Raw genomic sequence first — 144,179 nt, forward strand, 5'->3', positions numbered from 1 at the left:
TTAGTTATGCAGAGGCCAAGTATGTGTTCATAGTGCATGTATCCCCTTGATGCTACATTATGAATCAATAAAAATCGCCCATTATCAAAAAATTTAAACATTTCCCACCACAGCTCCTGTCGGAAGAATTTTTGGCTGTGCTGGCCGGTGACAGCGTCTTTCTAGGCCGAAAAGGAGGTAGTAGCTCTGGACCCCAGCGGCTGTTCCGATTCCGGTGAACCAGCCGGAGCTAACCTCCCCAGCCTACATGCGGAGTTCCTTTCGCTGGAACGAACACTGAGAATGGAAAGGAGGAGCAGGGCACCACATGCAGCACACCAGCGAGGAGAGCACCGAGAGGAAGGTGGGAATTTTAGTGGCCTTTCTTTGACGTGGTTGTGACTTGTGAGTGTGGAGGGGCAAGTGAGCTTGCAAGTGGGAGTCCAGTATATGGAAATCCAACGAGGGGCGATGTGTAGAGTAAATAAAAAGTGCAGACGACTCATTGGTTGCACCATGGAAAACGTTTAGAGCCGGTGCGCCCGCGGAACGCTTTGCTGGCCGTGTACACGCTGGCAACGGGGCCACACACCACCGCTTAAGTATTTGCCTTATCCTCTCAAATCGCTCATATCCATTCATCCGTCGCTGTCCTTTCCTTTATCTTCTTGCACGTCTTGTTCCTCTGCGGCAGTCTCGAAAGTAGTTCTTGCCAATGATGACCGCCGTTGATCCCATGCCAGCCTGCCCGTCGTCCATCCCGCAGCAGCCTCCCCGCAAATGGCGCTATGTTGAGGTGCGGTTCTGGGGACCGGCCGGGGGATTCACTTCAACCAGCGACGATGGTGGTGGGCGGCAACGGCGGTGGCCGTCATGGATTTTTTGCTGCATCAATTTTCTTTGCTGGAACCACTTCTTTTTTTGTTGGAACCTTCTTTCATTTTTGTTACAAACTGAAAGGGTTGGTGCTGTGTTGTTGCCATAAGTTTTTGGCTACATCAATTTTTTTGCTGGACCTACTTTTGTTTTGTGCTGGAACCATCATTCGACACTGCTGCAGTGGGCGAAGATGATTGTTTGGCGGCGAAGGCGGCGCCCGCCATGATTTTTTTGCTGGAACCTCCTTCAGATTTTTGCTGGAACTGTTTTTCAGTTTTGCCGCAATTCAAGAGGATGGTGGTGTCGTTGCCACCAGGACTTTTGCTACATTTCTTTTTGCTGGAACCTCTTTTCATTTTTTCTACAACCGGCAATTGCAAAAGCTACAACCGGCGATAAATTTTGCTACAATGACGGTGGGGTCACGACACCGGCGAGTTTCTATTGCTGGAACCAGTATAATTTTTTGCTACTACCGACAAACATTTTTGCCCGGGGTGTTGCGACCGGCGACCGGTGCTACTGCCATCCCACCGTGCTGCTATTGTCAGTGAGGGAGCTGCAACGGGGTCGGGGGGGGGGGGGGGGGGGGGGTTGTTGCATGCGTGGATCCGACAAAAAAGACATGAGACGACCACGGCGAGGCCGGCGACCGGCGGATGGCCATGGCGAACTACAGGCGATGCAGGTTGTGGCAGACGCGCGGCAAGCGACAGACAACGTGGGCAGTGGCAGAGGGCGGCGGCAGCCAGAGTCAAGGATGCGCTTTTTCCTCTGTTTTTTTCTAACGAAGCGGGGTGAAGAAGTTATAGATCGTACGGTTTAAAGTGGGCTAATCGTACGGCATTGGTGGGACCGGCCCAAATCCTAACCAGCACGCCGGCGCCTATTAGCGCCCTTGCATCATTAGTTTCTTCCGTATTATCCACTTCACATTTAGTTTTCTGCGTCTGTGGTGGTATGGCGGAGGAGACGAATAGTTATTTTTTTATACAACGAAGAAGATGGATGGATATTTTTTAGAACTCAGAAGATGAATTGATACGTGGAAAATTTGGTTACATGCACCAGCAGCGTAGGAAGGTTCTGGGCTGGCACTTGCGCTCCATTTCTCTAGCCCAGATAATACACCGAAGGAAATTGAACAGGGATGTGGAACAGAAAACTGAACGCAGTGTACTAAATAGCGATGTCATCGTGGAAAAAAAGTTCACATAGGACTTATTTGATTATTTTTATAGGGTACATGTGAAGATAAATAGGATAGTGGGAATGAGTCTTTTAGGTGTATAGGATGATGTATTCTAATTTCGTTCTGTTATTGTTTTTGTCGTGAGTGAAGAATGATTTGGTGAAATATCTTTCGAGTGGAAATTATCCGTGTGATGGAAATATTTAATATAGACAATTAGTAAAGTGCTACCTCTAATCCTAAATGGACATAATATATTATTTTCGCCAATAAAATATTTTGAAGCTTGAACTCCACAAATGAACATCAAGTTGATAGTAATATATTTATCATGATTTGTGCATTTACTAATTTGTGTGTGATGTGAATTAATGGCAATATATAATTTATTTATTTTTTGAAAACGGCAAAATATAATTCAAAAGCATGTATCAACTTCCTGATGGACTTAAAATTTGATTGTTGTGATAGAACAGCGTACAGTTATATCTGTTCTTTGTAGCCATTGCACAGTATTTTATTCATCCTCTTAGGTTGTTAAACATTTTCCCAACTAACCTGAATGTGGTTGCCAAGATAATGATTTTGGTGATCAATGTGGTGGCCTACACAGGCGAAGCCTTGCACTATTCCCCCCGCAAAAAAAAAACCTTACACTATTCCCCTTTACTTTTATTGTCAAAACCTAAGTTTTGATTGCGATTTTCCATGAACCCTCACATGTTTTCTTCTAAAGTTATGTATGTATTTTTCTTCTTCTTGTTTTGCTACTAGGTTGATCCCGCTTCTACTGCAATCCTCAATATTGTGCTACCTTACCACCTAAAAAAATAGCAAAATAGAGACGTTCGTAAATCTAGTTCACAATGGGAGGGGAACTTTTGGTCTATGAGTATTTATACACCCTATATGAAAAAATATTAGTAATTATACATAAAGCCAAAAAAATCTAAAAATATTTTTAAAATAAAGTCGACCTTCCATTGTACTTGTAAGAATAATTTCACAAAAAGAAAACCCCTGGTTGACTTCTTCTAAAAAGACGAAAATTTCCGCCAAAATAGTGTGAATAGTGACCTACAATAACAAATATTTTTTCCCTGAAGTCAGTTCTAGGTTTTTGTCCGTGAAAAGTTACATACTAGTGCAAAATAAAGTCAAGTTTATTACAGAAAAACTTCTAAACTGTTTTGACCTTTTTGTAATTATAATATTTTTTATTGTCATATAGGGTGTATATACACCCAGGAACCGAAGGGTATTTCCGGTCACAATGCTACTATAGTGTAGGAAAATACGAGCCATGACACCCTGTTCATTGCATCACATCAGTGAAATAAAATGTTTACAACCAGTTCGAGTGCTACCCTCATCATGTCGGAAGCCGGCAGAGCTTCCATCCATGCTCCTGCTCTTCGTGCTACGTCGCAAGACTAACATTACAACCCATCAATGGCCAAAACGGACAGAAAAGCATAGAAAAGATCAGGCGGTTATCAAGTAACCAGTCATCAAGGAGTATTGGGCAGTAGGATCTGCGTCCGTTCCTCATCGGAGCCCTCCACAGTTTCTAGGTACGTCTTGTGTCCGCGAGATGATTTGTTTCCACATGCATCCCATTCACACCTTTCACCCCATCACAATTTGCATTGCTCCCTTTCTCTATCCGTGGGTTGGCTATTAGTATTAACATATTTGTGAGCTACGTGAAAAATAGAACAGGCGCAATGCGTCTTTTATAATGGGCAGGGCACGTCACGCTTAGAACAGGGTAGGTTGGTGAAAGCATTTACTATCCATCTATTGAATCCATACACTTGCAGTCTAGTAGAAAAGAAAATCTCAACGTTAAGGTATTTCGACTCATCTCAACATTTAAGAACTAAACATGCCGAAAAAGAAAAGCACGCGAGGATGGCATGAACGCGTGGCGCCTTGTCCAACACACACGCCACCCTGGCGCAACCTCGTCGTTGTCGCTCCTCACGGTGGACCGGTCTTTGGCCCCTTCTCGAAATCTACCAACGTTGGAAAAAAATGTGCTTAATAGTTAGCAAACACGCACGTTTATTTATGGAGCATGCTATGAGTCGGTAGGTTAATCTCTCGAAAAGACCGTCCGGGTTATGAGCAGTCCGATCTATGATGATCACCCTGTGATCGTACTATATGTTCTTATTCTCTGTGTTCCCTCATTGCAAGAAGAGCCGCAATTGCAACATGACCCTTGATGCAAAAAACATCTTCGCCTCATTATTTCCGTAGCCACTGCAAGACGACTCTTCTGCTGGGCCGAGCTCGATTAGGTAGGGAGGTCGAGCGCTAGACCTCACCGTCGACTCCAGCATCTTTGCATCAATGCCCCGGTGCCGCAGGGCATTTTCCTGACGAGCCCCGCAACCTGCTGCCACCTCTCATTGCCACCCTACTCTGGCAGCCACTGCTACGCGCCATCATCCTGGAGCTCCCCTTCCACCCGTGCATCAATTAAAAGCTCTATCGTCCCCTTCTCCCGCTCTTCTGACAAGCACCCGTGGCGGGGGTCGATGCCGGCGAGGACTCGAGTGCCTTTGTGGCACGTTCCCAGTGCACACAAACAACGTGTTTGATACATTGTGTATGAGAGCGAGAGAAAGGAGAAGGAAGAAGAAATAGTCAACACGTGCACATGTCATTATTTCTTTCCCAAGTCAGCTCCTGACAGCAGGACCCACCTGTTGAATAAGTGATCAAACGGGGCAAATCTGCCGATCAGTGTTTTCCACAAATCAATTACGCAATACGCGGCGAATTTTGCCAAAAATTAGAGACTAGATATTTTTCTGCAAACATAACCACAAATGTGGGTGCGACTTGCAATTAACTCAGGGAGGCAATACGAAAAAGGCCGAATGAGAAAGGATAGAAGAGTGGGATGAAGAATTAGATGGAGGGAAAGAGGGAGAATAATGACACTGTGGAGGGGCTTATTGAGGCGGAGGGTGGGAGCTTCTCAGATAAGGAGATAGTGGACTTACCCTCGCCTTCAAGTTCATCATGGAGTTGTCACTGGCACAACTCAAGTATGCAAGTTCATGATAATTTGGCAAACAATAAATTCTTGCATATGTGGTAGTGCGCACAATCAGATAAGGCCGGTTGGTGGATTTGTCAATCGATTGCATAGTCTTGTTACTTTTGGGGATTAGGTTATGTAAACATTTTCCACCACAGCTCCTGTCCAGAAGAATTTTTGGCTGTGCTGGCCGGTGAGAGCTTCATCCTAGGCCGGAAAGGAAGGTAGCCCAGGCCCCCAGGGGCTGTTCTGATTCCGGTGTACAGACCGGAGCTAACCACTCCAGCGAAGCGTGGAGCTCATTTCGCTGGAATGAAGACTGAGAAGGGAAAGGAGGAGCAGGGCACCACAGCCGTCGCCTTGACCACACATGCACCACACCAGCGATGAGAACAGCAAGAGGAAGGTGGGATTTTTAGTGGCCTTTCTTTGTGGTTGTAAATGTGGAAGGGAGAAAGCGCGAGTTTGGAAGCGCGAGTCCAGAATATGGAGATCCCATGAGGGGCGATGCAATAATACTACACACACGGATTAATACGGGCGTTTTACTTAATTTTCCAACCCCCCCCCCCCCCCCATTTTCAGGGGGTGGGCCCCTTCTCACTCGTTTAATCCAATCACAAATGCCCACGTTAGCAGCTCCGTAAAGCCTGTAAAAAAGACCCCCTTGAGTCCAGTATTGCTCGGGGCGATGTGTAATACAGTATAAAAAGTGCAGACGACTCTTCGGTTACACATTTAGTTTCTTCCTTATTGTTAACTTCACATTTAGTTTTCTGTCTGTGGTGGTAGTGGGGGAGGCGAACAAGGCGAGCAGCGGAGGTGACGAATAGTTTTTTTCAAAACGAAGAAGATGAATAGATTTTTTTTTGAGAACTTAGAAGATGAATAGATACGTGGAAATTTTGGTTACATGCAACAGCAGCGTAGGAAGGTTCTGGGCTGGCGCTTGCGCTCCATTGTTTAGCCCAGATAATACACCGAAGGAAATTGAACAGGGAGGTGGAACAGAAAGTTGAACGCCGTGTACTAAATAGCGATGTCATCGTGAAAATATTTTTTCAAGTAGGAATTATTTCATGATTTCTATAGGGTGCATGTCGAGATAAATAGGATAGTGGGAATGAGTCATTTAGGTGCATAGGATGAGGTATTCTAATTTTGTTCTGTTATTATTTTTCTCGTGAGTGAAAAAATGATTTGGTGAAATATCTTTCGAATGGAAATTATCCGTTTGTTGGAAATACTCTAATGGACAATTAGTAAAGTGCTACCTCGAATCCTATATGATTTGGTGAAATATCTTTCGAGTGGAAATTATCTGTGTGTTGGAAATACTCTAATGGACAATTAGTAAAGTGCTACCTCTAATCCTATATGGACATAGTATAATGTTTTTGCCAATAAATTATTTTGAAGCTTGAACTTCACAAATGAACATCAAGTTGATAGTAATATATTTATCATGATTTATGATTTTACTAATTTGTGTATGTTGTGAGTTAATGGGCGATATATGATTTTATTTTTTGAGAATTGCGAAATGTAATTCAAAAGTTTGTATCAACTTCCTAACGGACTTCAAATTTGATTGTTGTGATAGAACAATGTACAGTTACATTTGTTCTTTGTAGCCATTGCACGGTATTTTATTTATCCTCTTAGGTTGTTAAAAAAATTCCCAATTAACTCCGAATGTGGTTGCCAAGATAATGATTTTGGTGATCAATGCGGTGGCATACACAGGCGAAACGTTACACTATTCCCATTTACTTTTATTGTGAAAATCAAAGTTTTGATTGTGAATTCGAATGAACCCTTACATGTTTTCTTCTAAAGTTATTTATGTATTTTGTCTTGTTTTGCTACTAGGTTGATCCCGCTTCTACTGCTATCCTCAATATTGTGCTACCTTACCGCTTAAAAAAAAGCAAAATAGAGATGTTCGTAAATCTAGTTCACAATGGGAGGGGACCTTTTGGTCTGTGAGTGTATATGCACCCTATATGGAAAAATATTAGTAATTAGACAAAAAGCCAAAAAAGCTGAAAATATTTTAAAATAAAGTTGACCTTCCATTGTACTTGTAAGAAAAATTTCACAAAAAGAAAACCCCCAGTTGATTTCTTTTAAAAAGACGAAAATTTCGTTCAAAATAGTGTGAACAGTGACCTATAATAGCAATTGATTTTTTTTTGCCATGAAGTCAGTGCTGGGTTTATGTTCGCGAAAATTTATATACTAGTGCAAAATAAAGTCAAGTTTATTCCAAACAAACTTCTTAACTGTTTTGACTTTTTTTGTAATTATAATATTATTTGTCATATAGGGTGTATATACACCTAGGAACAGAGGGTATTTCCCGTCACAATGCTACTATAGTGTAAGAAAATATAGGAGCCATGACGCCCTGTTCATTGCATTTCATCAGGGAAAGAAAATGTTTACAACCAGTTCGAGTGCTACCCCTCACCATGTCGGAAGCCGGCTGACCCTTGATCCATGCTCGCGCTCTTCGTGCTACGTCGCAAGACTAACATTACAAGCCATCAATGGCCAAAACGAACAGAAAAGCACAGAAAAGGTCAGGCAGTCGTCAAGCAGCCAGTGATCAAGGAGTATTGGGCAGCAGGATCTGCGTCTGTTCCTCATCGGAGCCCTCCACAGTTTCTACGCGGATGTCTTTTCCCTGAGATGATTTGTTTTCACATGCATCCCATTCACACCGTTCGCCCCATCGCAATTTGCAGTTCTCTCTTCCTGTATCCATCGGTTGGCTTAGTACCAACATACTGATGAGCTACGTGAACAATAGAACAGGCGCCATGCGTCTTTTATAACGGGAAGGTCACGCTTAGAACAGGGCAGGGTGGTGAGAGCATTTGCTATCCATCTATTAAATCCATACAATGAACGTCTAGTAGAAAAGAAAATCTCAACATTAAGGTGTTTTGATTCATCTCAACATGTAATAACCAAACATGCCAAAAAGAAAAGCACGCAAGCTTGGCATGAAGGCGTTGCCCTCATGGTGGCCCCGTCTTCGTCCTCTTTTCAAAATCTACTAACGCTAGAAAAAATATCATGTGCCTAACGATTAGCAAACGCAAACATTTATTTATAGGGCATGCTTCGAGTCGGAAGGCTAATCTTTTGAATAGACCGTCTGGGTTATGAGCAGTCCGATCAATGATGATCACCATGGGATCCTATTGTGTGCTCTTAATATCGTTGTTCCCTCATTGCAACAAGAGCCGCAATTGCAACAGGACCCTTGTGGGGGAAACATCTCCGGCTTGCGGTCACCATCGCCATTGCAACCGCTATAAAACCCTTGTCGCAAAAACATCTTCATCTCGTGATTTTTGTCACCACTGCAAGAAGACCATTGTTGTAATTGCAACAAATCATAGTCCCTTTTCTTCTTCTTTTCATTAAGCAGCGGCTACGACAGTAAAAGTAGCCACACCAAGGTATGGTATGTTCAACGGACTAAACATGCCGAATAAGAGCGTCGTAAGCGTCATATGAACACGACGTGGCGCAATCTCTGCGTCAAACACACGCGCCACCGCCCTGCAAAACCCAACCCCAGTCCGCCCGCCACCCACAACAAGCCCGCCATGGAGCTCGCGGAGGCCGTCCAGTTCGAGACTCCCTTCGGGATGCGTGTGCTCCACCACCTCGCGGCCGAGAACGACGCTGGCGGCAAGAACCTCGCCGTGTCCTCGCTCTCCATCCACGCCACGCTAGAGCTCCTCGGCGCGGGCGCCCGCGGCACCACACTCGACGAGATCGTTGCCATCCTCGGCCCCGCCGGTGACCGCGCCCACGCGCTGCTCCCCTCGCACGTCGCCATGCACGTGTTCGCGATAGCAGCGACGGTGACGGCGGGCCGATGGTGCAGTTCGCCAACGCTGTCTGGGTTGTCGGGGGTTGGGTGCGACATATGCCAATGAATGGCTTATCATGATGGGGGCGACGTCGCCCGTGCCTGGAAACGGGATGAGGTGTAGACACGAACGCCGGCGTACTTTATCCAGGTTCAGAGCTCTCCTAGGAGATAACAACCCTAGTCCTGCTCTGCGGGGTCTCCGCATGATCACTAAGGCAAAGTGAATACAAGGACGCTCCTCGAGCTGTATGCTGAAAGTAGGAGAAGGCAAGGCTAGCTCTCTCCTCCTTCTATGATCTGGTCTAGTTCTAATGGATCGGAACCCTTTGCATCGGTGCCCTGGGGGTTTTATATAGTCCTACCCCCCCGGGGTACAATGGTAAACTGACTGGGCGCAGGGCCCAGCCGTCAGTCTCTTTGCCTGCCGGCTCTTCCGCCGACTGCTGGGGCCCGCCGACTGGTCTGGTACGGAGCCGACAGGCCATATCCACCTCTTGCGGGTCTTGCCGGCTGCTGATTACTGTAGCCGTGCTCCAAATGACGCAGGCTTGGTCATGGGGTCGTGGCTACAACCCCACCGTCTGGCGGGTGATCACTGTAGCCACTCCCTATCTCGTCTGGTTATTGACGCGGGGAACCCGTGGGAGGGGCAGGCCGACTCCCGGGGGCTGGCTCCCTACAGATCTGACTGGAGGCGCTCTTGCCATCTTCTGGACTCTCGCTGACCGGTAGGGCCCGTCGTCTGTGGGCCATACTGATAGGCCGTCGTGGGCACAGGACTCCGCCTACTGTTGCTGATGTCAGGAATGGCATGGCAACAGTGCCGCGCCAGACGGAGATCTCCATTGGTACAGCGCACTGTGGCCTAGCCATCTCCTGGAAAAGGGGAGGGAGTGGGCTGCACTGTCGCCACTCCCTGTCCCATCCCCCCTGATGAAGGCATGGGCTTTGTTGGTGTCGTGGGCTGACTCCCTGTGGCCGGCTTCCCTGGAAGCCGCCAGGCGGGAGTCGGCCGGTCTTGACCTCGCCTCTAAGACTCGGCTGCATGCGGGCAGCCGACTGTTCCTTCAACGGTCCTCCAGAAGGTGGCTCTTCATCTGTCGTCTTGAGGGGCGCAGTCAGCCCCGATGTCTTGAAAGGTTTTGGGCCTCGGGTTAGCCTACCCGTGGCCCATTACTCCGACAATAGTCCCCGAAGCTGATGAGGTGCCGCGGACGATCAGCCAAGGTGCCTCAGCAGTTTCTTTCTCTGAGTGTTTTGAGGTGAAAACCTCGTTCGATTTCTGCCGGGACGACTCGCAGGAGTCGGACTCGCCCAATTTGACTCGTCCAAAATTTTCGAACGTCCCGGCGAGATCCCAGTGGCGTACTAGCCAAGCTTCCAGGTCGCCGCCTGTTTCGGGCCCGTCACGTGGCAACGAGTGGCCGGGCCAGTCTGCTCTTCCACATGCGCGACGGGACATGCCTACAGGTGGGGCCCGCCACTATCGTGCCTCGGCGTGCGAGCGGATCCGCTGTGGCTGAAGTGGACGGTTGAGGTTCCCACGGAATTACTGCGCGCAGTAACTTTGCGCGATAAACCTGGGGGGCGTGGGGTAGTGGGCACAGTAGATCCCACAACCGCCTCCTCGGCTTCGCAGCCCATGAGGCTATAAGTAGGGGGAGGAGGGGGAGCGGCAGAGCACGCGCGTCCCACCTCCTCATTGCTTCTTCTTCTTCTTCTCTCTCACCGCTGCACCTCAAGCTACGTCGAGCGCTGCGGTGGTGCGCTCACAATGAGCTCTTCCTCCGCCGTCACGCCCCCTACGGCGCACTCCGGCACCTGGGATGGTTCGGAGGTCCACGACGATCACGTCGATTTCCTCCGCGAGACACGTCGGCTGCCCGACGAGGACCTCGTGCGGGTCCATCTCGCGCGGAGGGGGGAAATCTCGCTGGCGCTGCAGGAGCACGAGCGGGTCGTCTTCCGCTCGCACTGCCTACGCGGTCTTGGCTTACCGGCGAGCAGCTTCTTCCGCTCTTTCCTTGAATTCTACGGACTCCAGCCGCACCACCTCACCCCCAACACGGTGGTGCTCCTGTCCGCCTTCGTCACCTTGTGCGAAGGCTTCCTCGACGTTCTCCCCATCATCGAGCTCTGGGGGGAGTTCATCTACTCCAAGCTCGGCACCCAAGCCGTGGGCGTGCCGGCTCAGTGCAGCGCGTTCATCGCCGTGCGAAGGTCGGGGGCCGATAACCCGTTTCCCTCCATCAAGCTGATAAAGTCGGTGAAGATGTGGAAGCGGTTGTACTTCTACGTGAAGAACGTCTCCACGGAGGGCGACTGGGTCAATCTGCCGGCCTACGTAGCCGTCCCGCCGGCGGGGAGGTAGCCCAAGTGGTCATATCGGGCTGACGCCCGCAGGAGCCAGCGCCGTCGCGCGACTCCGAGTGCTGACGCAGTCGGAGGGCCTGACCGGGCCGGATTTGCTGGACGCCTTCATGGTGCGCCGAGTGCTCCCACTCCAAGGTCGCCCCCACATGATTTGTCATATGAGCGGGCACCAGGACCCAAGTCGGATGTGCACCAAGGAAATGCCTCACGAGGAGGTAGCCTATATGGTGAATTATCTTGCGAGCTGCGACCTCAAAGAAGAGTGGCAGTTCGGCAAGGAGCCGTATTCATGTGTCGCCCCTCCGCCTCTGGTGAATCGTTTCTTTTTCTCTTTTCCTTTGACTCTCCTGACTTCTTCGTTGTCGAGTCCGTCTTGTCCGATCTGATCAGTCAACTTTGGTCAGAACCCCCTCCTCCAGCCAGCAGCCGGCACCATGGGGCCGGGCCGCGAATTCCTCCCTGACCGAGCGGAGAGCGACGTTGACGACCCCGACTTGGGGGCGGCCCCCCTGGAGGACGACTCCGAGGGAGGAAGCGGCGCAGCGGGTGGCCCGAGACTTGGGGCCAGTCTCGAGGACTGGCCTGACGATGACGAGGAGGTCACCCCGTGCCACCAGCCAGGAGCCGGCCAGCCGGGCGTGAGCTCGTCCGCCGCGCCGGACGCCTAAGGCGGCGCTAAGAAGCGCAGGGCCGGGACGAGCCTGTTCGGCAGCCGGCCGAAGAAGCCCGAGGGCTCAGCCACGGCGACCAAGCGGGACGAAGCGGCCGCAAAGGCCAACCGCTTCCGTAAGGTGGTGAAGACGCCGCAGCTGGTTTCTGCGTAAGTGCTACCTTCTTTTGCACCTTCACTTTTTCTTCGTTGACTCCGTCTGAGATCCTTTGCTTTACACTCTTGATTTTAGGGCCCCGCTCTCTCTTGAGAATTCGGCCACTGGCTCCATCATGAAGTCGGCGGAGACCTCCTCCACCACCCGGCGGATTGATCCGGCCGCCGACCTCCGGGAGGCGACAGAGCGGAACGCGTCGGAGGCGCGCGAGGAGCGAGAAGCCGCCTGCCTAAAGAAGGCGGAAGCTGACAAGGCGGAGGCCGCCGTCCTGAAGAAGCTGGCGGAAGCCGAGGCCGCCGACGCGGAGAAGAAGCATGCTGAAGAAGCCGCACACCGCCAGTCGGCGGTGTTCGTCGTTCCTCTGAACTCCGCGCTGCCACCACCAGAGTTCTCGGCGCAGACTGGGGAAGTCGGCAATGATAACCCGATCATGGAGAGGGACGACGATGATGTCTCCACGCCGGACGTAATCGTGCCGCCAGCGCCGCCGTCCGGGAGCGCGCCAGGCGGGCAGCCGGCGGACCCGCCGGTGCTGCCAACTGAGAACGTGGTGGCGACGGGCCTGACTCTCGAGGTCGGCGTGCCGACACGCCACCGTCTCGTGAAGGCGGCCTTAGCGCCGCGCCCCTTGAGACCGGTACCACGAGCTCCACGATCCCGGACACCGAGGCGACGAGCGCCGCGCCCACTGGGTGGGTGCGCGGAGGCGGGACGGGCCCGTTGAACCAGGCGCTTCTGGACGTCCAAGCCAAGCTCCGAGCCGAGGGTGATGCCATCAAGGAATGCACCAAGGCGTATCTGGCATCGCGAGCAGCCATCCGGGTAAGCATCCTTCCTTCTTTGTTTTTATATTTTTGTTCTTCTTTGTGGGGCACGCCGGCGCACCCACTGGGTGTAGTCCCCGAGTTTCGGGCCGGCTGCTGAGCAGGCGGCTCGGAAATCTAATCGGCGAGTTCCAAGTACCAACAGTTTGTCTAAAATTTTGTTGCAGGATTACCACAATCTTCGCGTGACCGCCTTCAACGCCAACTTTGAGGAGCTGGCCAAGCAGACCGCCGACTTATTGGACAGCCGGGGTGAGTCTTCTTCTTTGTAGGCACCGAGATTTGGGCCGACTGCTAAGCAGTCGGGCCGGATCTCTCCGGTGACTATTCTTCTTTGTTGATAATTCCTTTCTTCGCGGGGGCGCGCTGGCGCACCCGCGGGCTGTAGTCCCCGAGATTCGGGCCGACTGCTGAGCAGTCGGGCCGGATCTCCCCGGCGACCTTTCTTCCTAGTTGACGACTGACACCTTCTCTTCTCTTTCTTCAGAGGTCAACGTCGCCCTGCAGCAGCAGTTGGGCAAGGCCAACACCGCGTTGCGTGTCAAGGAGGAGGAGTGCGGCCGGCTGGCGGAGGAGCGCGACCGGCTGGCTACGCAGCTGGCGGAGTAGAAAGAGCTGCTCAAGAAGGCCCAGAAGGAGGCGGAGGACAAGGAGACCGCCAGTGGCGGAGCTAGATGCAGACTACGCCTGGGGTTGTGCTATGTTGAGTGATAAACTTCTACGATTTTCTATGCTTTGCATGAAGAAATTACAAAGGAAGTTGTTTCTAGGCCTGGGGCTATATCCGTAGCTGCCCCAGGCCTGTCTCCACCACTGGAGACCGCACTCCTTGCCAAATTCACGTCCGAGCGCTCCTCCTGGACCGACACGGAGGCGACGCTGGTCTCCGGCTTCCATGCGATCGAAGATCTCGTCGACGGTGAGCTTCCCCTTATTTTCCTTTTCTAAGCTGTCGACTACTAGTTGAATCAACCTCTAGTCTTTAATCTTGTTCTTCGTTCTTCTGCCTTGGCAGACTTCTTCCCTGGCCACTCGGTCGCTGCCAACCAAGCCATTGAAGCGGATCGCGAAGGGCGGACGGCAGACGGCGCACAGATCGCCGCCGACGCCCCTCGAACTTTTGGCGAGCAGATCCTGAGCATCGAGGCCCGCCTTCGGCTGGCTCACCGGATGCTGCGCTGGCTTCAACTTGTCGGCGCCCAGGCGATCGCCGCCCTGTGTCCGGATATGCAGGCACCGCGCACCCCCAGTCGGACTACCGACTGGCTGGAGGTAGTGGCTGGCCGCCTTGAGGCCAGGAAGGGCTCTTCGGCTAGGGCTGGAGTGCGTCGGGCCTTGGAGTTCGCCAAGGCGTGGTATTCAGGGCTGAGTCTAGCCCAGCTAGCCACTTTGCGGCTTGAATGTCAGGCGGAGTTGGCGGTCATGGAAGACGATCTCGTCAAGCGCGCAGCGTCGATCGCCGAATACACCGACACCAGCGTCTTCGTCCCAGAGCGGGCTGAGAACAGCGAGGAGGCGCCGCCGAATGGTTCAGGCTGAACCCGGACGACGGCGAGGACTCGGCGGAGGTGATAGACTCCAGTGGCGAAGAAGAAGGCGAGGAGGAGGAAGGAGACAAGGAGGAGGCGCCAGAGGACGGAGCAGACGGCCAGCCCCAGCTCGACCACGCCTCTAGCAACGAGCCGCGCCCAACCGAGCCAGCTGCAGCCAGAGGTGACCAAGCGGAGACCAACCAGCCGACCGCTCCGGCAAATGGCACCGACGACCCCTCCGGTCCTCCGAATCCGTCTGAAGTGTGACGCCCCGAGACCGTTGCGCCAGGTGTCTTCCAGTTATTCGTCGTCGTTGCCATGTCATTCTCTTGCGTGTTGCATCTTTCCATGTCATCATGTGCATTGCATCATCATATTTTCAAACTTGCATCCGTCAGGGTTCCCCCAGTTCCGTCCGTTGTCCGTTCTGAGCCCAGACACACTTGCACGCGCCTGCGGCACGTCCGAATTATTATTTTATAAGTGGCCGGAAAATGTTCTCGGATTGGGTTGAAAGTGGGCGTGTGGTCTTATTATAGTGTAGATAGACCGCCTGTCAAGTTTCATCGCATTCGGAGTTCGTTTGATAGCCCAACCGTTAAACTATAGCGGCATTATAGCCGGGCACACGTCGGACGTTTTCGGTCTCCGGAAACAGTCGCCGGGCCTCTCTCTCTTCTCTTCTCTCAGCTCGAGCCCCTCTTCACAGCCCACAAGTTCCAACCGACCCCTCGCGTGCGCGTCCAAAACTTCTCCGGACCCGACCTGGACAGTCGTCACCGATGGGTCCGGAAAATCCCCAAACATCTATAAAATATCACCGTTTTATTATTTGGACTCCCTAGCCTATTCTTTCTGAACCGTATGATTTCAATCGGAGGGACTAGATCACCTCTAACATGATCCACCTGCTGCTATATAAACTGCATAACCCTAATTTCTAGGGAGATGTCCCACCCATCCTCCTGCCTCCGCCACCTACCTACTCTCTCTCGGGATCCATCCCCTCCTCGTTTTCACTAACCAGCCAATTCCATCGATCCATCCATCCAATCGCACCACCGCCCGCTCCTCCCGTCGCTCAAACCCTCCAACGAAGCGCTTCGTCCTCACCGCGCCTCCCCCCATTTTCTCTTTCTGTTCCTATCTCTCATGGTCTCTCTCTCTCTCTCTCTCTCTCTCTCTCTCTCTCTCTTGTGCTACACCGGGATGTAAAAGCCGCCGCCGCCATGGACTGCCGCCGCCGTCTTCTGCAGCTACTACTCTGTCGCCTTGCCCGCTGGTCGCCGGCACTCCTCTCTACTCGTCCCCAAGTCCTGCTTCTCCGCCTGCCAAGCTGCGCCCTCGCCGTCCGGAGTTCCTGCTGCCGCCGTCGTTGTTCGAGGCCAGCGCCTCGCCTCTTTGAACCAGGGACGAACGCCTCACCCAATCCGCGCCTCGACGAGATCCTCGCCTGCCCTGCGCCATGGACCCGCGCCCAGCCTTCCTTCCCCTGCTCCTTTCCCTCTCCATCTCCCTTCTCTTCCCATGTATCTCCTTCATTCCTCTCGTGTTCCTCCGCAGGTCCCCGCCATGGATGCAGGAGCACGAGCTCCCTCCTCCTCGTTACATGCATCGCCCATCGGAGTCGCCCCAGTCGCCGCCTCGCCAAGCTCCGTCGCCGCTGGTGACCTTCACGTCGATGTGCCAGAGTTCACGCCCCCCCTGCACCTGCATCACGCCTCTGCCGTCCTCTGCATCGAAGCAGTTGCAGAGCAGCCATCCGGGTAAGCGTCCTTCCTTCTTTGTTTTTATATTTTTGTTCTTCTTTGCGGGGGCGCGCCGGCGCACCCACTGGGTGTAGTCCGCGAGTTTCGGGCCGGCTGCTGAGCAGGCGGCTCAGAACTCTAATCGGCGAGTTCCAAGTACCATCACTTTGTCTGAAATTTTGTTGCAGGATTACCACAATGTTCGCGTGACCGCCTTCAACACCAACGTTGAGGAGCTGGCCAAGCGGACCGCCGACTTATCGGACAGCCGGGGTGATCGAGTCTTCTTCTTTGTAGTCACCGAGATTTGGGCCGATTGCTAAGCAGTCGGGCCGGATCTCTCCGGTGACTATTCTTCTTTGTTGATAATTCCTTTCATCGCGGGGGCGCGCTGGCGCACCCGCGGGCTGTAGTCCCCGAGATTCAGGGCGACTGCTGAGCAGTCGAGCCGGATCTCCCCGGCGACCTTTCTTCCTAGTTGACGACTGACACCTTATCTTCTCTTTCTTCAAAGGCCAACGTCGCCCTGCAGCACCAGCTGGGCGAGGCCAACACTGGGTTGTGTGTCAAGGAGGAGGAGTGCGGCCGGCTAGCGGCGGAGCGCGACCGGCTGGCTACGCAGCTGGCGGAGCAGAAGGAGCTGCTCAAGAAGGCCCAGAAGGAGGCGGATGACAAGGAGACCGCTAGTGGCGGAGCTAGATGCAGACTACGCCTGGGGTTGTGCTATGTTGAGTGATAAACTTCTACGATTTTCTATGCTTTGCATGAAGAAATTACAAAGGAAGTTGTTTCTAGGCCTGGGGTTATAGCCCTAGCTGCCCCAGGCCTATCTCCGCCACTGGAGACCGCCCTCCTTGCCGAATTCGCGTCCGAGCGCTCCTCCTGGACCAACACGGAGGCGACTCTGGTCTCCAGCTTCCATGGATCGAAGATCTCGTCGACGGTGAGCTTCCCCTTATTTTCCTTTTCTAAGATGTCGACTGCTAGTTGAATCGACCTCTAGTCTTTAATCTTGTTCTTCGTTCTTCTGCCTTGGTAGACTTCTTCCCTGGCCACTCGGTCGCTGCCAACCAAGCCATTGAAGCGGATCGTGTAGGGCGGACGGCAGATGGCGCACAGATCGCCGCCGACGCCCCTTGAACTTTTGGCGAGCAGATCCTGAGCATCGAGGCCCCCTTCGGCTGGCTCACCGGATGTTGCGCTGGCTTCAACTTGTCGGTGCCCAGGCGATCGCCGCCCTGTGCCCGGATATGCAGGCACCGCGCACCCCCAGTCAGACTACCGACTAGCTGGAGGTAGCGGCTGGCCGCCTTGAGGCCTGGAAGGGCTCTTCGGCCCGGGCTGGAGCGCGCCGGGCCTTGGAGTTTGCCAAGGCGTGGTATCCTGGGCTGAGTCTAGCCAAGCTAGCCACTTTTCGGCTTGAAGCTCAAGCGGAGTTTGCGGTCCTGGAAGACGATCTCGTCAAGCGCACAGTGTCGATTGCCGAATACACCGACACCAGCTTCTTCGTCCCAGAGCGGGCTGAGAATGGCGAGGAGGCGCCGCCGGAATGGTTCGGGCTGAACCCGGACGACGGCGAGGACTCGGCGGAGGTGATAGACTTCAGTGGCGAAGAAGAAGGCGAGGAGGAGGAAGGAGACAAGGAGGAGGCGCCAGAGGACGGAGCAGACGGCCAGCCCCAGCTCGACCGCGGCTCTAGCAACGAGCCGCGCCCAACCAAGCCAGCTGCTGCCAGAGGTGACCAAGCGGAGACCAACCAGCCGACCGCTCCAGCAACTGGCACCGACGACCCCTCCGGTCCTCCGAATCCGTCTGAAGTGTGACGCCCCGAGACCGTTGCGCCAGGTGTCTTCCAGTTATTCGCCGCCGTTGCCATGTCATTCACTTGCGTGTTGCATCTTGCCATGTCATCATGTGCATTGCATCATCATATTTTCAAACTTGCATCCGTCCGGGTTCCCCCAGTTCTGTCTGTTGTCCGTTCTGAGCCCAGACACACTTGCACGCGCCCGCGGCACATCCGAATTATTATTTTATAAGTGGCCGGAAAATGTTCTCGGATTGGGTTGAAAGTTGGCGTGTGGTCTTATTATAGTGTAGATAGACCGCCTGTCAAGTTTCATCGCATTCGGAGTTCGTTTGATAGCCCAACCGTTAAACTATAGCGGCATTATAGCCGGGCACACATCGGACGTTTTCGGTCTCCAGAAACAGTCGCCGGGCCTCTCTCTCTTCTCTTCTCTCAGCTCGAGCCCCTCTGCACAGCCCACAAGTTCCAACCGACCCCTCGCGTGCGCGTCCGAAACTTCCCCGGACCCGACCTGGACAGTCGTCACCGATGGGTCCGGAACATCCCCAAACATCGACAAAATATCACCGTTTTATTATTTGGACTCCCTAGCCTATTCTTTCTGAACCGTCTGATTTCAATCGGAGGGACTAGATCACCCCTAACCTGATCCACCTGCTCCTATATAAACTGCATAACCCTAATTTCTAGGGAGATGTCCCATCCATCCTCCTGCCGCCGCCACCTACCTACTCTCTCCCGGAATCCATCCCCTCCTCGTTTTCACTAACCAGCCAATTCCATCGATCCAGCCATCCAATCGCACCACCGCCCGCTCCTCCCATCGCTCAAACCCTCCAACAAAGTGCTTCATCCTCACCGCGCCTCCCCCATCTTCTCTTTCTGTTCCTCTCTCTCATGGTCTTCTCTCTCTCTCTCTCTCTCTCTCTCTCTCTCTCTCTCTCTCTCTTGTGCTGCACCGGGATGTAACAGTCGTCGCCGCCATCTTCTGCAGCTACTACTTCGTCGCCTTGCCCGTTGGTCGCCGGCACTCCTCTCTACTCGTCCCCAAGTCCTGCTTCTCCGCCTCCCCGAGCTGCGCCCTCGCCGTCCGGAGTTCCTGCTGCCGCCGTCGTCGTTCGAGGCCAGCGCCTCGCCTCTTCCAACCAGGGACGAACGCCTTGCCCGATCCGCGCCTGCCCCGCGCCCAGCCTTCCTTCCCCTGCTCCTTTTCCCTCTCCATCTCCCTTCTCTTCCCCTGTATCTCCTTCATTCCTCTCGTGTTCCTCCGCAGGTCCCCGCCATGGATGCAGGAGCACGAGCTCCCTCCTCCTCATTACACGCATCACCCGTCGGAGTCGCCCCGGTGGCCGCCTCGCCAACCTCCGTCGCCGCCGGTGACCTTCACGTCGAGGTGCCAGAATTCACGCCCCCCTGCACCAGCATCACGCCTGTGTCGTCCTATGCATCGAAGCAGTTGCAGAGGAGGACGAGCGCCTGGAGTCCCCTTGTATCACTCGCGTTGACCGCGCCAGCGCGTGGGTCGCGCTAGGCCCAGCGCCCCTTCCGGCCTGCGACCTCCACCTCCTCCCACCGAGTCGTCCTGAAGGCCCATTGTGAGCAGCCCGCAGCTCCTCCTCTGTTGGGCCAGTTCAACTTTCGGCCCGTTGATGTTTTTTTTCCTGCCTGCGTATTTATCTATATTCCAGAGAAGACCTATTTTGCAGAAAAGTCCCTCAACATCATGCATATCATAACTCACCAATCGTGCATTGGATGTAAATAAGTTATATATGAAACTTGTCTAAAATTTTGTCTAGTTTAGTAATATCCAACTTTCATCTATGTTTAAAATGTTTAAAATGCCGTTTGGTTAAATTTGCTCCTATGCCATGCTAAAATGCTTTAATTCATAACTTTTTAACCGTAGCTCCAAATTTAATAAACTTTATATGTAAATGGGGTAGAATTTTGCCTAGTTTAACATGGTGTACTTGCCTTGCATGTTTAACAACTCTAAAATAATGTTTAGGGCAGAACAGTACCAAACCTTAAAATATGCACATGATGAGTTTCCGGACTTGTTGTTTGTTGTTCCGGCCTCATTTAAACTTGCCTAGATAGGTAGTTTTCATTTGTTTCACCCTCTTGCCATGTTTAACAACATTTAATATTGTTGGGTACATAAACAAGATCGAACTAAATAAGTCACGTGGTGTTTCATCAATATGCAACGGAGTTGCATATTGTGCTCCACTTAATTTTAGGATTGTTTGTGCACTTTGCCATGCCATGCTTCATTAAACCGGACATGCATCATACTTGTTTGTGCATCGTGCCATGCTTTTGTGATGGTTGTTTACTATGTTGTTTGCTTTCTTTCCGGTGTGCTTCTTCTCGGTAATCCGGTAACGTTGCGTTTGTGAGGGTTCGTTGGCTATGTCCATTTGTCTTCTTCATGGACTCATTCTTCTTCCTTGCGGGATCTCAGGCAAGATGACCATACCCTCGAAATCACTTCTATCTTTGGTCGCTAGTTGCTCGCTCTTTTGCTATGCCTATGCTGGGATACCTACCACTTGCTTATCATGCCTCCCATATTGTTAAGCCAAGCCTCTAACCCACCTTGTCCTAGCAAACTGTTGTTTGGCTATGTTACCGCTTTGCTCAGCCCCTCTTATAGCATTGTTAGTTGCAGGTGAAGATTGGAGTTTATTCCTTGTTGGAACATGGATATTTTGTTGGGATATCACAATATCTCTTATTTAATTAATGCATCTATATACTTGGTAAAGGGTGGAAGGCTCGGCCTTATGCCTAGTGTTTTGTTCCACTCTTGCCGCCCTAGTTTCCGTCATATCGGTGTTATGTTCCCGGATTTTGGGTCCTTACACGATTGGGTTATAATGGGAACCCCTTGACAGTTCGCCTTGAATAAAACTCCTCCAACAATGCCCAACATTGGTTTTACCATTCGCCACCTAGCCCTTTTTGCCCTTGAGTTCTGTAGACTCAAGGGTCATCTTTATTTTAACCCCCCAGGCCAGTGCTCCTCTGAGTGTTGCTCCAAACTAGAGCCCTTTGCAGCACCCCCTCGGGGAAACTCGAGGTTTGGTTTTAGTTATACGGAGCGCTCATCTGAGTGTGCCCTGAGAACGAGATATGTGCAGCTCCTATCGGGATTTGTCGGCACATTCGGGCGGTGTTGCTGGACTTGTTTTACCATTGTCGAGGATGTCTTGTAACTGGGATGCCGAGTCTGATCGGATTGTCTTGGGAAAAGGAATATCCTTCGTTGACCATGAGATCTTGTGATGGGCTAAGTTGGGACACCCCTTCAGGGATTTGAACTTTCGAAAGCCGTGCCCGCGGTTATGGGCAGATGGGAATTTGTTAATGTCCGGTTGTAGAAAACCTGAAGTTGATCTTAATTAAAATACATCAACCGCGTGTGTTACCGTGACGGTCTCTTCTCAGCGGGGTCCGGGAAGTGAACACGGTGTTGGAGTTATGCTTGACATAGGTTGTTCTAGGATCACTTCTTGATCATAGTTTCTCGACCGTGCTTTTGCCTTCTCTTCTTGCTCTCATTTGCGCATGATAGCCACTATATATGCTTGTCGCTTGCTGCAGCTCCACCTCATACCTTTTCCCTACCTATAAGCTTAAATAGTCTTGATCGCGAGGGTGTGAGATTGCTGAGGCCCCCTTGACTCACAGATACTTCCAAAAACTAGTTTGCAGGTGCCGATGATACCGTGCAGGTGATGCAACCGAGCTCAAGGAGGAGCTCGATGAAGATCGTGTTCGTTATGTTGTTTCCGTTTCCAGTTGATCAGTAGTGGAGCCCAGTTGGGACGATCGGGAATCTGTGTAGCATTTGGGGTAGTCTTCTTTTATTTTGGTTCCATAGTCGGACCTTGACTGTATCTGGTTGATGTAATGCTTTATTCATGTATTGTGTGAAGTGGCGATTGTAAGCCAACTATGTATCTCTTTCCCTTATGTATTACATGGGTTGTGTAAAGATTACCTCACTTGCGACATTGCTTTCAATGCGGTTATGCCTCTAAGCCGTGCTTCGGCACGTGGGAGATATAGCCGCATCGAGGGCTTTACAAGTTGGTAATCAGAGCCTTCCCCGACCTTAGGAGCCCCCTGCTTGATCGAATCGCTGGCGTTGTTGAGTCTAGAAAAATGTTTTGAGTCTTTTAGGATTATATATATTGGAGAGTAGGATTTTTTTACTCCTCAGTCCCTTCGTCGCTCTGGTGAGGCATCCTGACGTAGAGTTTTGACTCTTCTCTTCTCAAATTTCACTAAAAAAATTTAGTATCACGCGGGTATCTTGGAATCGTTCCGATGGTTTTTTGACGAGAACATTGTTCTTGGTGCCTCCTGACATTTAAGGGTTGTGGCAGTGTCCCGAGGAGTTGAGCTCCGAGGTGTTGTCGTCACAATTTTATCGTTGCAATTCTGGAATACCTGAGTTTTCGCTGACATTGAAAATCTCTTTTATGCAGTTGTTGGTGAGATAACCTCGACGCCACCCAGCACTGGGGTGGGAGTTCGGGAGTATTGCCATAACTCGTATAACGGATGCTTTTCGAAGATTGAGGTAAACGATTTCCGAAGGTTTCTTGGTTATGTGTTGAAGGATGGATACAGCTAGATGTAGGATTTGCTAGTTTTGTGTGAGATATTATGCTTCCCCTGTATCCCTAACACCTGATTGCATAACCGGAAAATTTCGGGAGTTTATAAGTGGGAATTCAAGTAGCTCTTAGGATATCTTTCCGACAGATGTATGATATGAAATTGGGGTTCGACGTCGAGTGGTCCGCCTATCCACGGTTGGTTTTACAGTGGTCTCATTGTGTCTTAGAGAGTCCTTGGCTATGCTGACTCGGGGACGCTTCGTATGTCATGTGCACTGCCTTGTACATGATGGTGCTGTACGATCGAGCCCGTGTAGGCCCCACCACGAAAACTTCTGACGAAATCTCTTTCATATGTTTGTGTCGTCTTATTCTGCAAGCCAATCCTTTGTTTTCTTTTCAGTTGTGGTATTCGAGTTGCTTCGAAGTCAAATGTTGATTCCATACCTTTTCTAAGCGGTGTTCTCATATTTCTATGTGAATACCAATCCTTCATGATAATTGAGATTGTCATGTTAATCCTTTTCAACCGGTGTGTTTCCCCTTCAAGTGGATCCGTTCATTTTCAACATCCGCAAGATTCAATCTTAGTTTTCTCAACGGTGTTCGTTTCATCTATCCCAAGTTGTCTTTGTTGTCCCTCCCTCCCAACACTTGTTTCTTCAAGGACTCGGATTTCTTTATCAAGTATCCATCTTATTGATGTGAGGTCTCTCCATTTTTTTTCCGTCAATGTTCGTATACGGTGTTTCTCAAGAAGATTCTAACGAAGCCTCAAGTTCATCATTCTTCATTCTTTTTCTTCTCCGGTGGATCCAAATCAAGCTTTTGGTGTTGATCATATCCCTTTTCCTCATTTCAAATACCATCTCATACCGGTGCACCTCATAATAATTCACTTCTCGCTATTCAATTGTTCCGGAGTGCTCAAGATATCTCGAAGATTCATGTTTCCACTCTGCATTCGTTCAAGATCTTTCGAGGATGTTCTCTCGTTCAAGCCATTTAACTCAACCGGAGCATTCTCTCTTTTAAATCGTTCTACGGTGTTTCTTTTGAGTGGTCCCTAACCCACAGGTCTTTTTCCGGGATCTTACCTGACTCTTCTTATTCTCCTGGAGATATTCTCAAATCTTCTAAAGCTTGACGTAAGAATGAATTGTCATTAGTCATATGTATTTCTCCAAGATCTTTCAAATACTTTCATCGTTGGTTCAACCTTTCTAATTTTCATACCAGAGTATCTCAACAATTCATGGTAGTGTTTCTTGTCGACATTCTCGGATTTGAAGACCGAAGAAGAGTTTCTCTTAAATCTTGCTCCATTCTCTTCAAGATTCATAGTTCTAGCTTTGTGTCATCCCCTCATAATTGTTTTGATTGTGCGAATTCTTTTCACCCATCTGGAGTAGTTCAGGAGTCTTTTTAGTTTGATTCTTCGGAGCCCATCATTTCGGGATTATTCATTCTCAGCTTTCAGTTATCATTCTCTAAATCTTACCGGTGCTTCATTCAAGTATTATCTAATCAGCTCGTGATCTCTTCATTTTCTTGTATCTAAATTTCCCCAAGTATCTTTGTTCGTTTTCATTATTCTTACCAATGATTCATCTCTTTCTTCGTTCATTTTCAATTCTTACGGTGGTTCTTTCAAGATTCTTCTTCCTTCGTTTATCATATCAATGTATTCGTTGTTTTTAATCCTACCGACGATTCGTTGAAGACATTCTCAAGTTTGCGCTATATCTATCATAATCCTTTCTACGAGAATAAGTAGTATGCCAAATTCGTTGCTTGTCATCAATTTAAATTGGTGAAGGATACGCGTAACATAATTGTTATTCTTGTTTCATCCAAATGATTGATTCATTCTTCCGGAGTAAATTCACGATGAGTAAATTCTCGGTTCAAGTGCTTCATACTTTTCCCGGAGTTCCAAGCTCTCTCATTTATATCATCATGAAGATCCATCTAAAGCATTGCAAGGCCTCAATCTTATTTTGTCATCCTTCACTTCTTTTGATCATTCTTTTATTACCGGAGTTCTTCACGGAGGCTCTACATGATGGTTCACCAATGATTTAATTCCTTCTCGAAGTGCTAATCAAGATTCTTTTTAGAGGAGCTCAAGTATTCTTCATCTTGCATTCCAAAATGCAATTCTTTGTACCTTATCATCTGAGGTGGTGTTATGTCATTGTTGATAATTTCCCTTCGTGTTTAATGATTCACGGGTTTTCAAGTGTGACATATCTAAATCCATCGCTCAAGACATCTTTTCAACCAATCAACCTCTTCATTGGATTTATCTTGGGTTATATTTCACCTAAATCTTTCCCTAAGGATTGTTGCTATTTATGGTGCTCATAAATGACCCAAGTTCTTCATCTATTCTCCCGGTGAAATAGTTTTTCTCGTCTCCTTGTCATATCAATCCAATCTATCATTTCCGTCAGTGGCTGAATTTCAACTCAGTTTTGAGATGTTTTCCATAAGCCCACAACAAGCTTACTCTTTTCGTCGTTGGTTTTCCAACAACTCCATTCGACCCTTCTCCTAAAGATGCCTTTTCAAGCTCTTTTGTGGCAAAAGTTGGCATTTTCTTCTCCATTCTCCTATTTCAATTATCTATCTTCTATTCTTTTGTTCCGGAGGCATTGTGATGTTGCTCTCTTCAACCCATCTTCTTGCTTTGTCAGGATCGTGTTCTTTTTTTGGTTTATCCATTTAACCGGAGTGTTGTGTCCTTTGCTCAAGTTCTTTCATCTTATCAAGTCTTTCATCTCTTTTCAACCGGAGTGCTACCTGGATCGGTTCTTTCCTATTCCTCTTTGTTAACGGAGTGCTTTCAACTTCGTTCATCGCCGTTGCTTTCTTTCTTTCAATTTGCTCAACCTCGCAATGTTCTTTGGTTTCACTCTTTTGTCAAAGAAGCAACTTAATATTACCTCTTCTCTTCCTCTTTCGTTTTCCCTTCGGTGCCATCCTAGATCTCAGGACGAGATCCTCTCATAGTGGTGGAGTGTTGTGACGCCCCGAGACCATTGCGCCAGGTGTGTTCCAGTTATTCGCCGTCGTTGCCATGTCATTCGCTTGCGTGTTGCATCTTGCCATGTCATCATGTGCATTGCATCATCATTTTTTCAAACTTGCATCCGTCCGGGTTCCCCCAGTTCTGTCTGTTGTCCGTTCTGAGCCCAGACACACTTGCACACGCCCGCGGCACGTCCGAATTATTATTTTATAAGTGGCCGGAAAATGTTCTCGGATTGGGTTGAAAGGTGGCGTGTGGTCTTATTATAGTGTAGATAGACCGCCTGTCAAGTTTCATCGCATTCGGAGTTCGTTTGATAGCCCAACCGTTAAACTATAGCGGAATTATTGTCGGGCACACGTCGGACGTTTTCGGTCTCCGGAAACAGTCGCCGGGCCTCTCTCTCTTCTCTTCTCTCAGCTCAAGCCCCTCTCCACAGCCCACAAGTTCCAACCGACCCCTCGCGTGCGCGTCCGAAACTTCCCCAGACCCGACCTGGACAGTCGTCACCGATGGGTCTGGAACATCCCCAAACATCTACAAAATATCACCGTTTTATTATTTGGACTCCCTAGCCTATTCTTTCTGAACTGTCTGATTTCAATCGGAGGGACTAGATCACCTCTAACCTGATCCACCTGCTGCTATATAAACTGCATTACCCTAATTTCTAGGGAGATGTCCCACCCATCCTCCTACCACCGCCACCTACCTACTCTCTCTCTCGGGATCCATCCCCTCCTCGTTTTCACTAACCAGCCAATTCCATCGATCCATCCATCCAATCGCACCACCGCCCGCTCCTCCCATCGCTCAAACCCTCCAACGAAGTGCTTCGTCCTCACCGCGCCTCACCGGGATGTAACAGCCGCCGCCATGGACTGCCGCCGCTATCTTCTGCAGCTACTACTCCGTCGCCTTGCCCGCTAGTCGCCAGCACTCCTCTCTGCTCGTCCCCAAGTCCTGCTTCTCCGCCTCCCCAAGCTGCGCCCTCGCCGTCCGGAGTTCCTGCTGCCGTCGTCGTAGTTCAAGGCCAGCGCCTCGCCTCTTCGAACCAGGGATGAACGCCTCGCCTGATCCGCGCCTCGACAAGATCCTCGCCTTCCCCGCGACACGGACCCGCGCCCAGCCTACATTCCCCTGCTCCTTTTCCCTCTCCATCTCCCTTCTCTTCCCCTGTATCTCATTCATTCCTCTCGTGTTCCTCCGCAGGTCACCGCCATGCTATGCCTATGCTGCGATACCTACCACTTTCTTATCATGCCTCCCATATTGTTAAGCCAAGCCTCTAACCCACCTTGTCCTAGCAAACCATTGTTTGGCTATGTTACCGCTTTGCTCAGCCCCTCTTATAGCATTGTTAGTTGCAGGTGAAGATTGGAGTTTGTTCCTTGTTGGAACATGGATATTTTTTTGGGATATCACAATATCTCTTATTTAATTAATGCATCTATATACTTGGTAAAGGGTGGAAGGCTCGGCCTTATGCCTCGTGTTTTGTTCAACTCTTGCCGCCCTAGTTTCCGTCATATCGGTGTTATGTTCCCAGATTTTGCGTTCCTCACACGGTTGGGTTATATTGGGAACCCCTTGACAGTTCGCCTTGAATAAAACTCCTCCAGCAATGCCCAACATTGGTTTTACCATTCGCCACCTAGCCCTTTTTTCCCTTGAGTTCTGCAGACTCAAGGGTCATATTTATTTTAACCCCCCCGGGCCAGTGCTCCTCTGAGTGTTGGTCCAAACTAGAGCCCTTTGCAGCGCCCCCTCGGGGAAACTCGAGGTTTGGTTTTAGTTGTACGGAGCGCTCATCTGAGTGTGCCCTGAGAACGAGATATGTGCAGCTCCTATTGGGATTTGTCGGCACATTCGGGCGGTGTTACTGGACTTGTTTTACCATTGTCGAGGATGTCTTGTAACGGGATGCCGAGTCTGATCGAAAAGGAATATCCTTCATTGACCGTGAGAGCTTGTGATGGGCTAAATTGGGACACCCCTGCAGGGATTTGAACTTTCGAAAGCCGTGCCCGCGGTTATGGGCAGATGGAATATGTTAATGTTCGGTTGTAGAAAACCTGATGTTGATCTTAATTAAAATACATCAACCGCGTGTGTTACCGTGACGGTCTCTTCTCGGCAGGGTCCAGGAAGTGCACACGGTGTTGGAGTTATGCCTGACGTAGGTTGTTCTAGGATCACTTCTTGATCACAGTTTCTCGACCGTGCTTTTTCTTCTCTTCTCGCTCTCATTTGCGCATGATAGCCACCATATATGCTAGTCGCTTGCTGCAGCTCCACCTCATACCTTTTCCCTACCTATAAGCTTAAATAGTCTTGATCGCGAGGGTGTGAGATTGCTGAGTCCCCGTGACTCATAGATACTTCCAAAAACCAGTTTGCAGGTGCCGATGATACCGTGCAGGTGATGCAACTGAGCTCAAGGAGGAGCTCAATGAAGATCATGTTTGTTATGTTGTTTCCGTTTCTAGTTGATCAGTAGTGGAGCCCAGTTGGGACGATCGGGAATCTGTGTAGCATTTGGGGTAGTCTTCTTTTATTTTGGTTCCGTAGTCGGACCTTGACTGTATCTGGTTGATTTAATGCTTTATTCATGTATTGTGTGAAGTGGCGATTGTATGCCAACTATGTATCTCTTTCCCTTATGTATTACATGGGTTGTGTGAAGATTACCTCACTTGCGACATTGCTTTCAATGCGGTTATACCTCTAAGACGTGCTTCAACACGTGGGAGATATAGCCGCATCGAGGGCGTTACATGAAGTTTCCTAGGCTGCCACTTCATCTTTGTTTTTATCTGCTTAGTAGTCTCAATGAACTTGTTAATTTGCACAATTCCACCTGTGGGGTGTATCTTGAACCTTTCTTTTGAAGATTCTCCCAAGGGCCTTTTCTACGTAAATATTTCTCCGTGTTCTATCTCTTTGCCCATTGCTCTTTGGCTTTTTCCTTTGCCGCCTTCCCTTGGTTGTCGTCTTGCCAGTCGGACAGCCGCTCTACGGACTGTTGTTGGATCAAGTACTTAGCTTCTTTGGGAAGGCAAGTACTTAGTCGTTTAGAGTTTTTTTAGCAAATTGATTAGAAACGGCGATCCGGCTGCTCAAGAGTCGGTTGTAAAAGGCTAGAAGCCGGCTTAAACTATGTACATGCTTTGAGTCCTTAGCCATTTTTCATGTGGACACCCACACTAACTTACTCCTGCCCCACCAGACAGTCGCTCTGCGAGCTGCGGCTTCTGACAGGAGACGGCTTAAGTCACTACTAGGAAAAGGCCTACTAGTGGCGCACATGTTTTGCCTACTAATGGCGCACTACAGGTGCGCCACTAGCACCACGCCATTAGAATTTTTTACTAATGGAGCACCACTGGTGCGCCATTAGTATTTGGTATACTAATGGCGCACCACAGGTGCGCCATTAGTATCCCACAGGTGCGCCATTAGTATCCCACAGGTGCGCCATTAGTATGTGGTATACTAATGGCGCACCTCATGGAAGTGCGCCATTAGTAACAAATTTTTTTTAAAAAAATCGTTTTTTCTTAATCTCAGGTCACTATTTCACATATGAGATATCCAACACATATATATACAACAAGCATCCATATAACAATCATATCCAACACACAAGTTTCATCATATATACATACATAGCCAACAAATAGTTCCATCGTTACATATTACAAAAGTTTCACATTGTTCATCCAACACCGTTATTCATCAATTCACAAAAGTTTCACATTGATACAAAATAAAAACACAAATGGAAAAGAAGCACTCCATCCATGCAAGCTTCCGTGAATTAAATCAAATCTGCAAAATGATAAACAAGAAGTTAGAAGAAGAAGAAGAAGAAGAAGAGAAGAAGAAGAAGACTAGAAGAATACTAGAAGAAGAAGAACACTAGAAGAATACTAGAAGAAGAATAAGAAGAAGAATAAGAAGAATAAGAAGAAGACTATAAGCTTATTATGTAAAATTGATCATTTTGTGCTAACATAAGTAATTTTGGAGCTAACCTATAGGAAACTAAGCATATAAGCTCTCTAAGTTAGCATATTAGAGCCAACTTAGGTAAAATGAAGCTAACCTATGTCATTTTGGAAAAGAAGAAGAATAAGAAGAAGACTATAAGCTTATTATGTAAACTTGATCATTTTGTGCTAACATAAGTAATTTTGGAGCTAACCTATAGGAAACTAAGCATATAAGCTCTAAGTTAGCATATTAGAGCCAACTTAGGTAAAATGAAGCTAACCAATGTCATTTTGGAAAAGAAGAAGAATAAGAAGAATAAGAAGAAGACTATAAGCTTATTATGTAAACTTGATCATTTTGTGCTAACATAAGTAATTTTGGAGCTAACCTATAGGAAACTAAGCATATAAGCTCTAAGTTAGCATTTGCAGCCAACTTAGGTAAAATGAAGCTAACCTATGTCATTTTGGAAAACAAGAAGAATAAGAAGAAGACTATAAGCTTGCTATGTAAACTTGATCATTTTGTGCTAACATAAGTATTTTTGGAGCTAACCTATAGGAAACTAAGCATATAAGCTCTAAGTTAGCATATTAGAGCCAACTTAGGTAAAATGAAGCTAACCTATGTCATTTTGGAAAAGAAGAAGAATAAGAAGAAGACTATAAGCTTATTATGTAAACTTGATCATTTTGTGCTAACATAAGTTATTTTGGAGCTAACCTATAGGAAACTAAGCATATAAGCTCTAAGTTAGCATATTAGAGCCAACTTAGGTAAAATGAAGCTAACATATGTCATTTTGGAAAAGAAGAAGAATAAAAAGAAGACTATAAGCTTATTATGTAAACTTGATCATTTTGTGCTAACATAAGTAATTTTGGAGCCAACCTATAGGAAACTAAGCATATTAGAGATAACATAGGTAACTAAGTATATATATATATATATATATATATCATTTTGGAGATCTGACATACCTGACATAGTTCAGTTCTCATTGTTCTTCTCCTTCTCCTTCCTCAGCCTGATGCGCCAAGAGCGGCGAGGCGGTGGAGGCAGCTATGGGATGTAGTCTTCTACCACAATTGGCGTGGTCATGTCGCCCAGCTGTGGGATCGCCGGCGCCACCACCGATGCGTGGTCATTGTCAGGCACCACCACCATCGCGAGGCCACCTTCAGGCAGGACGGGCACGACCATCGCTAGGTCATCCTCAACCACCACCATCTCTTGCCCATGGTCAGCCACCACCATCTCTTGCCCTTGGTCAGCCACCACCAGCGCTAGGTCATCCTCAGCCTGATGCCCATCGTCATCCTGCAGCTCCTCATCCCCACTCTGCTCCTCTTCTCCCCCACTCCAGTCCGGATCATCCTTCTTGTTGCCTTTGCTGCTGCCAGAATCGCTGCTGCTTTCGCTAAAGCTAGAATCGCTGTTGCTTTTGCTACAACCATAATCGCTGCTGTTTTGGCTGTAGCCAGTGTCGCTGCTGCTTCTCCCATTGCCTGTCCAAATGCAACAATGACCGTTAACAATCGATGTGAGACAAAGCCAAATGTAGAGGAATAAGAAGAGGCAGAATGCACTGGCATCTTCGTCGTCAGCGTAGCGCATGCGACACATAGTCGCGTTGAAAACCTTCACGATGAGCATTGTGGCGTCATCATCGTACCTGAAGAGAAGAAAGTACCCGATCCGCAGGTCGTAGGCACTCTAGAACTTCTCCCAGCCACGGCACAGGTACATGTGGCCCTCCTCGATCACCAACTCCACGTCCCACAACCTGCGAACCCTGCTGCCGGCCTGTCGGAGCTTCACATTATCTGGCGGATCTTCACCCATCATGTTCATAAAAGTGTCAGGCAGCCTCTGCAATTTGGGACAAGGAGTGATGTAGCAAACAACAGAGTTATCATAATGAGATGGGTGAAGGCGAGATCTCTCGTTTGATATATCTGCCTCGTGGCTGATACTGAAGAACTCGAAAGCATCCAACTCGTACTCTGGTGAGGCAGAGCAGCGGTGGTTGCTTCCCCCATCTCTGATAAGCAGCAGAAGAGACCAATTAGTAACCTTACAACATTATAGCAGCATAAATTTTGAGCAGAAGATAATCAACTACACCAATGCACTTCCGAAGTTCCCGCTTCCCACCCATGATGTTGTTAAGCGAGGACTAGTGCCAAATGCATTTTCGGTACAAAAATACATCACAGGCCACTATGTTATTTAATATCATTCTTCTCGAAGACTAATGATTGTTACATCCTACTAAAATGATGTTTTGTCCTCAGAGATGTCTCATTATGAAGAAGCAGCAAATAAACACTTGAAAAAAGCTCTCGTCCTCGAAGATGCATTCTTGGTTATATTACCGTTCTGAGTTATGTGTTCTGTTATTTTATTTGAAGACATGAAGGGTTACTTATTTGAAGATGCTACTCCTAAGAAAGGTCAACTTTTCGATCATCAGCCTCTACAATTAAACAATGATGCATTCTTCCTTTTCCTTTCCATCTTCTTCTTCTCCACCTCTCTTCTTTTCTTGTTCACCTTTTTCTTTCTTCTCCTTCCTCCTCCTCCTCTTCTCCTTCTTCCTTTCTTGTTCTGTTTTTCAACTTTCTTTTTATTCTTCTTCCTTTTTTTCCTTTTTCCTCTTCTTCTTTTTTTCAACTTTCTTCTTCTTCTAATTATCTAAACCTAAATCTAGCACTAACCTAAACCAATCACTAACCTAAACCTATCAATAACCTAATCAAACCTAAACAGCAAAGAAAAACAGTAGAAAAAAACAAAAAAAATGCTCACCTTGGCTCCGGGGGCAGGGGGTGGTGGTGGACGGCCGCGGTTAGGGCAGCGGCGGCGGGCCTGGCTCTGGGGGGCGCGAGGCGGACGCAGGGAGCCCGCGGCGAGCCTGGCTCCGGGGCGGCGCCGGCGCAGGGGCGGCGACGAGCTTGGCTCCGGGGCGGCGCGGGCGCAGGGGCTGACGGGCAGGTGGGGGGGCGGCGGGGCACCAGGGGGGCGCCGTTCGGGCGACGGGGCGCCGGGGCGGTGGCGGGTGGTGGGGGCGACGGGGCGAGGGGTGGTGGGGCCAGGGGGCGGTCGCGGGTGGCGGTGGTTGGGACGGTGGGGCGATGGGGCGAGGGGAGGTGGGGCAAGGGGCGGCGAGGGGAGGGGGCGACAGGGCGAGGGGTGGTGGGGCTCGGCATTACTAACGAATTTTTTTTATTTTTTTCAAAACTACTAATAGCGCACGGTGGGTGTGGTGCGCCATTACTATGTCACTAGTAATGGCGCACTATATCACGGTGCGCCATTAGTAACAATTTTTTTCCAAAACTACTAATGGCGCACCACACACCAGGTGCGCCATTAGTAATATATTACTAATGGCGCACCAACACATGGTGTGCCATTAGTATATAGTAATGGCGCACCACATGTCTGGTGCGTCATTAGTGGTCATATCATCTATAGCCCTTTTCCTAGTAGTGAGTGCCACACACTACTTGTCCGACTACAGGAAGTCATTTCATAGTATAAGGCGGCAAGTCCCCGGGCCGACTAGTCGAACCCGGTGCCCAACGGCATAACAATGAATAACATACTCATAGGCATAATTCTTATCATACAGATAAAAGAGGTCAGTCCCTGAGCTCTTCTCGGGGGGCCCGAGGTTTTCGTACTTCAATACAAAAGGTAGCGTGGTACATATTGCATTAACTATAAAATCTTCGGAGGAGGTTTGCATTCTATGGCCGCTCCATCTCTTTGCCGGAGTCGTCACTCTTGCGTGCTCGGGGCTTCTGAGCATCCATCAGGTAGTAGGAGTCGTTGCCCAACACTATGCTGATGATGAAGGGGTCTTCCCAAGGTGCCGGGAGCTTGTGCTGGCCGGCTGTTCGCTGGATCAGCCGGAGCACAAGATCTCCTTCTGGAAAGATCTCGGCTTGACCTTTCAGTTGTAGTATCGGCGCAGGCTCTGCTGGTAGATGCTGGATCGGCTGAGTGCCAACAGCCGGCCCTCTTCCAGCAGATCGACGCCGTCTTGACGTGCTTCTTATGCTTCCTCCTCGGTGTACATGGTGATTCGAGGGGAGTCGAATTCTATGTCCATTGGGATGACGGCTTCGGCACCGTAGACAAGGAAGAAGGGCGTGAAGCCGGTTGACTTGTTTGGAGTTGTGTGCAGGCTCCAGAGGATGGCTAACAACTCGTCAAGCCAGCAGCCGGCCAAGCGCTCCAGAGGCTCGACCAGTCGAGGCTTGATGCCGGACAGGATGAGGCCATTCGCCCATTCTACCTGGCCGTTGGATTGCGGATGGGCAACGGACGCTAAGTCCAGTCGAATGCCCTGTGTCGCGCAGAAACGGGTCAAGGCACCTTTGGCAAAGTTCGTGCCGTTGTCGATGATGATGCTGTGTGGTATGCCGTACCGAATTGTGATGTCAGAGATGAAGGTCACAGTAGTCGGACCATTCAACTTCTTGATTGGTTTTACTTCATTAGTGCAGAACCGGGCAATAGCACCGGTTCGTAAGGCCCTTTAGTGCCGGTTTGGTAACCGGCGCTAATGTGTAGGCACTAAAGCCCCCCCCCCCTTTAGTACCGGTTCAGCACGAACCGGTGCTAAAGGGCAACCACGTGGCACGAGCCAGCTTCGGGGGTAGGGAGCCCTTTAGTACCGGTTGGTGTCACCAACCAGTATTAAAAGGTTGGGGGGTTTTGGGTTTATGATTTCTTTTCCATTTAATTTTGTGTTTTCCATTTAATTATTTTTCGTTTGCTGGTATTTTACGATACTACATATTGTACATGTTATGCATAGATATAAATAGAATTTCTAGTAGAACCGATCATAATATATATATATATATATAATTTCTCCTAATTGGTGCCTTAGGAGCCAGTGGCATTAGCCTAATTGGTGCCTTCGGAGCACGATAACAATTGGAAGTGGTTCATGGGGGCGGTAGCGGGTAATTGTATTCTCCTTTGGGATCTATGACATAGTCGAGCAAAAATCCCGCTATTTCCTCTTGAATTGCTTCTATGTGGTCCTCTATTAGGAGCTTCTCTCGCACCTCTTTGAACTGTTAAGAAGAAGATCAATATGCATGTGTATTAGTTGTGTGACTAGATATCGATTATGGTGTAAAAATTGTGAATAGTGTTCTGACAAACGTACCCACTCCTGTCTTTGAGATTTGCTCCTTTCGGACGTCATCATGCGAATGTTCTCACAAACGTAGTATGCACACAGATTATTCCCTGGCACCTGCTTCAGGGCCTTTACGAGAATGGAATTTGATCAGATAATAATTAATCAAGGATGATAATTAAAGAGATGGCAGCCAGGTAGTACTACTTAACTACTTACCTGGGATCGATACCATTTCAGATTTTGTTTCCATGGGCCTGGAGTGACCCTGATGAACTTTGCCCAAGCCCTGCCCGCCGACAAAGAAAATGAATAAATGGGTTATTAAATAGTTTTTATCAGGAAATGACGAACTAATTAAATAGGCTGAGATATAGTTAATAATGACTGAAATTACCTGTTGACTATCCCCTTCACGATGGTGTAGTCACTTGCTTTCTTAAGTAGTGAGTCTAGTACTTCAACTGTTTCTTCATCAACTTGAATGATTAACAAGATCCAGTGAAATCTGCATGCACACACGTTTTCATGTCTTAATTAAGCGGGCATATGTAAGCAAAAACATGCATGTAGCTAGCTAGTAGGCAAAAACAGAATTTGTAGTACAAGACAGTGTGACTCACTCGAAGTTGTAAGGAAGTAGTATATCTTCATTGTATTTGAGGCGCTTGAAGTACTCTAGCATGCTTTCCTCTACACTTTTTTCGTAATATGAATCTATTTTCCATGTGTATTCATTAATGGTATTTGGGTCAACGAACCCAATGCCATAGCGTCCACCTTTTTTCATTTCATAAATCTTCATCCTGCATAATACCACAGAAAAGAATATAGTGAGGATAATTATAGGTAATGATTGATCAAAATGATCACTACAGCTAGCTTGAGACTTAAATTACAGAAAGAAACCACTTACAGACAATAGCAACTGACGATAGATTTGTCGAGTGCGTCTTGATTGTATAGCTAAAATAGTTCTTAATACTCAACGGTCACAGCTTTCTCATGGTAGTAATGATCCTTCTTGACATTCACCATGAGGGACTCTCGATTGGAAATCTTGGTAATGTCCATGTACCATTGATGCAATTCATACATTCTCGTTGGGAGCTTATTGACCTCATCTGGCTCGACCAAAGGTTGGCCCCGGACATATTTCTGTTTTATTTCCTCCTCTCTAGTCGGAGACATGGGCTCGATATCGAGGAGTTGTCCAACAGTGATCCCGATCGTTTCAGCCTACGCAATATGCTCCTCGGTTATTACCACATCGCCCACCCCGGGAACGTTAACGGTTTCCCCACAATAATATTGGACGCGCCTACTCTCATGTGTTGTTGGCACAACAAGCAGGGGGATTGATTGCGCCGCCTGTTCTCCTAGTTGGGGAACGGTTTGACCGCTCCTTTTGCCAGCTGATTTGCTCGAGCTCGAGCTCGCCTCTTTCTGTAGACGTGCTCGATTTAACTTCTTGATGTGGCGCTCATAGTCTATGTCAACAGGCTTGGGAGCTGGTGCTCTAGCCATACGAATGAAGTGGTCAATCTTTTCCACACGCATTTTCTCCCTTGGCGACGGTGGCGGTTTCGGTGCAAAATGGGCTTCCAACTCCGCCTTCGATATGGCTACGTTTTCCTCCTCGGACTTGTCGTAAGGCCTCTGCGGAAGAGGCGCGAGGCTTGGACCATATTGAAATCGCTTGCCTCCGCCTGTACCTCCAGTACTCCCTCGACTTGTACCGCTACGCACCATAGCTGAGGCGGCTCCCTTCCGTGATTGCCGAGGCGGCAAAGACGGCTAACGTGGCTGAGTTGGAGGAGGAGGAGTGGCCTGAAGCTGTGCCGGACTTGGAGGAGGAGTGTCCTGAAGCTGTGCCAGACTTGGAGGAGGAGTGGCCTGATGCTTTGCCGGACTTGGAGGAGGAGGAGTGGCCTGAAGCTGTGCCGGACTTGGAGGAGGAGTGGCCTGACGCGTTGGTGGACTTGGAGGAGCGGGAGTCTGCTGACTCGGTAGCGGACTTCGACGAGGAGTCGGATGACGCGGTGTCGGTGGCCTTCAAAAGATGATGCAATCCTTTCTCCATAGGATGATACGATGGTTGGCCTCTCCCAGTGTGTGCTCATCGTCACCTCCAGGAATGTCAAGCTCTAGCCCCGAATATTGGTCCACCACCTCATCAACCAAGACACGAGCATAGCCCGCTGGAATCGGGTTGCAATGGAAGGTTGCCTCGGGGGATTTGTAAAAGCAAGGGCATCTGTCACCTTCATGGATATGTTCTTCATTTTGAAGTGTAGCTCGCAGTTAGTGTTCTCCATGATGTAATCCACTGGGTAGCTATCCAGCAATGCGTCGCCCGGGGCGGAACCCACGCTGCTTCTCGGCATGGATGGGATTGTGCTATCCAATGGTGGATCATCCACTAGCTGCTGAGACCCCCTTTGCTGCTAAGTGAGTCGATCTGCTCCTGCTGCCGCTGGAATTTGACTGCCAAGTCCGCGTGCGCTGATTCTAGGCCTTGAAGGCATTCATAGTCTAGCTTCCTCTGCTCCTCCTCCATCTTCCTCTTCTTCTCCTCCGCAATCTTCTTTCTCGCACGGGTTCTGTAGTCGGTGTTCCAGTCCGAAAACCCCTCATACCACGGAATAGCGCCCATGCCTCGTGTTCTTCCCAGGTGTTCAGGATTTCCCAGGGCACGCGTAAGCTTGTCGTTCTCTCTGTTGGGCTCAAACACCCCCGATCAAGCCTCTTCTATTGCAACAAGTAGCTTATCTTCGGCTCCGTCCAGACATGCCTTCTTCGAAACTTTGCCTATCTTCGGGTCCAACTCGCCCCCATGCGCATAGAACCAAGTCCTACACCTGGGGGGGCAGCTCAATGTTTCTGGAGTGACACCTGCATCCAGCATCTCTTTCTCAGACTTATCCTTTTTGCGGCATTGGCCTTGTTTATTCTCGACCGTACCTTAGATAATTCCGAATCCTTGAATTTCATGAAATCGTTCCAATGAGCACTTTGCTTCTCTAGTGTTCCCTCAAATACTGGAGTCTTCCTTCCTCCCTTGACGTACTTGGCCCATTCACGAATCTTGTGGTTCTTGAATGCAACCGCCATCTTCCTAAGAGCAGCGTCCTTGACTTTCTCCACATCTGCATCTGTGAAATGATCTGGTAGGGTGAAATGTTCCATGAGCGTTTCCCAAAGCAGAAGTTTTTGTCTGTCGTCGACAAAAGTAACTCCTGGACGTGGCTTCGCTGGCTCTCTCCATTCTTGAAGGGAGATCGGGAGTTGGTCCTTCACAAGAACTCCGCACTGACGAATGAACTTGTCCGCAATCTTCATAGGCGCTAATGGTTCGCCATTAGGTTTGATGGCCTCGATATTGTACTTTACGCCCTCCTTCAACTTTTTGTTCGGGCCTCGTTTCCTATTGCCTGAAGATTTGCTCGATCCGGATGGCTGAAAGAAGAAATATCAATTCATTAATATATCTTCAAGTCATTTAAAACATGTGATGATCACCAGATGCCTGCTTATATAAATATATATACCTTGCCGGTCTTTGTTGTTTCAAGATCAACATTTTCTTTGTCATGTTCATAGTTCATGACTTCATCAATTCGGTCGTCGCGATCGTATATCACATCACCCTCCCCGGTGTTGTTCAGCTATTCGGAGCCGTCATAATCTTCTTCATTCTGATCATCTGGCCTGCGAGGATTGTGTATGATATTGAACAGGGCCTCTTCTCCCTCTCTGCCGGTATTGTCCGCCATAGGTTTTGTTTAACTAATCCAAAAGAAATATATTCAAATTACAATGCATGGATGCAATCAATTAATAAGGAAAAACTGAATCAATCATAGTACATAATAAGCATCATCGAATATAATCTCGAATACGTCGTCTCGAATAATAGACATCATCTCGAATACATCATCTGGAATAATATATATAATCTCGAATAAATCATATCGAATATTACATATCGAATACATCACTAGCTAGCTAGCTAGCTAATAAAGATCGAATACTAGAGAGTAATCTAGGCGGTGGACAACCAAAGTGAAGGAACCATCACTGGATCATAGCTCGGGTGATCTCCCCAAAGAACCTGCCAGGTATTGGAGAACCTGACGTCCATAGCAGCCATGTAGCGAGGGACGTGCTCGTCCTCCTCCCTGACACGGCGATGTACCACCTCCGGCGGGGCCGGCTCCCTCCGCACCGAAAGTGGCCCACGCGAACGCCACCAAAGGATATGAGCGTCGACGACGGGACCCGGGGCCGGGTTCCCCACCAAGCGTCGCGCCCCTAAAGGTAGCACCTCCCAGTGCCAGCCCAGCGGAGCCCAGTCCCGGACATGGGTCCTCTGAAGCAGGACGTCATCGCGAACGGGTCGATGGCGAGGATGCAGGCCAGCCATCGTCGACAACAAATACTATATATATGCCGCAAAAGTAAAGTAACATTTTTAAATGATGGATTGTGATTTCATATATGCAAATTCTAAATTTTATAACTAAAGCTAACATTTCTAATATTTCTATAACTAAAACTAACATTTCTAATATTTCTATAACTAAAAAACATTTCTATATAACTAACATTTCTATATAACTAAAATTTCTAATATTTCTATATAACTAACATTGCTATATAAGTAACATTTCTATAACTAAAACTAACATTTCTAATATTCTATAACTAAAAAACAGAAATATTGCTAACAATTCTATAACAATGTGTGTGTGTGTGTGGTTGGCGGCCAGGGCAGGAGCTCACCGGCGAGGCGCGACGACGGTGGGCGGCGCCGGGGACGGGGACGGAGACGGAGACGGCAACAGGGACAGGACGGCGACGACGGCGACGGGGATGGGCCAGGCGGGGACGACGGGAGGACGGGGCGGGGCGCGGCGACGGGGCGCGGCGCGACGACGGGGACGGGGACGGCGACGGCGACGGACGGCGACCGGGGCAGCGACGACGGGCGGCGGTGACGGGGCAGAGGAGAAAGAAGCAGGGAGAGATGAGAAACTGACAATTTTTTTGAAGTGTTTTCTTATATAGAACCCACCTTTAGTACCGGTTGGAGCCACCAACTGGTACTAAAGGTCTGTTTTGGCCAGGCGAAGCGGCGGGAACCGCACCCCCTTTAGTATCGGGTCGTGGCGCCAACCGGTACTAAAGTCCCCCCTTTAGTACCGGTTGGAGCCACGACCCGGTACTAAAGGGTGTTCGCTGCCAGGCGAGGGGCGCAAAAGTTTAGTCCCACCTTGCTAGCCGAGGGGCACTCGCACCTGCTTATAAGCCCCGCCGTCGGTGCTGTCTCGAGCGCCTCTCTTAAGCAGGCCTTCTGGGCCTACCTCTGCTGCGGTGCCCTATTGGGCCTACTGGGCTAGCAGGCCTACATCTTGGCCCAACTAGAATTTGGGTTTCTAGTCGTATGCAGGCCACTGTCGCACAGTAGGTGGGCTTTTTTCTTATTTTTTTTGCTTTATTTATTTTTGAGTTGTTTTTTTGCTGTATTTAGAGTTTCTTTGTGAATATTTTTGCTTTAGGTACAAAAAATTACAAACTTTCTGTTAGTACCGGTAGTTTACAAATTTGAATAGTTTAAATTTTGAATTATTTGAAATTTGTGTGAATCACTAGTTTGTGAATAACTTAACTTTGAAAATAGATTTTTCAGTGATTCTTTTTTCTTATGTTTAATATTAGTGTGTTTTATCATTATATTCAATTTGGTAATGCTTAGGTTATTTAAAAAATGAAATGCCTTTGTAACGGATGAGTTTTCGTCCGAAACCCTGATACTTCGAAAGAGATTGTCCATTTTGTACACGAAGTGCATCCAGTTTTTGCGGTAACCCTCTCTACTTTTTTGCACATGCTATGTGGGTGAAATTATGATACCATGCCAACTTTCAACCTTTTCTGAGTTCATTTGAAATGCTTTTCAATTTCAGGGTCATTTAGCTGAAAAAATCAGTAAATGCATGAAAGAATTTGCTTGCACATAAAATTTCTTCGCGTTTCAAATGCCAAAACACATAACTAGCTACCCTAACTATTACAGAGATTCCCTCCTGGGTGTGAAACACAGAAGAAAGTGATGATAGTGAAGCCGATCACATCCCAGATCTTTGGGTGTGAAACTTTTTCTTCGCGTGTGTCCCTTTGCGCCGTAGCCATGGAAAATCTTCATCATTTAACTGGATGCTCGGGTCAATATTCACTGTGAATGGAGCAATTTCATCAAACTTTTCATAATCTCCTGACATGTCTGTCTTGTCATCCACTCCCACGATGTTTCTCTTCCCAGAAAGAACTATGTGCCGCTTTGGCTCATCGTACGATGCATTCGCTTCCTTATCTTTTCTTTTTCTCGGCTTGGTAGACATGTCCTTCACATAGAAAACCTGTGCCACATCATTGGCTAGGACGAATGGTTCGTCTGCATACGCAAGATTGTTGAGATCCACTGTTGTCATTCCGTACTGCGGGTCTTCCGTTACCCCGCCTCGTGTCATATTGACCCATTTGCACCGAAACAAAGGGACCTTCAAACCACGTCGATAGTCAAGTTCCCATATGTCCTGTATATAACCATAATATGTTTCCTTTCCCGTCTTGGTTTCTGCATCAAAGCGGACACCACTGTTTTGGTTGGTGCTCTTCTTATCTTGGGCGATCGTGTAAAATGTATTACCATTTATCTCGTACCCTTTGAAAGTCATTATATTCGAAGATGGTAACTGGGACAGCAAGTACATGTCATCTTCAATAGAGGCGTCATGCATGGTACGTGTCTGCAACCAGCTGGCGAAACTCCTGGTTTGTTCACGTGTAATCCAGTCATCAGACCGCTCCGGGTGTTTGGAGCGTAGCAAATTCTTGTGTTCATCCATATACGGAGCCACCAAGGCGGAATTCTGTAGAACTGTGTAGTGTGCTTCAGTGAGAGAATGTCCGTCCATACATATTATTTGTTCCCCTCCTAGCGTGCCTTTTCCATCCAGTCTGCCCTTATGCCGCGATTCAGGAACACCAATCGGCTTAAGGTCAGGAATAAAGTCAATACAAAACTCAATGACCTCCTCATTTTCATGGCCCTTGGAGATGCTTCCTTCTGGCCTAGCACGGTTATGAACATATTTCTTTAAGACTCCCATGAACCTCTCAAAGGGGAACATATTGTGTAGAAATACAGGACCCAAAACGTTAATCTCTTCACATAGGTGAACTAGGACGTGCGTCATGATGTTGAAGAAGGATGGTGGGAACACCAACTCGAAACTGACAAGACATTGCACCAAATCATTCTCTAACCTTGGTATGATTTCTGGATCGATTACCTTCTGAGAGATTGCATTGAGGAATGCACATAGCTTCACAATGGCTAATCGAACGTTTTCCGGTAGAAGCCCCCTCAATGCAACCGGAAGCAGTTGCGTCATAATCACGTGGCAGTCATGAGACTTTAGGTTCTGGAACTTTTTCTCTGCCATGTTTATTATTCCCTTTATATTCGACGAGAAGCCAGACGGTACCTTAATACTGAGCAGGCATTCAAAGAAGATTTCCTTCTCTTCTTTGGTAAGAGCGTAGCTTGCATGACCCTGATGTATGCCGTCTTTTCCGTGCATACGTTGCTGGTCCTCCCGTGCCTCAGGTGTATCTTTTGTCTTCCCATACACGCCCAAGAAGCCAAGCAGGGTCACACAAAGATTCTTCGTCACGTGCATCACGTCGATTGCGGAGCGGACCTCTAGGTCTTTCCAATAGGGCAGGTCCCAAAATATAGATTTCTTCTTCCACATGGGTGCGCGTCCGTCAGCGTCATTCGGAACAGGTTGTCCACCAGGACCCTTTCCAAAGACCACCTTCAAATCCTTGACCATATCATGTACATCAGCACCAGTACGGTGGCGAGGCTTCGTCCGGTGATCCGCCTCACCTTTGAAATGCTTGCCTTTCTTTCTTACGGGATGCCTGCTCGGAAGAAATCGACGATGTCCCAGGTACACATTCTTCTTACAATTAGCCAAATATATACTGTCGGTATCGTCCAAACAGTGCGTGCATGCGCGGTATCCCTTGTTTGTCTGTCCTGAAAGGTTACTGAGAGCAGGCCAATCATTGATGGTCACGAACAGCAACGCCTTTAGGTCAAATTCTTCCCCCATGTGCTCATCCCACGCACGTACACCTGTTCCATTCCACAGTTGTAAGAGTTCTTCAACTAATGGCCTTAGGTACACATCAATGTCGTTGCCGGGTTGCTTAGGGCCTTGGATGAGCACTGGCATCATAATGAACTTCCGCTTCATGCACAACCAAGGAGGAAGGTTATACAAACATAGAGTCACAGGCCAGGTGCTATGGTTGCTGCTCTGCTCCCCAAAAGGATTAATGCCATCTGCGCTTAGACCAAACCATACGTTCCTTGCGTCATCTGCAAACTCCTTCCCGTACTTTCTTTCGATTTTTCTCCACTGCGACCCGTCAGCGGGTACTCTCAACTTTCCGTCTTTCTTACGGTCTTCTCTGTGCCATCGCATCGCCTTGGCATGCTCTTTGTTTTGGAACAAACGTTTCAACCGTGGTATTATAGGAGCATACCACATCACCTTGGCAGGAATCTTCTTCCTGGGGCGCTCGCCCTCGACATCACCAGGGTCATCGCGGCTGATCTTATAGCGCAATGCACCGCATACTGGGCAAGCGTTCAAATCCTCGTACTCACCGCGGTAGAGGATGCAATCATTAGGGCATGCATGTATCTTCTGCACCTCTAACCCTAGAGGGCAGACAACCTTCTTTGCTTCGTACGTACTCTCGGGCAATTCGTTGTCCTTTGGAAGCATATTCTTTATCATTACCAGCAACTTTCCAAATCCCTTGTCAGATACACCATTCTCTGCCTTCCATTGTAGCAATTCCAGTGTGGTGCCCAGCTTTTTCTTGTCACCTACGCAATTCGGGTACAACAATTTTTTGTGATCCTCTAACATGCGCTGCAACTTCTTCTTCTCCAAATCACTTGCGCAGTTTCTCTTTGCATCGGCAATGGCCCGACCTAGATCATCAACGGGCTCATCCGATGCCTCTTCTTCAGCTTCTTCCCGCATTGCCGGCTCAGCTTCTTCCCGCATTACCGGCTCAGCTTCTTCCCTCATTGTTGTATCATCGTATTCAGGGAACCCATGGCCAGGATAGCTGTCGTCGTCCTCTTCTTCTTCATTGTCTTCCATCATAACCCCTCTTTCTCCATGCTTGGTCCAAACATTATAGTGGGGCATGAAACCGGACTCAAACAGGTGGACGTGAATGGTTCTTGACGTAGAGTAATTGTGACCATTCTTACAGCCAGCACATGGACAAGGCATAAAACCATCCGCCCGCTTGTTTGCCTCAGCCGCAAGCAGAAAAGTACGCACGCCATTAATGAACTCGGGAGAGCATCGGTCATCGTACATCCATTGCCGGCTCATCTTCAATACACAGCACCGAAAACACCAAATTAATACAATACATAAAGTTCATACATAAAGATCATACAACACTTAAATGCAACAAACAAATAACTCTCTAGCTAAAGAATTTAAATGCAACAACAAATGCGATCAAGATCGCAACTAAGGTAACAATTGATCCAACAGCATAATGATACCAAGCCTCACTATGAATGGCATATTTTCTAATCTTTCTAATCTTCAAGCGCATTTTCTCCATCTTAATCTTGTGATCATCGACGACATCGGCAACATGCAACTCCAATTCCATCTTCTCCCCCTCAATTCTTTTCAATTTTTCCTTCAAATCCTCGTTTTCTCTTTCAACTAAATTTAACCTCTCGACAATAGGGTCGGTTGGAATTTCCGGTTCAACTACCTCCTACATACAAATATCTATGTCAACTTGATGGGCATAATTTGTCATAAACACGAAATGCAATGAATAGTTTTAAAAGAGAATATACCACATCCGAATCATAACCCGGACGAGGGCCGACGGGGACGGATATCAAAACCATGGCACTATGTATAACAAACAACGTATGGGTAAGATAATTATACGAGTAACTATATATCCAAATCACACAAACATCAATTTTTTATATAAAACTTCATGAACAAGAGGCTCACCACAAGGTGGTGCCAGCGACGGGACGTTGCGAGCGATCCACGGTGGTTACGACGGAGATTTAGAAGGTACTAAGTAAACCACACCTACATATGGAAACTAAGTGTTATTTTTGACCTCAAATTGCACATAAATCAAATACTAGCACATATATATAATTCCTCCCAAATTACTAAACTCAAAAATCAATCACTATATAAAGCATTGCACGAGCTAATCTAGCAATGAGAGATGAAAGGACAAAGTTGCTAACCTTTGTGATCATTTGAATGGATGGGGGCCTTCAAATCTTGACAAATTTTGGGCAAAATGTGTGATGAGCTTGAGAGGAAGAGGGAAGAGAACAGAGAGGAGAGGGGAATGGGGAATAACAGAGCGAGCTCGGGTGGACGAAGGGTCTATGTAGGACGACCTTTAGTACCAGTTCGTGATACGGCCCGGTACTAAAGGTGCTGGAGGGGCCCCGGACTGACAACATCCTACCACCACTCACTTTAGTACCGGTTTGTGGCACGAACCGATGCTAAAGGTTCGCCACGAACCGGTACTAATGAGAGCGGCCGGCTAGCCGTTGGAACCGGCACTAATGCACACATTAGTGCCGGCTCAAATTCAAACCGGCACTAATGTGCTTCACGTTTGACCCTTTTTCTACTAGTGCTTCTATCCACTTGGTGAACTTGTCCACTGCGACAAGTAAGTGAGTCAAGCCGCCTCGTGCAGTCTTGAATGGTCCCACCATGTTCAGGCCCCAAACAGCAAAGGGCCAGGCAATGGGAATAGTCTTGAGTGCAGAAGCCGGCTAATGTGGCTTGGAGCAGAACTTCTGGCACCCCTTGCATTTTTGGACCAAGGCCTTGGCGTCTTCAAGAGCAGTTGGCCAGAACAAACCATGGCAGAAGGCTTTGGCGACGACTGCTCTTGAAGCCGCGTGGTGACCACACTCGCCTTGATGGATGTCCTTGAGAATTGCTTGGCCCTGCTCCGGCTCCACGCAGCGCTGGTAGACACCAGTGATGTTGCGCCTTACAAGCTCTCTGTTGGCTATGGTGTAGGCTGCCCCCGGCGTTGCACTTGTCGAGCTAAGATCTCATCAGTTGGCAGCTCTTTGTTCACCAGGAATTTGAGGATGGGCTGGGCCCACGAAGGGGCTGCAATTTCTGCAACTGTCAGGACTGCGACTTGGACGAGGGCGGCTGGGCCGGGAGGCGGTGGGTTGGAGTCGACAGCCGCTTGTTGTGTCGATGAAGTCCCCGGGCTGATTGGGGCAGTCCCCGGGCCGGGTGCGACTGCCATGATCCCCGTGCAGCCTGCCGGAATACTCGTGCCGTCTGCGGGGGCTCTCGAGCCGGATCCGACTGCTTCAGGAGGAGCCGGCACGAAGATAGAGTCTGACTCTGGCGATGGCTTGACAGACGGCTTGAGGAGGCGCTGAAGGGCGACGCCGAACGGTATTGCTTGACGGGTGGAGCCGATTCGTGCCAGGGCGTCTGCTTGGTCGTTGTCGTTTCCTGGCACATGGAGAAACTCGCACCCCTCAAAATATCCACTTTGTTGTTGTACGAGGAAGCGGCAGCTCACCATGTTTGCGTCTTTGGTGTCCCAATCGCCTGACGACTGCTGGACCACCAAGTCGGAGTCACCATAGCACAGGATCCGTCGAATGCCGAGCTCTTTGGCCAGCCGGAGCCCATGAATGAGTGCCTCGTATTCGGCGACGTTGTTGGAGGCGGCAAAATGGATTTGTAGCACATATTTGAGCTTGTCGCCTTTGGGGGAGGTGAGGACGATGCCGGCTCCCAAGTTGGTGCGCATCTTGGAGCCGTCAAAATGCATTCGCCAATGGGTCGAGTCAGGCGCTGGCGGCAGATACTGGGTCTCGGCCCAGTCGACAAGGAAGTTGGCCAGCGCTTGCGACTTGATGGCGGTGCGAGGCTGGTAGTAGATGGTGTAGGGGGTCAAATCTATGGCCCATTTGTCCACTAGGACCGACGCATCCTGGCTCCCGATGATCTCGGCTAGCGGAGCCGTGCAAACCACAGTGATTGGATGCTCTTGAAAGTACGGCTTCAATTTCTTGGCGGCAAAGTGCACGCCGTAGCACATCTTCTGGTAGTGGGGTAGTTTTGCTTGGAGGTCGAAAGCACTTCACTCAAATAATATACCGTCTCTGGATTGGTAGTGCCTTGCCTTCCTCCTTGCGCTCTACCCCGATGACTGTGCTGACTACTCGGCTGGTGGCGGCGATGTAGAGGAGCATGGTTTCCTTAGGAGTCGGAGCCGCCAGGACAGGTGGAGTAGTAAACATCTTCTTTAGTTGGAGAAAATCTTCATCCGCCTTGTGATTCCACTCGAAAAAGTGGTCTTCTTCATGAGTTGGTATAGGGGGAGAGCCTTCTCGCCTAGCCGACTGATGAATCGGCTGATGGATGCCAAACAGCCGGTGAACTTTTGTACGTCCACAGTCGGCTGGGTACCTCCATCCTTTCAATGGCCTTGATCTTCACAGGGTTGCACTCTATGCCGCGTTCAGAGACCAGGAAGCCAAGAAGCTGGCCGGCTGGTACTTTGAAGACGCATTTCTCTGGGTTGAGCTTGATTTGAAATCGGCGCAAGTTCTCAAATGTCTCCTTGAGGTCTTCCAGCAGTGTTCCATGCTTCTCCGTCTTCACCACCACATCGTCCACGTAAACATGGGCATTTCTGCCGAGTTTCTTAAGGAGGCACTTCTGCATGCAATGTTGGAAGGTGGCATCGACATTCCTCAAGCCGAACGTCATGGTCAAGTAGCAGAAGGCTCCAAACGGCGTGATGAAGGCGTTCTTCAGCCTATTAGCCGGGTTCAACTTGATCTGGTGATATCCCGAATATGCATCCAAGAAACTCAACAACTCGCATCCGGCTGTGGAGTCTATTACTTGGTCGATCCTTGGCAAAGCGAACGGGTCCTTGGGGCATGCTTTGTTGAGGCTAGTGTAGTCAATACACATACGCCTTCCTATTTGGCTAGCCATTCTGGAAAGAACACTTCCATGATAAAGTCGGCTGCCAGCAGCCGGGCTATCTCTTCTCCAACAACTCTTCTCTTCTCTTCTGACAAGCGGCGCAAGGGCTGCCTGACTGGCTTGGCATCAGATCGGACATGTAATTTGTGCTCGGCGAAATCCGTCAGGACACCTGGCATGTCTTTGGGGGACCATGCGAAGATATCCTGATTCTCACGGAGGAAATCGACGAGCTCGCCTTCCTATTTGCTGTCGAGGTTGGCATCTACGACAGCGTACCTCTCTGGGTGTTCCGGGTCCAAGGGTATCTTCTTCGTTTCTTTGGCCGGCTTGAACGAGCCCTCAGCTTCCGACTCCCTGGGATCGGGTGACATCTTTGGCTGCTTGCTTGCCATCTCCACAACCCGGTCAAGGAGCCACTTCTCAGTTGCGATCACGAGGGACTCGGCCAGTCGACTGCTCTCAGCTGCACAAGCAGACGACTTCTTGTAGTCGCCAGTTATGGTCAGAATCCCCTTGGAACTCGGCATCTTCATCTTGAGGTAGGCATAGTGGGGGACAGCCATGAACTTGGCCAGGGCAGGTCGGCTAAGTAGCGCATGGTATGGGCTCTCAAGGTCCACCACCTCGAACCAAATTGACTCTCGGCGGAAGTGATCTTTGTCTCCAAAGAGGACGTCAATCAAGATCTTGCCGATTGGTGAGCAGGAAAGGCCAGGAACTATGCCATGGAACACCGTCCGACCGGACTAAAGCTGTCTCTGTCTGATTCCTAATTTCTCCATGGTATCCTTGTATAGGATGTTGATGGTGCTGCTGCCGCCGTCCATCAGGACCCTGAAGAAGTGAGCAGCTCGCTTGTCCGTGGCAAAGGTGGCGTCCAAAATCAAGGCATAGGAGCCGGGTTTGGGCATTACTTTCGGGTGGTCAGCTCTGCTCCAGCTGATGGGCTTCTTAGACCAATGCATGAACTCTGGTGTATTAGTGTTGGAAATATGCCCTAGAGGCAATAATAAATTAGTTATTATTATATTTCCTTGTTCATGATAATTGTTTATTATCCATGCTAGAATTGTATTGATAGGAAACTCAGATACATGTGTGGATACATAGACAACACCATGTCCCTAGTAAGCCTCTAGTTGACTAGCTCGTTGATCAATAGATGGTTACGGTTTCCTGACCATGGACATTGGATGTCGTTGATAATGGGATCACATCATTAGGAGAATGATGTGATGGACAAAGACCCAATCCTAAGCCTAGCACAAGATCATGTAGTTCGTATGCTAAAGCTTTTCTAATGTCAAGTATCATTTCCTTAGACCATGAGATTGTGCAACTCCCGGATACCGTAGGAGTGCTTTGGGTGTACCAAACGTCATAACGTAACTGGGTGACTATAAAGGTGCACTACGGGTATCTCCGAAAGTGTCTGTTGGGTTGGCACGAATCGAGACTGGGATTTGTCACTCCGTGTAAACGGAGAGGTATCTCTGGGCCCACTCGGTAGGACATCATCATAATGTGCACAATGTGATCAAGGAGTTGATCACGGGATGATGTGTTACGGAACGAGTAAAAGAGACTTGCCGGTAACGAGATTGAACAAGGTATCGGGATACCGACGATCGAATCTCGGGCAAGTATCGTACCGCTAGACAAAGGGAATTGTATACGGGATTGATTAAGTCCTTGACATCGTGGTTCATCCGATGAGATCATCGTGGAACATGTGGGAGCCAACATGGGTATCCAGATCCCGCTGTTGGTTATTGGCCGGAGAGTCGTCTCGGTCATGTCTACGTGTCTCCCGAACCCGTAGGGTCTACACACTTAAGGTTCGGTGACGCTAGGGTTATAGAGATATTAGTATGCGGTAACCCGAAAGTTGTTCGGAGTCCCGGATGAGATCCCGGATGTCGCGAGGAGTTCCAGAATGGTCCGGAGGTAAAGAATTATATATAGGAAGTGCTATTTTGGCCATCGGGACAAGTTTCGGGGTCACCGGTATTGTACCGGGACCACCGGAAGGGTCCCGGGGGTCCACCGGGTTGGGCCACCTGCCCCGGGGGGGCACATGGGCTGTAGGGTGTGCGCCTTGGCCTACATGGTCCAAGGGCACCAGCCCCTAGAGGCCCATGCGCCAAAGGGACAAGAGGAGGGGAGAGTCCTAAAGGGGGAAGGCACCTCCGAGGTGCCTTGGGGAGGATGGACTCCTCCCCCCTTGGCCGCACCCTTCCTTGGAGGAAGGGGCAAGGCTGCGCCCTCCCCCTCTCCCTTGGCCCTATATATAGTGGGGGGAAGGGAGGGCAACCATACCTAAGCCCTGGCGCCTCCCTCTCCCTCCCATGACACATCTCCCTCCTCCCGCAGCGCTTGGCGAAGCCCTGTTGGAATCCCGCTACTTCCACCACCACGCCGTCGTGCTGCTGGATCTCCATCAACCTCTCCTTCCCCCTTGCTGGATCAAGAAGGATGAGACGTCACCGGGCTGTACGTGTGTTGAACGCGGAGGTGCCGTCCGTTCGGCACTTGGTCATCGGTGATTTGGATCACGACGAGTACGACTCCATCAACCCCGTTCACTTGAACGCTTCCGCTTAGCGATCTACAAGGGTATGTAGATGCACTCTCCTTCCTCTCGTTGCTAGTCTCTCCATAGATAGATCTTGGTGACACGTAGGAAAATTTTGAATTATTGCTACGTTCCCCAACAGTGGCATCATGAGCTAGGTCTATTGCGTAGATTCTATGCACGAGTAGAACACAAAGTAGTTGTGGGCGTTGATTTTGTTCAATATGCTCACAGTTACTAGTCCAATCTTGATTCGGCGGCATTGTGGGATGAAGCAACCCGGACCAACCTTACACGTACGCTTACGTGAGACCGGTTCCACCGACTGACATGCACTAGTTGCATAAGGTGGCTGGCGGGTGTCTGTCTCTCCCACTTTAGTCGGATCGAATTCGATGAAAAGGGTCCTTATGAAGGGTAAATAGCAATTGGCATATCACGTTGTGGTTTTTGCGTAGGTAAGAAACGTTCTTGCTAGAAACCCATAGCAGCCACGTAAAACATGCAAACAACAATTAGAGGACGTCTAACTTGTTTTTGCAGGGTATGCTATGTGATGTGATATGGCCAAGAAGAATGTGATGAATGATATGTGATGTATGAGATTGATCATGTTCTTGTAATAGGAATCACGACTTGCATGTCGATGAGTATGACAACCGGCAGGAGCCATAGGAGTTGTCTTAATTTATTTATGACCTGCGTGTCAACATAAACGTCATGTAATTACTTTACTTTATTGCTAACCGTTAGCTATAGTAGTAGAAGTAATAGTTGACGAGACAACTTCATGAAGACACGATGATAGAGATCATGATGATGGAGATCATGGTGTCATGCCGGTGACAAGATGATCATGGAGCCCCAAGATGGAGATCAAAGGAGCTATATGATATTGGCCATATCATGTCACTATTATTTGATTGCATGTGATGTTTATCATGTTTATACATCTTGTTTACTTAGAACGACGGTAGTAAATAAGATGATCCCTCACTAAAATTTCAAGAAGGTGTTCCCCCTAACTGTGCACCGTTGCGAAAGTTCGTCGTTTCGAAGCACCATGTGATGATCGGGTGTGATAGATTCTTACATTCACATACAACGGGTGTAAGCCAGATTTACACACGCGAAACACTTAGGTTGACTTGACGAGCCTAGCATGTACAGACATGGCCTCGGAACACAAGAGACCGAAAGGTCGAGCATGAGTCGTATGGTAGATACGATCAACATGAAGATGTTCACCGATGTTGACTAGTCCGTCTCACGTGATGATCGGACACGGCCTAGTTGATTCGGATCATGTAATCACTTAGATGACTAGAGGGATGTCTATCTGAGTGGGAGTTCATAAGATGAACTTAATTATCCTGAACATAGTCAAAAGGTCTTCGCAAATTATGTCGTAGCTCGTGTTTCAGTTCTACTGTTTAGTTATGTTCCTAGAGAAAATTTAGTTGAAAGTTGATAGTAGCAATTATGCGGACTAGGTCCGTAAACTGAGGATTGTCCTCATTGCTTCATAGAAGGCTTATGTCCTTAATGCACCGCTCAGTGTGCTGAACCTCGAACGTCGTCTGTGGATGTTGCGAACATCTGACATACACATTTTGATAACTACGTGATAGTTCAGTTAAACGGTTTAGAGTTGAGGCACCGAAGATGTTTTAAAACATCGCGAAACATATGAGATGTTTCGAGGGCTGAAATTGGGATTTCAGGCTCGTGCCCACGTCAAGAGGTATAGGACCTCCAACGATTTTCTTAGCCTGCAACTAAGGGAGAAAAGCTCAACTGTTGAGCTTGTGCTCAAATTGTCTTAGTACAACAATCATTTGAATCGAGTGGGAGTTGATCTGCCAGATGAGATAGTGATGTTTCTCCGAAGTCATTACCACCAAGCTGCTAGAGCTTCGTGATGAACTATAATATATCAGGGACATATATGATGATCCTTGAGATATTCGCGATGTTTGACACCACAAAAGTAGAAATCAAGAAGGAGCATCAATTGTTGATGGTTGGTGAAACCACTAGTTTCAAGAAGGGCAAGGGCAAGAAGGGATACTTCATTAAACGGCAAATCAGCTGCTGCTCTAATGAAGAAACCCAAAGTTGAACCCAAACCCGAGACTAAGTGCTTCTGTAATAAGGGGAACAGCCACTGGAGCAGAATTACCCTAGATACTTGGTAGATGAGAAGGCTGGCAAGGTCGATAGAAGTATATTGGATATACATTGTGTTGATGTGTACTTTACTAGTACTCCTAGTAGCACCAGGGTATTAGATACCGGTTCGGTTGCTAAGTGTTAGTAACTCGAAATAAAAGCTACGGAATAAACGGAGACTAGCTAAAGGTGAGCTGACGATATGTATTGGAAGTATTTCCAATTTTGATATGATCAAGCATCGCACGCTCCCTCTACCATCGAGATAGGTGTTTGCGTTGAGCATAGACATGATTGGATTATGCCTATCGCAATACGGTCATTCATTTAAGGAGAATAATGGTTACTCTGTTTATTTGAATAATACCTTCAATGGTCTTACACCTAAAATGAATGGTTTATTGAATCTCGATCGTAGTGATACACATGTTCATGCCAAAAGATAGTAATGATAGTACCACCTACTTGTGGCACGGCCACGTAAGTCATATCGGTATAAAACGCATGAAGAAGCTCCATGTTGATGGATCTTTGGGCTCACTCGTTTTTGAAAAGATTGAGACATGCGAACCATGTCTATTGGTAGATATGCATGAAGAAACTCTATACAGATGGATCGTTTGGACTCACTTGATTTTGAATCACTTGAGACATGCAAATCATACCACACAGGCAAGATGACTGAAAGCCTCGTTTTCAGTAAAATGGAACAAGATAGCAACTCGTTGGAAGTAACACATTTTGATGTGTGCAGTCCAATGAGTACTGAGGCGTATAGTGGATATCGTTATGTTCTTCACAGATGATTTGAGTAGATGTTGAGTATATTTACTTGATGAATCACGAGTCTGAATTATTGAAAGGTTCAAGTAATTTCAGGGTGAAGTTGAAAGATCATCGTGACAAGAGGATAAAATATCTATGATATGATCATAGAGATAAATATCTGAATTACGAGTTTGGCATAGAATTAAGACATTGTGGAAATTGTTTCACAACTAATATAGCCTGGAACACCATAGTGTGATGGTGTGCCCGAACATCATAACTGCACCCTATTGGATATGATGCATACCATGATGTCTCTTATCGAATTACCACGATAGTTTATGGGTTAGGCATTAGAGACAACCACATTCACTTTAAATAGGGCACCACGTAATTCCGATGAGGTGACACCGTATGAACTATGGTTTAGAGAAACCTAAGCCGTCATTTCTTAAAAGTTTGGGGCTGCGACGCTTATGTGAAAAAGTTTCAGGCTGATAAGCTCGAACCCAAAGCGGATAAATGCATCTTCATAGAATACCCAAAACAGTTGGGTATACCTCCTATTTCAGATCTGGAAGCAAAAGTGATTGTTTCTGGAAACGGGTCCTTTCTCGAGGAAAAGTTTCTCTCGAAAGAATTGAGTGGGAGAATGGTGGAGACTTGATGAGGTTATTGAACCGTCACTTCAACTAGTGTATAGCAGGGCACATAGAGTTGTTCCTGTGGCACCTACACCAATTGAAGTGGAAGCTTATGATATTGATCATGAGACTTCGGATCAAGTCACTACCAAACCTCGTAGGATGACAAGGATGCGTACTACTTCAGAGTGGTACGTAATCCTGTCTTGGAAGTCATGTTGCTAGACAACAATGAACCTACGAGCCATGGAGAAGCGATGGTGGGCCCGGATTCCGTTAAATGGCTCGAGGCCATAAAATCCGAGAGAGGATCCATGTATGAAAACAAAGTGTAGACTTTGGCGGAACAGCTCGATGGTCGTAAGGCTGTTGAGTACAGATGGATTTTAAAAGGAAGACGAACAATGATGGTAAGTATCACCATTAAGAAAGCTCGACTTGTCGTTAAGATGTTTTCCGACAAGTTCAAGGAGTTGACTACGGTGAGACTTTCTCACTCGTAGCGATGCTAAGAGTCTGTTGGAATTATATTAGCGATTACTGCGTTATTTATGAAATCTTGCAGATAGGATGTCAAAACATTGTTTCCTTGACGATTTTTCTTGAGGAAAGGTTGTATGTGATACAACCGGAAGGTTTTGTCAATCCTGAAAGATGCTAATAAGTATGCAAAGCTCCAGCTATCCTTCTGAGGACTGGAGTAAGCATCTCGGAGTTGGAATGTATGCTTTGATGAGATGATCAAAGATTTTGGGTGTATACAAAGTTTATGAGAAACTTGTATTTTCGAAGAAGTGAGTGGGAGCACTATAGAATTTCTGATGAGTATATGTTGTTAACATATTGTTGATCAGAAATGACGTAGAATTTCTGGAAAGCATATAGGGTTATTTGGAAAGTGTTTTGCAATTAAAAGCCTGGATTAAGCTACTTGAGTATTGAGCATTAAGATCTATGAGGATAGATCAAAACGCTTAATGGTACTTTCAAATGAGCACATTCCTTGACATGATCTTGAAGGTGTTCAAGATGGATCAGTCAAAGAAGGAGTTCTTGCCTGAGTTGTAAGGTATGAAGTTAAGACTTAAAGCTCGACCACGGCAGAATAGAGAGAAAGGACGAAGGTCGTCCCCTATGCTTTAGACGTAGGATCTACAATATGCTATGCTGTGTACCGCACCTGAAGTGTGCCTTGCCATGAGTCCGTCAAGGGGTACAAGAGTGATCCAAGAATGGATCACAGGACAGCGGTCAAAGTTATCCTTAGTAACTAGTGGACTAAGGAATTTTCTCGATTATGGAGGTGGTAAAAGATTTCGTCGTAAAGGGTTACGCCGATGCAAACTTTGACACTAATCTAGATTATTCTGAGTAGTAAACTGGATTCGTATAGTAGAACAATTATTTGGAATAGCTCCAAATAGAGCGTGGTAGCTGCATCTAGGAGATGACATAGAGATTTGTAAAGCACACACGGATCTGAAAGGTTCAGACCCGTTGACTATAACCTCTCTCACAAGCATAACATGATCAAACCCAGAACTCTTTGGGTATTAGTCACATGGGGATGTGACCTTGAGTGTTAATCACATATCGATGTGAACTGGATTATTGACTCTAGTGCAAGTGGGAGACTGTTGGAAATATGCCCTAGAGGCAATAATAAATTAGTTATTATTATATTTCCTTGTTCATGATAATCGTTTATTATCCATGCTAGAATTGTATTGATAGGAAACTCAGATACATGTGTGGATACATAGACAACACCATGTCCCTAGTAAGCCTCTAGTTGACTAGCTCGTTGATCAATAGATGGTTACGGTTTCCTGACCATGGACATTGGATGTCGTTGATAACGGGATCACATCATTAGGAGAATGATGTGATGGACAAAGACCCAATCCTAAGCCTAGCACAAGATCATGTAGTTCGTATGCTAAAGCTTTTCTAATGTCAAGTATCATTTCCTTAGACCATGAGATTGTGCAACTCCCGGATACCGTAGGAGTGCTTTGGGTGTACCAAACGTCACAACGTAACTGGGTGACTATAAAGGTGCACTACGGGTATCTCCGAAAGTGTCTGTTGGGTTGGCACGAATCGAGACTGGGATTTGTCACTCCGTGTAAACGGAGAGGTATCTCTGGGCCCACTCGGTAGGACATCATCATAATGTGCACAATGTGATCAAGGAGTTGATCACGGGATGGTGTGTTACGGAACGAGTAAAAGAGACTTGCCGGTAACGAGATTGAACAAGGTATCGGGATACCAACGATCAAATCTCGGGCAAGTATCGTACCGCTAGACAAAGGGAATTGTATACGGGATTGATTAAGTCCTTGACATCGTGGTTCATCCGATGAGATCATCGTGGAACATGTGGGAGCCAACATGGGTATCCAGATCCCGCTGTTGGTTATTGGCCGGAGAGTCGTCTCGGTCATGTCTATGTGTCTCCCGAACCCGTAGGGTCTACACACTTAAGGTTCGGTGACGCTAGGGTTATAGAGATATTAGTATGCGGTAACCCGAAAGTTGTTCGGAGTCCCGGATGAGATCCCGGACGTTACTAGGAGTTCCGGAATGGTCCGGAGGTAAAGAATTATATATAGGAAGTGCTATTTCGGCCATCGGGACAAGTTTCGGGGTCACCGGTATTGTACCGGGACCACCGGAAGGGTCCCGGGGGTCCACCGGGTGGGGCCACCTGCCCCGGGGGGGCCACATGGGCTGTAGGGGGTGCGCCTTGGCCTACATGGGCCAAGGGCACCAGCCCCTAGAGGCCCATGCGCCAAAGGGACAAGAGGAGGGGAGAGTCCTAAAGGGGGAAGGCACCTCCGAGGTGCCTTGGGGAGGATGGACTCCTCCCCCCTTGGCCGCACCCTTCCTTGGAGGAAGGGGCAAGGCTGCGCCCTCCCCCTCTCCCTTGGCCCTATATATAGTGGGGGGAAGGGAGGGCAACCATACCTAAGCCCTGGCGCCTCCCTCTCCCTCCCATGACACATCTCCCTCCTCCCGCAGCGCTTGGCGAAGCCCTGTTGGAATCCCGCTACTTCCACCACCACGCCGTCGTGCTGCTGGATCTCCATCAACCTCTCCTTCCCCCTTGCTGGATCAAGAAGGAGGAGACATCACCGGGATGTACGTGTGTTGAACGCGGAGGTGCCGTCCGTTCGGCACTTGGTCATCGGTGATTTGGATCACGACGAGTACGACTCCATCAACCCCGTTCACTTGAACGCTTCCGCTTAGTGATCTACAAGAGTATGTAGATGCACTCTCCTTCCCCTCGTTGCTAGTCTCTCCATAGATAGATCTTGGTGACACGTAGGAAAATTTTGAATTATTGCTACGTTCCCCAACAATCAGATGCTACTGCATTCACCTCCTGCTGCTGCAACCGCCTGCTGCATCGATCAGCGGCCACGCTGGTGAACATGACATAGGATCCATGTTCTTCTGGGTACTCGTCTTGTATTGCGCCGACTGGTCTGACCGCCGGTTGCTAGGGCGGAGGAGGAGGCGGCTGCCCAGCTGGTGGGGGAGGCAAAAGGCCGTCTCCCTTGGCGATCCTCGTGAGCCAGTGGCACTTCCGAGTGGTGTGGTTGGACGGCTTCGCGCCACTATGGAATTTGCAGGGTCCATCCAAAGTCTGCTCATATGAGAAAGCCGGCTACCAGTTGGGCTTGCCGCCCTTCTAGCATTTGGGCGGAAGCTGCCCTTCCGGCTGCTGGTCTTCGACTGTCGCCACCTGCCGACTGGTGGAAGTTGGCTGTGGGGCTTTGCGCTTGTGGTCGTTCTGCTGCTGACACCGACTAGTGTCTCCAGCCGGGGTTCGAGGAGCCTGAGGAGCCACCATACCTGTCGCACTAACTTGGATCTCCGTCTTCATGGAGGAGTCGGCCATGGCATATTTGTCTGCTATGATCAGCAGCTCGTCAAGGGTCTCCGGCTCATCGCAGAGAAGCCTGTGCTTGAGGAGGGTGCCCTCTCGGCATCCTGCAGTGAAGTACTCAATGGCCTGCACCTCGTGCACGCCCTCGCAGGAGTTGCGGAGCTTGGCCCAGTGCGTGAGGTAGTCGCGAGTTGACTCGTTGGGGCCTTGCACGCACAAGGAGAGCTGGCGAGGTTTGGGTGGCCGCTTGTATGTGTTGGTGAAGTTGCGGACGAAGGCGTCGGCGAAGTCCACCCAACTATTGATGCTGCGGGGCCTTAAGCTGTTTAGCCATGTCCAGGCCATGCCCTGGAGCATGAGCGGAATGTACTTCACGGCAACACACTTGTTGCCGTTTCTGTATTTGGGCGGAATGTCGACTAGCCGGTCTTCCGGCTTCATGGAGCCGGTGTATTTGGGCGTGTCTCTTGGGAGCGTGAACCCTTTGGGGAAGGGCTCGTCTCTAATGCGGGGGCCGAAACACGGCGGACCCAACTCATCTTCTTCTTCAAGCGCCAGGGATCGGTGAAGACGGTCGATCCAGCGGCGGGCGTCATTCTCTCTGATTCCCTCTCGGCGGCCAAGGCGGTCGCCGAGCATCGGGTGATCAATAGGCAGCAGGGAGACTCGCCTTTCCCTGCGAGGGGGAGGAGGCGGACAGTAGTCCCGTCATTCCATTGTTCATGGGCGGCCGTCTTGGTCGCGCTTTATGGTGATGCGAGTCCGACTGCGGCTGGCAGCCGGCTCCTTGTCCTCTCTTCCACAGACGCCACCAGTCGGTGTCCGAGATGTCACGCCTTGGTCTCAGTGGGGGGGGGGCAGGTCATCATTCTGCCGGTGCGGCGCATCGGTTCGGCAGTCGGCCTCGTTCTGCTCCGCAGCCGCGTCAAGGAGTCGCTGGACGCGCTTGATACGTCTCCAACGTATCTATAATTTTTGATTGCTCCATGCTATATTATCTACTGTTTTGAATGTTTATGGGCTTTATTATACACTTTTATATCATTTTTGGGACTAACCTATTAACCCAGAGCCCAGTGCCAGTTTCTGTTTTTACCCTATTTTAGGGTTTCGAAGAAAAGGAAAATCAAACGGAGTCCAATTGGCCTGAAACTTCACGGAACTCATTTTTGGAAGGAAGGAAGCCCAGAAGACTTGGAGTGCACGTCGGGGGCTCTACGAGGAGGTCACGAGGCAGGGGGGCGCACCCTCCACCCTCGTGAGCCCCTCGTGGCCCCCCTGACGTACTTCTTCCGCCTATATATCTCCATATACCCTAAAAACATCCGGGAGCATAATAGATCGGGAGTTCCGCCGCCAGAAGCCTCCGTAGCCACCAAAAGCCAATCTAGACCCGTTCCGGCACCCTGCCGGAGGGGGCAATCCCACTTCGGTGGCCATCTTCATCATCCCGGTGTTCTCCATGACGAGGAGGGAGTAGTTCTCCCTCGGGGCTGAGGGTATGTACCAGTAGCTATGTGTTTGATCTCTCTCTCTCTCTCTCTCTTGTTCTTGAGATGATACGATCTTGATGTATCGCGAGCTTTGCTATTATAGTTCGATCTTATGTTTCTCCTCCCCCTCTTCTCTCTTGTAATGAATTGAGTTTCCCCTTTGAAGTAATCTTATCGGGTTGAGTCTTTAAAGATTTGAGAACACTTGATGTATGTCTTGCCGTGCGTATCTGTGGTGACAGTGGGATACCACGTGATTCACTTGATGTATGTTTTGGTGATCAACTTGTGGGTTCCGCCCATGAACCTATGCATAAGGGTTGGCACACATTTTTGTCGTGATTCTCCGGTAGGAACTTTGGGGCACTCTTTGAGGTCCTTTGTGTTGGTTGAATAGATGAATCTGAGATTGTGTGACGCATATCGTATAATCATACCCACGGATACTTGAGGTGACATTGGAGTATCTAGGTGACATTAGGGTTTTGGTTGATTTGTGTCTTAAGGTGTTATTCTAGTACGAACTCTAGGCTGTTTGTGACACTTATATGAATAGCCCAACGGATTGATTGGAAAGAATACTTTGAGGTGGTTCCGTACCCTACCATAATCTCTTCGTTCGTTCTCCGCTATTAGTGACTTTGGAGTGACTCTTTGTTGCATGTTGAGGGATAGTTATGTGATCCAATTATGTTATTATTGTTGAGAGGACTTACACTAGCGAAAGTATGAACCCTAGGCCTTATTTCCACACATTGCAATAGCGTTTACGCTCACTTTTATCATTAGTTACCTTGCTGTTTTGATAATTTCAGATTACAAATACTATTATCTACTATCCATATTGCACTTGTATCACCATCTGTTCGCCGAACTAGTGCACCTATACAATTTACCATTGTATTGGGTGTGTTGGGGACACAAGAGACTCTTTGTTATTTGGTTGCAGGGTTGCTTGAGAGAGACCATCTTCATCCTACGCCTCCTACGGATTGATAAACCTTAGATCATCCACTTGAGGGAAATTTTCTATTGTCCTACAAACCTCTGCACTTGGAGGCCCAACAACGTCTACAAGAAGAAGTTTGTGTAGTAGACATTAGCGCTCTGTCATGAAGCGACGTTCTTCGCCCTCGAATTTTTCCATCTCGTCCGCCGCCGCCTGGGCAGCTCGGATGTTCTCCGCAGGCGTGGCGTAAACGGGGCGATTTGCCCCGAACAGGTCGGCGATGGCCACGCCGCGCTGCCGGACCGTGCCAAGGCGGCTAGGTCCAGCTAGAGCCGGCGTGCCGCCCACAGAGTGGTCCATCTCACGCCGGTAGGCCTCTAATAGGCATCTCATGCTGGTCAGCTTCCTGGCGCCTTCGACTAGCTGAAGGCGGCGTGCCTCCAGCATTTCGGCGTCGGCATCTTCGGGAATGGGCGCTGCCAAGTCTTGCAGCGCCGCGTTGAGCGGGTAATAATCACCCCCGCCGGAGTGCTCACCATGATCAATGACAAGCACTTTCGTGACAGTGCTTCCGTCGCTCTCCGCGCAAGGGAGCAGCTCATCGTAGACCACCACGTTGGTGGGGAATGTGTCAAGCGACGCGGTGTCGGAGTTGACCAACATCGGATGGTGGAGCCTACGGACTCCAAGTCCCCAGCTGGCTCGCTGGCGACGTGGAGTTGATCGAGGAGGCCCGCGAGGAGGCTCTCGGGGCCGCCTGTGCCCGCGTAGGATGCGGGCTCGTCGGAGAGGCGGACCTCGCCGACAAGATCGGCGAGGCAACTGGCCGCGCAGCCGATTTCAGCGCCATGCAGCGCGTCGGCGCAGACTTCGTCTGGCGTACCGGGCTGGTTGCGCTCGCCAGGGAGGAAAAGGGTTCCCATCCAGAACAGGTCTCCGGACGATAGTGCACCAGGCCCAATGGTGGGCGCCAAATGTCGGGGGTTGGGTGCGACATATGCCAATGGATGGCTTATCATGGTGGGGGCGAGTAGAATGTCGCCGGTGCCTGGAAACGGGATGAGGCGTAGACACGTACGCCAGCGTACTTTACCCAGGTTCGGGGCTCTCCTAGGAGATAACACCCCTAGTCCTGCTCTGCGGGGCCTCCGCGTGATCAGTAAGGCAAAGTGAATACAAGGGCGCTCCTCGAGCTGTATGCTGAAAGTAGGAGAAGGCAGGGCTAGCTCTCTCCTCCTTCTATGATCTGGTCTAGTTCTAATGGATCGGAACCCTTTGCATGGGTGCCCTGGGGGTTTATATAGTCCTACCCCCCGGGGGTACAATGGTAAACTGACTGGGCGCAGGGCCCAGCCGTCAGTCTCTTCGCCTGCCGGCTCTTCCGCCGACTGCTGGGGCCCGCCGACTGGTGGGCCCCACCGACTGGCCTGGTACGGAGCCGACAGGCCATACCCACCTCTTGCGGGTCTTGCCGGCTGCTGATTACTGTAGTCGTGCTCCAAATGACGCAGGCTTGGTCATGGGGTAGTGGTTACAGCCCCGCCGTCTGGCGGGTGATCACTGTAGCCACTCTCTGTCTCGTCTCGTTAATGGCGTGGGGAACCCGTGGGAGGGGCAGGCCGACTCCCGGGGGCCGGCTCCCTATGGGTCCGACTGGAGGCGCGCTTGCCGTCTTCTGGACTCTCGCTGACCGGTAGGGCCCGTCGTCCGTGGGCCGTACTGATAGGTCGTCATGGGCACAGGACTCCGCCTACTGTTGCTGATGTCAGGAATGGCATGGCAACTATGCCGCACCAGACGGAGATCTCCGTTGGTACAGCGCACTGTGGCCTAGCCATCTCCTGGAAAAGGGGAGGGAGTGGGCTGCACTGTCGCCACTCCCTGTCCCATCCCCCCTGATGAGGCCATGGGCTTTGTTGGTGCCGTGGGCCGACTCCCCGTGGCCGGCTTCCATGGAAGCCGCCAGGCAGGAGTCGGCCGGTCTTGACCTCGCCTCTAGGACTCGGCTGCATGCGGGCAGCCGACTGTTCCTTCAGCCCTCCTGCAGAAGGTGGCTCTTCATCTGTCGTCTTGAGGGGCGCAATCAGCCCCGATGTCTTGAAAGGTTTTGGGCCTCGGGTTAGCCTACCCGTGGCCCATTACTCCGACATAGGTCGACGCCGCGGCGGCGCCCCTCAAGGCCGAAGGACTTCAAATTTGATTGCTGCGATAGAATAGTGTGCAGGTACATTTGTTATTTGTAGTTGTTGCACAGTATTTTATTTATCCTCTTAGGTTGTTAATTTTTTTTCCATTTAACTCCGAACGCGGTTTGCTGAGATGATGATTTTGGTGATCAATACGGTGGCCTACACAGGCGAAACCTTACACCATTCCCCTTTACTGTTATTGTCAACACCGCAGGCCATTCATGCATGCAACCGACCATGCATGAAGCCCCATGCAGCGGCCGCGTTTTCTGGACTAAACGAATTAAGTGGCACCGATTATAACAGCGATCGCAACTGCAGGTGGATCCTGGGAAGACGCACACACGGGCAACCAATCACGCGGTGGCGACAACAAAGCGTATCTCAAACAGAAAAAGGAAGCCCACGCACATACGCAAAATCTTAGGCCCCCAAGTCAACGGGCAGTGCTTGCCCACAAACACCCATAATTGCTAACCGCACCAAGAAGATCACTACGCACGTTAAGAAAATTGTGATCGAGAGTCTGCAGTCACACGCGATTTCTACCCCCAGCCTCCCAATTAAATACACGTGCCCTTAATAGGTTTACCATGATGTCATTTTCAGCCAAGTGGCGAAACATAGAAGCGAAAACATCCCCGGGAATAGGTTTTTGTTATCTTTCTGTTTTTCTTCTGAGTCAAAAAAAATTGATTTGGTGAGATCTTTTTTTTTTTAGCATCAGTACAAACACAAGCGCTCATATACACGCGCATACATTCATCCCTATGAACGCACACACGCACACCCTACCCCTATGAGCACCTCCGAGAGACTGAGCCGGCATATCATCTTGAGATTTACGAAGTCACCGTAGGCGCCTCGTCGTCGACGGGAACGTCTCCTCCCACTGAAAGCGCATCGCCGAAAATCCTGAAATAAATCCAGGAATAATGCGAGCACCAGGATTTAAACCCTGCTGGATTGGGGATACCACTGTCCACCTAACCAATTCAACCACAGGTTGAGCGGAACTGGTCTGTGGGTTGGAAATATTTGTGATGGGCAATTAGTAATGCGCTACCTCTAATCCTAAATGAACATAGTTCTATTACTTTTGCTAGTAGAATATTTCTAAGTTTGAACTTCACAAATGAACATCAAGTTCATATGAATAGATTTTCATGATATATGATTTTACTATACTTTAGGAAAATAGGAGCTATCCGTTGTCCTATTCCATTTCATCAGAGGAAGAAAATGTTCACGATCAGACTAGGTGCTGCTTGACAGAGACCAACATTACAAGCCGGTAAGGGCCAAAACAATCAGAAAAGCACAAAAGAGATCAGCCAATCTTCAAACAGCCAGTGATCAAGGAGTATTAGGCAGCAGGATCTGCCTCCGTTCCTCATCCGAGCACTCAAAAGCTTTTACGTTTATCTTCCCTTTGCGAGATGATTTGTTTTCACATGCATCCCATTCACACCATTCGGCCCATCACAATTTGCATTGCTCTCTTTCTCTATCCGTGGGTTGGCTAGTAGTACTAACATACTTATGAGCTACATGAAAAATAGAACAAGCGCAATGCGTCTTTTATAACGGGACAGTCACGCTTCGAACATGGCAGGTTGGTGAAAGCATTTGATCCATCTATTGGATCCATACACTTAACTTTTAGTAGAAAAGAAAATCTTAACATTAAGGTGTTTTGATTCATCTCAACATTTAAGAACTAAACATGCCGGAAAAGAAAAGCACGCGAGCGTGGCATGAACGCGCTGCACCTTGTCCAGCACACGCCACCCTGCCACAACCTCGTCGCTGTCGCTCTTGACGGTTGACCGGTCTTTGGCTCCTTCTCAAAATCTACTAACGGCAGAAAAAAAACATGTTCCTAATGATTAGCAGACACAAACATTTATTTATGGGGCATATGCTACGAGTCGGTAGGCTAATCTTTTGAAAAGACCGTCCGGGTTATGAGTAGTCCGATCAATGATGGTCACCATGCGATCCTAATGTGTGTTCTTATTCTCTTGTTCCCTCATTGCAACAAGAGCCGCAATTCCTACAGGACCCTTGTTGCGGAAACATCTCCGGCTTGCGGCCGCCAACGCCATTGCAACAAGAGGCTTATTGCAATTGCAATAGAACCCTGGTTGCAAAAACATCTCCATCTCCTGATTTTTGTCACCACTGCAAGAAGACCTTTGTTGTAATTGCAACAAATCATAGTTCCGCACCTACTTCTGTCCATTCAGCAGCGGGTACGATAGTAAAAGTAGCTTGCCTAGCGTGACATGGACCAAAATAAACTACAGCGAAGGTACGGTACGTACAACGGACTAAACCGAGGATAGGAGCGTCCAACACACGCGCCACCCTCGCTACAAAACCCAAACCCCAGGCCGCCACCGACGACGACAAACCGGCCATGGAGCTCGCGGAGGCCGTCCAATCCGACACCTCCTTCGGAATGCGCGTGCTCCAGCACCTCACGGCCAAGTGCGACGCCGACGGCAAGAACCTCGCTGTGTCCCCGCTCTCCATCCACGCCGCACTGGCGCTCCTCGGCGCGGGCGCCACGCTCGACGAGATCGTCACCCTCCTTGGCCCCGCCGGCGGCCGCGCCCGCGCGCTGCTCGCCTCGCATGTCGCCATGCACGTGTTCGCCAACAGCAGCGACGGCGACAGCGGGCCGAAGGTGCAGTTCGCCAACACCGTCTGGGTCGACGCCGCGGCGGCGCCCCTGAAGGCCGAAGGACTTAAAATTTGATTGCTGCGATAGAATAGTGTGCAGGTACATTTGTTCTTTGTAGCCATTGCACAGTTTTTTTCCATTTAACTCCAAATGTGGTTGCCGAGATAATGATTTTGGTGATCAATATGGTGGCCTACACAGGCGAAACCTTACACTATTCCCCTTTACTGTTATTGTCAAAACCTAAGTTTTGACTGTGAATTTCCAAGAACCCTTACATGTTTTTTAGGAGTAAGAGTGGAATATGGACACCCTCATTTTCTCCTACGTATGTATGTATTTTGTCTTATTTTGCTACTAGGTTTATCCCTGTTCTACTGCCATCCTCAATACTGTGCTACCTTACCGCCTGAAAAAACCAGCAAAATAGAGATGTTCGTAAATCTTGTTTACAATGCTACTATGCTGTAGGAAAATTGGAGCCATGACGCCTGTTCATTGCATTGCATTGCATTAAAGAAAGAAAATGGCCAGTTTGAGTGCTACGTCGCAAGACTAACATTACAAGCCATCAATGGCCAAAATGAACAGAAAAGCACCAAAAAGATCAGCGAGTCATCAAGGACAGTAGGATTTGCTTCTGGTCCTCATCGGAGCCCTCCACAATTTCTACGCAGATGTTGATTCCGGCAGATGATTTGTTTCCACATGCATCCCATTCACACCATTCGCCACATCCCAATTTGCATTGCTCTCTTCCTCTATCCATGGGTTGCCTACTAGCACTACATACTTAATTATGAGCTACATGAAAAATAGAACAGGTGCAATGCGTCTTTTATAATGAGCAGGGCAGGTCATGCTTAGAACAGGGCAGGTTGGTGAGAGCATTTGCTATCCATCTATTAAATCTATATACACTGAACGTTTTCTTTTTTCTTGAAATTCATACTCTGAACGTCCAGTAGAGAAGAGAATCTTAAAATTATGGTGTTCCGATTTATCCCAACGTTAACAAACTAAACATGCTGAAAAGAAAAGCACACAAGTGTGGCATGAACGCATTGCGCCGCGTCCAACACACACATCACCCTGCCGCAACCCCGTCGTTGCCTCTCCTCATGGCAGGGCTGTCTTCGGCCTCTTTTCAAAAAAAAAAATGCTAGAAAAAAAAAACATGTGCCTAATAGTTAGCAAAGGCAAACATTTATTTTTTATTTTTGAGGCGTGCTATGAGTCGGTAGGCTAATCAGTTTAGAAGACTGTGCGGGTCATGAGCCGTCCGATCTATGATTACCATGCAATTGTATTGTGTGTTCTTATTCTCTGTGTTCCCTCGTTGCAACAAGCACTAGTAGAAAACCGGGCAATAGCACCGGTTCGTAAGGCCCTTTAGTGCCGGTTTAGGAACCGGCACTATTATTTCGGCACTAAAGCCCCCCCCCCCCCTTTTAGTACCGGTTCAGCACGAACCGGTGCTAAAGGGGTACCACGTGGCACGAGCCAGCTCCGGGGGCCGGGAGCCCTTTAGTATCGGTTGGTAAAACCAACCGGTACTAAATGGTTGTGGGTTTTTGTTTTATTTTGTATTTTTCAATTAAATTTGTGTTATCAATTTAATTTAGGATTGTTTTACGTTATAATGAGTTGTAGTCGTCATCATCATCATCATCATCGCATATTAATAAATAAATAAACTCTAGCTAGCTAAAAATCATCGTGGTCGTCTAATTACCACTATTTAATCATCATAGTCATTACCGCTAGCTATGTAATTCATCATCAACGTTGGCTAGCTTAAAGAGGAAACATTCACTTTGTAACAGAAGCAAAGAGATATCATCAAGTTCAACATAATCATCACCAACATCGAAGTTCAGGACACGGATCCGCCATGAGACAAGTACTAATTAAGAGCATGAAGAGTAGCTACTGATCCTGCTGCTCCCTCTCAGGTAGAATAGCATAGAACATGTATAGCTCTCCGGATTCATCATACTGGAGCATGCAGATGAATCTGTCTCCTAATCTTGGGTTGCGCTTCTCCTTACTGCCCCCTAGTACTTCTCTGCGATCGTTAACAATTTTGCTCCAATCTTTCACTATTAAGCATTCTTCGCTTTTAGAAATCCTGAATGCACTCATGTGCAATGTAGAAAATCTTGGTCGTAAGCTAACCATTGACATGCGACCTTTTGTCTCGATCCACTGAGGCACAACTGTCATCAGAAGTCCCTGTTGAACAACATCGTATAGTAATTAATATACTAAGCAATGAAAGTTTATCTTCAAAAATAATGTATGCAAAAGATGCACTAATTAAGGACAAATATTTAAAATCTTACCATATTTTGATTATAGATGTGACCGTAGTTCAATACGATCACCATTGGTCGCATGTTTTGAGTACTAACATTTCTAAGTGTAGGGAAAAAATTTGTCTTGACAGTATTAAGATCCTCAAGTCATGAAACATAATGACTTATCTCCTCGCAGTTTAGTTGAGCCCCGGGGCAGTAGTAGGTCCTGTCTACCAAGCGCCGGACATGTTTCCTTGAACCGAAATAAGCTGACAATACAAAATAGTTGTCAACTATTTTTGAATAAACTGTATGAAAGACATAAACATATGCATGCATGGTTGAGAAAAACTCACCAAATGGTAGAACTGGAGGCGTTTGCACATCTACCCAGATGTCTATATTACCTTCAATATCATCTTCCGGACGAATATCAAAGGTGATAACCATATCAGCCTCAAATGCATAAGCCTTGCATAGTGCTTGCCAAGTTTTGCATTCAAAATGGGTGTATGTGTCTCCATTATATAATTTGACGTTGAAAGTATACCCATGCTGCGTCTTCAAGTAAACTCTCTTTATCTCCATATCATCTATAGCACTGAAACCTATCTTATCCAAGACAAAAATTCTTGCATGGCAGGGGATGCGCTAGTAGAATAGTGAAAATTTAAAATTATAAGTTGAAGCAAATGAAGCATAAGTTTTGCATTCAAATAATAATTGACAAAGTGACTTACTGTATCAACTTCGAATATCTCATCCATCTTCATGCTGAAGCGCCTACCATCAACAAGGAAATTTTGGTCGCACAGGTCGTGCTGGTCTTCACAGTATTTGCACATAATAAAATCTTTTTCGTCGTCAGATGACATTTCCTATGTTCATATAGGTGAAACATTAAACACCTATATCTAGCCAAATATATATTCATCTAACATTTGACATTAATATATCTAACTATATATTCAATTGACATTACTATAAATTTAACTTTTCTATCTAATTCATCTAACATTCAACATTAATCTAACATTTATATAAACTCAAAATATATAAAAAATTAAATAAACAGAAAAACTCATTAACAAATAATATTTTAATTAAATCATCAAATCTCATATACCTAAATTTCTTACTAAAAATAAACTAGTTATATTAATTATTCAACTAGTTCTAATCTCATATACCTAAATTTTCTTACTAAAAATAAACTAGTTATATTAATTATTCAACTAGTTCTAATCTCATATACCTAAATTTTCTTACTAAGAATAAACTAGTTATATTAATTATTCAACTAGTTCTAATCTCATATACCTAAATTTCCTTATTAAAAATAAACTAGTTATATTAATTATTCAACTAGTTCTAATCTCATATACCTAAATTTTCTTATTAAAAATAAACTAGTTATATTAATTATTCAACTAGTTCTAATCTCTAGTTCGACAATTTTTCCATCTAGCTAGCTAATTCATCAAACATTCGACATTAATCTAACATTCGATCATCTAATTAACTTTTCTAAAAAACAAAAAATAAGTAAAAAAAATTATGTGTGTGTATGTGTGTGTGTATGCATGTGTGTGTATATATATGTATATGTGTGTACGTATGTGTGTATGTGTGTGTGTATGCGTGTGTGTGTGTGTGGTATATGTGTGTGTGTGCGCGGCCCCATATGCCGCCGCCCCGTACGTACGAGCGGGGTCGCCGGCGTACGGGGCGGGGGCGCCGGTGTGTGTGTGTATGTGTGTGTATGTGTGTGCGGGAGCGAGAGAGAGACGTACGGCCGCGGCGATGACGACGGACGGCGGCGGCGTTCGGGGCGGCAGCGCGAGACGACGACGACGACGGGCAGCGGCGGGGACAGCGACGATGACGGCGGACGACGGTACGGGCGACGGGCGGCGACGACGGGATCGAGGGGCGCGCGCGGCGAAGGTTGGAGACGAAGTGCGGAGTTGAAACTGAAATTTTCGTAAGTGCTATATATATAGGATTAGCCTTTAGTCCCGGTTCGTGGCTCCAACCGGTACTAAAGGCCTATTTTCCCCAGGCCAAGCGGCGGGAAACGAAGGCTTTTAGTACCGGTTGGAGCCACCAACCGGTACTGGGCCTTTAATACCGGTTGGTGGCTCCAACCGGTACTAAAGGGTGTGCGCTGTCAGGCGAGGGGCGCAGAAATTTAGTCCCACCTCGCTAGCCGAAGGGCGCACACACCTGCTTATAAGCCCCGCCGCCGCTGCTGTCTCGAGCTCCTTTCTAAAGCAGGCCTTCTGGACCTACCTCTTCTACTCTGCCCTGTGGGGCCTATTGGGCTTGCGGGCCTGCATCCTGGCCCAACAACAGGTTGGGTTTCTAGTCGTATGCAGGCCTCTGTGGCCCAGTAGGTGGGCTTTTTTCATTTAGTTTTTTCTTTTCTGCTTTATTTATTTTGTTTTATTTATTTTTAGTTGTTTTTTGCTGTATTTAGAGTTTGCGCTGCCACCCCAAAATTTAGTCCCACCTCGTCCGGCGAAGGGCAGCCGCACTGGTTTATAAACCCAGCCGCGGCTACCTCTTCGAACTCCTCTATATAGCAGGCTTCTAGGCCTAATTAATTAGGGCACGCTACCCTGTGAGTCTGCTGGCCCTTCTAGGCCTGCATTTGCACACCCTAGGTCTGGTAGACCCACAGGGCAGTGCGCCAACAAATTTTTTATATAGTTTTTTCTTTTCTGCATTACTTATTTTCTTTTATTTATTTTTGAGTAGTTTTTTATATAGTTTTTTCTTTTCTGCATTATTTATTTGCCGTGACCCTCTCTACTCTTTCGCGCATGCTATGCGGGTGATACGATGATACCATGCCAAGTTTCAACATTTTCAGGATTCATTTTGTAGTGATTTTCAATTTCACGGTCATTTAGCTCTCTAAACAATTAGGTAAATGACCGAAAAACAACAAATGATGTCAGAACATGTTGGAAATTGATGATGTCGCTTTAAATGCTGCATACTGAACACAAAAGAAGTCCGAAGTTCAAATAAGTTTAAAAAACATTGAAGTGGCCATGTAACAGAGGTGCAATGCTGGTTAATTTGCTTCAAGCCATTCGGAATAGTGTAGACTGCAGTGCACATAGCTCAGTGCAATCTATGCTATTCCGCAAGGTTTGAAGCTAATCAACATGTAGATGAGCATTGCAACTTTTCGTCATTGTCTGTTCACTCACGGCTTATAAACCGCTCATACTGCCTCTCTCTTGGCGAGGTGGGACTAAAAACAACTTGCCATAACCTCATCAATTTCCTCTTGAAGCTTGTCCTTGCCTTTTTGCTTGTAGTCTTGTGGTGGAAGATCATCTTGAGCTTGTGTCCCCTTGAAGGAAGTAGGATACTTCTCTTGTTGAGGAACAAACTTTGTCTTGGGGTATTGATCTTCTTCCCACTCAACTCCATTGGCATTGAACTTTCGTTCAAAACCAACACCTTGATTCTTCCGGTGCCTTCCTTGCTTGCGCACAATTTCCTCGAATTGCTTACTCCCGGCAAGGCTTTTGTACACTCCTTCAATAAGCTATTTTCTTGCTCAAGTGTAACTTGGCTAAGAGAATCATTAGTGGAATCAAGAGAACTACTAGAAGCAACAATGTTAGATCTTATGTCACAAAAAAGAAGTTGTATCAAACCTTTTATGTCGGATCTAGAACAAACCAATCGGTATCGCCATCATACAGCCCTACTGTGGCTGGTGATGCATATATATGCATATCAAATGCACGGTTGGGCGTATGATGGCGAATCCGAATGATTTGTATTCAGTCGATGAACTTGTAGATGTATGTAGTCGATGAACTGGTAGATGTATGTAGTCGATGAATTGAAAGACTTATGCAGGGAAGGCGAGAGATGGGCTATATATAGGGTCGTATGGCTCACAAAGTGATTGTGGTAGTTTCGATCCAACGACACACATGAGCTAGGAAGAAACACACCCTTGATCCAACGACTCGCAAGAGCTAGAAAGAAACACACGATCCGTGTGATTCTTCCTGATTGGTGGGATGCACATTAGTATCGGTTCGTGCCATGAACCGGTGCTAAAGATTGGCAACGAACCGGTACTAATGGTAGCAGCCCGCCTAGCCGTTGAAATCGGCACTAATGGTCACATTCGTGCCGGCTCAAATTCAAACCGGCACTATAATGTGCTTCACATTTGACCATTTTTCTACTAGTCAATAGAGTTTGCCAAACTTGAGTTTCCCAAGTCACTTACACAAAAAGCTATGATTCATGGTTGTCAAATCCATAATTTCCAAACCACAACAACCTTGAGGCATAACAAGTTTTAAATGCTGCATACTGAACACAAAGAAGTCCGGAGTTTAAATAAGTTATTAAAAATAAAAAAGAGGTGCAATGCTGGTTAATTTACTTCAAGCCATTCGGAATAGTGTAGATTGCACTAAGCCACTGCACATAGCTCAGTGCAATCTATGCTATTCCGCAAGGCTTGAAGCTAATTTACTTCAAGCCATTCGGAATAGTGTAGATTGCACTAAGCCACTGCACATAGCTCAGTGCAATCTATGCTATTCCGCAAGGCTTGAAGCTAATCAACATGTAGGTGAGTATTACAACTCTTCGTCATTGTCTGTGCACTCACGGCTTATAAACCGCTCATACTGCCTCTCTCTTGGCGAGGTGGGACTAAAAACAGCTTGCCATAACCTCATTAGTACCGGTTCGTGATACGAACCGGCACTAAATGGTGATGGTGGGGCCATAGCCTGACCGCAGGATGACACAGCCTCTTTAGTACCGGTTCGTGGCATGAACCGGTACTAAAGGTTCGCCACGAACCGGTACTATTGATCGCCGCCACGAACCGGCACTAATGTACACATTAGTGCCGGCTCAAATACAAACCGGCACTAATGTGCTTCACGTTTGACCCTTTTTCTACTAGTGAAGATTCAGTTGTGGAAACACCTTCGGCTTGCGGCCGCCAACTCCATTGCAACAAGAGCCCTGTTGCAATCGCACTAGAACCCTTGTTGCAAAAACATCTCCATCTTGTGATTTTCGTCGCCACAGCAAGAAGACCTTTATTGTAATTGCAACAAATCATAGTTCCTTTTTTTTATTTCCCTTAAGCAGCGGGTACAACAGCAAAAGTAGCTTTTTCGCATGTAATACGTTGTTTCTCATTCATATGAAAAAGATCAAAGTACAAATCACATAAAGACCGACATGACAAAACTGAAATGATAGCAGAACTTCTCTTAGTTTGACACCAACGTCCATCATCTGCCTCCGGCACACACACAGTAGCCACAGCGAAGAATAGAATGACGGATCACCTCCTCACCTGAGCTCGACGCGGCTCCATTGCTGATATGCAGCTTTGCGGACCTTCAAGGTGTCTTCCCAAAAGTGAAGCCATTGTCGTTGAACGAATCAGACCAGGGCAACACCGGGACATGCCATCAAACTCCAAATCTGACACCCCACCACGAATAAGACACCGAAGGAGGAGACAGCACCTGCCATCCATCAACCACGAACCCAGCACACTTTCTGTCTCTCAGATGTCGTCGATGCAGGGCACAATCTGCATCCGCTCCTGGACTACCTCTCAAGCTCCGCGCCGACGCTGGAGCAGACGTTGTCGCAATGACGGAGCCCGAGGACACATGTCCACCACAAGGATGCCGCCACCGCCACACCATGCTTGCTTGAACAGACTGGATTCCAAATGCATCCCCAAGGATAAGACCAATCGTCTCATCGAAGTAGGATCTGAAGAAATTTTATTCAGTGTCAACATCGCCATCGCCGAAGCCAAGGTAATGAATCACCTAAAAAACTCAGCTACTTTGGCTTAAACCCTATCCACACACGGGTCCGGCGACCCCCTCACCGCCAATGACCGAGGTCGTCGACAGAGGGGAGTCGCCGGAGAACGGGCGGTGGAGCGTGAGTCCCTGGCGGCGGAAAGCTAGATACAACAAAAGTAGCTTGCCTAGCGTGACATGGACCAAAATAAACTACAGCGAAGGTACGGTACGTACAACGGACTAAACACACGTGACATGGACCAAAATAAGAGGATCGGAAGCGTCATATGAACGCGACGCGGCGTAATCTCCGCGTCCAACACGCGCGCGTCACCTTCCCTACAAAGCCCAAACCCCAGGCCACCACCGACGACAGACCCACGATGGAGCTCGCGGAGGCCGGCCGGTCCGAGACGGCCTTCGGGATGCGCGTGCTCCAGCACCTCGCGGCCGAGCCCGACGCCGGCGGCAAGAACCTGGCCGTGTCCCGCTCTCCATCCACGCCGCGCTGGCGCTCCTCGGCGGCCCCGCCGGCGGCCGCGCCCACGCGCTGCTCGCGTCGCACGTGTTCACCGCCAGCAGCGACCGCGACGGCGGGCCGAAGGTGCAGTTCGCCAACGCCGTCTGGGTCGACGCCGCGGCAGCGCCCCTCAAGGCCGACTACGCCCGCGTCGTCGCCCAGCACTACCGCGCCCAGGCGCGCCAGGCATCCTTCACGACCATGACAACTCACCTTCCCTTTGACCTCTTGGACTCATGCACGGGCACCGGGGCACGGATGCTTATGTGCTCGTCTGAGTTTCTTGATCGATCTTTTTTCCAGCCGGAGGAAGCGAGGCGCGAGATCAACCAGTGGTTCGAGGCGGCGACGGCGGGCCGGATCAAGGAATTCCTGCCTCAGGGGCTCAGGGCTCCGTGGGGTATGACACGGCGGCCATCCTCGGGAACGCGCTCTACTTCAAGGGCGTATGAGAGAGCACGTTCGACGCCCGGCTCAGGCGGCATGACGCCTTCTTCTACCTGCAGCCCGCCGGCGGCGAGGGCCAAGTCCGCGTGCCGTTCATGTCGAGCGGCGAGCGGCAGTACATCGCCTGCCGTCCCGACTACAAGGTCCTGAAACTCCTCTACGTACGCGTGCGGCAGCGGCGAGCACCGGCGGCGGTTCGCCATGTACGTCTACCTCCCGAACGAGCGGCATGGCCTGCAGGCCATGCTGCACAGGCTGGGCCTCCAGCCCGGAGCAGCTCGAGGCGGACTCCATGGCGCTGAGGAGCACCGTCGCCGTGGGCGTCTTCAAGGTGCCAAAGTTCACCATATCGTACAAGACGGAGGCGAGCGGGATGCTGCAGAGCCTCGGGCTGCGCCTGACGTTCAGCACCGCGGCCGACTTCTCCGAGTTGCTGGATTTGGAACACATGAAGCCGCCGAGGCTGCCGTTCTACGTGTCCCAAGTCTCTATCACGAGTCCTTCGTGGAGGTGAACGAAGAAGGGACCCATCGTTGGCGGGCTGGAGCAGGCCGGTCAACTACGTGGACTTCGTCGCCGACCACCCCTTCATGTTCTTGATCAAGGAGGAGCTCACCGGCGTTGTAGTGTTCGCCGGCCAAGCCGTCAATCCTTCACTCTAGGTTTCTGCTTGTTCATAGTCGTAGATGTGTTCTGCATCTAGGTTGTAAATTTCAGGTAGATTATTATGTGTCATTGGAGTAATATGTTTGAAAGATTTGGGGATTTGTAGTAGTATTACACAACGTATCAGACCGTACGAACTATAGGTTTTGGTACCATTCAGCGCTGATGAATCATACATCTCTATTTTTCAAATGAAAGCTACATTCTCTTGATAATCCATCAACTTGCTACTAAACAAATGATAAGCAACACATCTAGCTTCTCCTTGCAGAGGAGAATGATACCCGATTGTCCTAAAAAGAGGTACATGCTCACTGCTTGCAGGTGAACACCAAAGAAACAGGCATCAAACAGATGTCACAGAAAAGAGCATGTCCAATCTCTCGAGTTACGATCATCCGCCAATCATCATGTCTGTCCATGGGAGCCAATAGATGTGTCATTTGGATCCAGGTAGAGGTTAATAAAGTGGCACTTAGATCTAATCTTTGCGTCTTGCCACAAATAGTTTGCCCATATCTTCAGTAACAACGTTACTCCTGGCAAAACCGAAAGGGAAAACACTATTCAGGGGCATCAAATGCTGAAATATATAACACTAGCCTGAGTTCACTCGAAACATGGATTGTGGGTCACAACATCTATCTATTTAAGTAGATGAGAACAGGACTAACCTTCCACTAAGCTGTGGTGGAACTAATGTGCTCGCAGCAGCATTCCTGGTACCACGAGATTGTGCTGACTGGGCCCTCGGAAATTTACTACGTGGATCTTGAATAGCTGATCCATTTGATTCTCTTTTCCTTGATGAACTTCCCACCATACCAGCAGAACCTCTGTTGGGAAGAGAGGGGGATTCAAAAAGATCTGCAATGTCTGGTAGGTCAAATGATGGTGCGGGCAGGGAGACATTCCTGGACAATAAAAAAACAGAATATCAGCTTAAGAACTCAGATAGCATGGGCAGGGAGACATTCCTGGACAACAAAAACACAGAATATCAGCTTAAGAACTCAGATAGCATGGCAGAACCTACAAAGAAAGGCCAACGAAATATATACAAGTCATTAATGTGAGATACAGCAAGGAGATACAAATACATGTAAATAAATACATGGACATCAGCTGAAGGCAAAATTCAGTTTCAGCACATGAAATGGCTAGGAAGTTGCAGAGACTTTTGTGAATCAAGCACGAATGTGTAATGGCATAGATTATAAGACTCAAGAGGAAAGTTAAGCCAAACAGCCTGCCTAAATGAATCCTGCAAGGTTATATTTAGCAAACTGTGCATGCACATTCAAACAGAGAAAGAATTGTACATACACGGAAATGTCCCACACATGATTCTCACAAGGGGCAACCATGAACAAGCAACTGCAGCTTGTCAAACACTAAAACCATGATCTCTGTCAACTAAAGTTCAGGCACCGTACTACAACAAGAGGAGCGCAAAAGGCATGTGTTCAGTGAATCACTGGTTGAGAAATTAAATTATATTAAGACATTAAGTTGTAAGAAAAGGCCATTTAATTGTGAGGGAAGCACACCACAAATACATTTATGGCTGCAACCTATTAGCACATTTAGTTCAAGGTTCTCTATATCCAACAAAATTATAAAACTATCAATTCAGTTTCTTGAAATTTAAGAAGGAAAGTATCTTTATAATCATCATCCAGGAGCGCTCCATGAAATAATTTTCCCTATACAAACAAACACAGGGTTGCACACCAGGTAGGGAAGGAATCGTCATAACAGATTAACAGGAACACAACACTTAACAGAAACAAATTCTGGTTTCATGTGTCAGTAATTCAGCATAGGAGTTGCAAATTTCTATAACGTCATAGGACGCTCCTCTGGGTTCTGAAGCTGCAAGATCCCCACCAGTAGGGAGCAACTGAACGCAGCATGAGCGTGCCTGCTCGATGGTTCGCTACTGTGCTGCTAGATGGTTCAGATAAAGGCTCCATCAGCACATACAAGCTAGGTACAGCCCTGACTTGTGCTGCTAGATGGTTGGCTACTGTGGCTGATTTGGTACATCCACACAGTTCTTTCTACTCGGTGGCCACCCACCCACGACATCAGGAAGTCAAAATCTAAGTCCAAATCCAGCAGGCGCAGTCACGGCCTCCGGTAAGCAATGCCCAAATCGACAACCCCCCATCGATCCCCATCACTGCAATCGAAACCCTAGAGAGAGAGGCGGCACGGGGGGCTTACTGGCTGGGGGCGGGCGGCGGCGCGGCAGGCCGGGGCGCGGCGCGCGCGGGCGGCGAGGGCGACGGAGGCCTCGGCTGCGGCCCGACGGTGGGGGCGGGGCGGGGAGGAGGGGCCGGGGCGGGGGCGGGGGCGGCGGCTGCGGCGGGAGGGTCGCCGGCTTCGTCCTCGTCGGAGGAGGCGTCGTAGGCGACCAGCGACATCGGGTCCGGGCCGGGTCCGTGTGCGGCTCGGTCGGTTGAGCGAGCCGGATAGTGGATAACGGTGGTGCGGTCGTTCGGGTTGGTGGGCTGGTTACATGGACGGACCGGTGCTCTTTCGGTCCGGTTTCCTCGTGGGCCGGTGCGCTGAGCTCGTGGGATCGAGCCCGGATGTTGTGATTCGAGTAAACTCGCACGTACCACTTCTAAAAAAAGAGAGAGAAGAGCAGAGTGCAAAAGTACTCTTTCCGTCCCGAGCTCAAATGAGGTCAGGATAAACAGTAAAACAAAAAAAATAACTAAAAAATGTTTTGGGTGGTTGTCAAATTTCAATGTGAAATGACATTTGTAGAAGCTGTGAAGAAAAAAAAAGCAAAATCTTCACTCCAAAATGCTTTTGAAAATGACATTTCTGCAGCATCGACTTTTTTGCCATGTCTTCTACCAATGTCATTTCACGATGAAACTTTGCGAGCATTGACAACATTAGACTTATACTCCCTCCGTAAACTAATATAAGAGCGTTTAGATCACTATTTTAGTGATCTAAACACTCTTATATTAGTTTACAGAGGGAGTACATTATTTGCTAAGAAATTTGACCTTTTTTTATGATTTTACTGTTATCCAAGCTCATATGAGCTGGAGCTAAGAAACTCCATGTCCAGCAGAGTGCTACCCCATAATAAACGCGTCTTGGTCATGTTATTTTCACTCATAATCCAAGCGGAACCAACAGAGTGGCTCGTCCCCTCCAAGTTTACGCCCAGCTCTCTCAGGGAAGCTATCGTAACTCGCGAGTGTCACCGTGGCTGTTGTGTCCCCCCCCCCCCCCCTCGGTGTGTGCTTTGTAGCGTCGATTTTTCCTGGTTGGTTCGTGGAGGAGCCAACTCGCTTGGGCGAAAAGTAGTGTTCTTGTGATCAAGTGATCACAGCAGTGGGGCGACAGCACGCGCAAAAAAAAAACTATAGAAAAATTGCCTAGAACCTGTCAATTTGGCATTTCTTTGCAAGCTGCACATGTCTTGGTGTGGCAATAAAGATGTGAAGGAGCTTAACATGCATGATCCATCTCCACATCTATATAAGCCAAGGCTTCTCGACGATTGATTCAGAGTTGAGTACCTTTTGGCTAGAAAAGAGAAGCACTTGAGATTTTCATTTAGTTGGTTCCTTGGGATATTAGAGGAAACCAAAAGCATGGCGAATTGATCTCGTCTTCACCGTGGCCCAGCATCCGCCGGATCAATCTTGCCGGGGGAGTATGTTTTGCTGGACCCGGCCTGGGTACAATGAAATTGTTAGGGTTAATTAAGTAGTGTTAATTCTTGCAAAAAATAACTAGTGTTAATTAGTGGGTTAATCCCCGCTTAATAGGAACCATATGACAATTGCCTCTTTGGGACAATCGTGATGATTGCTCATCACGCCTTTCCCAACGCTTCTGTTTCCCATGTATAACTATCAACATCATCAATAAAGACTGATGGTTCACTTTACATCTTTGTTACTCCCTCCGTAAAGTAATATAAGAGTGTTTAGATCACTATTTTAGTAATTTAAATGCTCTTATATTAGTTTACAGAGGGAATACTTTGTATTAGTTGTTCTCTGTCGATCTCTTCTTTAAACAGAAATGATGCTCTGAAAACTTTTAGTAAACTCTAGCTATGGCTTTAATTATATGTGAGTGCCAGGTAGCCATTAATTAGTGTACGTCCATGAATTACACCGGTTCTTCGTACTTAAATACGGTTCTAGAGCACAACGCGCTAGCTAGCTCCATGGATCGCTATTCCACTGCAGCTTGAGGAGCTCACTCTGGTCATCAAACATCAGACGAGGTGGCTTGTCTAACGTACTGCAGGAAGCAGTTGGCTCACTGACATGTGGGCCCAAAAGCATGTTGGCCCACCTGTCAGTGAGCCAACTGCACCCTGCATCCCTTTTAAGCTGCCATGTGTATGTTTCAAATATAGAAAATATAGAATGCCAAATATCTTTATTGTGTTGTATTGATCTGGCACTCATATGGGGTATATATAGGAGTACAATGTGAAGGAAAAAAGACTTGAAGTAGATGGCAAGTCGTACATGTTTAAACATATTCTATCTCTAACTCTTCTCTATCTTAAGCACAATTATACTTCTAACATCGAATACACTGATGGTGCTGCAACGGAAATCAACGAATACTACTATAGTACTAACGTAACCCGACAACTGCATTTGATTCCATGACGATCTAGCTTCAGATGCAAACATACATACGTGCATACATGACAACAAAAATGCATGCATGTATCTTTTTCTCAGAGATTAACATGTCCAAGTCCTTCATGATTATCAGGAGTGAGTAATTAATACATGTGCCCCTATGCCTAAGTTGCCGATGACGTGTCAAACCTCTGCTTTTTCTCTGAGGGGTTGTGCTGCTGATACTGATTTGCTTGTCATTCATGTGTATTCACTCCTCTTCCACCTTAACAGCCAATTGTAATGTAGCCTTAACTAGTGAGCTCCGTCTCAGCTCTGGATAGGTGAACTCTGCCACTATACCCTCACCATCACAAATCATGTCTTGCAGCTACTCCTGATAATGAGCTGACTACAAAGATTCAGTCATGTTATAAGCTCCTCCTAATAGTGACCTGACTTCGAAGATCCAGTCATAAGTTGCAGAACTGTTCTGTAATTTGGAGTACTATGGTGGTCTTAGAATTATTTGTGATTGCCAGGGACATGATGATGCTTTTCTTGAGATAGAGAAAAATGGAACAAGTTTGTGAGGATGATACTTACTCTATTCCAGTGTTTTAGACTTTTGTCACCTAGCAGCTTCTGAGGGTTCAAACGGAAACTCTTAGTTACCATATTTGATCATACTATGGAATTTGTTGATCTCACAACAGCCAGAGAATGTGACGCTATTTGGAAAGAACAGTAGTTGCGCTATTTGGGATCATTTCACACATAGCCGTGTTAATTAGTTAGGGTGAGTTATAAACTTTGAGCCTGAATTGCTTGTTGAAGCATACTATCATAAGTTTGTGAATTATGAAGTCTCAGAAGCAGTCTTGAAAGCTACTGCTCCATACAAATATGTTATGACTTACCTCGCAGTAGCCTTTTTTTTTGGCTTCTCAGTTCCTGTTCTACCCACATGGATAGATTAAGTTCTTTTTCTGGCTTCAGTTAGTACAGTAACAGCTAAGCATCCCAATTGTAGCTGCAGTGTATAAATGATGCTACCACAACAAAGGAATGTAGTAATACAGCGGATGGTATTTTTGCACTGCCTATTCACTCAAATACATCAGTTTTGAAGTGATGCCATTAATGCAAAAAATTAAATGTCACATACCTCTAGATGTCAGCTGCGGTACTGTATAAACTTCAGTACTGTTTTGCGTCGTGACATACGCCAGACGCAAACAGAAGAGGAGTAAAATCAAATCTAATGAAGAACAGAGGAGTCTGCACTCTGCAGGGCTTGTGTAGGATCTGGTGCTCTTATCTTGGTGCAGGATTTCCGAAGACGTATGCTATCGTCCCTCTTTGATTGGCATTGGTAAGCTGCACCTTGATCACCTCGGAATCTCCCAAAAAGTTGTGGCTCAAGAACAGCCAGGCGAAGGTGATAAGCTCCCCTCCTCTGGCCAAGTGCGCCGCGTGCAGCTCCGGCCGGGACTTGGTGGCCGCATAGATGAGCAGCTTGGTCCATATGTCTACCAACTCCTGCAGTGTTTCCATGCTTGGCTCGATGCTGAAGAAACCTTCAGAATCCTGCTGCTCATCTATAAGATGTGGAAACAAGTGTGCCATTTTCTCCAGCGTATATAAGGCGCTGTCATTGAGCGGCAACAGCGAAGGGTGGGTAACCAAAAGGTATGCCATGTAGTTGGATAGTTTCCGGCATACTTCCACCAAGACACTGCAGCTGGTACCTGTGTCTGTCTCCATGTCCGAAGGAGGATGAAGAGGATATTTCCTCAAGTGTGCCTCTGTGATAAAATGCACTAAAGCAACCTTTCCACCAAAATCTTCACGAATGTCTTGTAGCTCTTGCACTATGCCGCCAAGTTTTGGCCACTGCCGGGGATCTCTGTTGATTTCAGCATGGAAGTCAGTAATTCCCTTGACAACACACTCCATCGTCTCCTTATCTGCCTCCACGTGCTCGGTGTCTAACAACCTGCTCATCCAGAACAACATTTTATCCTCTTTGACACCAACCAAATTCACCAAGCTTTTGATCACCGTGGTCATTGCTCGTCGACTATATGACCTTGGCTGGTCGCTGCCTGAATCCAACCACCTGTGGAAGTTGTATTGCCCAATTGAATTTAGATATGGCTTCCTCTCTGGCCATCCAATGCCACTGCACAGGAGAAACCAGGACAACTTTGCAAGCATGCCGCACCTTCGCATCTTCAACCACGCCCAGGACCATGGTGACATTATCAAAATAAACGTGGCACATACTTCCAACAAAAAGCATCCTACGAAGAGCGACCAGGTGATTGCAATGTCGGCTCTATTGTACCTCCGTTTGTCGCTCGTGAGGAAGAGCACCAAGGCAACCAGAACAGACACCTGAGAGATGCATCGCAATATGATGCCACTCCTTGTCCTGAGCACACAGGACTTAGTATACAGATCATCGTACATCATGCCAAGCTCGAGCCTCATCCGCTTCACCCAATTGCTTGGGGTTTGTTGGATAACGTTACCGCTATCACCTGATCGTGCTGTAAAGATTCGAAAGACACGTGGCATACGATGCAGGACAGCGCAAACAATGTGAGAATAGGGATCCTCGGCAACCTCTCCCGGCACCTGTTGCTTGTACTGTTGTCCAGTGGAACCCTGGAGGGTTTCAAAGCTCCCACACTTGAGAGACCATACCCTTTCTCCATACTTGATAATTCCAGCAGCAAACACAAAGACATCCGAAACTAGAAGCTCCACGCCGTGTTTGTCAATGGACTTCCAGAAAACATATAAAGCTAGGACAACTTGCATAAACAGAGTCAGTAAATGTCTCAACCACAACTTGTTGTCCTCCATGGCGAGAGCAGTAATGGTGTCCTGCCCACCAAGATGGATGAGAAGAAATGGTGCCCAGAAGAAAGATAGTCCGGTGGTGGCATCCTCATGGCGCGAGAGGTAGCCCAGGGTGTAAACTGCCACTAAGTCCGCGCCCAGATAAGCTATCCAAGTGAAGAACCTGAGAAACGAGTTGATGCCACGCCGCCGAAGGCTGCCGGCGAAGAAGAGGAACATTTGTAGCATGAAGCTAAGGAGCACAAGCACCTGGATTTCCCACTCGTAATATAGTTTCATGATACTCCCCATCTAGATTTCCTGTGTCTCGGACCACGTACCTGTTGGACAGAGTAGTGTCATCATATTTTTCTTTTTGCTGAAGCAATCAGGAGCTTTTAGTACGACACACTTGAAAAATAGCAAGAATCCTTCTCCGTAGTAGATATGCTACTGCTACCACTTGAAAATAGATATTGTGTCATTTTAGTTTAGTTTTGCAAGTGTAAATTCAAAAACACAACAAAAAATAAATTACCACATCCAGTCAGTCAGTGTGGGGGAGTAGAAATTCGTACTTCAATCTTTAATTTGTCCCGGACATAAAAGGGAAATGCAAATGAGGAATGTACTTTCAGAAATTCGCCAGTACACAGTTTTCTCAAAGAAGAAAAGAGTCGAACATATCAGAAAAATGAAAAACTACTTATCAGCGACAATAAATATGGGCGCGGTCTCAAGGCGGCGGGACTCGAGACACGGCGAGGTGGCGGTGCGCCGATAAGGAAGCAGAGCACGGCGAGATGGCGGCGCCGTCTTTCACGTCCTGTGTTTGGTCGTTTCATTCGAGCACGCAAGGCTGGGTCGAACCAGACCAGGGGAAACGACCAACCCGAGGGCAAAATCGTCCTAAAACAAATGACGTGTGGGCCCAGACAGGGACACGGAGGAAAAATGTTTCTTGCTGCAAGAGCAAGAGCAAGAGGGAAGAGGTTGTTGCTCTGTCTTGGGCATGGTCGTCGGGCCGTCGCCCACGTCGGAGATGGCCACAGCCGAGATTCTCGACGCGCTTGTTCCTCTAGCCGTTCTAAAAAAAGTAATAACTTGCTCCTCTGACCAAAAGCAGAAGCAGAGTGGATCTTGGGGAGGAGCAGAAGAAACGATGAGTCGGGCGAGGCCTAACCTGAAGAGCGGATCGGTCCGGCTGGAGCTCAATGGCGGCGGCCACTGGTCCGGGTCTGGTGGGCGGCGAGTGCGGAACGGGGAGCTCAAGCTGGCTGTCTCTTCCAGGAAGCCAGATCTAGTCCGGAGGGGGGAGGCAGACTGGACCGTATTCTCACAGTGTATGCGTCTTACAAAAGCGGAAATTGATTTTCAAGCCTGGGACCGGTTGGAGCCGCCCCTTTGCTTTGCTTTGTTTTGGACACATGGAGCCGGCCTAGAATGGTCCAGCAACAACTGGCCTCATATTTTATCTTAAAATAGGTTTTCGCCCGCTTTATAAATAAAGCAACAAACCAAATTACATGGTCGAACGATACACTATGGTAGGGAGACCCCTTAGAGCAACTCCAATGGGGCGACCCGTTTCGTCCGCCCGCGTCCGCGGGCGATCCATTCCCAGTCCAATTTTAAGCCGGATTTGCATCGGCGCAGACACGAGATGGACGGGCACGCGCCTATTCCTCTCCCCGGGTCCGTCGATCGGTGACAGCCACCACCATTTCCCTCCATTTTTCCCAAAAACACTCCCGCCCGCGCGCACTCTCGCCCCCCAACTAGCCATGGAGGACGCCATCGACCTCGACCTCGACGCCGCCACCTGCCTCGTCTCCCTCGCCTCGTCTGGCGCCGTCACCCCCTCCGGGAAAGGCAAGCCTCATGCCCCACGCAAGACCGCCGCCGCGACCAAGCCGAAGAAGGCGCTGACGCCTGAACAGCGGGGAAGGGAGTCGGCCAAGAGGAAGGGCCGGAGACACCTCGCGGACGCGAGGGATGAGGTCGCCGCGCAGCAGGACTTCACCAACGCCTGCGTCGCAGCGGCAACGAGGGAGGCGCTCTACATGCTAGGGGTAAACCCTAGCCAGCACATCCTCATCCAAGCCGCTGTCGCCGCCGCCAGAACCGCCTCGTCGGCGTTTCCTCGGATGGTGCTGCCGGACTCACCCCGCGCGTCGGCTTGCAACCCGGTCCCCGGCTTCCACGTCTACCCGCAGGCCTCCCGCCTCTCCAGGGAGTGCTCACCTGACATGAGCGTGGTCGCGCCTTCCACGCCCGCGCCCACGCCCATCGACCTCAACGCCACCCCGATGGTCGGTGGCACGTTGTCGGTGTCAAAACCGGCGGATCTCGGGTAGGGGGTCCCGAACTGTGCCACTAGTAGAAAACATGGCTATGGTCCAGGCCGGCTCAGCCCATTAGTCCCGGTTCAGTGTAGAACCGGGACTAATGTGGGTATTGGTCCCGGTTCGTGAGCCCAGGGGGCCGGCCGTACCACGTGGGCCATTGGTCCCGGTTCATCTGGACCTTTTGGTCCCGGTTGATGGAACGAACCGGGACCAATGGGCCTCGCTCCTGGCCCACCACCATTGGTCCCGGTTGGTGGCCTGAACCGGGACCAAAGGCTCCCCTTTAGTCCCGGTTCTTGCCACAAACCGGGACCAATGGTGGTGCCTATATATACCCTCGCCCGCGAGCAGAGCACTCCAGTGCTCTGTTTTTCTCTGGCCGGCGAGAGGAGGGGTTTGTGGTGCTCTAGCTCACCTCCTATGCACATGAGGTGTTCGATGGAATGCGCGAGCCACACTACTTAAACTTTCTCCTCTCGAAGCTCGACCTCCAAGCTCCATTTTCCTCGAGATTTGTCTAGATTTAGCGGTCCGTCACGCCCCGTCCCCGTCTTCACCGCCGTCACCACCACCGTGGTGAGCCTCTTATTCTTATCACCGACACCACCGTGGTGAGCCTCTTATTCTTATCTTCTTTCTGAAAGGAAAAATATTCTTACTTGTCTGTTTAGATAGATACTTGTATCATTTTCTTACATTTATTATTGCATCTTATATAGTGCGATGGTTTTGGTATCCGCCCCCGTCGGCCCTCGTCCTGTCTATGATTCGGATTTGGTATGTATATTATCTTCATAACTATTGGTTCATTTATTGTTTATGAAAATTATGCCGACCAACGTGACATAGATTTTATTTATCTAGGATGTATGTGAATCGGAAATGCCAACCGACCCTATTGTCGAGAGGTTAAATTTAGTTGAAGAAGAAAACAATTTGTTGAAGGAAAAAATAAAAAAAATTGAGGAGGAGAAGATGATATTGGAGTTGCATGTTGCGGATGTCGTCGATGATCACAAGATCAAGATGGATGCAATGCGCTTGAAGATTAGAAAGATTAGAAAATATGCCATTCATACCGAGGCTTGGTATCATTATGCCGTTGGATCAATTGTTACCTTGGTTGCGATTATGATCGCATTTGTTTTCGCATTGAAATGTTTTACATAGTTTCAATGTATGGTTTAATTAATTAGATGCTCTGGAGAGCTATATGTTGTTAGATGAGAACTATGTATGCACTTTGGTTTTAATGTGATGATGAACTTCTATTAATTTGGACACTTAATTATATATAATGCACGCAGATGAACCGGCAATGGATGTACGGTGACAGACACACCCGCGAGTACATTAAGGGCGTGCATGAGTTTCTCGATGCGGCTGAGGCAAACAAGCAGAATGGTTTTATGTGTTGTCCATGCACTGAATGTGGGAATACGAGGTCTTACTCTAACCGGAAAATCCTTCACTCCCACCTGCTTTACAAGGGTTTCATGCCACACTATAATGTTTGGACGAGGCACGGAGAAATAGGGGTTATGATGGAAGACGGCGAAGAAGAAGAGTACGATGACAACTATGTGCCCCCTGAATACGGTGATGCTGCAACGGGGGGAGCTGGTGAAGATCAAGAGGAACCAGACGATGTGCCCAATGATGCTGCCACGGGTGAAGCTGCTGAAGATAAAGAGGAACCAGACGATGTGCCCGATGATGATGATCTCCGCCGGGTCATTGTCGATGCAAGGACGCAATGCATTAGTCAAAAGGAGAAGCTGAAGTTCGATCGCATGTTAGAGGATCACAAAAAAGGGTTATACCCCAATTGCGAAGATGGCAACACAAAGCTCGGTACCGTACTGGAATTGCTGCAGTGGAAGGCAGAGAATGCTGTGGCTGACAAAGGATTTGAGAAGCTACTGAAAATATTGAAGAAGAAGCTTCCAAACGATAACGAATTGCCCGACAGTACATACGCAGCAAAGAAGGTCGTATGCCCTCTAGGATTGGAGGTGGAGAAGATACATGCATGCCCTAATGACTGCATCCTCTACCGCGGTGCCTACAAGGATCTGAACGAATGCCCGGTATGCGGTGCGTTGCGGTATAAGATCAGACGAGATGACCCTGGTGATGTTGACGGCGAGCCCCTCAGGAAGAGGGTTCCTGCGAAGGTGATGTGGTATGCTCCTATAATACCACGGTTGAAACGTCTGTTCAGAAACGAAGAGCATGCCAAGTTGATGCGATGGCACAGTGAGAACCGAAAGAAAGATGGGAAGTTGAGAGCACCCGCTGACGGGTCGCAGTGGAGAAAAATCGAGAGAAAGTACTGGGATGAGTTTGCAAAGGACCCAAGGAATGTATGGTTTGCTTTAAGCGCGGATGGCATTAATCCTTTCGGGGAGCAGAGCAGCAATCACAGCACCTGGCCCGTGACTCTATGTATGTATAACCTTCCTCCTTGGATGTGCATGAAGCGGAAGTTCATTATGATGCCAGTTCTCATCCAAGGCCCTAAGCAACCCGGCAACGAAATTGATGTGTACCTAAGGCCATTAGTTGAAGAACTTTTATAGCTGTGGAATGGAAACGGTGTACGTACGTGGGATGAGCACAGACAGGAGGAATTTAACCTTAAGGCGTTGCTGTTCGTGACCATCAACGATTGGCCCGCTCTCAGTAACCTTTCAGGACAGACAAACAAAGGATACCACGCATGCACGCACTGTTTAGATGACACTGAAAGTATATACCTGGACAAATGCAGGAAAAATGTGTACCTGGGCCATCATCGATTTCTTCCGACCAACCATCAATGTCGAAAGAAAGGCAAGCATTTCAAAGGCGAGGCAGATCACCGGAAGAAGCCCGCCATGCGCACTGGTGATCACGTGCTTGCTATGGTCAATGATTTACACTACGTAATCTTTGGAAAGGGTCCCGGTGGACTAGCTGTTCCGAATGACGCTGAGGGACACGCATCCATGTGGAAGAAGAAATCTATATTTTGGGACCTACCCTACTGGAAAGACCTAGAGGTCTGCTCCTCAATCGACGTGATGCACGTGACGAAGAACCTTTGCGTGAACCTGCTAGGCTTCTTGGGCGTGTATGGGAAGACAAAAGATACACCTGAGGCACGAGAGGACCTGCAACGTTTGCACGAAACAGACGGCATGCCTCTGAAGCAGTATAAAGGTCCTGCCAGCTACGCTCTTACGAAAGAAGAGAAAGAAATCTTCTTTGAATGCCTGCTCAGTATGAAGGTCACGACTGGCTTCTCGTCGAATATAAAGGGAATAATAAATATGCCAGAGAAAAAGTTTCAGAACCTAAAGTCTCATGACTGCCACGTGATTATGACGCAACTGCTTCCGGTTGCATTGAGGGGGCTTCTACCGGAAAACGTCCGATTAGCCATTGTGAAGCTATGTGCATTCCTCAATGCAATCTCTCAGAAGGTGATCGATCCAGAAATCATACCAAGGCTAAGGAGTGATGTGGCGCAATGTCTTGTCAGTTTCGAGCTGGTGTTCCCACCATCCTTCTTCAATATCATGACGCACGTCCTAGTTCATCTAGTCGACGAGATTGTCATCCTGGGGCCCGTATTTCTACACAATATGTTCCCCTTTGAGAGGTTCATGGGAGTCCTAAAGAAATATGTCCGTAACCGCGCTAGGCCAGAAGGAAGCATCTCCATGGGCCATCAAACAGAGGATGTTATCGGGTTTTGTGTTGACTTCATTCCTGGCCTTAACAAGATAGGTCTCCCTAAATCGCGGTATGAGGGGACACTGACTGGAAAAGGCACTCTTGGAAGAGACTCAATAATATGCAGGGACGGATATTCTTGGTCTCAAGCACACTACACAGTTCTACAGAACTCTACCTTGGTGACCCCGTATGTCGATGAACACAAGAACAGTCTGCGCTCCAAACACCCGGAGCAGTGCGACGACTGGATTACATGTGAACACATCACGACTTTCAGCAGTTGGTTGGAAACACGTCTCAGAGGTGACAACACTGTTTGTGATGAGTTGTACTTGTTGTCCAGGGACCATCTTTGACTGTATTGACTTACAAAGGATACGAGATAAATGGGAATACATTTTACACGATCGCCCAAGATCAAAAGAGCACCAACCAAAACAGCGGTGTCCGCTTTGATGCAGCAACCGAGAGCGGAAAGGACACATATTATGGTTACATAGTGGACATATGGGAACTTGACTACGGACCTGATTTTAAGGTCCCTTTGTTTAAGTGCAAATGGGTCAATCTGTTAGGCGGCGGGGTACAGGTAGACCCACAGTACGGAATGACAACAGTGGATCTGAAAAATCTTGGGTACACTGACGAACCGTTCGTCCTAGCCAATGATGTGGCACAGGTTATCTATGTGAAGGACATGTCTACCAAACCGAGAAAAAGAAAAGATAAGGAAGCGAATACATCATACGATGAGCCAAAGCGCCACATAGTTCTTTCAGGAAAAAGGGACATCCTGGGAGTGGACGGCAAGACAGACATGTCTGAAGATTATGAAAAGTTTCATGAAATTCCTCCCTTCAATGTCAAGGCTGACCCAAGCATCCTGATAAACAATGAAGATTATCCATGGTTACGGCGCAATAAGCAAATGACACAAGCAAAGAAAAAGTGAAGACTTTCTCCCGCAATAAGCAAATGCTATGTGGGTGAAATTATGATACCATCCCAACTTTCAACTTTTTCAGAGTTCATTTGAAATGCTTTCATGTCTTATGGTTTGAAACTTTGATACTTCGAAAGTGATTGTCCATTTTGTACACGAAGTGCATCAAGTTTTTGTCGTAACCCTCTCTACTTTTTGGAACATGCTATGTGGGTGAAATGATGATACCATGCCAACTTTCAACCTTTTCAGAGTTCATTTTAAAATGCTTTCCAATTTCAGAGTCATTTAGCTCAAAGAATGAATTAATAGCAAATAGAATGAACTACAAAACTTTTATGAAAATAAAAACAATCAATTAAAATATTATGTTATGATCAACTAAATAAAACTATAATATTCTTCAATAGCAAAAAAAATATAATTTGTGTGACCTAAAATCAAACTATAAGTGTTTAATTGTAAGTATAAATAAAAAATAAATGGCAAAGAAGAAAAAAAATTCTAATTTTATAGTAAATTTATTCATAAACTAGTGATTCACACAAATTTTTAAAAATTCAAATTTAAACTATTTAAAATTTAAAACTAATGGCACTAACAGAAACTTTATAATTTTTGTGACCTAAAAGCAAAAAGAAATCACTAAAAAAACTGTAATTATTTAGTTTTAAGTAGAAACAAAAAAATAAAAAACCAAAAAAATGTAGAAATAGAAAAGAAAAAACCAAAAAAAATGCCACCTACTGGGCCTCCACGGCCTGAATACGACCAGAAACCCTACATGGGCCAGGATTCAGGCCCGCAGTGGCCCAACAGGCCCACATGCAGTAGCAGTTTAGGCCCGAAAGCCTGCATTTCAGAGGAGCTCGAAAGGGGAGGCAGAGCAGCGCTTATAAACCAGTATCGGCGCCCTTCAGCTAGCGATGTGGGACTAAACTTCTGGGCGCGGGTCGCACAAGGGCATTGGTCCCGGTTGGTGGCACCAACCGGGACTAAAGGGGGCATTGGTCCCGGTTCGTGGCACCAACCGTGACCAATGCCACCCTTTAGTCCCGGTTGGTGGCACCAACCGGGACCAAAGGTCGCCGCTTCCCGCCCTTTGGCCTGCCGAAAATTGACCTTTGGTCCCGGTTCGTGGCACCAACCGGGATTAATGCCCACCTTTGGTCCCGGTTGCTGCCACGAACCGGGACTACAGCCTGTTCTATATAAGGAAGCACTTAGCATTTTTCATTCTCATCTTGCAGTTGCCCCGACGCCTCCCGCCCCCATCGTCGCCGTCACCCGCGCCCATCGTCGCCGTCGCCGTCGCCCTCGTCCCTGCGCCGCCCCGCACCGCCCTCGTCCCTGCCCCGACGCCGCCCGCCCCATCGTCGCCGTCGCCCGCGCCGCGTGCCGCCCCGGCCCGCCCCGGCCCGCCCCCGTCGCCGTCGCCCACGTCGCCCGCGCCGCATGCCGCCCCGACGCCGCCCGCCCCCATCGTCGCCGTCGCCCGCGCCGCGCGCCGCCCCGCCGTCGCCGTCGCCCGCCCGCCCCCATTGTCGCCGTCGCCGTCGCCCGCCTGCCCCCATCGTTGCCGTGGCCGTCGCCCGCGTCGCCGTCGCTGTCGTCCTCTGGTCCGGCCGCGGCGCCCTAGCTAGCATATTTTTTTTGTTATATGCTTTTTTTCTGTTATATGCTTTTTTTCTGTTATATGCTTTTTTCTGTTATATGCTTTTTTGCTGTTATATGATTTTTTTCTGTTCATAGATTTTTTTTGGTGATATTAATTATTGTAAATATGAAAATGTTTGTGTATTCATATGAACAAATGAATTAGAAGAGGGAGAAGAAGAGGGGGTCGAGAGGGGGTCTAGGGTCGCCGAGGGGGGAGAGGAAGACGGGGAGAAATAAATAAGAAGAAGAAAAAAGAAGAAAAAGAAGAGGAGAAAAAGAAAGGAATAGAGGAGAAGAAGAGAAAAATAGAATATATATTCTATTTTCTCTTTTCTCCTCTATTCCTTTCTTCTTCTCCTATTTTTCTTCTTATTTTTTTTCTTCGACACGTGGGGGGGGGTCGAGAACGCCGGACATTAATGAGAGAGGCGAGGAAGAAGGGGAAGAAGAAGAGAGGAAGAAGAGGAAGTCTTCTCCTCTATTCTTTCTTCTCTTCTTTTTTCTTCTTCTTCTTCCTCTTTATTTTATCGGGAACGAGGGTCGTCGAGAGGGTCGCCGAGCGGTAGAGGAGAAACCCTAAATAGAAAGTATCGTTGGTGTGAGATACATGTACCATCGGTGTCGGACACTACATCCACATCCCACAAGTGGCGCGGGCTTCGACCCCCACGTCACTTGTGGGACGTGGATGTAGTGTCCGACACCGAAGGCCACATGTATCTCACACCCACGATACTTGCTAGCTATTTAGGGTTTCCTCTACCGAAAAGAAGAGGAGAAATAAATAAGAAGAAGAAAAAAGAAGAAAAAGAAGAGGAGAAGAAGAAAGGAATAGTGGAGAAAAGAGAAAATAGAATATATTCTATTTTCTCTTTTCTCCACTATTCCTTTCTTCTTCTCCTCTTTTTCTTCTTCTTTTCTTCTTATTCTTCTTCTTCTTCTTCTTCTTATTATTAGCCGGAAGTAGAGAGAGGTTTCCTAGTGTCAAAGTATTGAAGAAATCCATGCCTTCATCATTAGCCGGAAGTAACCAGGGCATGTTGGTACGAAGTTCTGCAAAGTTATTATGGAATGGAGTCCCGGATAGAATAATCCGCTTTTTGGTACGAATTCAGCAAAGGCCTTCCAAATAGCGATATTCGGAAGGCTCTTGCTGAACTTTGTACCAAAAAGCGAATTATCCTATCTGGGACTCCGTTCCAGAACAACTTTGAAGAGCTTCATACCATCATGCACATGTTACTTTCGCCTAATGATGAAGACATGGTTTTGTTGAATCCTTTGACACTAGGCAACCTCCCGACCCCTCGGCAATCCTCTTGAACATGAGAGGAAGAAGAGGGTCGTCTAGGGGTCGAGGGTTCCAGGGTCGTCGAGGGTTCGAGGGGTCGAGGATCGCCGAGGGGTCGAGAGAGGTTTCCTAGTGTCAAAGTATTGAAGAAATCCATGCCTTCATCATTAGCCGGAAGTAACCAGGGCATGTTGGTACGAAGTTCTGCAAAGTTGTTTTGGAATGGAGTCCCGGATAGAATAATCCGCCTTTTGGTACCAATTCAGCAAAGGCCTTCCAAATAGCGATATTCGGAAGGCTCTTGCTGAACTTTGTACCAAAAGGCGGATTATCCTATCTGGGAGTCTGTTCCAGAACAACTTTGAAGAGCTTCGTACCATCATGCACATGTTACTTTCGCCTAATGATGAAGACATGGTTTTGTTGAATCCTGAGACACTACGCAACCTCCCGACCCCTCGGCGATCCTATCGAACATGAGAGGAAGAAGAGGATAAAAAAAGAAGAGGAAGAAGAAAAAAAGAGGAGAAGAAAGAATAGAGGAGATCTTCTCCTCTATTCTTTCTTCTCCTCTTATTTTTCTTCTTCTTCCTCTTTTTTTATCGGGAACGAGGGTCGTCGAGGGACATAGATGTAGTGTCGTCGTTGCCGATATATACCCCCTCCCAATAGCTTACTATGATTAGGTAGCTAGTTCTACGTTTGGCACTAATATATCCATCTATCATGTTTGAATAATAATTGCCATGTTGTAAATATTTGTAGAAACTATGGACACCGCCCTAGACGAAGCAACAAAAGAAGCGTTGTTGAGGGACATAATCGCAGAAGGAAGTGATGCCATCTCGTTGTTTCTCAACGAAACCGATGGTCTGGAAGGACAGGGTGAACAAGCTGGCTACGGTGACCTAATGCCGGTGCAAGAAGAAGAACATGAGGACGGCTCCGGTGAACCAATGCCGGTGCAAGAAGGAGACCGTGATGACGGCTCCGGTGACCGAACCGAGTCCGGCCAGGTATATATATTAGTTAAGCCTATGCTGACTAGCTGATTGATGCATTCATTGTTTTGGTATGTACACATATTAATTAAGTCTTTGTTCTTTTTTCTAGCCCTCCGAATCGAGCACAACTTCGGTAAAGAGACGAGGCCCGAAGAAAAAGTTGAGCTCGGATGAAAAGTTTGAGATCATAGCAATCGCGCCCGACGGCCAACCTATTGAACCCCTCCGGAAAAAGAGCGCATTTGTTGCTCAGTGCGGGGTTCTGGTTAGGGACAAGATCCCGATAAGCATCCAGCAATGGTTTAAGCCAGCTACAGAAGACCCTGAGGTGTCTTATGTCAATGATATGCAGAAAAATGATCTTTGGACTGAGCTGAAGTCAAATTTCACCCTACCGCCTGAGGATAATCCAGAGAACCCAGTTAAAGAGAAATTAATCAAGTCTTTTGCTCTGAAGAGGATGGCAGAACTATTCAGGAGGTGGAAGAAAGAGCTGAATAAGTTTGTCGAAAAAAATGAGACACCAGAATTCAAGGGCAGATATGAGAAGATCAGAGATCACTGGCCCGCATTTGTGGCCCACAAGACATCAGAAAAGAGTAAGAAGATGTCGGCGACAAACAAGCAAAATGCTGTGAAGAAGAAGCTTCACCATCGCACGGGGTCAGGTGGCTACCTCGTAGCCCGGCCTAAGTGGTCCAAGAGTGAGAATGATCTGGTTCATAAAGGGATCGAACCAGAGACAAATAACTGGCCAGACCGTTGCCGGACTTGGTTCTTCGGGGCTGGCGGAACCCTGGACCCTGAAACAGGGAAGTGCATTTGGACGAACGATCAAATGGACATACCAGTCAGTAAGCTTAAGCAGTATATCGAAGCAGCGCAGGAAGGGACGTTCTTTTCCAGACAGAGAGAACGGCGAACTCACAATGGCCCTCAGGAATCCTGAGCACCCTGGACGGACACGAGGCACGCCAGGCTCCGTTCCGTGGAAGGTTGGGTTTCCGGACGCAGGCGGTTACAAATCCCATGAGAGGAGGAAAAAAGTGCAGCAGACCCAAATGCAGGCGCTGCAAGCAAGGGTGGACACGATAGAGGAACGAGAAGCAAATCACAGCAAACGTACTGCCGAAGCCTCCCCCGAAGCTACCCCGCCATCTCAGCGTAGAAGCAGCGTGGCTTCCACCGAGCTTCTTCAGCTAGAGCATGCCTTGACGGCTCCTGCCAGCTATCCCGTGGATGCTATCACGGAGTCTCAAAATTGCCACCTTATGACGCAATGGATGAATTTGAAGGTCAAGGCGGCTGTTGGCTCTGTTTATCCTACTGAACCCGGCGCAACTTTTCACTGCCGGTCGATTCCAGAAGGATATGCTAGGGTGATGGTGGATGAGATAATGGAGGGATTTGAGGACCTCCAGCTTGACCACCCTACCGGTGAAGGGGAGACTCGGCTGGGGTCTGCTCTGAAGACTCCATGCCTATGGCGGAAGGACCTCATCAACCTTCCGAACTGGACGCCACCGCCTCCTCCTCCTCCTCCGGCGAGTCAGGGCACTCCGCCTCCACCGCCTCCTCCTCCTCCGGCGAGTGACGATCAGGGCCCTCGGCCGGCTCCTTCTCCGGCGCGCGGCGGCACTCCGCCTCCTTCTCCGCCTGCGCCGACGCGCCCGAGCAGCCCGCCTCCTCCTTCTCCGCCTTGTCAGCAAGGGCGGAAGAGACCTGCCGCCGCTCCAGCTGCTCCGGCGCGTCGTAGTCCTTCTCCTCCGCCGCTTAAGCAAGTAAAGAAGACAACCGCTACGTCTGCTCGGTCGGCGTCTAGCAGTACAACCAGAGGCGGGAGGACATACAGATTCGGTCCTTCTCTGAAGACTCCAGAGAAGTTACCATACGAGAGGACCCAGGAGGATAACGCCGAGATCGCGCGAGAAGAAGTGAAGAAATTCTTTGAATGGGTGAAAGCAAAGAAACATCCACCTCCGGAGGAGAAGGTAGATCGGGTGAAAGTGAAGCGCACTCTGGCTGCCCTGACAAAAACACCGAAGTCTGATTCGCCGAAAGGAAACTATGACCGCATTATTGGAAAGGAATTTGCCGAAGCGGAGCGGTCGGGAAGTACTGTCAATGATCAAAGGCTGAAACAACGACGAGCTGGGAAACAAATTGCCCAGCTCGGCGAACAAGCGAAGCAATCGTGCCCCCCGCTCAAGGTGCCTAGCCACAACGTCGATAATGATCCGAGGATGGTGCCCGGTTATAGCAATCATGCAGATTACCTGCCCGACGAAGTACATTATGACCCCATGGACGTGCAGATACAAAGATACGAGTACGGGAAGCCTCTCGTCAAAGATGAAAGATCTCTATCAACGATGATGCGAAGATTGCATGATTGGTACTTGAAAATCTGCAGAGACTCTGGGGGGAGGAGTACTTTGTTTGCGAGAGTTAAACCGGAGCATGACCTCGTTGGAATTGATCTGTTGCCTGTTCCATTTGAGGAGTTCTATCAGTTCTTCAATCAATTGGCGCTCGATAAAGCAACTGTCACCTGCTACTGTCTGTAAGTAGTACTACTTCTGTCATTAAGTTTCTCTATATAGCTTAGCTCTTTCATTGCATGTATTTATAATCATCCTCACTATATTATGCAGATTGAAGATCATCGAATTGAAGAAAAGACAAGTCGGTGATATTGGGTTCATTAACACAAATCTCATAGATGCAACTCAGGTTAAATTTCATGCCGCAGAAACCGAGGCCAGCATGCTAGAATCGTTGATAATAAATCAAAACAAAGATATAATACTCTTTCCTTACAACTTCAAGTGAGTGTTACTGTCTTGTGCGTATTCGGTTTCCCTTATATATTAGTCAAGGTTATAGTAATGTAATTGATGAGTTATGCATGCGTGTGCAGTTTCCACTATATTCTCCTACATATTAAGCTTGAGCAGGGACTAGTAACCATCTTAGACTCAAGATGAAAAGATCCCAAGGACTATGCAGACATGACTCAAATACTCGAGAAGTAAGTTAAATCGATCATTATCCACCATATCAGCAACTTTGTTCATTTCCTGATATATCAAGTAATTGTTTTCTTTGTCCGGCAGGGTTTGGAGAAAATTCACCAGAAAAGCTCCGGGACTGCCGAAGGAGCTGCAATTTAGACACCCGAAAGTAAGTACTAGCTATAGTAGCATTTTAAGCGCATCTACTAGTCATTCAAGCGCTAGTTTCATCAATACCATTTGGCATTCTTGCTTATCAGTTTGATTAACCTCTATTTCTTGTAAAGTGGTTGTGGCAGCAACAAGGGAATGATTTCTGTGGTTACTATGTTTGCGAGTCCATCCGCCACACGACCTGTGAGCGGGGCTACACTGACGAACAATATGAAGTACGTAAATAACAAAATTCACAATTTTATTTTATTACCATCATTTGTGTTGAGTTTCATTCATTCATATATATATGTATTGACCCCCTTCTTTAAATTAGATGTTTCGGAAGCGGGATGAACTCCTAGCACCAGCTCGCATGTGAGGAATTCAAGAGGAATTGGCGGCATTCTTTCTTGACCACGTGATCCCTGAAGACGGAGAATTCTATGTTAACCCTGAGTCCGTATGATTATATTTGTAAGAGATAATTACTGTATATATGTAGCCGGTAGTGTCAGATAGATATACGAGAACTTGTTGTTCGACCAATCTCTCGGAGAAGGAGAGGTGGTCGATATCACTTCTCTCTGTATATATGCATATATGTTCATGACGATCTTCTGTTTCCTTCGTTTGCTTACTAGCTAGCTAGCGTGTCTAGTCCTCTCTATATACGTATGTATAGTACGTAGCGTCGACCAAGCACAGACATAACAGAGGACACTTCTCTCTATTAATTATAACTAGCTAACACAATATATGAAACACCTAAATTAACCCCCTAAAACCCCCAACCCCCCCCCCTTTCAAAAAAAACAAAAACCCCAGCCACAGAAGTGCTGACGCGTGGATGCCTATTGGTCCCGGTTGGTGCCACCAACCGGGACCAAAGGGTCTCCACGTGGGCAGTGCGCAGAGCCCAGTCAGGAGACCCTTTGGTCCCGGTTGGTGGCACCAACCGGGACCAAAGGGTCTCCTGACTGGGCTCTGCGTACTGCCCACGTGGAGGGCCTTTAGTCCCGGTTCTGGATTGAACCGGGACTAAAGGGTGGAGGTATTAGTACCGACACTTTAGTCCCGGTTCCTGAACCGGGACTAAAGGCCCTTACGAACCGGGACTATAGGCCCTTTTTCTACCAGTGTGCGTCTAGGCCGGATGGTAACAGGAGGCAAGGAACACGATGTTTTACCCAGGTTCGGGCCCTCTTGATGGAGGTAAAACCCTACGTCCTGCTTGATTAATATTGATGATATGGGTAGTACAAGAGTAGATCTACCACGAGATCAAGGAGGCTAAACCCTAGAAGCTAGCTTATGGTATGATTGTTGTATGATAAAGTTGTCCTACGGACTAAAACCCTCCGGTTTATATAGACACCGGAGAGGGTTAGGGTTACACAGAGTCGGTTACAATGGTAGGAGATCTTGAATATCCGCATCGCCAAGCTTGCCTTCCACGCCAAGGAAAGTCCCATCCGAACAAGGGACGAAGTCTTCAATCTTGTATCTTCATAGTCCTGGAGTCCGGCTGAAGGTATAGTCCGGCTACCCGAACACCCCCTAATCCAGGACTCCCTCAGTAGCCCCTGAACCAGACTTCAATGACAACGAGTCCGGTGCGTAGGTTGTCTTCGGCATTGCAAGGCGGGTTCCTCCTCCAGATTCTTCATAAAAGTTTGTAAACACCAAGAGTAGTGTCCGGCTCTGCAAAATAAGTTTCCATGTATTGCCACAGAGAGAATAATATTAACACAAATCTAATGCTGACGTATTCCGCAGCGCGACATCACACTACGGCCAAGCCTTTATTCGAATCGTTTTCACTTTTCCACCTCAGCGTGTTTCGCGAGGCGGTTTTCTTGGCACGTCTTGTCAAAGCAGAGATCATGTCCCCCATTTACGGGATTCTAATCAATACGGACGTGGGTAACCCAACCGCGCCATTTATCACGGCACTTGGGAGGCAAGCGAGTTTTACTAGGCTGGTGGGGACGCATAGTCGCATCCGCTCATATAAGGCGATAAGGATCCACCTTTTTACCTACGCCTTCTTCCTCCTTTGCCTATCCATCTTCTGCGCACCCGAGCTCCAGCGCCCAAGCCCGCACTTCCTACCTCAACCTTCTCCAACAATGTCCGGAGCGGGAGGCAAGTGGATGGTCTCCTCCGTCACGGAGGGCCATGTCAAAAGGCTAAGGAAGGCTGGATACCTGTCCAAAGACATCGCGCACCGGCTTCCTGAGGAGGGGCAGCTCCTCCCCACCCCAAGGCCCCATGAGAGGGTAGTATTTCTTCCCCACTTCCTCCGCGGACTGGGTTTTCCTCTCCACCCATTTTTCCACGGGCTCATGTTCTACTATGGCCTAGATTTCCACTATCTGGCCCCGAACTTCATCCTCAATATCTCGGCGTTTATCGTCGTGTGCGAGGCTTTCCTCTGCATCCACCCCCATTTCGGCCTCTGGCTCAAGACCTTCAACGTCAAGCCAAAGGTGGTGCGCGGCAACCAGGCGGAGTGCGGAGGTGCCATGGCGGGTAAAATAGCCAACGTCCTATGGCTTGAGGGCTCCTTTGTGGAGACCTTGAAGGGGTGGCAGTTAGGGTGGTTTTACATCACCGAGCCACGCAATCCGAAGTGGATCGCAGCCCCTGAATTCTGATCCGGACCCCCTACGCGGCTCACGTCCTGGAAGGAGACGGGCTTGTCGTGGGGCGACAAAGAAGAGGTGACCGGACTGCAAAAATGCATCCAGTCCCTAGTGAACAAGCAGCTCAAGCTTGTTAACGTAGTCCAGGTCATGCTCGTCCGCCGGATCCTTCCGTGTCAAGAACGGGACTTCAATTTGTGGGAGTTCAACCCGGCGCAGCACCGAACTCTGAGCAGGCTCTTCGACACGATGTACGAAGATGTCTGGAAGGGGCTAACCAAAGGCGCCGAGGCTCCCACATCCGCCTCCGAAGACCGCGGATTCAGCTCGCAGCGTCTTGCTGGCGAGGTAAAATATTTTCACCTTTTACAGGATGTTAAGTTTTCTTCATAGTTTGACTCTATGCGGGATCTAAACTCCCTCACCTTTGACAGGATAGGCAGGCGAAATCCGGACTGATTAACTGTCCGGTTCCCTTGCCCGAAGACCCAGCCCCTGCTCTCCTAGTGAAGCTGCTGGTTCCGGCACCTTATGTGGTGCTGGAGAAGAAGGCCAAGAAGAAGAAGGCCACGGGGACTCGAAAGAGTTCCCGGTATATGGTGGTGTCGGACTCGTCGTCCGATGAGTCCGAGACGCACTCCTCCCGTGAAGACAAGGAGGAGGAAGAAGAAACCTCTCCCCCTCCAGCGGGGGGAGGAAAGAAGAGGAAGGCCGCCCCAGTAGGGGAGGCCGACGGGTCCAAAATGAGGAAAACCCCTCCGCCGGACTACGCCCCCGACGCCGATGAGGACGAAGAGGAGTGGCCGGACAGGGCCAAGCGTCCGGCGAAATCGTAAGTGTTCGGATACCAGAGTAACTCATGATATTCCTTTTGTTGCACAGCTTTCCCTAATGTCGAATGTAATCATGCAGCCCGCCCAAGGACAGGATCGACGAGACGTCGAGCGGCTCCCTGGATTCATCGGACGTGAATTCAGTTCCGCCCGCTGCCTCCCCCTGTGCTGCGGATGACGCTGAAGTGGCGTCGCGACAAGCTCCAGGGCAAGAGGAGGCGGTCCAGGAGGAGCCGCGAGGCGACCTCCCGAACTCCATGAGTAGAGGGGACAAGACCCCCCAGGGCTGCAAGTCCGGCTTTAAGCCGGACACCGCGCCGGAATCATCATCGGTTCCGGACTGCGGCAGGCGAACTCCTGCCAAGAGGAGCAAGCCTATTGAGCCGGCGTCCTCCGTCCAACCGGAGGCGCTGGACAGTCTGCTGGAGGTGCTTAAGGGCGCCTCCATCGACGAGGAGCACCGTACCATCATGAGTACGGTGGTCCAGAAGGTTCGGTCCGCCAAAAGCGGACTGACTGAAGCTTGTGCTAGCCTTCTAACAGGCTTCGAGGTAAGTAAAAAATATGTAAAAATATTACCGCATAGACAGTAGCCCCTGATGCTCTGTTTGGCGTTCGAAAAGAAAAGCCGAATAGAGGATCTATTAAATATCGCAGGAGTCTAACTAAAAAAGAGTCAATATACATATGCAGGCTTCGCTGCTGGCCACCGCCGCACAGACTGCGGAGGTGGATGCCCTGAAGCAGGGCCTCGAGCGGCCCGAGCAAGAGCTCGGCCTTGCCAAATGGCAGCTCGAGGAGAAAGAAGGTAAGAGATACCTTATAGAAAAAATGCTTATAAAAAGACACAATTGCAAAAAATGACACGAGTATACTGCTTATTGTAGGGGCTACAGCGGAGGTGGCGACCCTCAAGCAGGCGCTGTCCGAGGCCAAGAAGAGAGCGGCCACGGAGCGCACCGAGCAGGAGAAATTTGAGGCGCAGGTCGGCGAGGTGCAGCAAGAGCTTCAGGCTCTCATGAAAAAACATGAGAGTTTGGAGCTCGACTCGAAGACGCGAGCGTCCAAGCTTGCTGCGGCCCTTAAAACTGCCAAATCTGCCAAGGCCGAAGCCCAGAAGGCCCTCCAGGAATTGGATGCGGTGAAAAAGATAGCGGCGGGTAAGGCATTCTCTATGCAAAGCAGACATATAAAAGTAAATTACTTGTTACTTACCCGAATCCGGAGCTCTCCAGGGGCATTCGCAGATCTTCCCCGCAGCGTATCCGATGCCGCCGCATTCTACCGAGCCGAGGGAGGCAGCTCGACGGAGAAGGTGTTCTGGTCTCAGTACGCTGAGGCCGGACACCCTGTGCCCTTGAGCGACCAGCTGAAGTAGCTGGTCGAGCTCCACAAGGCGGCCGAACAGGCCCTGAAGGGCTTCATAGTTCGGCTGTGGCCTAGAGAGGCCCTGCCTGGGAGCTACTTCGGACTGGTGCGGCGGCTGGTGGAGGCTTGTCCAAGGCTCGAGGTCATCAAGCGCTCCGTCTGCATCGAAGGTGCCTGTAGGGCCCTTGCCCGTGCAAAGGTGCACTGGGGTAAGCTAGACGGTGAGAAGCTTGTGAGGGACGGGCCGCCGCCGGGGAAGGAGCATTGCAAGTCCGAGAACTATTACAAGGATGTTCTGGCCGGTGCCCGCCTTATGGCGGATGAATGCACCAAGGATGTAATTTTTGAATGAACTCGCTTGTGTTATCATGTGCGCTGAAAACTTGTTCATATGCGCTAAGCAATGCTTGATTTTAAAATATTACTTTCTGTGCGGCCATTTATCAAAAAATTGAGAGATGGCCAGTCGTGGCTTCTGCCCCCATGCCACTTGTGCTTGCCACTCCGGAGTCGATCCTCGTCCTCACCATTAGCGTACTTGGTGGCAATCTCCATCATCCGATTCAGAGACATCTCTCCAGTTCGACCGAACTTCAGATTCAACTCTCCGTATTTAACGCCTTCCTTAAAGGCACAAACCGCTTGATGGTCTGGCACATTCTCAACCGAGTGATGCAGTGTGATCCACCTCTGGATGTATTCCCTCAGAGTTTCATTCGGCTTCTGCACGCAAGACCGCAACTCTGTAAGGCCTGCAGGTCGCTTGCATGTTCCTTCAAAGGTTGTGATAAACACTCGGGAGAGGTCCTCCCAAGTGTAAATGCTGCTGGGTGCCAACTGATTTAGCCACGCTCTGGCTAAGCCCTCTAACATGAGAGGCAAATGCTTCATGGCCACCTCATCATTGCCACCGCCAATCTGTACAGCCACTCGGTAATCTTCGAGCCAAGTGTCAGGCTTAGATTCACCGGTGAACTTGCTGATTCCAGTCGCCAGCCGAAAGTTGGGAGGAATCACTGCGGCTCTGATGGCTTGACTGAAACACTCTGGCCCTGAAACACGTATTCTGCTGCAGGAGGGTGCATATCTGTTCTGGCCTTCCCGATGAGCCCTGTTCCTGTCAACCAAGCCTTGAACGAGGACAGATCTCGCGTCAAAGCCTGGGTCCCTGGGGTCGACGGGAATCCTCTGCCCAACGCTATGAGGGCGCCTGTCATCTCGATGTCGAGGCGCATATGACCCACTCCTCGGGGGAGGGGTTGGCACTCGACATCGATCATCACAATCGGATCGGTGATCATACTGCTCATTCCTTCTGTACTGATCATGCCGGTCGCCACGTCCCTCACGCCCCCCGGGCGACCGCGGGCTGTGAGCCGACTGGACTGTATCTGTTGCAACGGATCGACTGTGGATCCTATTCCGCGACTGGGAAACAGCGGAATTCTGGTTTCCCGCCGCCCGGAGCAACGCTCTGATCTGTAACAAGCCCCTGCCAGCCTCCGACTGGGAGGGCTGAATTGATTCTGCTATACGGGCCGCAGCGGCCAAATTCTGAACTGGGGTTCGATATACCTGCGTCGGCGGGAAGAGCTGGCGTCGACTAGACTCAGGAGCCCGCTGACGCGCTCGCTCGTCGAGTGCTCGCTGGAGATTCTCCAGTCGAGTGTGCTCGGCCAAATTAGCCAAGCGCGCGTCCTCCAAGGCTCGGGCCTCGGGGGACTCTCCGACGATAGGGGTGCGGAGGGCGTCCGTGTTCCGGCGGTGAACCTCCTCTCGCTGTGATGACGTGAGAGGTTCGGGGAGATACTCATCGTGGGGATGCGGCGGTCTCCCCCACCCGCGCCTCCATCAGCGCGAGGGAAACCGGGAGGACTGTGCGTTCCATCGACCGCCAGGATCTCAGCCGCTGGGTCGCTGCTGTCGCACTCGGATGCGGTCTCCGCGGAGCCAGTCGAACAGGCCGCAGAGGGATTCGTTGGGCTCGATTGCCGCGACTTGCGGGGCGGCCGACTGGCGAGCCACGGCATGCCTCACCCACCTCTGAAGTCTCGACCGACCGGAGCGGTTGCGCCGGTGGGAGACGGAGCGGGGAGACGATACAGGGGCCGACCGATACTGGGTCGACGGCTGCCGCAGGAAGACGCCACGAACGCATGCGCGGAAATGTGTCGCACCGCGGACGGGGAGCGCGTCGACGTCGAGTGGCGCCTCCTGAAGCCAGGCGGAGTCGTCGGTGATGAACGTGAGCACGCCGAGGCGGATCTCGCGGCCCTCCACCAAAACTCCGCACGAAACCATGATCAAAGGGATCAGAAAAATCGCAACTTCTCCAATCAGGCGCTAAGATTCCGGCCCCACAGTGGGCGCCAACTGTCGTGGTTCTAACTCTGACAGTGATGTAGGGGGGTATGTATGGAGAGGCTAGATCTCAGCTATTGGGAAGTTGTAAACACACCAAGATATACGAGTTCAGGCCCTTCGCGGAGGAAGTAACAGCCCTACGTCTCGGTGCCCGGAGGCGGTCGACTGGATTACTGGCGTGTGAATAACAGGGGTGCGAACCCTCCATACTGAGGAGGGGGATGGCTTATATAGAGTTTGCCGGCCCCCTCCTGCCCTCAGTAATGCAGGGTTTAAGGTACATTCAAGGTTGGGCGTTACTGGTAATGCCTCTAATAAAGTGCTATAATGACCATAAAGACTACTTAACAGCTGACCGTTTGCCTGCAGAGTGACTATAGGTCTCCTGGCGGTTGAATGGTTGGCTTCATGGTCGAGTGATAGCTTTCTGGTCGAGTGTCTTGAGTCCGTCGAGTGGGATACCTTCAAGTCGATTGAAAGGTGACTTCTTCTAGGGATGTCCTAGGGTAGGGCTCCTTGGACAGGTCTGTGCCCCTACCCTAGGTACATGTCTTCATCACCCACTACGCCGTGGCCCTCTGCCCTTCTCGCACCTCGGCTACACCGACGAGACCGAGGCCGACATGGACGACATCATCGCGACAGGTTCGGCCGCAGCCGCCGCATCTCCCGGGTTCGTCACCCAGGACGAGGTGGTGGATCTCAGCGGCGGCATGGACGGCGAGCTCGGCTACGTCTATGGCGAGGACGAGAAGGAGGAGCAAGAGGAGGAGGATGACGAGGAGGAGGAGGAGGAGGAGCCGACGCCTGCGAAGGCGAAGGGGCGCAAGAAGAAGCGGGCGGCCAGGACAGGCGAGCCACGCATCAAGTGGGCGTCCAAGAAGGAGGAATGCCTCTGCCTCGACCCGACAACCGGCACGAACCAGAGCATCGACACGTACGTGGACCGCATCAAGGCCGAGTTCGACGAGCGCAAGCTCGTCGACCCCTACTTTAAAGGCGTCTACAAGAAGCGTGGCTCCAAGGCGATGGCGAACCATTGGGGGTGTATCCAGGGGGCGTGCAACAAATGGCATGGGGTCGTCGAGGAGGTCGCGGCTCGCCCGGAGAGCGGCGCCAGCGTCGAGGATCAGGTATGCCACGCCGGCCTCCCGCCTCTCTTCGCCGTGTACCCGCGCCAACTGTTTGTCCCTCCGCGCAGTTGCTGCGCATGTTCACCCTGTACCGGCAGAGCAACAGCGACGCCGAATTCAAGTACCTCCACGTTTACAAGCGCATTGACAAGTGCGAGAAGTGGGCGGAAGTCCGGTGCACCGTCGACAAAGCCAAGGAGACCTACAAGCCAGACGCGCCGACTCCTGGCGCATTGGAAAGGCGTCCGGACCGCAACAGAGTTGCCATGAAGGGGAAATACGCTGACACGGCCACCGCTCGAGTGCAGGAGTCCATCGAGCACTGACTAGCCGTCGCGCAGGCCTGGGCCGTCCTTCGTGAAGAGAAGACCGAGGTGCGGTGGTCGGCGTTGATGTCGAGCAGCGCCGTCAAGCTTGACCTGCTCCGGACGAACGTCGCCGTGAAGAAGAGAAACACCGACATGGCTTTCCCGCTGGGCGGGGCGGACATGCTCCAGAGCACCGACGAGGCAGTCAAGGCGTGGTACTTGGAGGAATGCGGCCTCATCCTGATCCAGCTTCCCTCGACAAGGCCGCCGCCGCCGACGCCGCCGCCAAGCCCGCGTGACGACGGCTCCACGACGCCCAGCACCACCGAAGCCGCGCCGACGCCACCCAGCGCAGAGGCTGCTCCGTCACCGCCAAGCCCGCGCACGCCAACTCCGCCGACGCCTGGGGCAGAGCCCGTCGAGTGATGCGCACGCGAACTTCTGCCGCTCTATTTTTTGTACGCGGAACTGTGGCTTGCGATCGCGCGACTTGTGGCGTCTTTTGTGAGCGGGAACGACCAAGTTTGAATTTTTCGCGTCCTGGGGGCGGCGCCTAGGGGCGTGACTGGGAGCTAGGTCGCCCCCATGGGCCGAACTAGCGCCGGTTCGCGCCCAGACCGCCCTTTTTTAGCGCCTTGGGGGGCCGAACGGCTGGAGATGCTCTAAGGAACACAAAGGTTGAGATTGTGCTTGAACTCCTTGAGCCTTCTCATAGTAAGTGTCTTGTGAAGCCATCAGCTAATTGATCACCAGTAGGAATAAACTTTATGTCAAACAACTTACGTGTTACTCTTTCTCTAACAAAATGAAAATCAACTTCGATATGCTTTGTGCGTGCATGAAAAACAGAATTAGCTGAAAGATAGGTTGCACCAAGATTATCACACCATAATCTAGCAGTTCGCGGAGTTTTAACTCCAAGTTCATAAATCAATGTTTTTATCCACGTCACTTCAGGTGTAGCATTTACTAGAGCTTTATACTCAGCCTCAGTGCTAGACCTTGAGACTGTAGCCTGTTTTCTTGCACTCCATGATATAAGATTTGTTCTTAGGAACACAGCAAATCCACTTGTGGACCTTCTGTCATCAGCACATCTTGCCCAATCTGCGTCAGAGTAGGCAGACACAAGCATAGAAGGAGACTTGACAATTCTTAGACCAAGTTCTCCTGAAAACCTGAAATACCTCACAATTCTTTTAATTGAAGTCCAATGAACAGTAGTGGGTGCATGTAAATAGTGGCATACTTTATTCACTGAATAAGAAATGTCAGGACATGTAAGAGTTAAATATCGTAATGTGTCGGGGATATACCCCGCGGTATGACCCGGCCGGACTTGGCGGATTACTTGAGACCCGGCTGACACTTGGCGATTCACTGGCGACCCGCCCCACTACTAGGCAAAACCTTATACACAGAATGTTACCAGTAGCGCTTGTTAAAATGAGGCGCTACTGCTACTTAGTAGTAGCGCGTCTGCTAGAACGGTGCTACTGTTACCTGCTTAGCAGTAGCGCGGCAGGAACAGAACACGCTACTACTATAATTGCCACACCGTTCCCGACGTGCTAGGTATAGTAGTAGCGCCCTTCTACGAACATCGCTACTACTATGAATTTTAGCAGCAGCGCGTTTTACCTCCCCACGCTACTGTTAAAGCTATTTTCACCTTACCCCCCGCATGGCCTGATTCCCTCTCCTCTGCTTCCTCCCCCAATTCTCCTCTACTATTCCTCGTCGCCCCCGCCTCGCCGCCGTCTCCCCCGACCCTGCCTCGCCGCCATCTCCCCCGACCCCGCCTCGCCGCCGTCTCCCCCGACCCCGCCTCGCCGCCGTCTCCCTCGACCCGCCTCACCATCGTCTCCCCCGACCCTACCTTGCCGCCGTCTCCCCCGACCCCATCTCTCTCCCCGCCCTCTGTAAGCACTCTCCCCTTCCGATCCCTCTTCTCTGCTTAGTATGAACCCTAGCTATTTAGTGCTAGTTAGTATGAACCCTAGGCTATTTTTAGTGCTAGTTAGTTAATTACTTATATGGTAATTAGGGCAGTTGTTCCTAGGTACTAATTAGTTAGTAAGAACTAGGTACTAATTAGGTATTAGTTTATTTTTATTTATAGTAAGTTTATTTTTAGTAAGAACTAATTGAATTAATAGAACTCGTTTGTAAGAACTTGTTGCTATTTTTTTAGTTAAAGCATTTTTTCCCGCATCGACGTCGACGATGCCTATCCCGCATCCTCATCGTCGAGTCGGCGGAGGATGACACCTGCTTGACCAGACATGCCATGTCCGGGACTGGGCTCCGCCGGGGTGGTACTGGGAGGCGCTACCTACCGGGAGGCGCAAGTTGGTGAGGAGCCAGCCTGTCGTTGACCCGAACCTTCTTTGGTGGCGGTCGCGTAGGCTAGTGACGGTCCAGAGGCTCGAGGACCCCGCGGAGGTGGTGCATCACTGTGTCAGTGAGGAGGACGCGCACGTCCGTTGCTACTTGTTTGTGTTGGAGCACATGTTCTCCAATACCTGGCAGGTTCTTCAGGGATCTCACTGGAGCTATGATCCTGTGATGGTTCCTTCTCTGTGGGTGTCCATCGCCCGCACTGATACCCGTCGTGTGCTAGGGTTTTAGTTGTATTAGTGATGTTATATGTATGACACTATTCGGTATGTATTAGTGATAATATTCGACGATGTATGGACGGATCAGATGATTTACTTTTGCTTATTGAATGCATGCTAATTTGAGTCCTATAAGATATTTTGAAATGTATAGCTTGTGTTTCTCAAATAGGATATGTGCTTGCCCAAGTGGCCGGTCATGTTTGCAGGTTACACCTCCGAGTGGCCTATGTTTTGCCGGAGTGTTGATTCATTTCCGTTCCGGAAAATTTCAGGCGCTCGATATGTCCTATTTTAGCAAAGGTCATGCCGGATTTTTCCGTGAATTTTGGTATGACTTGTGCTAGAATATGTAGGAAATATCGAGTGCCCCAGATTTGTGTGTTGAGTATCCTGGTAGTTGTCTTCGATCGATTTTCAATTAATGTTTTAACTATGAATATAGGAAATGTCTGACGATGAAAAGGATTTCGGTATTTGCAAATACTGCGAAGACGAGCGTGGCCTGTGCGACGGAATCTTCCTAGATGATGATAGGTGCTTCAGCATCAAGCTGGACGAGAACTTCAAAGTGGATACAGTATGTCACAACGACAAGTCTTTTTTTCGTAATTAAGCATGACATTTGCTTCATTTGCTTCAACTTATAATTTAAGCATGACATTAAGCATGACAAGTCTTTTTTACTATTCTACTAGCGTATCCCCTGCCATGCAAGAGTTTTTGTATTGGATAAGATAGGTTTCAATCGTATTATGGAGGAAAAGAAATTTTACTTGAAGACCGAGCATGGTTATATTTTCAACGTAAAATTATACAATTCAGACGACTACACCTATTTTGGATGCAAAACATGACAATCACTATGCAAGACTTATGCATTTGAGCCTGATATGGTTATCACCTTTGATATTCGTCCGGAAGATGATATTGAAGGTAATACCGACATCTGGGTCGATGTGCAGACGCCTCCAGTTATACCATTATGTAAGTTCCTCAACCATATTTATATCTTTGATATTGTTTATTCACAAATAGTTGACAAATAATTTGTATTGTCAGCTTATTTCGGTGCAAGAAAAGATGCCAGCGCTTGGTAGACAGGACCTACTACTGTCCCGGGGCTGAACTAAACTGCGAGGAGCTAAGTCATTATGTTTCATGGCTTGAGGATCTTGATACTGTCAAGACAATTTTTCTTCCTGCACTTAGAAATGTTAGTACTGAAAACGTGCGACCAATAGTGTTCGTAATGAGCTACGGTCACATCTATTTAGGAAGGATGATAAGATTTTTACTATTTATCCTCAGTGCATCTTTTCCATACATTATTTTTGAAGCTAAACTTCATTGCTAAGTATGTTACCATACGATGTTCTTCAACAGGGACTCCCGATGAATGTTGTGCCTTATGGGATCGAGACTAAAGGTACCATGAGTATTATTAGCTTACGGCCAAGATATCCTATAGATTACTTTAGTGCATTCAAGATTAGCGACGGATGCTTAATAGTGCAAGACTGGACCAAATATGTGATGGGGGAGCGCGGAGAATTACTAGGGGGTAGCAAACAGATGCGCTACCCACGATTAGGAGACAGGTTCATCTGCATGCTCCAACTTGATCAAGGAGGAGAGCTACACATGTTTTATGTTATTTTACCTAAGAGAGAGCAGCAGGAGTGATTAGCTAGCTAGAAATGAGTTTGAGGATGATAATGTGCTACACTATTACTATGATGATAAAATAGCTAGTGTTGGTGGTAATGACTATGATGATTATTATTAGCTAGTGTTAGTGGTGATTAAATAAATACTGTTGATGGTAATGACTATGATGATGATTAAATAGCTTGTGCTGGCGGATTAGATTCAAGTGGAGGCAACATGTGGTGCACATCGAAAGTACTACTAGTCCAAACTAGATCAAGTTTGGATTAGTAGTATACTTTTGACATGCACCACATATTGCCTCCACTTGAACCTAATCCACCTTCATTTGACACACTGTTATGGACATAATGATGTAAACCTCATAACTGGTATTGTACCAATATTTGTACGATGGCGCATAAATACACTAAAAATAAAAAAATAAAAAAAGAATACTAGTAGCGATGGAGAGAAAACACGCTGCCAGTAGTTACATTAGCAGTAGTGTGGGAGTGAACAAACGCTGCAGCTATTTGTCCTAGCAGTAACGCGTGCGGGCACGCGTTACTGATAAGCAATAGCTATAGCGCCTTATTAGTAGCGCGCTTACCCGCGCTACTAGTGAGCACAAAACCAGCTCTACTGCTAGGGTTTTCCCTAGTAGTGCCCTGACCTGGCGGTTTACAAGCAACCCGCCTGAACATTATGACTCATTGGTGACCCGGCGGGCGGGTCAGACGGATGACAAGGCCCAAGGCCCAGAAGGCCGGTTCATGTTAATGGTGGGCCGGTTTACGAGGAAAGGAATAAGGGATATTCCCTTATATAGGAAGCAAGACTAGGACTCCACTTGTAGTAGACTAGTCCTAATCCTAATAGGACTCTACATGTAACCCGCCCCTTCAATATATATAAGGAGGGGCAGGGCTCTCCAAAGAGGGACAAGCATGAAGAAACAATCGCTAGGGCTAGACACAAAAGGGGGAGCCTGCTTATGCGGCGACTCTCTGATGATCATAATGAGATCTAGCCACAAACATCATGTAGGGATATTACCAGACAATGTTTTCCGGGCCCGAAGCTGTCTAAATCCTTGTCTTGTGTTGCGTCTCTCGATTCCGCTCAACCCCTCTCAAGCTACTACAAAGATGCCTTGGCCTCACGACTAAGTCCTCACACCAGGACATCTGCCATGACAATTCCACGACATAATGCACCTACAACACTTCTATAGTTTGTTGCATCCTCAGATCCAAGAGCCTCTCCACTATCAATGGTGTGTTTTTCTGATGTTGAAATAGGTGTACGTACTGCTACCTCTTGAGCATGCGTTGGTTTTCCCTTGAATAGGAAAGGGTGATGCAGCAAAAAAGGTAAGTATTTCCCTCAGATTTTGAGAACCAAGGTATCAATCCAGTAGGGGACCACGGGCGAGTCACCTCGAACCTACACAAACAAATAAGAACCTCGCAACCAACGCAATAAAGGGGTTGTCAATCCCTTCACGGCCACTTGCAAGAGTGAGATCTGATAGAGATAATAATAATAATAAGATAAATATTTTTGGTATTTTTTATGATATAAATTGAAAGTAAAGATTGCAAAATAAAATAGATTGGAAACTTGTATGATGGAAAATAGACCCGAGGGCCATAGGTTTCACTAGTGGCTTCTCTCAAGATAGCATAAGTATTACGGTGGGTAAACAAATTACTGTTGAGCAATTGATAGAATTGAGCATGGTTATGAGAATATCTAGGTATGATCATGTATATAGGCATCCCGTCCGTGACAAGTAGACCGACTTCTGCCTGCATCTACTACTATTACTCCACACATCGACCGCTATCCAGCATGCATCTAGAGTATTAAGTTCATAAGAACGGAGTAACGCTTTAAACAAGATGACATGATGTAGAGGGATAAACTCATGCAATATAATATAAACCCCATCTTTTTATCCTTGATGGCAACAATACAATATGTGCCTTACTGCCCCTACTGTCACTGGGAAAGGACACCGCAAGATTGAATCCAAAGCTAAGAACTTCTCCCATTGCAAGAAAGATCAATCTAGTAGGCCAAATCAAACTGATAATTCGAAGAGACTTGCAAAGATAACCAAACATACATAAAAGAACTGAGAGAAGATTCAAATATTGTTCATAGATAATCTTGATCATAAACCCACAATTCATCGGATCTCGACAAACACACCGCAAAAGAAGATTGCATCGAATAGATCTCCAAGAGAATCGAGGAGAACTTTGTATTGAGATCCAAAGAGAGAGAAGAAGCCATCTAGCTAATAACTATGAACCCGAAGGTCGGAGGTAAACTACTCACACATCATCTGAGAGGCTATGGTGTTGATGTAGAAGCCCTCCGTGATCAATGCCCCCTCCGGCGGAGCGCCGAAAAGGCCCCAAGATGGGATCTCACGGGTATAGAAGGTTGCGGCGGTGGAATTAGGTTTTCATGGTGTTCTCTGATGTTTTCAGGGTACGTAGGTATATATAGGAGGAAGAAGTAGGTCGGTGGAGCCACGAGGGGCCCACGAGGGTGGAGGGCGCGCCCAGGGGGGTAGGCGTGCCCCCTGCCTCGTGGCTTCCTCGTTAGTTGCTTGTCGTCCACTCCAAGTCCTCTGGATCACGTTTGTTCCAAAAATCACGCTTCCGAAGGTTTCATTCCGTTTGGACTCCGTTTGATATTCTTTTTTTGCGAAACACTGAAATAGGCAAAAAATAACAATTTAGCATGGGCCTCAGGTTAATAGGTTAGTCCCAAAAATAATATAAAAGTGTATAAATAAGTCCATTAAACATCCAAAATAGAATATATAATAGCATGGAACAATCAAAAATTATAAATACGTTGGAGACGTATCACGTACAGGCTTGCAATTTTCTAGACAATGTCATTGGCATATTTTTTCCTGTGACAGAAGTATACCATCTTTCACCTATTTAACTTCTATACCAAGAAAGTAATGTAGATCTCCCAAATCCTTAAGAGCAAACTCCATCTTTAAATCCTTAAGCAAACAAGTGGTAGCATCTAGACTTGAACTAGCAACAATTATATCATCAACATATACAAGAACAAATATAGTGACATTGCCCTTGTTGTAGAGAAATAATGAGGTATCAGCCTTTGATGGTGTAAACCCAAGTTGTTGTAATTGAGTGCTCAACCTTGAGTACTAGGCTCTTGGGGCCTGTTTCAGACCATATAAAGCTTTATCTAATTTGCAAATATAATGAGGTGTGCTAATATTCTCATAACCTTTTCTTCCAGAACACCATGAAGAAACGCGTTCTGAACATCTAGCTGTCATAGGCTCCACCCTCTGGAAACAACAATAGACAGTACAAGTCGAATAGTAGCTGCCTTAACAACCGGACTGAAGGTATCTTCATAATCAATACCAAACCTCTGTTTAAACCCTTTTGGAACTAATCTGGCTTTGTATCTGTCTATACTTCCATCAGACTTTCTTTTAATCTTACACACCCATTTGCAATCTATGACATTTTTGCCTCTTTCCGGTGGTACTAAATGCCATCTTTCATTTTTTTATGAGTGCCTCATATTCATTATCCATAGCTTCTTTCCAATCTTTACTAGCAACTCCATCATGCAAATGTGTTGGTTCTCCCATACTAGTAAGAAAAGCACGCTTAATTTTATCATACCTTATAGTGCCATCTGTATACTCCTTTGCTTTGAGAATACCAGATTGGGATCGAGTATGGCGACGTGGAAGTTCTTGTGCAGGAGCTGGTACACAAACCTATGTAGTTGTAGGCGCAGAAGATCCTGGTGTAACTGGTTCTGCAGCAGAATCTGTGGCCAAAGAAGATCCCGCCATACCTTGCACATCAACCATGATCCGATGCACCTGAGATCCGCCTCGGATCCGTTGATCCATCGAGAGAACGTGACGCGACACCTACGCTAGACCCCGCGCCAGGCCCCAGCTCGTGGCTCGGTCGGCTGCTGGCCCGTCTCGCGCGGCTGGAGCACCCGATGATTGGCGCGGGCTCACGCTGATTGCGCTGGCAGGCCCCATACGACTGGGGTTGTCGGCCACCGCTGCGCCGGATGCATGCAACACGCTGGGATCCTCCTCGGATCACGTGACTGCCTCGTCTGCGCAGCAAAATCTTCGTCGGATCTAGCATCGAAGCTGACGCTTGGATCAGCCTAGGGTCTCGTGCAGGTTTCATCTGTATTCCCTTGCATAAAATGATGTCCAGGAACTGCACACTTATCATCAAAATTAAAATTTTCTTTGGAACTAGTCAAATGATCAGCACTATTTAACTCACCCCCGTCATCTGAACTAGGGATATAATCAGGAAGAAGGCAATTTTTGCATGAAGTAAAGCTCCGACATTTTGATGAAGTTTTGCAGAAGGGAATACTGTTTCATCAAAAACAACACCTCGAGAAATATATATGCGACCAGTAGAAATCTCAAGACACTTGTACCCTTTATGAAGATTACTGTGGCCAAGGAAAACACATTGACTAGAACAAAACACAAGCTTATGACGATTATATGGACGAAGATTGGGGTAACAAGCACATCCAAGGATTCTTAGAGAATTGTAATTGGGTTTATGATGAAACAATTTTTCCAAGGGACTAATATTGCCAATAATTTTGGTAGGGAGACGATTGATAAGATAGGTTGCAGCAATAAAGGCTTCATCCCAATATTTTAGAGGCATTGATGCATGAGCTAGAAGAGATAGGCCTAGTACAACAATATGACGATGTTTACGCTCAGCGGAACCATTCTGTTGATGGCATGAGGACAGGAGACATGATGAGCAGTACCAATATTGTGAAAGAAAGAGTTGAGTTTCTCATACTCCCCTCCCCAGTCACTCTAGACTGCAATAATTTTTCTGTCAAATTGACGTTCAACAAAATTTTGGAATTCTAGAAAGATAGAAAGAACTTCAAATTTAAACTTAAGCAAATATATCCAAGCAAACTTGCTAAAGTCATCAATAAAACTGACATAATATTTTTTCTCCCAAAAGAATCTCTTGCATGACCCCATACATCACTAAAAATAAGTTCCAACGGAGCATGAGACACACTATTTGATCTAGGATAAGGGAGTTGGTGACTCTTTGCACATTGACAAGCATCACACAGACTCAATGTTTGAACTAGACGACAATGGAAGATTGTCTTTATTTATAACTTGCTTAACTATGACCGAAGAAGGATGTCCTAATCTTTGATGCCATCTTGCCAAGGAGGGCTTGACGATGGAGTAAACTTGACGACTACGCTTTCGACTAAATGCTCTGGATGTGATGGGGTACAAGCCTCCAATGCATCTACCGTGTTGAAGGAGCTCCCTCGTTGCCCGATCCTTTATGAAAAATACGTGGGATGAGTTTCAAAGAAGACATTATTATCAGCAGTCAAATGAGACATAGATGCTAGTTCTTGTTGGCTTGTAGAACATGAAGGACATATTTTAGAATGAGATCACGTTTAAGATTAGGGGAATTAATAGATGCTTGACCAATATGACAAATATCCATACCTCCACCGCTTGCAGTGTGAATCTGATCATTGCCGTAGTACTTCTCCCTCATGACAAGTTTCTCAAGTTCATTGGTGACGTAATCAGTGGCTCCTAAGTCGGCATACCAGATGGTACCATCTCCTCCTTGCTCCCGGATCACAGCTGCAACAAGACGAGCGTCGGGAACGTAGTCCTCATCATAACGGTGCCAACAATCCATGACCTCATGGCCTGCCTTTTTGCAGAGTTGACACCAAACACGTCCTTGGGAGGAGGATCCAGAGGAAGCGTGGTTGTTGCTGTAGCCACCCCCTCCAGATCGCGAGGAGGTGGAAGTGTTGTTGTAGCCGCCTCCGCTTGGACGTGCACCTAGGCTGTTGCCATGACCGCGCCCGCCGCCGCCGCTGTTTCCGCGGCCGTGCCCACGAGCAGATCCGCGATCTCGTGAGGCGGCGTTAGCTGAAGGCTGCCGCATGTTTCTTTTGTGAAGAAGATTGAGACGCGCACCAAAGCTTAACAGTTGTGTGTACAGCTCTTGGACGGTGACTGGCTCCACGCGCGCAGCAAGGGCCGACATTACCGGGTTGTAGTCGAGGTCAAGGCCGGCTAGAACCTGTGAGACAATTTCGTCGCTTTGCATCGCCGCTCCAGTGTATGCGATCTCATCTGACAGCGATGTGATCTTGGCTAGGAACTCTGACATAGTCAAGTTTCCTTTTTTTCAGATTGGTGAGCTCAACCCTTGTGTTTATGGCTTGAGCTTGGTTTTGGCAGCAAACATGGCATGGATCGCTGCCCATACCTCTGCCGGCGTCTGAAGGGTGACCACCTGCGCAAGGATCCCGCGAGACAAATAACCCATCAGAAAACCTTGGACTTGCTGCTGTTGTGCATACTAGAGGATGCGACCGAAGTTCGCAATATGCTCCTCTTTCCCATTATTGGTAATGGTGGGTGTCTCTGGCGACGCTTGGCTCTCCGGATCAAGGTGGTGGCCCATCTGCGCGCCCTTGATTTGGGGCAGCACAATGGCCTTCCACATGAGGTAGTTTTGCCTCGTGAGCTTCTCCTGGGGTGGGGGTCCAATGAACATGGGATATGGCGAGCTGGAGGAGGAAGGGGTTAAGGTGGAGGCTGATGCAACGGATGTGGTGAGGGCACTCATGGTGCTGGATTGGGTGGAGGTGGAGGTCATGGCGAAAGTGGTGATGGGGTTCGGAAGTTTACGATGGGGGGGAACTAGATGCAATCCTCTTTCGATCTCTGGGAAGAAGATGCTCTGATTACCATGTAAAATAGTTTGGAAAGCGTTGAACCCTTTTTCGGGCCGCAGTTTTATTTATACAAGTGATGACGTGGCTTACAAGAAGATCGATCAAGAGTTTGATCGAGAGTTATAGAGAAGGTCGGTAATGAGAGGAAGAAACAGAAGAAGAGATAGAATAGGTTTCCAGGAGTTTAAACCTCTAGTCCTATCCTATTACAATGTATTTCAACAGAGATGTCAGACCTCCCAAGCTGCCTCATGTCGTTCATGGCGAGCGACCTCGGAGTCGAGCAGGAGATGCTTGTGGCAACCTTCTAGGGCAAGAAGCAGAGCATGGCATTCCACTACTACCCACCGTGCCGCCACTCGGACAAGGTGATCGACATCACACCGCATCACAACGGCCTCGCCCTCACGCTGCTTCTACATGTCGACGACACCCTCGGCTTGCAGGAGACGGAAAATGGCACCTGGTACCCGCACTGGTAGAAAAAGGACAACAGGCCACGTGGTCGGTCCACCGTTAGTCCTGGTTGGTAACACCAGCTGGTACTAAAGGAAATTTTCTGATTTTTTTGAATTTTTTTTTGAATTTTTTTATTTTCAAATTTCTGAATTATTTTAACCTGTAATCTCTAATCACCCCTCATCACTACTCAATTTAATCTCTTATCACCCCTCATCATTCCAAATCATCTAACTTCCCGGATGGTCACCCATCCTCCCACTCTCCGAGCCTGAGCACGCTTAACTTTCGGATTCTATTCTCCCTCGTTTCCAAATCTGCACTCGTTGTTTTCCTCACAATAGTAAGATGTCAATCCTATTAACCCTCAGGAGTTTAGCTTGAGCATGAAGTCACACATTTCACTGTTTGAGTTTGAAACTATTGTTCTAAAAAACAATAATTTTTTAGTAACATTAATATTTCTTGAATAAGTAGTTTGACCATTGTTTGACCACAGTTTAACCATAGTTTGACCAGATTTGACCAAAATTCAAAAAAATTGAAATAATTATTTAATAACACTAATATTCTTGAATAATTATTTAGTAACACTAATACTTCTTGAATAAGTAGTTTGACCAGATTTAATGAAAATTTTAAAAAACTGAAATTTGAGCATAACTTTTTTTCCTTTTGGAATTTGAGGATTCTACAAATTTGCAAACAAGCCGTAGGCGGTCTCCATCGGATGTAACTTTTCGAGTAGATGATTTTTCATATAAAAAGCTTTTTAATCCGAGTTCGTATGCAAAAGTTATGCCCATTTTACAAATTCCAGAGAGATTTTGTAAACAAAGTCGAAATTCATATTTGTAAATTTTCCCAACAACTAGACCACATATCACATGGGAAACTTATTTTATTTTATTTTTTGACATTTCCATCATTTTCTTTTGTTTTTTCTAAAACTGAAAAGGCGGTCCGGGAGGGTTTGAAAATGGGACCTTTAGTACCGGTTCGTGCCCTGAACCGGTACTAATGCCTCAAAGCCCATTAGTCCCGGTTGGTGCCACCAACCGGGACTAATGGGCATCGCACCCTTTAGTCCCGGTTCGTGGCACGAACCGGGACTAAAGGGCCCAGGTAAACTGGGACTAATGCCTTAGCTGCACGAACCGGGATAAATGCACCCATTGGTCCCGGTTCTGAACTGAACCGGGACTAATGGGCTTACCCGGCCTGGACCAAAGCCCCCTTTTCTACTAGTGCCGGTGAAACTGCTGCCAGGCGCCTTGGTCATCAATGTTAGCGACATTCTCCAGATCCTCGCCAATGGCACGTACAAGAGCGTCGAGCAGGGTGCTTCCCGATGTCGAGAATGGTCAGGCCACCGTGGTGATGTTTCAGCATGCTTGTGTGGCCGGGATGGTGAAGCCGCTCCTGGAGGTAGGCGAGGCGGCGTACCAGGCGATCGAGAAGGTTGAGTACATCAAGGGGAACTTCAGGGCACTGGCCGAAGGGACATGGTTCGTGGATAGTCTCAAGATCCATCAGGGAACCTAATTACATAGATCCAGGATGGAATCTAAAGAACTACTTTCTTCATTGTATGTTTTGTATGTATGTATCCAACGGCAATAACAAACCTGGACCAAAAATAAATAAACTCCACTGGACTTTTTTTGACAAAGGGTGCTTTTTGTTGGAGTGAAATGCACCACTAGTCTTTGAGACTATGAACTCAAACTAATTGCACCTTCTAGGGTAACAACTCGAGAAGCAATCGGATTTAGTCCATAAACTCATTTATTTGATCTAATAAAGCCAAAACAGATCCAAGAGGAAAAACCAGCCACATGGCTGCTAGGTCATCGTTCCATAGTCTATTATGTAACTAACTACTTTTTACAGGGACCTATTTACAAATTGACCTATTTGTCTAGCAACCTCGCCCAGCTAATGGCCTATCTTTACCTACTAGTAATAAAGCAGCGCTTCTGTCGGTTCACCATCATGTAATTTTGCATAAAAGCCCATGTGATTTTTGTTATTCAACCCGCATGCCAGATTGCTTCTGCTCATATGCTGTCTTTGATTTTCTGGTACGTCCGTCGCTCAGATGGGTCTGGCTAGGCACGCCTAGGCCCTCTCCGCAAATTTCTAATTTACAAGTTATTATGCACAAATTTAAGATTCAAATTAATAGTCCCATCTCGGCACTTTACATCAAATGCTATCAACTTATATACGTTCCAAATTATAGGAACCAACAAGCCTACAAACAATTAAAGAGGAGAGGTGCATAAATCCAACAAAAAGCAGTATGGGGTGCCCAGCCTAATAGAAAGCTCGAGACAGTGCCGAGAGGATACAGCAAAAGATTCAAGATTGATAGCGCCTGAAGACCTTTTGTTGACACCAACAACGTGGGTAGCATGTAGAGCACAGAGATGGAAGCTCGCGCCGCACCAGCATCTTGCGCCACCAGTAGCCCCAGTGCCGCCAGGAGCCCCATACGTAACCGGCCGACGAACGCGAAGGAGCGGAGCCACGACGGCACAGGAGCGAGAGGCGCTCGGGCAGGAGGCTGCCAAGCCGCGCGGGAGGCGGCGCTCGCCGTTGAAAGCGGCGGCATCGGGTTAGACAGCCGACAGCGTTAGGGGATCGAGCATCAGGGAAAACGAATGAGAGGGTGAGGGAGAGGGGATCGCGTGGGGGTTGGGCGCTGCGCGTGCAAGCGTCTCTGGGTGGCCGCGAACGAGGGAGTCCGACCCCGGGCTTAGGCCGCCCTATGTTAGGTGGGCCGGCCCATGTGCTGCTGTTGTGCTCTCTCTCTTCTATTTTATTTCCATTTCCCATTTACAGAAATTAGAGAGAGGGTTGCCTAAAAATAGAAATTAGAGAGAGGGATAAGACAAGAAAAGAAATAGCTAGAGCTTTAAGAAAATGTTGAACCTTTTTACATGGAGTCTGGATTTATACTTAGCCCAAATAAAAAAGTTAAACACACTTAGAAAGAGTTGAATTCAGACTCATTTGAATTTCCAAAAATGTTGATATTTTTGGTGGAGCTCTGGTAAATGCAGAAATAATTAAGGGAAAGGTTTGGAGGTCTATATTCAAGTAGAAAAGGCATGAGATTTTAGAAAAGTTTTGAAAGGAATTTGCACTTAAATAAAAGCTATGTTCAAATGATTTTATGAAAATATTCATATTTAGCTGCTTTAGTCCCTATTTTTTTTTCTAAATGCATTTATTCATGTGAATGCCTGGGTAGCTTGCAGATATAATTATAAAAGGAGGAAATTTCTTCACCCATTCCATCATACATTTGCTCAGTAGAGAGTAGCTTGTAGTTGGCGGGCCTCATGTTGAGCTAGATGAGATTAGTTGTTTAAGTTTTAAGCGTCACTGGCCTGGTTCATTGAGATGTGTGTTGTGTGATATTTTTCCCGTTGCAACGAACGGACATGTTTACTAGTAAAATTAAATAGAAACTTGTTCTCAATGTGATTCGAACCGACAACATATAGGAGATTGCATCGTGTTTACATAGTACAGTAATTACGTTGACGTTAACCTTCTGATGCACGATAGCAGCTTTACTTTTTTGAAAATTGTGCTTTCAAAACAATTGATGTCAAAGACAGAAACGAGCTAACAGGACATGATAGGATTGTGAATATAAGAAAATCCATCAATCAACATCAGAAGGGAATTATGTGCCCTACTAGAATTTTTCTCTTTGCTGAATTCCCAAAAAAATCGGTAATTTAAACTCAGCAAAACGTACTCGGCTTACACCCTTCCCACAAAGTGAAATTCGCCGAGAACCGTCTGTTGGACACTCGGCAAAGCCTTTGGGATAGTCAGCAGACCGTCTTTTGCTGAGTGTAGCATTTAGCAAAGCCCTGTTTGCCGAGTTTTGCTGTTTTACCGAGTGTTTTGTCCATCGCACTCGGCAAACTACCTGTTTGCCTAGTTTCACTTTTTTTGCCAAGTATCTTTTTGTAGGAACTCGACAAAGACACTATTGACAGGTGCCCGACATAATGCACTCAGCAAAGAAGAAAATTTCAGTAGCGCTGATTGCATTGGATCTCCTGGTTCTACATACAAATTAGATTGTGTTCCATTGGTTAGCAGTATTGCTTACTTTGAGAGGTTGTAAGTTCGTATCACAAGTAACGTTTGTCTTACATTTGTTTACTCTCTACACGCCATTAGCTAAGCTAGATTGCGAGAAAAAAACCCAGTCAGTTTGTAAATAGGTACCTATAGAAAATATTTAGTTCACGATTGCGAGAGAAAACTGATCAGTTTGTAAATAGGTCCCTGTAGAATTTTTTTAGTTCACAAACAGTCTTAGGAACGCCAACATGGCAGCCGCGAGGCCGTTATTCTTATGTCTAATCGGGTTTGGCCTTATTTAATCAAATAAAGCTAGTTTGTGGACTAAATATCACTTTTCAAGTTGTTGGCCTAAAGTGTGTAATTAGTTTGAGTTCGCGGTCTAGCGGTGAATTTCACTCTTTTTATTGACTTATGGTGTAGCATCGAGGGATAAAATCATAATGAATATACACCAGGCTTTTGCATATCAAGGATGCACACAACCAACACAAAACGCACGCGCACACACACACACACCAATGATGACGCCGGCAAAGAGCAAAGTCATACAGAACCGAAACTATGCCCAGGAGGAAGGAGGAAAATACCCAAAGCAGTGAAAACAACGATTGATGATATACAACAATGACCATCAGCGCCAACCATTTCTTGATAACACAAGGACTATGAGAAAAGTTCCCCAAAAGAAACACTTCTAAAAAGTGCGCAAGCACTGTCCCCGTCGCTGGATCCAACCAACAAGGTCAGATTGTGGGGTTTTACCTTGGAGAAGACGTTTGAGCAAACTCCAAGCAATGCCTTCATCAAGGAATTGACGCAAACAATGCCGCCATTGCTAGGTATAACCAACTAGCTAGTGTCAAACCTAGGGTTTCACCCCGAAGCTCAAGACTGGGTACCTGAGAAGTACCACCTAATCAAAGTCATCCCAATAGTTGCATATGTGCACAACGGTCCTTATGGCGAGCGATGGCCATGCCCACACAAGTAGGTTGACGAGACGCGACAAAACTCTCTCACCAACACCCAACAAAGTCTTTGATGGGGAGGAAGGACTCCAACACCACCAGAATCCCAAATTCAGGACACTTTGGAGGCCACACAACATCCACACCCGGTTTACATGACGACCGTGAGCTCAAGGAATCCAACCCGAATGTTGTGCTATTTGTCTTTCGGACGCGAATAGCGAGTGAACACTTGCCGGAAGTATCCCCGAGGGAACAACCATTCCCCGGCAAGGTACAAATGAACGAACGACTCATTTGCTCATAGATACCCTGCGACCCAAAAAAAATGTGTGGCACGGACCCTCCCGAGCAATAGTGCCCTGGAAGATCAGCATGAATCATTTTTGGCCTATTTTAGATGGGCTACCTAAGGACTTCTCATGTTCCTTTTCGTAAGGTGTAGTATTAACTTATCTATGCTGAAGAAATAACTATTTCTTCAAGAATTGCCCTCCTTTGTTGCCTCCTTTTTCTTACTACCTAAACCAATTTACGTCGACACTTTTCCCCTAGGGTTTCTAGGGTTCCAACTTCCTCCCGCGGCGACCGCGAGAGTTCCCCATCTACCCTAGGGTTCCCGTCCAATTTTGACGTTGATCAATCCGTGGCTGTGGTTCGAGCTGCGTTCCGCTAGGGCTGCGATCACTGGAATCGGCTGCATGGCGGGGAAGGGAGCGATGCCGCCGCCGGTGGGAAGCGGATCTAGCAATCATGAAGGGAGCGACAACCCAAGGCCGAACTTGGAGAACAAGTTTGCGGGACTGAACCTGCATGGCGAAGAAGAGGAAGATCTTGACCTCTCAGGTGAGATTGATGGATTGATCAAGGAGGTTCGTTGGCTGGCTATATTCAGGGTCCATACGACTAAACCGTTCAGCTACGTGGCTCTATACAAATCTATGCGCAATGCCTGGGTGTCAGCGCAGGGGGTGACCTTCAAAGCAGTAGGGGAAAACCTGTTCCTCGCTCAGTTCATGTGTGTTGGAGACTGGAACAGGGTCATGGGAGGTGGCCCGTGGCAGTTTCGAGGCTTTGCTGTTGTTATGGAAGAATATGATGGTTTCACGAATGTGAAGGACTACAAACTAGATCGTATTCCGGTGTGGGCAAGCATCATAGGGGTACCGGATGGTCTGATGAAGAAGAAGGAGATAGCAGAGAAAATAGCAAGAAAAGTTGGAAAACCACCAGTACGTGTATCTGTTGAAGATGGGAGAATTGTTCAGACTAAATACCTATGAGCACGTGTGTTCCTAGATCTGGACACGCCGCTGGTCAGGTTCGTCCCAATAGCTTTGAAAGAGAGTATTAAGTATCCGGTGGAGTATGAGAAACTGCCGGACTTCTGTCACTTTTGCGGGCTTGTTGGTCACCTGGTCACTGAATGCGGTGATGGCCTGCATAAGGAAGAGGATTGCGAGTGGGGAGATTTGCTCCTAGTAAATTTTGATGCCCCAAACTCCTTTGGTCAGGGAGGCAGAGGAGGGGGGAGAGGTGGAGGTAGAGGTGGAAACGGGCCAAGCCGTGGTGGCTCTAATGGACGAGGAAGAGTCAATCCGGGAGATGCAAATGAGGAAGAAAATCGCAATATGGACTTGGGTGGTTCTGATGTACCTGGCCATCAGGTTGGTCCCCAGGCTCGCAAGAGACTGGTTGGTCCAGATGGAACGTTTCTGAAGGATGTTGCAATGCCATCTTCTTCGGATGGGGTGGCAGAAAAAGTGATGATGATTGAGGGTGGACCGATTTTGTATGTTGACAAAGAGACGATGAGCACACCTCAAAAGGTGCAGGATCCGAAGAGGCAGCGAACAAATGAGACAGATCAGGCAAACCAGACTGAATCCAGCAGGGACACCAACATGTTATCGGCGACATCCACTCTGGAGGATCGCCAGGGACAATGAAAATCTTTAGCTGGAAGGAGCCCCGACAGTTCGTTCGCTTCTGGACTTCCAGAGGCGCTTCAACCCGGATGTGTTTTTCCTGTCTGAAACACATTTGGATAATGAGAAGGCAGAAATTTGGAGGAGAAAACTTAAACTTGATCATGTGCTAGTGGCACCTAGCATGGATGGAAGAAAGGGGGGACTCTTGATGGTCTGGAAGAAGGAGGTGAGGATCTACTCCCGGACTACAAGTCTTCAGTTCATTGATGTGTCGGTTGAGGAACCGGATGAACGTATGTGGAGGATGACAGGTATATATGGTGACCCAAGGTGGGATCACAAGGAAAGGACTTTCCAGAACTTGAGGGATCTGCATGCCCAATTGAGTTTGCCATGGATGGTTTTAGGGGACTTCAATGAAATTTTATACTCATCAGAGAAGGACGGGGGCCCCCCTCGACAGCAGTCCCGTTTACAGGCGTTCCAAGACGCCCTATCTGATTGCTCTTTAGAGGATGTTGGATATAATGGAGATAAATTTACATGGTTTCGTGGGGGGTTACGTGAGAGGCTTGACCGAGCGGTTACTAATGCCGCTTGGCTTCTGTTGCACCCGTCTGCTGGACTAAGTAATCTGGACATGGGCAAGTCAGACCACCGACCAATTCTTATGGATACCGAGTATCTAACAGGGGTGGCAGCAAGCAACCTTATAAGAGAGAAGAAATTTGAAATGAGATGGTTGGCAGAAGAATCAGTAAATGAGATTATTAACACGGCATGGCAGAAAGCCGTGCACCGTGGCCTGTGCCCTACGATCACCGATAAACTCGCGGCTATTCACACTGATTTGCATGACTGGGATCGTAGGGTTTTGAGGAAACTGCAGGCGAGATTAAAGTCAGCTCGCCGAGATCTTGAGAGAATAATGCGGGGTCCCTACTCAGACGAAGCATGAATGAGGCACAAAGAACTGTCGGTGCTCATTGAAAACCTTTTAGAGCAGGATGAAATATATTGGGCTCAGAGAGGTCGCGTCCGATGGCTTAAGAAAGGAGACCGAAACTCTTCATATTTCCAGCAATGTGCCTCAGCTAGAAGGAGACGGAACCTAATAAAAAAACTGAAGAATGAAAGTCAGAATTGGGTTGAAGGCAATGATAATTTGAGGCCTCTGGTCCGAGAGTATTTTAGTAATCTTTTTACCTCAGCAAATGGAGAGATTAGCACTGATCTATTATCTTCTGTAAAACACCGTGTAACACAAAATATGAATGAAATTTTGGTTGCCCCGTATACCAGTGATGATGTGCGCAAAGCCCTCTTTCAGATTGGTGATTTGAAGGCGCCCGGGCCAGACGGGCTGCATGCAATTTTCTTCAAGAGGTTCTGGCATATAATGGGGATGAGCTTACAAAGGAAGTTTTGGAGGCAATAAATAGCAGGCATATTCCGGCTGGTTGGAATGATACGAATGTGGTTCTAATACCAAAAGTAGACTGTCCAGAGGTAATTTCTCAATATAGGCCAATTAGCCCATGCAATGTTGTTTACAAAATCATCTCTAAGATGATAGCTAATAGGTTGAAGAGCATACTACCAGAAATCATTTCCCCTACGCAGAGTGCCTTCGTGCCCGGGAGGCAGATCACAGACAATGTTTTAGTAGCTTATGAATGTTTTCACACGATCAAGAAGAAGACACATGGGAACTCTGGCTTCTGTGCAGTAAAATTGGACATGAACAAAGCTTATGATAGAGTTGAATGGGGCTTTTTGGAAAGAATGATGCTGAAGATGGGGTTCCAGGAACAATGGGTGCACCTAGTAATGGAGTGTGTGTCCTCTGTCAGATACAAGATACGGTTCAATGACACAGAAACAGAAGAGATTGTTCCATCAAGGGGGCTGCGCCAAGGGGACCCCCTCTCCCCATACCTTTTTTTGCTCTGTTCTGAGGGGTTATCCAATTTGTTGGCCCATGAGGAAGAGATTGGTAACCTGGAAGGGATAAAGGTGAGCAGAAACGCCCCTATGATATCTCACCTACTCTTCGCGGATGATTCCCTAATTCTTTTGAAAGCTAATTTTCAAAGTGCAAACACTCTGAAAAGAGTTCTTGATACTTACTGTGAAAGTTCAGGACAAAGGGTAAGCAATGCCAAATCGAGTGTGTTTTTCAGCCCTAATACACCGGTTGGAGTAAGATAAGAAATATGTGAAGAACTGGATATAGCCACAGAAGCTCTCTCGGATAAATACTTGGGGCTGCCCACCTTGGTGGGCGTGGATAGGAGCGATTGTTTCCAACATCTAATAGACAGAATTTGCCAGAGGCTCAAAGGGTGGAAGGAGAAGTTTCTCTCCATACAGGGCAAGGAAATTCTCTTGAAATCAGTGGCCCAGGAAATTCCTTCATACGCTATGTCAGTGTTTAAACTCCCTAAAGGAATTTGCAAAACTATAACTGATGAGATTGCTGGCTTTTGGTGGGGAGATGGTGAAGAGAGGAAGAAAATGCATTGGTTTGCGTGGTGGAAGATGTGTGTACCGAAGAAGAAAGGGGGATTAGGATTTAGAGACCTTCACAGTTTTAACCTTGCTTTACTAGCAAAACAGTGTTGGCGACTAATCCAGAACCCGGACTCTCTCTGTGCACGTGTACTAAGCGCAAAGTATTATCCAGAGGGGAATATTTTGAAGGCAGGCCCAAAGATAGGCTCGTCGTTCACTTGGCAGAGTATTGTTGCAGGGATTCAAACCTTCAAAAGGGGATGTATATGGCATGTGGGAACAGGAGCACAAATAGATATATGGCAGGATCCTTGGATCCCTTCCAGTCCCTCAAGAAAAGTGATTACACCCCGAGGAATGATCATGCTAAGATATGTGGAGGAACTAATAGACCCTCACACCGGACAATGGGATGAAACCCTTATCAGAGATGTTTTCTCTCCTGTTGATGCTTATAGGATACTACAAATACCTCTTAATGTTCAGTTCATGGAGGATTTTATAGCATGGAGTTACACGAGATCAGGGACCTTTTCGGTCCGGTCAGCTTATCACAAAGAGTTTGAACACCAGTACGGTCACCGCCTTGCAAGATCTGATGGGCAAGGGAACACCCAGGAGGAGGCAATATGGCAAGAAGTGTGGAATCTTAAAATCCCTGGTAAGATAAAACATTTTGCTTGGAAGGCTTTGAATGGATCACTACCCTGCTACGGAATTCTGGCAAACAGACATATCCCGCTAATCCCACAATGCCCAGTCTGCTCAGTGGGGTTGGAAGACATTCAGCACTGTCTGTTTACATGCAGGAGAGTTCAAGAAATATGGTCAGCATTGGGGGTCCATAACACCATTATGGAGGCTGTTAGACAGGACCGATCTGGATCAGTAACTGTACAGATTCTAGCTCGAACACAGGGCGTATGTGAGGGATTGCCCACGGCCGAGTTAATTTTTGTGGCTTCGTGGTACCTCTGGTGGCAGAGGCGCCAATATGTGAGAGGAGAAGAGGTCCAAACAGCTGACAAATCAGCTGTATCTATCAGAGCTTTGGCTACCAATTTCCTCCGAGCGTACTCAAGCAAATTTGTGCAGAGGAAGCATGATCATATGTGGAAACGCCCAACTAGCGATGTGATAAAAGTGAATGTGGATGCATCGTTCCTACCTGACACTCTTTCAGGAGCAACAAGTGCTATTGCTCGGGACAGCAGGGGGAACTTCATAGCGGCAGCCACATGGTATCTACCTCAAATCACTAGCGTGGATTCAGCTGAAACCTTGGCGATACGCAATGGACTATATCTGGCTGGCAGGCTCGGTTGCAACAAAGTACAGGTGGAGTCTGATAACAGTTTTGTGGTGCATTCCTTGCAGAACCCAGAGTCGTACACCGGACCAAATATAGCAACAATCTCAGAGTGCACGCAACTTGCTCTCGATTTTGCAGATACATCATATTCACACTGCTTTCGTGAAGCAAATGAGGTTGCTCATATCTTAGCTAGTAATTCTTGTAGCAATAGAATTTCCTCGTTTTGGGAATCTACTATCCCGGACTTTATTTCTCATGCTATTGTAAACGATCTGTCCATCATTTGAGGAATAAAGTCTTGATGCTTCAAAAAAAAACTTTTTCTTCAAGAAGGCCAACTTTTTCTTATATTTGCTAAAGTCTGTAAGTAAAATATCAACATGTATAATATCAAATTATCATTGTTTCTATGAATAAATATTTTCACATTTTATTTACTTAGTACTGTGTATATTGATAACTTTTCTGTAAACAGGTCGCAAATAAAAAATGTTAGTTTTGGAAAAATACCACACCTTACGAAAGAAATGAATGATGTGAATAAGTTACGACTTAGCACTTGCTATACACGGATGGGAAATCTCTTCTCTGATGGTTTTACAACCATGTTAGGTCTATTACAGTCAATGTGAACAACATTTAGTAATACCGCTTGTCACTGATGGGTGCTTAGTAAGATTTCTAAAGGATATCTATCAAACCGGGAGGGGGGTGGGTAGGGTTTGGGATGCATCATGATAATCTACCAATGCATCAAGAGTGTGTTTGGTTGAGAATTATGGAAAAGCTGATGTGAGTTGTGAGTTACGAGGTGGATCTTCTGAACTAACAACTGTGGAAAAGCTGGATTCGTCTACCATTGTCGAAGGGCATGTGGAGATGTGTCTCCGACGGATCTCGCGAGATTCGGTCGGCGGTTTTCTTTGGTGGATCTACTCGGATCCAATTTTTTTAAAAAAAATTGTTCATGTGTCTTTAGGTTGGATCCTTCCATTCTAAGCTTCTCTTCATCGGTGGCGGTTGCTTCTCATGCATTGGTCCTATGTTTCCTTAGCACGATGACTTTCCAACTGTCTACTACAACAAGATGTGTCCAGCTTCGGTGAGGGAGGGGCGATGAAGACGGCGCTCCTTCGGCTCGCTTTAGTGCTTGTAGTCGTTGCTAAGTGGTCTATGAATCTGGATGTAATTTTTTATTATTTCTTGTGTTTGCTATACTGCCATGATTGAAGATGAATAGATCAAAAATTAAACGATTTGCCACGTCAAAACCGGATCAAAATTTTGCTTAGTGTTTTTTGCCACTGTCAAATTTTCGATGCAGTGCAAACAGGGCCGTCTCCAGGATTTCAGGGCCCCGGTGCGAAATAAAAGAAAATTGCCCTATGGCTGACCAATTCCCATGTCATCAAAGATGATATCACTCTATGATCTGCTCTTGCATGCACTGCTGAGCAACCAATTATGTGAATCACATCATACTGAAGTACTTAAGTCTGCACATTTGTGTGATACGAACAACGAATATAAAATAGGGCCCAATTTTTTAAAATCATACTACCTTTATTTTATTTTTTAGGTGCATTAACCCTTTTATGAAATTTCAAAATACTAAGTATATATTTTTGTTGGGTAAAATAGTGAATGTATTTGGATTATTCATTGATTTCCTAAGTTGCTAGTGGGTTGTTTCCACTTGAAGCCTACAGTAAAAAAATCCCCACGGATGAAGGGATCTCCTTTCCTCACTGATAATTTCCTTTCCTACCTAATCTTCATGCATGCAATTACATGCCAGTCAACAGATCCGGAAAAAATGGCGTGTTGCGCCCGGAAAAACTGCTGGCATAAGCACGGGAGATAATCAAGCAAACTGCGGGATCGTGCGCAGAGTAGGAAAGAAATTGCTGGCCACTAAGATCATGCGGGACATTTCCAGTTCAAAAAAAAAAGAACATGCGGGACATACCAGATAATTAGCAGTAGATTTTTTTTCAGAATTAATTAGCATTAGATTAGTGCGATATGGGGCCCCAGATTTTGGGGGCCCCTGTGCGGTTGCCCACCTTGGCCACCTTTGTAGACGGCCCTGAGTGCAAAGTGTCACGTTTTGTAAAGTGGTGGTTTTTCGACAGCTGTGACGCCAAAGTGGTGGTTTTGTGCATTTTACTCGGCTGAGGCATCTACAAGTTCATTGAGGAAAAATTAAGGTTTGTACTAAATTGCGCCAGCGCCTTTCTTATAAACTAATTATCACGTTGTAACGTTCGATTTGATTTTCTTATTTTGGGGAGACAAGGATGAGTGTTAAGAAGTAGTGATCACCATGATCATCATGTGACGAACCATGCTCGGGAGGAAGGCTGCATTTCTTGTCTCCATCAGAAGACTATCCTATTTAGTATCGCAATGTTTTTAATAATCATAGCAAGTTACTGTTAAGCATCACTTCTGCGTTTCTCTGTTTAAGTTTATGGGTTTGTACTATTCCTGCAGATGCAGCTGCACTTTATCTTGATGAACCGAAGTTGTGATACCACCACCGTATATGCTTGAATGTGCTATCGGATGTGTCAGTGAGTCATCATCATACTTGAAATAAATCTATCGTCCGTTGATCTGGCATAGTAATAGTACTGTCCATTTGGCCTTGCATTTTATTTGTTTAAAAATTACTGACTTAGCTTTTTTTGGTAATATTAATTTTTCCCTAGAAGTATTTACCGAATCCAGATTGCCTAGTTTTTGCAAATACTATGCCTGACAACTAATCTCGAAGATTTCATCAATTTCAGACGGGCATTAGGCTACGTTGTTTTTTGAATGGTCGGCATTCAGCTAATTAGTAGTAGTATATATGAAGACCTTAAGAGGGTGAGGGACATTGAGAATCTCAGATTTTGTGAAATCAGTTGAAGCAAAACACAGAGAATGAGCCCCGCTACCTGCTGACTTTGTTCCTTTCTGGAACAATTTCAGGTCTGCACCCATTAGGTCATAACTCATAACTCTTATTATTTGACCAATTAGATTCTTACATTATCCCTCCTCAAAGTTATCTTGCGAGTCATACAATTTATACAAATGTTTTTTCAACACAATCCTGATGAATTGACATAAAGAATGGTGTTCCTTGTTTCCCTTCTCTAACTACATACTTGAGGGTCAGGGCTATCTTGGTTCGAATTCTGTGATTGTCAACTTATTGAATGATGGATTTGATTTGTTCGAGTCATCTAGTAGGTCATTGAGATCACCATGGACATGGTTCTCATTATTCAACCTAAATAGAAAAGCAGGCCTGGAAGGAGCAGGCAAGGTAGTAGACCTTCCAACAAGCATGAGGATCACATTGGAGATGCCGGGTCTATCACTTGGACTCTCTTGAACACATAATAGTCCAATGTGTACACAGTTGAGAACCTCACTTTCAGAATAGTTGTAGTGCAATGATGGATCAACTATCTCAGCTTTTCTCCCCCTGTTCCAGTTCTCCCATACCTATGCACAAACAATTACTCGTCAAAAAAGCTTACTATAACATCACATTTTGAGACTGGAAATTAACTGAATATAAAACTGACATAGGTTAAAAGATGCTCAGCCATCATTGTTTCAGACGATACACTGTTTCTCCTCCCCGTCACGATTTCTAGAATGATCATTCCAAAGCTGAACACATCTGATTTGGTTGAAACATGTCCAAGAACCGCATATTCTGGTGCCATATATCCACTGCACTAGAAAATGGTTAAGCGTTGCTTCTTTTGTGAACGTGGCACTTATGAACTTGTGATAAGATTAACTGAATCCATAACTTACTAGGTTCCAGCTACTCTTCTTGTAATATGCTTTGTATGATCACCCTCAAAAACACTTGCCAAACCAAAGTCAGAGATCTTTGGATTCATACCCATTTCTAGTAATATATTGCTTGGCTTCAGGTCTCTATGTATAACTTTTATACGGGACTCGTCATGTAGATATGCCAAGCCTCGAGCAATACCACAAATGATCTTGTATCGTGTATCCCAAGCTAATTTTCCACGCTTTTCGTCATCTAAAAAGGCATCATAATCCAAATAAATCATGTGACAGAAAAAGTAATTGAAAACATGCACAGTGGGACTAACGTCAAAGTGGCAAAGATGTATGTCAAAGAGAAACTTAGACAATGCGATTACTCTACCAATGAACATAACAAGTTATCTATGATTGTAGAAACATTGGTTTGCCAAGTTCCTGCTCATGTTAAATAAATATATAAAACCAGACATCGAAGAATTCAAATTATGAGTTTGTTCTACTGATGTTCATGCAAAGATTTGTTTAATTGACCTGAACCAATGTTTGTATATATGTGTTACCACATCGAATTTATTTTTATTTGTAATTTGTATAGTAGCTTCACAAAATGCTTGATTTTATTTTATCTCAACCATTTTCATTATTTAAAGAACATTGTAATGATGACGTCAGTACAACTAGTATTTTTCAATCCAAAGTTTGCTTAGAATTAGAAATAAACTAGAAACTCCAGTACCGAAAATAAAGGCATCAAGACTTTTCTTTGGGATATATTCATACACAAGTAACTTGTCCTCTCCATCGAGGCAAGCGCCTATTAACTTCACCAGATTACGGTGCTGAAGCTTGGCAACTAATAGCAGCTCATTTTTTAGCTCAGGAAGGCCTTGTTTTGATACTTCCGATAATCTTTTTACTGCTATTTCTTGTCCATCTGGCATCATACCCTGAAAACAGAAACTTAAATTAATATATTTGTTTACAAAGGAAGTACATGCTAGCTTTGAAATAGGGTTGAGAAGCCACAAGTCAAACCCAGTCTGTAGATCAGTTTTGAATGACAGAGATAAAGAAGAAGTGAGATTTTAAAATCCTATCTCAAACCCACTCCACTAGAAAGTGGAGAGTACATAAGTGTGAAGTGGGATTTTAGAAAATGTATGCCATCTAAGGTAGCTAATGTGTACTATCCTTTTAATGGATAGTTCTCATTATTCATGAAAGAAAATATGGTGACAATAGCAGGACGCTGTAAACAACTAATCCTGGGTTTGTTGCTGGATTTACCTTATAAACTTGACCAAATCCTCCTTCCCCCAGTTTATTTTCTTCAGAAAAATTACTCGTTGCTGTTCTTATTACTGATGGGTCCAGTAGCACCGATTTAATATCTTCAATATCTTCTGAACAAGCTGTATCTGCATATATGATACAAAGAATTGACCATTGGTCTTTTTCCGCAGAGAGCTAGCAGAACATCAGTTACGAAAGATTAAATTTATGAAATGGCGACATGGATGCTTCCACTAGTAGTTACTCCATATATGTAATGTAATGGATGCTTGCATGTATGATTAAATTTTCTGCATATATGTAATGGATGCTTTATGAAAGGCTGAAGACAAGTTCGACTGCATATTTCAATTCAACAAAGTTATAGTGATCCCAGTAGACAGTAGTGTAAGGATTACTTACATGATAGTGTCTTCTTCGGACTCGGTCTCTTTATCCATATGTAAATTGATATAGCTGAGATTAAACGAAGACTTGTTACCACTGGAAGGACGATTGGCAGGATTGCAGGGCTACTGCCATTTCTTCTTGGGTTGCTGCTGTTTGCATTTGAGCCATTGCCATTTCCGTTGGCCGCAGTACCATTTACTTTGTCTGTGCACATGTAGAAACTATCAGACTTATGGTCAACAATATTTTTCTTCTGGAAATAAGCAGGATCATACCGGAAGTTGGCGGCGGAGTTCCGCCAGCTTGCCCTCCGCAGCCCAAATAGGGACGCTCGCCGGCGATATTGCCAGGCGGGTCGTAGTTGCAGGTGATGAACGTGCCCCCGCCTTCGCAGGTTACGCTCGCGCAACCAACTCTGGTTGAGTTGGCCCAGACAAGCTGGGTGTACTCCCCGCAGGCCTGCCCCTCCTTGCACGCGTTGCTTGCGCAGTCGTACTTCTGCTTCTCTCCGAGCCAGGAGAACAAGGCGTCCGAGACGGTCCAGCTGATGCCTGTGCCGCCTTGGAAGATGTTCTCGCCATACGGCCCGCCGGAGGAGACTTTGCGGCAATCGCCCTTCCTCTTCTCCGCGTAGCCTTCGGCGTAGGCCGCCACCGTGCTGTCCCACGAGAGCATGCCCACGCCAACGCCGGCTCTGGCCGCGTTCTGGAGGTTGAGGAAATCTTGAGGTGAACTCTGCGCTGCAACGCCAAAAGACACGGAAGATGTCTTCTTAAGCAATAACCATGGTTTTAAAGCTACTAGCAAAAATGCCCGTGCGTTGCAACAGAAAAAAATATATCGTCACATCTCCTAAAAACACATATAAATTGATAAATATCAAACTGAAAAATAATTACAATGAGCAAGCAACGTGCTTCGCTATGGAGAAAACAGTCGAACCTTCTAGCATAACATTAATTACTTTTTTCGGTTAGCATAATATTACTTAGAACATATAGATGTGGTTAGTGTCAAGAATTCATGTACTCCTTCTGTAAACTAATATTAAATCACTAAAACTTTTTTTTTTCGAAAAGAGGACTCCCCGGCCTCTCCATCAGAACGATGAATACGGCCACATTAAATCACTAAAACTTAGTGATTTAAAATGTCTTATATTAGTTTGCAGAGGGAGTGGTAAATGTGACAAACAAAAAGTTGAAATTACCTTAGGTGAGAATCTTCACTCGAATCACTCGAACGAAGGAATTAAGTCAACCCACCACCTAAAGGCGTGACCGCCACTTTGTGTGCAAACATCTCCTGTCCATCATCATCTTTATATCCATGTGGCCCATAAAAATCCTTTGACACGACGCAACCTCCATAACCGTACCATTGACCACTTCCTATTACGTGTTTCCAAAAAAAACTCTATGCAATTCGAGTATTTCCTACACAAAGTGATTTATAGCTTTCCTCTTGAGATATATACATACGGTTTTTATTTTGCAGGGATATACATACGGGTTTCCTAAGGCACATCTAGAGGATGCACATCTAAGTTTTATACCAATGATTTTACGTGCAGATTCGTGCGGCTAATTTTCCTTTTCCTTTTTATACAAAATGTGTTAAGTTAATAAGTACATCATATTTCAGGTATGAATGACTGAATACGAAGCAAAACCTCCACAGCGGAACTGCCACCGGATCATGCATTTAGAATTAGATTTCTATGGAGTTGACATTAAATTAACCATATTTACAGCCTGTGAATATACCAGTGGGACTGGAAACAATTATAAATTCAGTGAAGAAGATGTTGAAATAGCAATGCGAATATACCACCATATATCTCTAAAACCGAAACTCCTGCACATATGGGCTACACCAGTTGACAAGCTATGCATCATATTTTTCTCCAATTGAAACGCAGAAGAAACAATGATGAGCAAAACAAAACAAAAATAACGGGCTGACCAACAAAAAATCAGGGCTGACCAAGACTGCTAATTTGCGCTAAGCTTGACCTAGGTTGCTGAACGGACGAATCCAGCTGGTTAAGCAGCCATGCTGTGGTGGTGGTCACCCATATACTAATTAACATTAACATCAAAAGTGATTTTAGTCTCAATTGTGCGAACATACTGTTCTGAAATTTTCTTCTAGCTCATTATAGATGGTTAGATGATAGAACACACCGGACTCGCATCTAATTTCACAGAGAAAGTAGACATATATACAAAGAAAAGTATGTACGCAGTATTGGCGGCTGCAACATCCTCAGTGCCTTGCCCCTACCCCAGCGCTCCTTTCCCTTCTTCCTCCCCGCAGCCTCTCTTCTTTGGTTCCTCCTCCCCTGCGTCCTCTTCCTCCCCCAACATCTCGCTTCTTGGCTCTCCATCTCCCGTTTCCATCTGCTTCCGCTCCTCACCGCTGGACCGCCGTAGGATTCGCCACCGGCCAGGCACCTCGATCCCGCCTCCATAAACACCAGCAGCGCCTCGTCTCCCTGCTTGCGGATCATAAAACCCGCGTTCTCTCCCTCAATAACCGCCTCGTGGGTCGTGGCTGACAAAGGCATCAAGGGCCTCGTTCTCGAGTCACTCGACTGCACCTGTGATGGGCTCCGGGAGTGCGCGACCACGATGGGCGAAGACGCCATGCAGGAGGTGACTCGAGGCGGGGGAAGGTCGGGCCGACGCCGATGCATGGTGGCTAGGAGGCGAAGCAGCAGTACGGCGTGAGGAGGGATCGTGGGCGCTGAGATCCATCCTGCTGTTTCCCTCCACCGCTCGTCGGCAATTGAACGCCCTCCTCCATCGGGCTAGGTGTTGCTCCGAAGCGTTGCCTCGTGGTCGCTTCACCTGGGCCCATATGGCCTATCACGGCAGGCTCCACAGCGACGATGGGAGCAGTCCTTCTAGGAGGATCGTACGCACACACCAGCACGGGTGAAGAAGAGGACAATGTATGAAGAAAACAACGGACAGACGGACAAACCGGAGACTCAATCCGTACTTTATTATTAGGGAAAGATAGCGTTTAGAAGAGGTCTTGCGATAAGGGTCTTTTGTCCAAACACATGAGTAAATATTTTATATAGCTCGTTATAGCACCACTATAACACGCTATAGCATTTAGAAGAGGTTCGTCGTTAAGAGGCTTATCGTGCTATTTAAAACTTTGGTAATAACTGAACGGCAACGAAAAGGTGATCGTTTGAAGCTATTACCTGAGCGGTTGAACTGGCCGCAGCCGGCATACGGCCGGACACCCGGCACGTTCCCTCGGGGGTCGTACTCACAAAGGATGAACGTACCAAGGTTCCCGTCGCAGGCCACGGCGGCGCACCCGACCCGGGTGGTGTTAGCCCACACGATCTGCGTGTAATGAGAGCAGATTTTTCCCGCGGCACACGAGCCGTCGCTGCAGTTGTAGTACTGCTTCTCCTGGACCCACACGGCCACCGCGTCGCTGGCCGTCCAGTTACCGCCCTTGTTGCCCCAGAATATGCTCTCGCCATAGGGCCCGTCGGAGTGCACGAGCTTGCAGTCGCCTTTCCTCTCGCCGGCGTATCTCTGGGCGTAGCCTGCCAGGGTGTCATCCCACGCCAGCGGCGCGACTCCCACGTCGGCGCGGGCCGCGTTCTGGAGGTCGGCGAAGGTCTGGGCGGAATATTGGGCGTCGGCCGTGGCGGCACCGGCGAGCATGGTGACCACGCACTGCAGTAGTAGCAGCGAGGCGGCCGCAGCTGCCATCTAGGCTCCGTGACTTATTTTTGCTTCTCCAACAAGGATGGTGTACTTGTTCTTGTTCCTGTTAGAGGAAGGTTCCGACTTGCCGTGGTAAACTCGCTGATGACGATGGAGACGTGGTAGACTGGTATGTGGCCGTCCAAGGGTTAGGCCTGGTGGTCACCGGGAATGCCTTGCCAGCGCTGTACCGTGTAGAAAATTGCGACCCTATAACCATGGAAAAGTCATCAGAAGGAAAGCCCAAGCGTTCGGCTGGTCTTTGCGTTACGTGATATTCCTGTGGGATTTGGACTTCAGATTTGGAATGACCTATTGGGTCGATTGGCACCACGAGTTTCGCTGGAACCGGCACCAGAAGAGATGGCGTGCGACGACGTGTGATGGCGCGTCTCCTACGCCGCCGACCTCGTGACGGGCAAGCTCACCTTCTCCGACGGGGTTCTCCTCCTTCAACGAGAGGCTCTTCGTCTGGTGCTGGTGGACGTACGCGGCGTCACGATCGATGCGCGCTTCCTATGGGAGGGTGAGTCCGTAGACATCGGAGACATCATATCCTTTTCTTGCCATTTCGCGAAGATCCGAGATCGATTGCCGCTGACGAGACCGGTGCCGCCGCCGACGCGGGCACCGATCAACAAGGATGCGGCACACGGGCGGTACACGGCACGGCATGCAACCGCACCGACGCGGGCTGATGCGGGCCCAAGCTCCCCCACCTACCCATCCATGGCGGATGTGCGACACGTGGGGGCGCATCCGATCCTCCATTCCGAGCCAGGGTTCACGGTGAGAGTATAAATCCTAAACCGAGCCCAGTCCTTGACCTAGATACTGCCTTCTCCCACTTTTGGACGGCGGAGAGAAACCCTAGATCGAATCCCCCAATCTCCTACGGGTGGTGGAAGGGCAAGGTGGGAGGAGATCTGTGTTCCTTCGCGGCCGTAGCGGCCTCCCCTCCCCCCCCCCCCACCCCCCACCATGGATGCGGGGCGCGGCTTCGATGGGGGGCGGCGCGGAGGCGCGGGTGCAGGCCGTGGAGCAAGACGGAGCTCGGGTCGAGGAAACGGCCGGGGAGGAGAACGGAGCAAGTACTCCTGGAAACGCGACAACGGCGGCGACCGCACCATCTCGTCGTCGTCCAACGCGGCCTCGGGCTCGGGCAACACCTCGAGGTGGGATGCGGCGGCAGCGACGGCTCCGACGCGTCGCGACCCCAAGGAGGGAGGCGTTTGGGTGGAGAAACACCAGAGATCTTCAAGCTCTGGGGCAATGGAGGAGGACAAGATCCGTCTCCACCACCTCGTCGTCCTCAGGGAAAAAATCCCCGCCAGGTGCCTGTAGGGGAACGTAGTAATTTCAAAAAAAATCCTACGCACACGCACGATCGTGGTGATGCATAACAACGAGAGGGGAGAGTGTTGTCTACGTACCCTCGTAGACCGTTCGCGGAAGCGTTATATCAACGCGGTTGATGTAGTCGTACGTCTTCATGTCCGACCGATCCAAGTACCGAAAGCACGGCACCGCCGAGTTCTGCACACGTTCGGCTCGGTGACGTCCTCGCCTTCTCGATCCAGCAAGAGGGGCGAAGTAGTAGATGAGTTCTGGCAGCACGACGGCGTGGTGACGGTGTTGGTGAAGAACAATCTCCGCAGGGCTTCGCCTAAGCACTACGAAAACTATGACGGAGGATAAACTAGAGGGGACAGGGTTGCCGACACACGGCTTGGTGTTTCTTGATGTCTCTTTGGTGCTAGCCTTACCCCTCTATTTATATGTTGAGCCCTGGGGTCGAAACTTGGAGTAAAAGCCTCCTCAAAGTCGGTTTCACCCGAAAGGCAAGATTCCTTCTCGGACTCCATGGCTAGATGCCAGGGTTCCCGGCGTCTACCCCCTAGACGCCAGGGTTCCTGGCGTCTAGCCTCTGGTCTCCGCAAAACTTCCTTTTGCACTTTCTAAAAGCCTCGTGGGCTTTCCCCTTTGCCCAAATAAAGTGTTCTCATGCCCAAACATTTTGGGAAACATCCGGAACCCCTTCCGGTGAATTCCGGAACCCTTCCGGTGATCAAACACTACTATCCCATATATCAAACTTTATCTCCGGACCATTCCGGAGTTCCTCGTCATGTCCGTGATCACATCCCGGACTCCGGACAACATTCGATCATCAACATACATAACTCATATAGTACTATATCGTCAACGAACGTTAAGCGTGCGGACCCTACGGGTTCGAGAACTATGTAGACATGACCGAGACACCTCTCTGGTCAATAACCAATAGCGGGACCTGGATGCCCATATTGGCTCCTACATATTCTACGAAAATCTTTATCGGTCAGACCGCATAACAACATACGTTGTTCCCTTTGTCATCGGTATGTTACTTGCCCGAGATTCGATCGTCGGCATCACAATACCTGGTTCAATCTCGTTACTGGCAAGTTTCTTTACTCGTTCCGTAATACATCATCTCGCAACTAACTCATTAGTTGCAATGCTTGCAAGGCTTAGGTGATGTGCATTACCGAGAGGGCCCAGAGATACCTCTCCAACAATCGGAGTGACAAATCCTAATCTCGAAATACGCCAACCCAACAAGTACCTTTGGAGACACCTGTAGAGCACCTTTATAATCACCCAGTTACGTTGTGACGTTTGGTGGCACACAAAGTGTTCCTCCGATAAACGGGAGTTGCATAATCTCGAAGTCATAGGAACATGTATAAGTCATGAAGAAAGCAATAGCAATAAACTAAACGATCAAGTGCTAAGCTAACGGAATGGGTCAAGTCAATCACATCATTCTCCTAATGATGTGATCTCGTTAATCAAATGACAACTCTTTGTCTATGGCTAGGAAACATAACCATCTTTGATCGACGAGCTAGTTAAGTAGAGGCATACTAGTGACACTCTGTTTGTCTATGTATTCACACATGTATTATGTTTCCGGTTAATACAATTCTAGCATGAATAATAAACATTTATCATGATATAAGGAAATAAATAATAACTTTATTATTGCCTTTAGGGCATGTTTCCTTCAGTCTCCCACTTGCACTAGAGTCAATAATCAAGTTCACATCGCCATGTGATTTAATATCAATAGTTCACATCACCATGTGATTATCACACATAGTTCACATCGACATGTGACCAACACCCAAAGGGTTTACTAGAGTCAATAATCTAGTTCACATCGCTATGTGATTAACACCCAAAGAGTACTAAGGTGTGATCATGTTTTGCTTGTGAGAGAAGTTTAGTCAATGGGTCTGCCACATTCAGATCCGTATGTATTTTGCAAATTTCTATGTCAACAATGCTCTGCACGGAGCTACTCTAGCTAATTGCTCCCACTTTCAATATGTATCCAGATTGAGACTTAGAGTCATCTGGATCAGTGTCAAAACTTGCATCGACGTAACCCTTTACGATGAACCTTTTGTCACTTCCATAATCGAGAAACATATCCTTATTCCACTAAGGATAATTTTGACCAATGTCCAGTGATCTATTCCTATATCACTATTGTACTCCTTTTCCAAACTTAGGGCAAGGTATACAATAGGTCTGGTACACAGAATGGCATACTTTATAGAACCTATGGTTGAGGCATAGGGAATGACTTTCATTCTCTCTCTATCTTCTGCCGTGGTCGGGTTTTGAGTCTTACTCAACTTCACACCTTGTAACACAGGCAAGAACTCCTTCTTTGACTGTTCCATTTTGAACTACTTCAAAATCTTGTCAAGATATCTACTTATTGAAAAACTTATCAAGCGTTTTGATCTACCTCTATATATCTTGATGCTCAATATGTAAGCAGCTTCACCGAGGTCTTTCTTTGAAAAACTCCTTTCAAACATTCCTTTATGCTTTGCAGAATAATTCTACATTATCTCCGATCAACAATATGTCATTCACATATACTTATCAGAAATGCTGTAGTAAATACAGGCTTCACCGCAAGTCTGTATAAAACTATATGCTTTGATCAACTTATCAAAGCGTATATTCCAACTCCGAGATGCTTGCACCAGTCCATAGATGGATCGCTGGAGTTTGCATATTTTGTTAACACCTTTAGGATTGACAAAACCTTCTGGTTGCATCATATACAACTCTTCTTTAATAAATTCATTAAGGAATGCAGTTTTATTTATCCATTTGCCAGATTTCATAAAATGCGGTAATTGCTAACATGATTCGGATAGACTTAAGCATAGATACGAGTGAGAAACTCTCATCGTAGTCAACACCTTGAACTTTGTCGAAAACCTTTTGCGACAATTCTAGCTTTGTAGATAGTAACAGTACTATCGCCATCCGTCTTTCCTCTTGAAGATCCATTTAATTTTTATGGCTTGCTGATAATCGGGCAAGTCAACCAAATTCCACACTTTGTTCTCATACATGGATCCCATCTCAGATTTTATGCCCTCAAGCCATTTCGTGGAATCTGGGCTCATCATCGCTTCCTCATAGTTCATAGGCTCGTCATGGTCAAGTAACATGACCTCCAGAACAGGATTACCGTACCACTCTGGTGTGGATCTCACTCTGGTTTACCTACAAGGTTCGGTAGTAACTTGATCTGAAGTTTACATGATCATCATCATTAGCTTCCTCACTAATTGGTGTAGTAGTCATAGGAACAGATTTCTGTGATGAACTATTTTCCAATAAGGGAGCAGGTACAGTTACCTCATCAAGTTCTACTTTCCTCCCACTCACTTCTTTCGAGAGAAACTCCTTCTCTAGAAAGGATCCATTCTCAGCAATGAATATCTTGCCTTTGGATCTGTGATAGAAGGTGTACCCAACATTTTCTATTGGGTATCCTATGAAGATGCACTACTCCGATTTGGGTTTGAGCTTATCAGGTTGAAACTTTTTCACATAAGCATTGCAACCTCAAACTTTAAGAAACGACATCTTAGGTTTCTTGCCAAACCATAGTTCATACGGTGTCGTCTCAACGGATTTAGATGGTGCCCTATTTAATGTGAATGTAGCTGTCTCTAATGCATAACCACAAAACGATAGTGGTAAATCGGTAAAAGACATCATAGATCGCACCATATCTAATAAAGTACGGTTATGATGTTCGGACACACCATTACACTGTAATGGTGTTCCAGGTGGCGTGAGTTGTGAAACTATTTCACATTGTTTTAACTGAAGGCCAAACTCGTAACTCAAATATTTTACTTCTGCGATCATATCGTAGATACTTTTATTTTTGTTACGATGATTCTCCACTTCACTCTAAAATTCTTTGAACTTTTCAAATGTTTCAGATTTGTGTTTCATCAAGTAGATATACTCATATCTGCTCAAATCATCTGTGAAGATCAGAAAATAATGATACCTGCTGCGAGCCTCAATATTCATCGGATCACATACATCAGTATGTATGATTTTCAACAAATCTGTTGCTCGCTCCATTGTTCTGGAGAACGGAGTCTTAGTCATCTTGCCCATGAGGCATGGTTTGCAAGCATCAACTGATTCATAATCAAGTGATTCCAAAAGCCCATCAGCATGGATTTTCTTCATGCGCTTTACACCAATATAACCTAACCGGCAGTGCCACAAACAAGTTGCATTATTATTATTAACTTTGCACCTTTTGGCTTCAATATTATAAAAATGTGTGTCACCACGATCGAGCTCCAACAAACCATTTTCATTGGGTGTATGACCATAGCAGGTTTTATTCATGTAAACAGAACAACAATTATTCTCTAACTTACATGAATAACCGTATTGCAATAAACATGATCAAATCATATTCATGCTCAACGCAAACACCAAATAACACTTATTTAGGTTTAACACTAATCCCGAAAGTATAGGGAGTGTGCGATGATGCTCATATCAATCTTGAAAATACTTCCAACACACCTCGTCACTTCACCCTTAACTAGTCTCTGTTCATTCTGCAACTCCCGTTTCGAGTTACTACTCTTAGCAACTGAACCAGTATCAAATACCGAGGGGTTGCTACGAACACAAGTAATATACACATCAATAATCTGTATATCAAATATACCTTTGTTCACTTTGCCATCCTTATTATCCGCCAATTACTTGGGGTAGTTCCGCTTCCAATGACCAGTCCCTTTGCAGTAGAAGCACTCAGTTTCAGGCTTAGGTCCAGACTTGGTTTTTTTTCACTTGAGCAGCAACTTGCTTGCTGTTCTTCTTGAAGTTCCCCTTTCTTCCCTTTTGTCCCTTTACTTGAAACTAGTGATTTTGTTTACCATCAACACTTGATGCTTTTCTTGATTTCTACCTTCGTTGATTTCAGCATCACGAAGAGCTTGGGAATCGTTTCCGTTATCCCTTGCATATTATAGTTCATCATGAAGTTCTACTAACTTGGTGATGGTGACTAGAGAATTCTGTCAATCACTATTTTATCTGGAAGATTAACTCCCACTTGATTCAAGCGATTGTAGTACCCAGACAATCTGAGCACATGCTCACTGCTTGAGCTATTCTCCTTCATCTTTTAGTTATAGAACTTGTTGGAGACTTCATATCTCTCAACTCGGGAAATTACTTGAAATATTAATTTCAACTCCTAGAACATCTCATATGGTCCATGACGTTCAAAATGTCTTTGAAATCCCGATTCTAAGCTGTTAAGCATGGTGCACTAAAGTATCAAGTAGTCATCATATTGAGCTAGCCAAACGTTCATAACGTCTGCATCTGCTCCTGCAATAGGTCAGTCACCTAGCGGTGCATCAAGACATAATTCTTCTGTGCAGCAATGAGGATAAACCTCAGATCACGGACCCAGTCCGCATCATTGCTACTATCATCTTTCAACTTAGTTTTCTCTAGGAACACATATAAAACATAGGGAAGCAATAACGCGAGCTATAGATCTACAACATAGATATGCAAATACTATCAGGACTAAGTTCATGATAAATTAAAGTTCAATTAATCATATTACTTAAGAACTCCCACTTAGAAAGACATCCCTCTAATCTTCTAAGTGATCACGTGATCCA

General features: G+C 47.6%; 3 protein-coding genes and 3 pseudogenes across 4 annotated transcripts; 2 read left to right on the forward strand and 4 right to left on the reverse strand.

Annotated features, from left to right (window-relative positions):
* The first annotated feature begins 16,128 nt into the window (after positions 1-16,128).
* On the forward strand, positions 16,129-75,372 carry LOC123057222 (serpin-Z1-like; annotated as a pseudogene).
* A 3-nt stretch (positions 75,373-75,375) lies between these two features.
* LOC123063388 (translation initiation factor IF-2) lies at positions 75,376-77,690 on the reverse strand. Its single transcript, XM_044487152.1, has 3 exons — positions 77,476-77,690; positions 75,921-76,160; positions 75,376-75,785 (listed from the first exon to the last, which is right to left on the reverse strand). The coding sequence occupies exons 1-3, from the start codon at positions 77,673-77,675 to the stop codon at positions 75,728-75,730; spliced, it is 498 nt and encodes a 165-aa protein (XP_044343087.1). The 5' UTR covers positions 77,676-77,690; the 3' UTR covers positions 75,376-75,727.
* A 1,913-nt stretch (positions 77,691-79,603) lies between these two features.
* On the reverse strand, positions 79,604-84,114 carry LOC123063387 (uncharacterized). The gene is made up of 2 exons (XM_044487151.1): positions 83,902-84,114; positions 79,604-83,059 (listed from the first exon to the last, which is right to left on the reverse strand). Exon 2 carries the CDS (start codon positions 83,028-83,030, stop codon positions 81,186-81,188), a length of 1,845 nt encoding a protein of 614 aa, XP_044343086.1. The 5' UTR covers positions 83,031-83,059; positions 83,902-84,114; the 3' UTR covers positions 79,604-81,185.
* A 31,725-nt stretch (positions 84,115-115,839) lies between these two features.
* On the reverse strand, positions 115,840-115,976 carry LOC123063879 (uncharacterized; annotated as a pseudogene).
* Positions 115,977-116,426: 450 nt separating this feature from the next.
* LOC123057223 (protein SRG1-like) lies at positions 116,427-118,613 on the forward strand (annotated as a pseudogene).
* A 12,301-nt stretch (positions 118,614-130,914) lies between these two features.
* Positions 130,915-137,166, reverse strand: LOC123063389 (cysteine-rich receptor-like protein kinase 10). 2 transcript variants are annotated; one of them, XM_044487153.1, is made up of 8 exons: positions 136,623-137,166; positions 133,678-134,142; positions 133,415-133,606; positions 133,007-133,137; positions 132,456-132,666; positions 131,735-131,972; positions 131,497-131,647; positions 130,915-131,413 (listed from the first exon to the last, which is right to left on the reverse strand). In XM_044487153.1, exons 1-8 carry the CDS (start codon positions 137,146-137,148, stop codon positions 131,084-131,086), a joined length of 2,244 nt encoding a protein of 747 aa, XP_044343088.1. In that variant the 5' UTR covers positions 137,149-137,166; the 3' UTR covers positions 130,915-131,083. The 2 variants fall into 2 exon arrangements, with proteins under 2 accessions (XP_044343088.1, XP_044343089.1); XM_044487154.1 differs by lacking the exons at positions 130,915-131,413; positions 131,497-131,647 and having other exon boundaries at positions 132,500-132,666.
* Between the last annotated feature and the right edge of the window lie 7,013 nt (positions 137,167-144,179).

This window comes from Triticum aestivum, chromosome 3A, assembly GCF_018294505.1.
Source record: "Triticum aestivum cultivar Chinese Spring chromosome 3A, IWGSC CS RefSeq v2.1, whole genome shotgun sequence".
Classification (NCBI taxonomy): Eukaryota; Viridiplantae; Streptophyta; class Magnoliopsida; order Poales; family Poaceae; genus Triticum; species Triticum aestivum.

What these genes read in the sequence shown, in the direction of transcription:
- LOC123063388 (XM_044487152.1), bottom strand. Translation starts at nt 77,675, where the DNA reads ATGTCGCTGGTCGCCTACGACGCCTCCTCCGACGAGGACGAAGCCGGC. An exon ending in CCGCCGCCCGCCCCCAGCCA is followed by an intron (nt 76,161 to 77,475) that starts GTAAGCCCCCCG and finishes TTTATTGTCCAG; the next exon opens with GAATGTCTCCCTGCCCGCAC. An exon ending in CCACCACAGCTTAGTGGAAG is followed by an intron (nt 75,786 to 75,920) that starts GTTAGTCCTGTT and finishes CGGTTTTGCCAG; the next exon opens with GAGTAACGTTGTTACTGAAG.
- LOC123063387 (XM_044487151.1), bottom strand. Translation starts at nt 83,030, where the DNA reads ATGGGGAGTATCATGAAACTATATTACGAGTGGGAAATCCAGGTGCTT.
- LOC123063389 (XM_044487153.1), bottom strand. Translation starts at nt 137,148, where the DNA reads ATGGCAGCTGCGGCCGCCTCGCTGCTACTACTGCAGTGCGTGGTCACC. An exon ending in TCTTGATGCCTTTATTTTCG is followed by an intron (nt 131,973 to 132,455) that starts GTACTGGAGTTT and finishes ATGCCTTTTTAG; the next exon opens with ATGACGAAAAGCGTGGAAAA. An exon ending in AGAAGAGTAGCTGGAACCTA is followed by an intron (nt 131,648 to 131,734) that starts GTAAGTTATGGA and finishes TTTCTAGTGCAG; the next exon opens with TGGATATATGGCACCAGAAT.